General features: G+C 38.9%; 1 protein-coding gene across 1 annotated transcript; it reads left to right on the plus strand.

Annotated features, from left to right (window-relative positions):
- Window positions 1-16,046: 16,046 nt before the first annotated feature.
- MCTP2 (multiple C2 and transmembrane domain containing 2) lies at window positions 16,047-117,023 on the plus strand (the record flags this gene model as incomplete). The annotated part of the gene is made up of 22 exons (XM_084293133.1): window positions 16,047-16,535; window positions 21,051-21,113; window positions 22,146-22,254; window positions 32,319-32,461; window positions 33,230-33,306; window positions 34,502-34,616; window positions 36,596-36,631; window positions 45,154-45,318; window positions 47,001-47,131; window positions 53,841-54,027; window positions 54,792-54,885; window positions 59,012-59,114; window positions 61,437-61,539; window positions 70,741-70,842; window positions 71,862-71,936; window positions 72,727-72,846; window positions 96,191-96,313; window positions 99,210-99,251; window positions 109,799-109,908; window positions 112,223-112,332; window positions 114,575-114,672; window positions 116,955-117,023. Exons 1-22 carry the CDS (start codon window positions 16,062-16,064, stop codon window positions 117,021-117,023), a joined length of 2,649 nt encoding a protein of 882 aa, XP_084149259.1. The 5' UTR covers window positions 16,047-16,061.
- Between the last annotated feature and the right edge of the window lie 27,156 nt (window positions 117,024-144,179).

A 144,179-nucleotide genomic window follows, 5' to 3' on the forward strand; every position in this document is an offset into this window, starting at 1 on the left:
TATGATACAAGACATCTACAGGGGTACCCACGTACTGTCACAGCCAGTGGAGGTGGGCACTTGAATACAATGTGGGCATCTAAATAATGTGTTTTCCTGCAATTGTCCCCTTTGGCTAAAGCACAACATTGTCTCTGAGGGCTAGAAGTGATGCTTGTTGTGTTGTGTGAGTTAATTGCTTTCACGACTAGATCAACTTCGCTGCAAGCTTTTTTTTTTTTTTTTTTTTTTTTTTTTTTTTACAAGGGCTTTTGCATTTAGTAATGTAAGCAGCTGGTTTCCAGCTGTGCTGATAAAATGCCTTTTACTTGAACAGATAGTTGTTCAAAATACCTGCTCAGGCCAGAAATGCTCCTGAGGAGGCTGCATTTTGGATGCTGAAGCTCACCAGGGCTTGGGGACTCTGGTGAAGCTGCTTTGGGCCTGAGCATGTCTGGGGAATGAGCCTTGTCCTGGGATCTCTTGGTTCCCCCCTGAAGATTTCCAAGCAATAATGTACTTCTGCTTTGTCTGGTTTAGTCTAAATAAAAGCGATTTGCCCACCCTCTCATCTCTAAAGATAATTTCTTCTTGATAGCTGAGTGTTGTTTTGAGGCATTTGCTAGCTGTGGTGAAATGTAACACAGGATGTATGTAGCAACTCGAGCTGCTGTTGTGACTGGAGAACCTCAGGTTTTATCAGTGTTGGTTATTTGCCCCTATACTCTGAACCAATTTTAGTCAGAGGGAGGGCTTTGAATTTTGTTTTTTGGGATGTTTTTGGAAATATGGGGTCTCAGCTCTGTGCTGCTGGGGTAGGGCCTGCTGTCATGGGCAAGAAAGCGGCTTCACCTTGGGAGAGGAGGCTGAAGCACTCCAAATATGCCCTGCATTTCCTCTGCGCTGGTTCCATCCTTGAGAGGAAAATTGCTACTGATTTCCTCAGATTCAGAGGATTTATGTTGGCATCCTTCCCACATTCCCATTTTGCTTCCAGCTGTATTTATTAGACAGCATACTTGTGATAGAAGTCCGCTTTTGAGTGACAGGAATGCTTTTCCCAAATCTATTCCTACCTGAGTTAAGCAGTTAAATGTTCCCTGGGTCCCGGGGGACTGTTTTTCAAAATGAAATTGTTCTTTGCAGGATTATGAGGCTGTCAGAAGCACAAATGCCTTGAACACTGGTTTCAAATTGTGTACCAGTGTAACAGCTGCACCTGAGCATGCCTGTTGATGCTATAAAAATCAAATGTTAGAAGCTGAGAGGATATTTGTGGTTTTGGACAATTCATGTCGCAATCTAGATTTTGTTTTGATGTTCCATATAAATGATACTTCTGAACGAAGACTGCAGGATCACATGCAAAATGCTAAGAGAAACTGGGCTGAGTCTCTTGTGTTTGGTCAAATGGTTGATCGCCTTATTAAATGCTTGGCAACTTCTCACTTGAGGAAATTAGGTTGGGTGTAACTACAGGTTTACCAGCATTGCCACGGAGTGGAGTGATTGCTGCGTGGGCAGTTTTGGTCTAATTTAGGCAGCAATAATAAAGAAATCTTGTTAATGGATGCTTTGTTAGATGCGCTCCATCTTCCCTGGATCTTGTGTAGCATGCAAGTGGTAAGGCCCTATGAAGGCTCAAGTCTGTCTGTCCTGCCCCAAAAGTGCTGAGGACACCACTTCACAAAGCATACCCAACTGTCACGGTGTGCATTAAAGCTCAACTCTCAGTGCTGGGGAAAATACCTGCACGTGTGTACTTTTATTTGCTCTGACTCATCATGTAGCCACTCAGCATTGATGTTGTTCCTAGTTCCTAGTCTAATTTTTAAAAGTATTTGGGAATTACCAGTTTTGTTACTGTTTATCAAAACTGCAGTCCTTACAACACGATCTCACACAACCAATCAAGTTTAAAACACTTGAATTTTTTTTATTTTTTTTCCAACTTAAAAATTACTTGTTTGATTAGACCTAATGAAAGGTTGTGGAAAAGAAGGTGTTAAATAATTAACTTTTCTGGAAACATTCCTAGAATGTTTTGGGGCTTTGATTGTCTTAAACTACATTATAAATTCAGACAAATCAATTACCTCAAAAAAAAAAAAAAAAAAAAAAAAAAAAGAAAAGAATCATACTTTGTATGCCTACTGTGCATGCTAGTTAAGCTGTCCTGATGGCATATCATTAACTAGCCACCGTGATGATCTGTGCTTTTCAATTAAGAGGACTGTTTGGGGAGGATATGGTAGAAGTGGACAAAATCTGAGTGATATGGGATAAATAGAGAATGATTGCATATAATTTCACATAACCCAAGATCTTAAGTGAGACTGATGAGCAAAATTCAGTGATTTCTTTTGAGTTCCTTTTCAATAAAAGGAGATGCTGGTTTGTACAAGCATAATTTATATATGGAACCTATCGCTGTAGGGCATTCCTGTTGCTTAACTTCTAAATGAATTTTAAAAGTTTTAAAGCAAATTCATAGAGAGAAAAAAGTGTGCTAGAACTATTAATCACAAAGATGCAGGTATGATTTCTGGCTGAAGCAGCCCCTAAACCACAGATTCCTGGAAATCAGGAGATTATTTTGCAGGCAGAATCACTGTATAATTTGCTGACCTTATATTCTTTTCACTGAGCATCTGCTTTTGGTCAGAATTAGAGGCAGCTTATTGGTTTAAATCGATATTTGGAGCAATGCAGTCGACTTGCGTGCTATACGGGATAAAAATTTGGATAGGTTATTCTCAGGTCACCACTATGTCCAGAACATTTCCAGGCAAGTGAATGTCAGATATAACTTCAATTTTCAAGCTTAGGGAAAAAACTACAGTACTGTGCTTAATGCTGTTTCTTTACATTTTGATCAATTGGTCGTTCATAACATTCTGTTGAGAATGTGAATTGATTTGATGTTTTGAAAGGCTATATGGTAGCTGCAAATCTCCATTGTTTTATCACTCAAGAAACAATTGGATTATCTTGTGAAAATCAGAAGAATGTTGTGATTTTGTTTTTGATATGTTTCCCTTAAATGCATACTAATTTTCTTTTTCCTTGAAAGAGGCTATTTTTTTTTTTTTAATCTTCACATATTCAGTATGTTGACCTGTAGGCTTTTATATTTACTTATTTTTTTTGCCTTTCTTTCTGAATCTTATGCCACCTCCCCTAAGCCCAGCATCAGGGCTGATAGTGACAAGTTGTGCCTGTGCTTTCCCATTGACTTCAGCTGCTGTCTGCCTAAGGAAAACAGACCCTTGAGCTGGGAGTCTTCAAGGCTGCATGTGGAATTCGTGCTGGAACATTTCCAGCTTGGTCATGCACGTTTCCAGCCTCCCTGTCGCCAGAGAGAACCTCACATGGGTAGGTGGGATGCATGGTGTGAACACCTTTTGTATTACAGAGCTGCCCTTTGGTAATACTTTCTGATGGTCCTTAACTAAAACTAGTTAGCTTGAAGGCTTTCTTCTTGGTTAGAGAACGGTGAGAATTGGAGTTAATTGACACGGAGGGTGACTTTTCTGCCTCCTGTGGTGAGTGGTTGTTTCCTTTGTATTTACACAGATGCCCCTTTGTTAGTTTGTTTTCACTTTCCCACAAGAACAAGTTGCTAAAATACCAGTAAAATAGTAACCAGTAAATACCAGTAAAATACATTTAGAAATCTTTTATTGTTGCTTTGTTTGCCTTCTGGGCCAGGGAAAAAAAAAAAAAAAAAAAAAAAAGAAAAGAAAAGGAATATCTTATTTATATCCTTCCTTTCTGGGAAGTACTTGTACCCTTGACTATTCTTCCTGTTGCCCACTCCTACGAACTCCATTTGTCGTTTGCAAAGTAAATTATGCTTCAGTGGAAACTTTAGGTTAGTACAGAATTCATTATTTTTGGAAATACTTGGAATTGTATAGCTTTGCTGCATTAAAATCAGAGATAAAATCTAATTTGGAAATAAGAGCTCTATCTCCATATAACACCGTAAATTAAGACACAGAAGCATCTCTGTGTTCCCTCCAGTATTTACTAGTAAATGCTTTCCTCTTTGCTCTCTAACAGATTAGAGCTAAGCTAGAAGTAAATTTTGGCTGGGATATGATATATAATCTGGGTTGTTTGGTAATCTCTTAATAGAGACAAATGAAAATGTGATGGCCATACTAACTTGTTTAAGCAGGCATTTGTCTCTAATGTCATTGATGTGGAGGTGGTGATGATCAGGAGCTGTCAACAAGGACAGAAGCAGATGCTCTGAGCTCATATCATGGCTGTGAAATTTTTTTTATAAACCTGGATCATTTGTTTTTAAATGGGAAGGGTTTATCATGCTCTGGCCTTTGAAATTGTATTGCTTACACATTCCCTTCAATGTAAAATCCTATTGAACCTGGTGTTTTTGACAATTTCAAATTAAAATATTCAAATGAATGAAGCAACGTAACTCTGCTTTCCTGGGTTTCAAGTAGAATGTTTTCTGGCCTCTTCCCTCATGGGAAACATCTGCAGAAGCAAATGACAAATCATTAATGTTCATTCAATAGCAGGCTTTGTTCCAGGTTTATTGTACTTGGAAACAATTAACTGTAGGGTTTTGTTTTGTCTTTTTAAAAAATACAAATATTTGGTTTGTTATATATTCTAGTGGATTTCTTAGAAATCTTGCTGCTTTGCATTTATTGTACTTCTGTTAGAACAATCTCCACACTCAAATTTGATAATTCAATCAAGAAATTGTGATAGTATCTCCATGGTTGGAGTGTGATTATTTTTTGTGTATAAGTGGCAGCATTATGTTCAACTTTGTAAAGCCATCATTTAAGATGTAATGAGCTTTACATCTTAAATGATGTAGTAGGCGAACATATGAGTTTTGAATTGGAGCCTTTCTTCAACTTCAGGAAAGATTCGGGTTTCTAACGCCTACCAAATGATGCATTGTAGTAACATCTAGCAAAAAAATCTATCTAGCCTTTGATAATAATGTAATGAAAGTTGAGGAAGATTGAGCTTTCATCTACTTAGGTGCAAAATTTGAACCAGAAACCTCCTAATCTATTTAGCTAACTGTGGGCAGTTCCCATTTCAGGACGCTTGTCAAATGTCAGATTAGTGACTCTTGGCTGTATCTGCTACATGCATGTAAAGGGAATCTGAATAGCTCTTAAATCCATTAAAAGCATTACTACATTTTGGAAGTTTTTTTTTTTTTTTTTTTTTTTTTTTCTCACAGCTGTTGCAAAAGTTTTGTTTATGAGCTCTAATTTGTTTTACTCCATGAGCAAATACAGGAAATTGTATGATTATAATAGCCAAACTAAAATGCCTTTTAGTTAGTATTCACCAGAACTAAACGACGATTCATCAACTCTGCTTTTTGTTTGTTAATTATAGGCAAAGTTATCATAATTTATGCGTTTAAAATTTAGTTTGAGAATATCTGAAGGGGACATGGTGATGACAAGTGGACTGGTCAGTTTGATCTGCACAAAAACGTCCTGCCTGGAGCCATGTATACATGACAGGAGAGTTAAGAAAGCCCCACAGTGGTGACACAGTTTACAAATGAGCAGTTGGGCAGCATGAGAAAGGTGCTGCAGGTAGGCTGAAGGGAAGACATTTAAAGTTTAGCAAAATTTAAACATCACCTTCCTGTCCATGACAAACTTATCCCAGATGAATGGAGGCTGAGATGTTTTTAAGGGCTGTGTAATGTGTTTGTGTTTTTTCATGATAGAGTAGTTCGATTTGGAACGTCTTCATGGGCCCACCATGTGGATACAGCATGTGGCTGCCAGGTGCTCTCTGTTTGGATCTAGGATTTGTGTTCTTTAGTCAGTCTTGTTTAATCGAAATGGAATAAAATCCTGCAAACTCTGGCTCTGAATAGACCATCTCTTGAATAATAGCATTTTAAATATTTTTTTTTATGTTGATATTTAGGTGTCTTGTGCCAACAGAAGAGGTAATCACCCTTTCCCTTGACGGTGTACGGTGAGAATGAATAATGCTTTTAAAGATGCTCTTCAGTTTTGCCATGAATCACTGGTCCATATCAGCATTCCTCAAAGCATGGGGTGTTTCCTTTGTCCTTCTATCCCAAAAAGCATTTAAGGGAGGTATAAATGAGGACTGCATTGCACTGAGGATGCTGAAGTGAGGTAGGCATTGGGATATTGAATGCTTCTGTGTGATACCTACCTTAGCCTTAATTTTGGGATGGCCCTAGCAGCTGGTTCTCTGGCAGACACCAGCAAGGCATGCAGTGTAAAATCAGAGAAGCCCTTACTGGCTCCCCAGAGAGGACTGAATATTTTGCTAAATTCTGAGTTTAAACCAGAAAACACTGAAGAAAGTTGCCCGTGACATCAGATCGAATGACAAGAATGCTGGTACAATGTCAGTGAGCCTAATTCCTACAGAAAAGCTGCCTTTTTTGCAGTGATGGAAAAGATGTGCAAAATCAAAGCTCCAGAGAGGGTTTGTCATATGAGCCAAATACCTCAGAAGAGCTGAAAAATTAAAATTTTAAATGGCTGTACTGTAGTGTCAAGGCTTTCTGAACTTCTGCAGCTAAAGTCCTGAATGGGTTGCTTCATCCTTGCATGGGATAGCAGCAAACTCTTCTATTTTGATTTTGACCTTTTTATTCAAACTTCTAATAGTCACTGGAATTACAGTGTGGGTTTTTTTTGAATGATGTTAGCATTTACAGGCTTCAGCTTTAGGAAAGTGAAGTCCCACTGTGAAGACTTGGGAAGTGTCAGTGTGTAATTTGCGAACAAATATGAGTTAAATTTACCAACTTTATCTGATCTTCTTAATGGGAAAATCAGGCTGTAACAGAACCCAGAGACAAGTTACGTTTCTTGTGCCAGGAGGCTGTAAACTCAAATGGTGTATGGAAAGATAAACCTCAAAGCTGTTTCACTTCTGTGAGAAATGCATTTAGAGAGACCTGTGCTGGCATACGTTTAGTTGGTATAATTTAAAAAAAAATGTTTAAAGGGGTCATTGGGTTTATGCTGACATTTGTGTACTGTCATTTTACTGACTTTAGGGGGAACAATGTGACTTTGTACATGTATTTTTAGTTGCATGCTTTGGCTCCTTTGTGTTTAAAGTACTGAGTTATTGTCTGTCTGGGATGAAATCCACTCTCCAGAGTGACTTCTATGAATAAGTAGCATTGAGCTCCTTTAGCTCAGGCTAAAGGTATACTGATGCACGTGCTCGCTTTTCCATCATACAACAGCCTTGCTTCTTACCCAGAAGCCAGGTTGGTGTAAGCAAGAGAAATTTTCTTGGCATTAGTGATTAGTTTATTTGCATCTCTTTTCTATGTTGTTTGTAACCAGAGTAGATATTTTGCTGCTTATCTTCATAAAGTTAGCAATATAACATATGTTTTAGTCTCCTCTAAATTACTGTAATTTTTAAAAGCATATCTTATTGCTGATTGTTAAAAACTTCTCCTAAAATAGCCATTTTTCTACCTAGCATTACTGATCCTTACTGCCATGTACCCAATGAACGCAAAAACAAAGATTTCAAAGATTTTTATTTTCAGTAGTTGTTCCCTAGTAACTTTCTGCACTTGCCTTGGTATTTTCCTTAATTTCTTATCTCTTTTTAAATTAAATTTTAGGATATCTGAGACAAACTATGAAGCCTACTAAAATGTTCACGTATTGGTTATATGCTTAAATTACGATGACTGTAACATGGGCATAAGCATGGGCATAAGTGTGTTCTGCACAGTCATAGTTGATTTCTTGGGTATTTGGGAAACATTGTGTCTTCCGGTAATCCTGCCCTAGAAAAATATGTCCATGAGAGGTGTTTTTTTATTTTTGTTCTTTTCCTTCACATAAATACTTTTTTATGAAATTTATAATCTGTAGGTCAGAAGCTTACTTATTGTGGCTATGAATAAGCGCCCTCTGAGTGGAGGATCTGATGACTGCTTTGTTGAATGCTGAAGATTTGTTTTATTCTTCATTTGGACATCGTTGTGCTTCTCTCAGGCTCTCTGTTTCACTTGTGGTCATGGTGTCAGCCATCACACATCTGTGTGCTGTCAGCTAGTCACAAGATGCGCTTTGGGTTACATGACAGCATGAGAGATGGCACTGAAATGCTCAAACATTTGGTTTCACCAAAGGCTTCCTAGGATTTTTTTTTTCTGTGGGGCTTTTCCAATCTCTCAGCTTTCCCAATGGCAATGAACAGCTTCAGATACTTAAATGCAATGATTCGCTGTAAGGAGGCTGGAGGTTTTCACGGAAATTGAGGACTTTTAGTGATGAATTTCCTCATTCAGCGGCACTATGACACGTAAACCTCTATTTTCTTGAGTTGTCTTTGGCTTCCTGCCTTTGTGAATTAAGAAACTGTAAAAACACTCTGTAATTTTTATCTACAGATATACCCAAGCCATGCGGAGATGTTAAATGTGAAAGGACATTTAATCATACAGGTTAGTACAGATCCAGAGTAACGTGACCTCTCCTGTGTACCTGGCATTCACCGTGAGCTCTGGCCCTGGCACGTGCCGTGTTGCTGCTGGGAAGAGGGACACGTTGTGGTACAGAAGGTGGCATACTGTAACAGCTGCCTTACTGCTGCCTTTTGTCCTGCTCAGTTCCAGTTAGCATCAGGACGTTTTTTCTGATTGAAGTGTTCACTTTATGCCTCTCTGGCAAATAGTCCTTAAAGAATCATGCAGAGCTTTTTCCTCTATGGCCACTGAGTTTTGATGAGTAATTTGGCAATTACGGTATTTATTTAGGGAGCAATGCAGGAACATGCACAAGTAATTTGCATATAAACAAAACCTTTTTTTTTTTTTTTTTTTTTTTTTTAATGTGACTTCAGTGCTAGTAAAAGGCACTGGCTCACTTGGCCTCCAGTGGAAATGAGTCTCCAGTTTCCTTCCTAGGTTTGTTTTCCCTGAAAGTTATGAAGAGGCATGATCTATTTCTGTGCACCTCTTGTTATAAAAATATACCTTTTGTTATGAGAGAGGTGAATGAAGGCTCGAAGGAGAGAGTGAGCTGTGAGGAGGCCGCAGGGCTGGATTCCTGCAGGAACTCCTCCAGACAGGCACTGACTCCAGCTTGTGGCTCCCTGCCTCGTTCCTCATCTTGAGTTGCTCCTCACTTAAGCCCCGATAAGCCCATTATTTTTTCCTTTATTTTATAAGGCCACTTATCTCACTTTTAGTCAATAACGACTGACATCCCCCATCACTCTTTCACCTTTCTACTCATCAGCTTTCCCTCTTCCCCTGCTCTTTGAGGTGCTCTGCTCCAGGTACCACCTTTCCAGGGATCACCTGGTATGGTTGGGAGCAATGAGGCAAGTTAGAAAATATATCCAATGGCAAAGAAACAACCTGCCTGCTGGCTTGGTCTCTGCACGTGGCACAGTGCCTTCCGACGGCAGCATCTGTTGCTCCAGGATCTTGGAGTCTGGTTTGATGTGCGTATCCCCTACCGAGATACAGGGCTGCAGGAGACAGATCTTCATGTGAGTGGGAAGGTCTGGTACTTGTCAGGTGATGGCACTGTAAAGAATATATGCAATTATACCAGCTCGTTACAATCCTGTGAGTTAGATTGAGAGGGGCCTCTGGCTTGCATGGGTACAATTACAAGTGACAATATTTTGAAGGAAGCTGAAGGAGTTGGAGGGACCTTGCGAAATATTTTTAGAAAAATGCACCCAAACACTTCCTCCTTCATTTCCTCCATGAATACTCATTTTTTCTTCTGTTTTAGAATACACAGAAACAAACCGAAAGCAATACTTTTACAAGCTGGAGTCAGGTGCAGGTTTTTTTTTTTTTTTTTTTTTTTTTCAGTAACTTTCACTATCAGATGCTATTTTAATATGCTTGTAGCAGCTGGTAGTTCTGTTACTTCTTGTAGTTACTGTCTGCTGATAAATGTTGAGAAGAAAGCTCTTTAGATTGTGCAAAAGAGTCTCTGAGGAGTTGGAGCATCCTCATGTTCCTCTCTTGTGTGAAAAGTGGAGGAAGATGTGTGCCCATTTCTTGTTTTTGTGAAAGATGGAGGTCATCGTGTTTGAACCAATTAAAAAATGAAAAGGCAAGCATGGAATCCAAACGCCCACAGCTGGAAAACCCAGGGACCTGTGGAGGATTTAGGTACAACAATAAACATAGCTAAGAAGAGCATTATTCAAGATGTTTCTATTATCTGCATGGGATAAACAAGCTTTTTGTAAGATTCACATTTACCTTTAATATTATTGATGCCTTTCTACAGCAAAGACTGTAGATTTCTTCCAGCTTACATCAAGAAAATAAGTTAGGTTTCTTTTGGACTTCTTAGTTCTATTCAAGCATTGAAGCATGCAAAATTGTCTTTTATGAAACACTTGCACTAACTTGTTTGACAGCATCAAGTCACATTTTTATTTTTAAAATTTACCCTTGCAGTATGCTTTGCAAAGGAATCTGTAGAAATAGAAGAGCAGAATCTGCCTCAATGGACTCACATTATTTGAAGCCCAGCAAGGGAAGCTTAAGCCCAGCTGCAATGGTGAGATTTGGAAGCTGGCCAAGGCATGACCCTGCTTTTGCAGCAAGCCGCCTGTGCAATGAAGACGTTAGCTACACTTCAGCAGTGTGCTCCCTTTGATGCTTGTTAGTACTAAAAATAATTCTAACACTGATTTCCCCGGGGTAATTAGCCTGTGCAGAGTCAGACTGAGATTAGACTTTTTCTGGTGCTGTGGCAAATTTTAGCTCAGGTATTTACCCTGTGCTGTCGGACAGAGATGCAGGAAGAAAAGTCTGTCTCACTTGTTCTGTGTCATGATGTAGCTCTCTAATTCAGTGGCCCTCGGTAGCTTGTGTGATCACGGTCAGAGGAGCAGCCACAGGTCAGCCTTTTGTTTCGGACTTGTTTTACCTGCCAAGGAAGTGGTTGAAGGGGTTGATAACCTAAGGGACATCCTGCCCATGGTGAAGTATGCAGTTTTCTTTTTAATGTTTTAAGTATTGTATACGAGTTTAACTCGTGCTGCATTTAGAGTATTCCAGGAGAAACTAGTAGCTCTGAGCAAAGCTGGGCTTTGTGGAGATGTATAGATATTTTCTTATCTCTGTGGTTGATGATGCTTATGACTAAGTATTGCATTGCCAGATAAATGACTGAAATAAGCTACTGCAAAGAAGGAAGCATAGGTTTATTTTTCTGAAGTAATTCTGCTCTCAGTTGTAAAGCTTCACACTCGACTGAAGTTCCATATGCAGTGCTGAGGAAAAACCTGGGACACTTTATACAATGCTACAGAAGTAACCAGCCTGCACATACAGTTGTTTAACCAGCAGAGAGTTTTTTTTTTTCCTTATATTTTCCTTATTTCTCCCAGGGAGGAATGGTTTAATTTGTGGCTGCTAGTGCAGATGGCTGGGATTTGTAGGAAAAGTGTAATTAGCTTTGCTTGAAAGTTGTGTAATGTAGGTTTTATGCCAGTGCCTGCTGTGCAGGCAGAGATTAGGGGGAGTATTTTACACTAGAACAGCCAGAATCAATGGAGGTTTTATAGCAAGGGAGTTCTGTTAGTTTGTTGTCCAGCGGGAACCTATGTTAAGATGCATGCAACTGAAGAATATCTTCCTAACATCCTCTAACACGTTACCCTTTCCAGCTACACTGGGTTGAAATGTTGGCCAGCATTTGGTTGGAGCTGAGAGCATACTGACTGAATTACAGATTATGAACATTGTTGGCACGCTGACTGACCCAACATTCACACTTTAACTGGAGAAGTAAATTGAGCACAGTGATTACCGGATTTATGAAGGTTGTAATAGTGGCGGCGGTGTGCTCAATTGTGTTTTTATCTTTTTGCTGGCTGTGAGGACGCCTCTGAAAGGCTTTAGCGGGGAGCATTTCAGGGCTGCTTCAGTGAGCATTAAGCACTTTGGGTGTGCAGAGAATGATTACTTAAAGTGAAGAAAGACAAACATGTTCTGTAATTTCCAATATTTAAATCAATTTGGTTTTGTTTCCCCACTTATTTGGGATATTATTCACTTTTATAGTATTTTTTTGTCATGTAGTATTTCTCACTTGTGTTTCTTCTGGCTTCCTGACAAAATAGTATGTGAAGTGAAATTGCAGGATGATTTCTCTAGGCTTTCAATAACTTCTGAAATCTCTCACAGCCACCTGTTAGAACACCTAAAAAATCATATAACTCTGAATATTATAACCACTTAAGGGAGTAAGTAGAGTGTGTTACAGTGAGAGAGACCAAAACGTTATTTAAAAAAAAAAAAAAAAAAAAAAAAGTAATCCTGAAGACTGTAGTTAGAAGATACTTAAGGGAGAATAAAATACTAGAAATTAGTAACATCAGTCAGATGGTGAGCTGTGACCAGTTTTGCTGTCATGAATCTTTTCTTTCTTGCTCCTACTGCCCCCAAAAGAGGAGACACAGCAAAAGAACAGGCTGTAATAAAAATGACAGGTGCAATCCAAAAGTGTCTCTCTGAAGGAAGAGATTAAGCTATAGGGATTGCTCTGAGCTTTAGCAGCATATTACAGAGTAAGCTGAAGAAGATAGACTGATTATTATTTTTTTTAATTTATATCTTATTATGTAACAAGGAGCCATTCAATTAAAAACAACCAAGTTAAAATTGATAACAGGAAATGTTTCTCAGGATATTGTTTGCAGCTCTATAGGACAATGTGCCATTGATGCAAGGAAAGAATAAAGAGGCCACGCTCAGACCAGCAATTTGGCAAAGTACGCCTTTCAACATGTCTGCTCGGGGAATCTCAGGTGATAGGCTTGGCACTAAACTTCTGAGACAGTGGAAGGAAAAGGAAAAGGTGCTGGCCTGTGGCGGATAAGGAGTATGTGAGCAACATGTTGACACAAAGAACATGTTTTTTACAAGAAACAGGGAATTTCTCTCTCTTTAAAATGATGTGCCTCTGTTGATGCTGCTCAGTATGGAAAAGGAAAGTGGAGGAAAACTCATGGAGTAAGAAAGAACAGACTGGCTTAATTAGTGGTGTGGTTTAATGTTCACAAGAGCTCGTGTGCTCATTCAGGGAAACATCTGAACATGTGAATGTTTATTTTTGGGGTGGGTGTACCCCCAAAAGCCTGGCACACCTATCTCCAGCACTGCACCAGGGTGGTGGTCCCCATCCCTCGTCTTCCACTGATGTCTCCAGGGCATAAATTTCTGCTCACGGGGGTGGTTTTGTGTTGTTTTTCTTTGTAAACTGGGGAAGTGAAAAAAGTGCCAGGCTGGCTGGCAGATGTCAAAGTGCATTTGCCCTTCAGACTGTATTTACCCTTTTTGTATAAAATCACAACACTTGCAGTAATGTATGTATTTTTGTGTATTACAACAGTCGTTTGGATTAATTTGCTTGTCTTTACAATATTTATAAAATGAAAGTTACAGTTGCAGCAGGCGTGTGGGTGTATAGGTTCGGAGGTGGAGTATGGCCAAACCCTTCGGCAATCCAGGGCTGGGTTGAACAGCTTCTCCTCTGGCCTCAGTTCAAGCAGCCTTGTGCTCCTTCACACAGCAAATATTGCCACTGTTAACCCAGCATAGGAGCTGCTGAGCTGCTTGAGCTATCCCTGCTGTCCTGACCAACCAAAACCCAGAAACCTTTCCCCTGTTTTTTTTTTTTTTTTTTTTTTTTTTTTTTTTTTTTTTCCTCCACTGTGATTCTGTCTGGCTTGAGGAAACCTGCTCGTGATGAGTCAAGTGCCAGTGGGGCTCAGAAATACCCCATGGCCTTCAGACCATCCTTGCTGAATGGGCATTTCTATGAAAAAACAACTGGAGGAATGTAACTACAAAACCTACAGGAACTAGCCTGCTGCTAGGAAACAAAATCTCAAAGCAAACAAAGTAAGAACGACAGCAGTGGGCCATCAAAACGAGAGGGGTGGAGAATAACAGGAAAGGAATGGGAAGCAGTAAGAGCCTTGGGAGGCGAATGTTGTGAGCTGGTTCCTGCCTTTATCCATGATGGCTTTGCTTTGGAAGGCTTCTGGGCAGGCGGAGTGGAGGCCACTGGCAGGAGACAGTTGTTTCAACGAATGCCAACAGTGGTATTTCATAACGTTTTGTGCAACTGTGTTTACCCTAGTAATTTCTCTTGAGGTACAATGCTACCAAGAAGGCCTGCAACTTCCTTGTCAAATTTTTATTTAAAGAACGAAGAACCTAGGTCAAGGCTATCAGCCAAGGTGAGCACGGCTCGCACAGGGCATCAGGTGCTTCTTCACCATGGGCATCCCTGTATATCTGGTCAAATGTGTTCAGGTTTGCATTTATTTCTTCTCTCTCTGGTACATTTGGTTCAGAAATGTTTTTGCTTCTTCGTGATGTGAAGAAAAAATAATTCTAGTTGTCCATGTGCACTTTGATATTAGGTTTGTCTATAGGAGCTAGGGGTGAAAATCCTGTGTTTAGCTGATGTGTCTATACTAGCACACATTCCTATGTGGGCAAAATTTGGTATTGCTTTGTTGAATGCATGTAGTGCCAAAATAGCTTATTATTTTTCGAATTGACTGTAACTATTATGATAGCAAGCATTTATATTGCAATATAAATGAGGGTAGGAGGGATTGTGTAGCTTTAGTTATGCAGTAATACAGTTAAAGACTTTTGTAGATGCCTGAACACTGCAAATGTGGTGGGGATAGTCATAAATTTAAATAAGTTGTTAAGAAACTGCCTGGGCAACCTCATTCAAACTAATGAAATATAAGAGTAGATGTCTTGGAGAGCAGACAGTGATTTCTCTATCTGGGTTTATGCATCAGTTGTATTTCTATTGTCTACTCTGGTATTTTCCATCAATATAGGGTAATAATGGGATGAGTTATTTTTGGTCAGCTAAGCAATTTGGTCAACTGTGTGCATTTAAATGTGCTCTGATTTTTGGAAGCAGAAATATAGAATTTAACAGGTATCCATTGCTAATGATATAGGTATGTGCTATAAGCTCTGTGTCTTTGTTGACAGTAAGAGTAAATCTGCAAGTTTCATATTTTTTTTTTTTTCTTAACAACTGTGGATGATGGTTTGACTGTCTTTGCTTTACAGAATAAGGATGGTTGCTCAGATGCTAACTCCAAAAAACACAGTCTGTGAGGATATTCCTGTGCACAGATGCGTCCATTCAACCATTGTCTTACAATGCAGATTCAGTAGGTGATTTTGGAACTTTTCTTCGTGCCCTTCACTATTGTAGAAGTGTTCAACATGAATCAATTTAAAGACAAAACTCCACCAGCCAGGTTTTCAAAATCTGTGATTTCTTATGTCATTTTTGTCCTCATTTTCTCTGAACTGCCTTCTTTATGAGGTAAATTAATTCTTCAGAGGTGACTACTGCTGATAGTAGGTAACATGAGGGTGTATTTTGGGGTGTCTTAGTTGGGATTTCTAATGCTATAGGTGATCTCTTCTGCCTTCTTCATTTAGTTTGTGGAGCTGATTTTTGTGTGCTTGTCCTCTGGTAAGTTATGGAAAAATCCTCACAGTCTAAGAAAGAACAAAGAAAATGTATGTAGACTGAAAAATCATCATCAGAAATCACAGTGACAGCTTTGCCAGCATTTTTTTTGTGTGCTAGAATTATGATTTAAATTCCGTCAGTAAGTTTTGTTTAGAAGCAGTTTCAAACGAGATAAATTTTTTTTTTTTTTTTCAAACCGGGACTTGGCAGAAGTGATATAACATGTTCTCATAGCAATCATAAAGCAGTGGACAGACATTGCATTTTAGTATAGGATTAAATACTTGTTCTGGCTGTTTTCCTTGTAAACAATCAAACCTACCTACCAGATTGTATTGGGAAGCACTTACTAATGCTTTGCTTTTACTGTTGAGAAAAATGACTGAAAGTTTTAAGATGAGGCAATGTGAATCATAACCTTCAGCGGTTGTTAGTTTTCCTGACTGACTTGCTTTCTTCCTACGTTCCTTTTAGTCACCCCAGGAATCGCTGATGCTGTTTTGTACCAGAGGCATTGCTGAGGTCCCGTGTGCAGCAATGGACTTGGATAAGCCATCCGTCTGGGGATCCCTGAAGCAGAGAACAAGGCCGTTCCTGCAAAACTTAAGCACAAGGAAGACGAAGAAGAGATCCAGCAAGATGGTGGTGAGCAAGGTCCGCTCGCTGGACCGACGCCTCAGTGTGTCAGTGCCTGACATGCTGGAGGTGGAGACTATCACAGAAGAAGAAACGACGTATACGAGCACTCAGGTCCTGTCAGGAGACTCCCCCAGCAACCTCCCCAGGCCTGTGGTGTCTCTGAAAAGCAGAAACGCATCGGTGAGGCCAGCAGGAGGGGACTGGCCATGGCCAAGGCAGTCGACTGCACGCACGGAGGGGGATGTGGCCTGCTCGGATGCACTTGTGGCAGAAGGCCCCACACCTGAGGGGAAACGGCCGTCCAGTGATGACCTTCTTGAGCTGCTGCAGAGAGCCCGACTGAGCAATGACCTGGCAGATGAGATGATGGAGGTGAGGGGCTTGGGTGATGACCAAGCTGAGTGGCCCTCTTGAACCAGACTGGGTTATGAAGGGGTGGAGAAGAGGGACCACTTGCGAGGTATAAGGGTTAAAAAATAGCATAAACCCAATGTGTTATATATATTTTTGAGGCCAAATTCAGATATCCTTTCTGTCATTGTGGAGCTGCAAAATTAACCACACTTCGATTTTTTTTTTTTTTTTTGGCAAATCTATGATACTTCAGATTGTTCAGAGATGTTGGAATTGCTTACTTAGGTCAAAAGTAGCTGTAGCTTTCTGAGCTCTGAAACATACTGCTGTCTGATGCACTTGTAGAATTCTTTTTAATTAATATAACTTACTAGGACTGCTGTAGCAAAACCAACTTACTGCCCACTCAAGGTCCAGCTGAAGGCAAGAGGTGAAAGATGAAGGGTGAAGCGAACTCTGCCAACACCTGGAATTAGTCAAAATGAATGTGTGGTGGAATGCAGTGGGTGTGTGGAACTTGCTCAGGGCTGTCCTTTGGGTTTGGTTTGTGATTAATTAGAGGAGGTGTAAAATCAAAATACTTGGTCTGAATTCCCCATCTTGTTCCCCTTCTTTCCTTTCTTACCACTTTTGTGGTCAGTGCTTCTGTGGCTGGACATAATGTCCCAAGAACAGGAGGATCCAAGTCCAACATGCTTTGAATTTGACATGAAACAGTAAATCCTGCCTGGCCAGAGCAAAGTGGCAAATCTATGGAGTCACATGGTAGCTTTATAAGACAAACAGGTGAAGGTTGTGGCTGTCTGAAACATTGTAGGCAAAATTTTTTTTGTTTGTGGAAATCTGTTTCCTTCTGAGTTGAGTTTTCACTAGGAAAGTTAGGTTTTGAGCTAAGTTTTGAGGTTGTTTTCCCATAAATTAAGTGTTGCAGGTATGGCAGCTGATTTTCTGAGTCATCCAAGATGTAAAAATGGAAAACAGACGCTTAGGTTTAAAGCTCTCCTTTGGAAGTGGCTTTCACAGGTGAATTAACATCTTTAACAAAATTATGATCAGTGCTACTATAAGGAAAATGGTCTTTTATGATATAAAACTTGTTCTCTATCTCTGTGCATTCTTATCAAAGCAATGTTATCTCCCCTGTGAAGCAACAGATCACAGTGTTAGCTAGTGAACATCACTTCTGTTGCTAAATTTTAAACATGTTAGCTTAAAATTTATATCAACTCAGGTTAATCAGCATAAAGTAGGTTGGATAATCATTATTTTAGGAGCTTGCTTCCAGGTTTTTTTAATGTTATCAGCAGTTCTTTTCTGCTGTTGTAGACCAACAAATTCCAACCTAAAATTTAGCAACTGTATTTGCAGCAGCACCAAAATTAATCCCAAATTCTGCTTGACTTTTGGGCAAGCTAAGCACTTCAGCAGAAAGTGGTAACTGTATAATGATGGAATAGATTAATTTCAAGTTTCCTCCAGACGCATAGCAATCTGTCTGTCTTATTCTCTGTAGCATTTATATCATTCCCAAAATGTGTTTGTGCATCTAAATCATTTAATATTTACTTTCATGCCAAACCCTATCTCTGTGTGAAGATCTTACCTCCATTCCTGTAATCTGCCTCCAATAACTTTTAAATGCAGAAAGATTTTTCTAAATATCTTGTAGCAGAATGAAGCAAATGAAAGTAGAAATAGATAAGGAATATTAAACTCAATTATTTTCAAAGTTTGGTTCTTATTCTTCATTGAACAACCATGAAATCTTTAGTCTGAGCCCCTCTGATGGGGACAGCTTGTTGTGCATGTTATTGGTGTTCTAATACTAGGTGGGGTTGCTGCAGAGAGCACAGCACGACAATTACTTGCATCATTCTTTTGTGAACATCATTCACTGATTAGTGAGGTAAATCAGAAGGAAGGCAGGCAGATCCCTGGAACAAAATAAACTAAAAAAAGAAAAGATGTAGGTTGAGCTTTTTTCCCCCTGAATTGCCTGTCACATGCCACCTACTCATTTCCTGGTTTTCTTTGGTCACCCAGTACCATGAGATACTTTCTGAGCCTCATACCTAAGCTCAGTGTGGGGTTGTGGTTTTTACACCGTTCTGAATGCTCAACACAGAGCCGTTGGTGCTGGGAGCATTCCATCTTCAGTAGAAGTTCTCACTGCTCACATTGCATTTCCATTTGCCAAAAGATTAACTTTATTTGTCCTCTGTAGTCGCGGTATGCAGATTGAAAGAGCAGAGGAGTAACTGAAGTTGTGTTGAACCCCTGCCTGATTTGTTCAGATTGCAAAGGACACTGTTGATGTCACTTTTTGCTGTTGCTTTTTGTCCGTGGTCACGCGTCATTACTGAAGTGCACTAACACCATTTCTTCATCTAACACCTTGCTGTGAGTCAGTAGCAACCCAAAGGCCCGTCTGGTTGATGATACACTCAGTGCACTTGTATTTTGAATCATTCTTGGCCTTGAACAAATAAGAAGAGGAGGTAGAGGTTGTAAACCCTGCCAGGAGGAAAGTTTTACTCGTTTGTATATATTCATGCATATGCTAACGTTTTATTTTTTTGCACACAGATTTGCAGCTATGACCCTGTTGATGAATGTGGTGCTGTTTGCTTGTATTAAGTTCAGAAATATTACTGTAGTTAGATAAAATCAAGATTTCAGGACAGTATTTTTGGCTAGACTTTTATGTATATTCAATGATCTCATTGCAATCAGCTACATAGAGTAATAGTGCTTCACTTTATATGGAGATAACATGAAAAACAAGCTATTTTTATTCAATTTCTATCCATATAATACAAGTAAAGAAAGAATAAACAACAAATACGAATGCATAACTTTGAGGATGGATTTTTTATTGTAAAAGATATTAGAGTAGTTTAGTACTTCTTATTATTCTAATTGTGCTTTTCAATACAGTTCTTTGATTCCATGTTTTGCCATGCAGAACAAAAGAAACTATTATCAGTGCCAATAATGGTGCCTGAAAGACATTCCTGTGAAGCCAGAGACTACTGTAGAAATGCTAGGTTTAATGCACACAAGTGAGATTTTATGCATGCTAGTCAGGAAATTCAAAGTTAGGGTTCCCCTAGCAGCTATAACTCAGTTCTGTTGTGCAAGGAAACTCTTCTGCTGCTCTTTATGATAATAATATTTCTACTTTTAATGTGTTTTTGCAAGGTGGCCAAGTTACGATTACTGTGGGAACCATAATGTTAAATTTTGTCTGTCATGCAAGTAAAATTTTACTTGCAGTGCTGGATTACTGTATTTCCTGATATGTAATATATGTATATGGGAAGAGGAGGGGAAGAATAATTACACAGAAGCTTATTTATATTTATTTCAGCATATCAATATCTCTAAGATTTATGATCTGTGATGCAGGAATTGCTTCTTTTTATTTATTTATTTTTTTGTTGTTGTTTGTATGGTGCTCAACACAATGCAGCTCTCATCTAAGAGATTTGGATGTTACCACACTGCACGAAATAACATTTTCACATGGGGATCAAATTTCACCTTGTGTGCATTTCTGTAGAGTGAGGTTGTTATTAGAATAAATCTTGGTATTTGAATAGGCTGTGATTGTCCTGCATTAGACCAAAGAGTTGCATGTGCACATAGGTCCTCTTCAGTGTAAGTGATCATCATAGACCGTCCTGGCAGTCAAAATAGCGTCAGCAGCAGTGTCCTGGCCACTGAATGAATCCCTTCTGTGTGTCCAGACAGTCTAGACACTGCGTCACTATAGCCTCAAGTTTTTGAATGAGTTAGTCTTTAGGAAGAAATGTTTGACTTCCTCTGATGTGCTAGAGACTTGATAACAGTTTTTGGGCTTTCCAGTTACTATAGAATGTAGGGAAGTAAATGTCCACTATCCTTTTTTTCCCTCCTTTTTCCCTTTGACATTTGGTTCTAATTTTTTTTTTTTTTCCCTCTGAACTTTGCAAATGTGCCCCATGGAATTACACACATTGTGTGTACGTTTGTATGAGTTACTGGAGCATAACTTACACTAAAATATTAGCATGAAACCTTCTCTCCCCACTGAAAGTTTAAGAGATCTGAATTAAAACACAAAACAAGGTTTTGCAAAACAAAACAAAACAAAAAACAAAAAACAACAACCTTCTCTTGGGCCTTAACTTTCGGGCAACGAAGGAGAAATTGCAGTGATGTGAGAGTGCCACCCACTCTCCAAACTCAGGTTGTTGCTGCTGCTGCCACCACTTCTGGATTTTTATTTATTTATTTATTTATTTTAATTGTAGCGAGGAAACTTGGAGATTCAACAACTGTAATTCTGCCCAGGAGTAAGGGTCAGCATTGCAACTGATAAGTCACCAGATGGAATAACCATTGGGCATCAGGGGAGTTTTGGAAAGGACTTTCAGCAATGAAGGCACCGTGTATTACTATGTTACTGTTACCTATTACTATATTATTACTATTACCTATTACTATGTTACTTTTATTACTATTGTCTAACTCTTTCTATTTTTTTGATAGGACTCTTGTGGAGGAATAGATTTAGACTCTTCCATATCGTCTCAATTTTTCGATGATCAGATGGTACGTCCTATTACTTTAAAGTATTTTGAATCTTTGTCAGACTGTTTAGGGGAAGCACAATTAATTTTAGGTTTGGGTTCTTTGCTGATTTGCTCCTTACAGGTTAAAAAAAAAAAAAAAAAAAAAAAAAAAGCATGTGAAGCTTCCTATAGGTTTTTCCGGCATGGTATTTTTGGGGCATTTTTTTGGCGGTCATGCAAGGCAGGTTTGAATATTTTAAATAGATTGGCATGTCCTGCTTTTGTAAAGTATTCTATAATTTCTGTTGGCAGTGCTAACTGATGAAAACATCAGCACAAATACTCAGTATCTCAGGAATAAATTGAATTAAAATAGAGACTGCAACTACCTTACTATGAATGTAGGGTTTAACTAACATGACAACAATCCAGTTTTACAACAGTGCAAAAAGGCATTGGCAGTTATTGACATGCAATCCTCATGTAAAGTGTATTTGCTTATTCTAGGCAAACTTCATTACCTTTGCCCTCACCAAATATGCCATCTGGATGGTGGTGAAGTGGGAGGTAACCCTGGCAGAAACTCTGAACAAGAATGCTTTGTCTAATGCTGCTTTCGTGTCTTCTAAACCTGTATAAAGAAATATTCCACTCAGTAATTTTATGAAATTTGTATTTTTCATGATTTCAGCAGATAAATGTGAATGCACAAGGAATAAGCAGCTAGAAAAAAAAAAAAAAAAAAAAAAAAAAAAAAAAAAGAAATGCTAGGATTTAGAAAGCCTGTCTGTGCATTTATGACCTTTACTATTATAACTGATTATCAGTTGTAGCCCTCCTTTTTGTTACCCTTGGTTTTGTGAGTTTATCTGACAATGATGATTAGTTATTTATGTAAGGAAGCAGTCTCAGACATCTTCTTTTCTTTTTTCTGACAAGTGCACTGTAAAAGATTGCCCAAAGAAAAAAGGCCTGTGAACTTCACCTCTGCAGCACCAAGAAAACACCTGCTCTGTTCACGTGTCTGCTTGGGGAGGCATGTCGTGGTGACTGATTTCTTTGTTCTCCTTAGGCTGTAGAAGAAGGAAGTGATTGTTTGAATGACTTGCCTAGCCCCTTTGCTTACCTCCTGACCATCCACCTGAAAGAAGGCCGGAACCTGGTTATCAGAGATCGTTGTGGTGAGCCACACCTTTCAGCTGCTTCCCTTTGGGTTGCAGGACTCTGCTTTCACTGACGGGAGTTTGGCAGCACTTTGTGCCATCAGCATCTTTTCTTATCTCTGATGCAATAAGTCATTGACTTGTGTCCAGGTCAGAGCACTCAACACCTGGGTTTATCCACCTTAGATACACAGGGGAGGGAGCTGCCCTGTGTTTGCTGCTCCTTCCTGATTGCACAGCTGCAAAACCCCTCCCTTATTGTACTTAGCATCTGTATCTATTCAAGAACTGCAGTCATTAATCTTCAGAGATTCTAATCTATTTTATTTTTATTTTTTTTTAAAAAAAGGAATAATTTGAAATGTGATAAATAAAATAGCTGTTCTAGGAGAGCTTTAGGTTATCGGTAAAAAAATTTAATAAAAGGGAAACTGTGGGAAGAGTGGGTGTAAGTCAAGGCCCCTTTCATGAATTTCAAACACAACTTAATAAAACTTAAGAGGACAGAATTCAAAAGGAAAAAAAAGTGTATCAAAAAAAAGAAGAGAATAAGAGAATAAAGCCATACTAAAAAATAACTACAGTTTGAAGAAAATCAGCTTGAATTAGCCTTGCATTCAAGGTTTGCATCTGGAAGGACCTGTATGGATTTATAAGCCTTCACATGCGGTGCTTGTTTTGGGGATTTCCATCTTTTATTATCTCAGTTAACTTTTTCCATGTTGGTTTTTCATGTCTTCACCAAACAGTAACTCTTGGCAAAGCATATGCTGCTTTTTCTTCCTAGCTATTGGAAGTAGTGAATGAATACTTAGATTAAGATCATCACTCTTTAAACAGAAGCATGTACTTCCTGACAGCGTAGCAGTTCATCAGATATCCTAGCAAGCTGCACAAGCCAGGACATATCCAGCTGCTTCCATGGAAGAGATGTTATAAATGAGTGATTCCAGCAGAGCAGTATTTCTATAGAGGACAGAACACATAGTTTGCTCTAGGCTGTGTTTTCTTGCATAAGAAAGCAAATGCTTGTCTTAATGAAGCATTGTGCAACAAAGTGAAACAGCATAAGGGGAAAAAATCAGTTTGATGGGTCTGTCACTTTCTGTGGCAAATGACTGTTCATTTAGAAGACTGAGTATGTGAGGTGGTAAATCATTCAATAAAATTCCTGCTTTTTTTCAAAGACTTTGTGGTGAAGTGGGAAAATAATTTTTTAATGATAATTCTTCAGGCACAGTTGTGTTGTGGTGGTGGTACCTTCAGAAAAGCATAGTGGTGATGCCCTGATGGCATCCTTATAGGTCTTTGTCCTGCTGGTTACATAAGGTCTTTGTGAGACACGTAAGCTTGAACTGCAGCCACTGTGGTTTTTGCATCGTGCTTTTAGAAGTGGGAAGTTGGAGAGATGAGCAAAGTCAGTATGAGAACCTCACAGAAAGCTTGTGGGTCAGGCAAATGCAACTTCCCTCCTCTCACCCGCTGTGACACCAGATACAGCCGCTGCTCTGGAGTGTACTAGCCTACTCCAAATAATTTGAATACAGGAACATATTGGCTGCAGCCAGTGTATCCTAGGAGTCTGGCTGTGGCTAGGGCCAGAGACCAAGTCGTGCTCATTCATGTTCTGGGAACAGGAAACCCCCAGAGCTAACCAGGCAATGCTGTCTGACACAGCTGGGAGTGGGCTTCAAACCCTCTTCCCCATTTATTTATCTATCTATTTATCTATTTATTTATTTATTTTGTGTAATGAGCTGCTCTGGAACTCTGCAGGGGGTAAATGCCAAGTTCCTGGTCCTGTGTTTTATTGTGCATATTGGAGGGGTAAGCATCCACTGGTTAGCCTCGTGTGAGTAGCTGCAAAGATGCTTAGGTAGGTAGCAGTGGCAGTAGAGTCTCAACATTCATATGTAGGAGTACAGTAGCACTGTGCTGTTTTTATCCACATACAGTGGTCATACTGGTGGTAACTGCTTGTCTGGTCAGTGATGGACGCTAACTTCAAATCTTCTGTCTCTGTGGAGTATGTTACACCCTAAATAACAAAAAGATCACGTTTAAACCACAGAGCCTGAGTGAAGAGTGTATACCAGTATTGCTGGTTTAAATCAGATTTACCATAAGTTTTCTAAATTTCCTAAATTTTAATATTTATTAATGATTAACAGCATTTTCTCCAAAAAAAGATGTCTCAAAGAAGTCATCAGAACCATCAGTTTGCATTCTGGGGAAGCTCTGTATTTACTCAAAAAACAAAACAAAACAAACAAACAAACAAACAAAAAAACACTTACGTGGTGCCCTACCCATTTCTCATGCATGCACTTTTCCCCTTAATTTTAATTTACTGCCAGTTCCTTTCAATCTCCCTGGCTGAGGGCTGTTGGGGAATGCTGGAGAGCTCTAAGGGAAGAAAAGCCCAGCACAGCGGGTCCTTGCTGCCCTCTGGTGGCAATTTCCAGCTTCAGTTGCATTGTGCATTTGTGTTTATATACGTACGTGCGTGTATGTATCTATCAATCTGTGGTGTTTAACAGAGGGGAAATATTTCGGCCACCAGTATAGTTGCTGGAAAGTCGTCTTGGTTCTAATCAGCAAATCCACATGGCTAAATTTACTCGTTATACACTTAAGTTATTAAACAGGCTTTAATTACATTTCTCTGTAAAGATGAATAGTTCTGATAACCCCAGACTGACTGTAAGACTTAACAGGTGACTTAACTTTTCCCAAGCCTTCCAGGTATTCTTCTGAATTTTCACCCACTATGTACTGCTCTTTCTGGGACGTGTTCTTTTTGGTATAGTTCAAATTTCTCCTTTGCTTTACCAGATTATTCTTACTCTTTACCTTTATTATCTGTTAACCTAATTTTTACTACTTTTTTTTTCTTCACCTTTTGTCTTTTCTATTTTTTTTTTTTTTTTTTTTTTTTTTTTTGTCTGTCTGTACCCAAGCCAAGGAAGCGTAGTGCTGTAGAACAGCATCTCTGTTCTACTGACATGGGAGAGGCTCCAAAAAAAAATAAAAATCCCTCTCCAGGTCAACATTGCTGTGCCCCCTCTTGGGGATGCAGGGTGGCAGAGGTGTTACCCATGGGTCATTGGACTCAAGCTTGCTTGGAGTCTGGTTTATTTGCTTCTTTGAGGAGTTTCTGACCTCTGCAGTTTTAATACCGTGGATAGAAAGCAGAAATGTTTTTTAGTGAACCGTCCATCTGTGGAACACTGGTAGTTCTGCAGGAGAGAGAAAAATTGTGTATCTTATTTGGCCTCAAGGAAATGTGAAACATTCATAGTCACCAGTTTTAAGTGATGCCATTTTGTTATGCCCTTTGTGGTTTCCTGGCGTTTTTGAGTCTTTTTAATGAAGCTCACAACTTCCAGCTCTACGTGCTTTGAACTGGGAGTGGATGGAGCACAATTCTACTTGCTGGTTCACTTTCCTTGGACACAGTGATGTCAGTTTGTATGAGTCAGTCTAATGAAACCTGAAATGGCCTGGTCCCTTATGGCCACAAGATGCTCTAACTGTGCCTGCTGCTGCCTGTAAGAATCACCTTTCCAGAACAGTGACAGTGACACTAAGCAGGAGTGTGATGCCACAGTCGCACAGAGGTGTTACCTTCCTTCAGTTGGCAAACCCAGCTATACTGCTGGTATAAGAAAACAAACTGTTCTGAGGGCCTTTAAGGGTGAGAAGTTCCTCATGTTTCTAAATCCTGCTCCTCTGAAGTATTGAGTGCATGTTTTGCTCTGTTAGCCACTGTGGTTATGAGAAATAGATTTCTTGGATGTGATGTCAGCTTGTGAGTGTTTGTGGTTCTTATTTTTTTTTTCTTTGGCTGTATTGCTCCAACCTGCACTTGGGTTTTGCTGTTTTTTCTTTCTCTCATTATCCAGGCAGCAGAACATGGAAAACATGCATGTGAGGAGCAGGGTGAGTTGCAGGAGCTCAGAAGGAGCTGTCTCCTGGCTGGGTGTATCCCATCACCCCCAGTCAGAGCATGTCAGCAGCTGCTCTCACTTCTAACACCAACCACTTGATAGTCAGTGGGTTCTGTAAGACTCCCCGAGCCAGCAGAGGCTGTGCTGCTCTGCTACATGGGCAGCATTTACCACCATTGGGAACTATGCAAAAATGCAGTCTCCCTAGGGCAAATTAAATGGAAAGAAAGGGGACAGAACAGCAAGCACCAACATCCTGCTGTAGACCTGCACCCACTGTATCTCTGGACTGTCTCCTGCCCGGGTCCACAGTGGTAGCAAAGTGCCGGAGGCGAGGATGGGTTTGCGCTGGGCTGGGCGTTTGTCAGCTTACACAGAATAAATCCATTGTTTGGAAAGCAAATGCTCAGAGCAATTAGGCTGAATCGCTCCCTGCAAACATGCTGATTAATTTAGACTTTCTCTGTTTTCAGGGTATCTGCAATTAGATCATTAGCTCTTCAGATTTATTAATTATTCAGATGTATTAGGCAACTTTTCACACTTCTTTTTGAAAGGCATAATCATGACTAATTTACAAATGCGAAGAATTTGGATGGTTTTGGGTACTTATTTTGATGTTTTCTGGATTCTGTATAGCTCTGTGTACAACAGCTTGTGCTGCAGTTGTTGCTCTGCTCCAAATTCAGTTTCTTTGAATACAGCGGGTGGCTGAAACTTTGCCTCTGCATGGCAGTCCTTGCAAGCCTCCCTCCTCAACTGCCCTTGGGAAAGGAAAGCGCAAAGATGGGGGAACCTCAAGAAAATGGGTCAAGTTAGAACAAAAGCAATGATTCCAAAATGTGCCCCTCACCTTTGGTAACATAAACGTTAGATTAAGAAACATAAGGATGGTAGCACTGGTAAAGAATAGGTAAAGCCCAGAGACCAGGTCTTTTATTTGGTAGGTATCTAATTTAGATAACAGATTTCTTAAATGGTTCAATCTCTCTGTCATGACAATCTCTCTGTCATGAAAGCTGACTCTCAGGGACAGCTGCCTTCCCTGACAGCTCACGCTGGGTCTTGGGGCTCCTACAAGGAGCTTTTATAAAGCCATAGAATACAAATACAAGAAGATGCAACTACTTATGCCAAAGGCCCTTGGTGCTCACTAGTAATGTAAAAGTGGCTTCTGCTGTGTCCTTGCACCCTCCTGTGCTCCATGTTTGATCTACCCTTTGTCATAAGCTATCTATTCTTGCTGTCATTGTGTCCCAAATGTCGTTTTGTTAGGATCTTGTTTGTTTTGTTGGTTTAATTTCAGTCACCATTTCTGAAATGTCTGTCACTTTTTCTTATTTTTTTCTCCTCAGCTGAGGGTTTGCGTGTGTTCCTCATATGTCTTTGGTCAAGTTTTTTTGGTTTATTTTCCCTAGGAGCCTATTGGTGATGCTTGTTTCCAAGAAATGTTTCATTTCCATCTGGTTGCGTAATCTTGCTGTGCACAAAACTTTCCAAAATTACCTGGATTTCCTGCCATCAGATTACTTTTTTTCTGGTTTCCTCTTTAAGCCTTGATCTTTGCAAGGATAGTGGTTTTCCACTTAAGAAGAAAAGTGTGTGTTCCATTATAAAATGTCTTTTACTTCTTATTGTAAATAACTCCAGTAATTCTATTTCTAGGAAGATTTTAAGAAATACATTCTTTATGTGCATATAAAATAAATCTTTCATTTCCTTTTTCAGATTGAAATACAGGATTTTAACTGAAACTTAAGATGGTCTAGGTTATGTTTCATACTGCCCTTGCTTTGAGCTTTCAGGATTTTAAGGCGACTAGGTGGTAATTTTTTTATTTATGTAACAAGACTTGTTTCATATGCTGTATTTCCAGTAAGTTTACTCCTATAAAATGGAGTGTGGTTTGAAATCATATCGGGTCTGGTGTTTTTCTTGTAATTATGAAGCAAGTGTGCAGTATTATTAAACACGGCTGATGTGGTACATCTCTTGGTTGCTGCTAGAGGGCAGCAGTATCCATTTAAAAACACCATTAACAGTTTCTTTGGCTACTAAGCCCTGTCCTGATGCTGTGTCTCAGCAACTTTTGGTCACTGAAGCTTGCTCAGATTTTAGCTGAGGCTTGGTCTGCCTGCACTCATAGCTTGTAAGTGTTAGTGGAAGAAAAAAAGAGGCAAAATAGATATTATGGAAATTAATTCAGGGGAGTATCACTGTTGAGACGCATGTTTCTCCAATTCTCCAATGAGAAAACTGATTCAGCTGATGAAAGGATTTTTTTTTTACTCTTACTGGATTTTAGATTAAAAAGCAGATCATCTAACACATGCATATATATTTAACTGTTTAACAACCTTCTTGTCGTTGCATAATATTTGAGTTCACCTCAAAACATCTCACCTTGCTTTATGCACCAGAAGAATGTTTGTCTGGGTCTAAATTGTTAACTGCTTCCAAGCAGGATTGTTCTCATGTTACCCCCCTGATGTGTGACTGCAGCTGAGGTGGTTGAGATGGGCAGGTTCAGAACCTGCATTGCAGCGCACCCCTGGGTGCGAGTGCCTACAAGTTGTTGACTTGGTTGCTTTTGCTAGGAGGGTGCTGCTGAAGTTTTTTCCTAATGGTCTGGCTTCAGTAAATTCTCAAGCACCTGTTGTGTCTAAAAGAAAATGAAACACATCCTTTTTCAGACTAATTAATATCTAAAATCTCTAGTCACTTTGGAAAAGCTATTCTGTTTTGGTTACACTGTAGATTGTCCCTAATAAATAGCATTTAAACCATCTAATAGCTTCAAGCCCTGAACTCAAATACTGTTAATAATAATTTGCAATCTGTGCTGTTCATCCTGCCAGGTGGGGCTGGTCCACCTGCCTTATTTCTCATTTCCTGTCTCCTTTTAACCTACTCTGATCACCTGAAAGCAATCTGGGGCATCTTAGAGATGGGTGCAGCAACACCAGGAGGTACAGGAGCTTTGTCAATGCAGTGTGGGAGAAACCTTGAAAGCCTGAAAAGGGGCTTCAGTGTTGTGTCCCTTCTCTATCCAGCCCCATTACCCAGCTCGCTTTTTCTCTCCTTGCCACCCGGGTCCACCTGAGCAAACGCTGCTGAGCCCTGGTTTGCTCCCAGCTGCTGCCTCAGAGGTTAAAGTCCATCTGTCTGCCAGTGCGGAGGTGTCAGCCCATCATTTGTAGGATGTCGGAGCTGCACTCCCATGCCGCCGGCCCCGTTCCCCTGCCTGCCTAGTTGAGATGTTACCCCTCTGACAGCCCGACAGCCGAGCACCGCCGCAACCCGCGCCCGCTTGCAATTATTTTCCCTAACAATTAACGTGGTACTAACTTGACACTTCTTCCTTGTTTGGCTTTTGTAAACCATCATCCCTTTTTCTATTAATTCCCGGCATTAATATTTTCTTTCGCGCGAGTGCCGCTGTTCACCCGTGAAGGAGTTTGAACATTATGTAGCTGTCAAGATCGCGAGGGATTACCCGGCGTGCCTTGCCCGAGTAAGTGACACCACTGAGGCCTGGCTTTGAGATGTTTATTTTGAGAGTAAGCTGACAAGCATGAAGGCCTGATCCCACAGTGGCAATCTTATTTAATTAAAGGCCTCTTTTTATTACAGCTTTTTCCCCACTGTTATATAGATATATATATTCTTTTGCTTTATATATATATATATATATATATATATGTATGTATGTATGTATTTATAAAAAAAAAGAAAAAGGAAAATTGCTAAAGCCTGATTCACACAAACAGTGCTAGGGAGCCTTTCCCCCTCTTCTTATTTTTCCCTTTATTAACAACCTGGATAGCTTTCAGGGCAATAATGCGATTGGGATGCTTACTTAGATATGGTCCTCTTGCTTCCCATCCTCAGAGAAAGGGCTCAGAGTTTTGTACTTGCAAATAGTGAACTTGTTGGTTGTTTTCTTTCTCTCTCTATCTTTTCAGGTTTTGTCCTTGCTTATGGGTTTTCTGTGCCAAAACACAGTCTGTTATGGCCACAGACTGCCTGCCTCCAGCATCATCTTCATTTTTTAGTTCCTGCACCTGCTTTCCATATCTGGGCTGGTTACCATTTCATGCACAGAATAGATTCTGGACATTATTATTGCTGGTGTTATTTCTGAACATTCAGTTTGCTCCTGCTTGTCCTGTAAATAGTAGTCAGTCCTCTTTCCTTTTTAAAGGAGAAGGGAGCTGGGATCTTTGGAGCTGGGAGAACATCAAAGATCTCAATGCTGTCATTTCTCAGCTTCTGCATCCTCTGAGGGCTACTGCCCCTATCGTGGGGATATGTCTTACCTTTCTGTTCCCATTCATTGTATAAAATGTGCTGTTTTCAAGTGGTGTGTTTTATGCAAAAGCGTAATCATAGTTTAGATAAGTATTCTACTGAAAGGTCTAGTCCTAACCCATTAAAAAACCATTAAGAAACCAATCTCTGACTTCCTTGGATTTATTGTTTTCATCTTTAAGAGAAGACAGGAAAGAAATTTCTTTAAAGTTTGCAGCATTTTTCACATTAATAAAGAGGTTGATTTTGGCAATAACTATTCAAAAAAGGATCAGATGTAGTTAGTAATTGAAATCCAATCAATATTTTCCTTCTGTGAATGAAACACTTCTGAAAAGAAAGTAGAATAAAACTTTCTGCAATTCTTAAAAATAACTCCATATGTCCCAGGCACATAATTCTTCACAGTACTATTCAATTCCAAATAGATGCTAACACATAGCTATTTTTTCTCAAGTTTTTCTTTACATAGCACTGATCAGAGCCTTGAATATTTGAATGTGGAGTTTTTGTGTTTTCACTGTTTCACCAAATTACCGACAAGACTGAGTATTAGTCTTGCACTGGGTCATTCCGAACTGCTGCCCATTTGTCACCAGTAGCTCCATGGGTACCTGTGGGGGGACACAATCAGTTTATTTCTGAACTTGTGAAGTCTGGTGGAGGAGTTTTTCTTCTGCCATAAGCACCTTAAAATGTGCTACTTGCAGTGATGGCCATGTTGGAAGCATGCAGTGCCTGGTCTGGATATATCTGTTGGGTTAGATGTGATTCTTCTAATGAAATTGAACTGTTAACAGGGAAGTAGAATTTTGAATGTAAGTTACAGTACCGGCAATACTGGATGTGACAGATAAGAAGCACCTGGGATCAGTTAATTGTATGTGCTGCTAGACCTCAATTTTACTTTTTCAGTTAGTGGCAGTCTGAGACTTCTGTGAAGTCTAAACCAACTATCTAGTGAAATGCTTTGTGTACCTCATTCCTTTTTTTTTTTTTTTTTTTTTTTTGGAATCTTATGCAGTGATTGGTGTTAGTGCAGATGCCATTGGTATAATAATAATAATAATAAAAAGTTGATTCCCTCTTCTGTTTTCCTTTGACAGCTGCAAGTCTGTCTATTGCTGCAGAGTGGCTTGAGCCCCATGGTCTGTCTGTGGGCATCTGTTCCATAAAAATATTGAATGCTATTGCCATGGCAAAATGTGCTGTTTGGATTTTTAAATGTTACCTGAATGTTATTTGTTTTCTTTACGGAGTCTGTTCTGTGTATGGTTTTACCGAACAATGCCAGTATTTTTTCAGTGAAACTTCCAATTCAGATTTAAGTAAATTGGCAAATGACACCAGTGATGAAATCCTGATGAGCATTTTAGCTATTGTTGCTGATTTCCTTGGAGCTCCTATCCAAAGTTACAATGCTTTTTAGTGTTGGTCTATTCATATGTTTGTAGTCACAGGATCACATTTTCTCTTTCATTCTTCTGCTAGTTGCCCTGTAAATATTTCTTCATCCTTGTTTGCTTTGTACCCAAATTAAAATGTTAACTAAGTTACTAAAGAATAATTAACATTCTTTAAGAGTAACACGGCATAGATCGAGTAAACTGAAGATTTTGTTACCCCCTCTCAAACAGCCTTTTGGTTATGTTCAATTGTTTTCCATATGAACTAGAAATTTTTATATATGTAATTATGCATACACATGTATATTAAAAACTCACTGTAATTTATTGTTGTTTATGGTTTTATTAAATTATATTTTACGATTATGGGTTTACATGGGGGCAGTGCTAATCTATTTCTTATTAATTATCACAGGTACAAGTGACCCATATGTGAAATTTAAATTAAATGGGAAAACTCTATACAAAAGTAAGGTAATCTACAAGAACCTAAACCCAGTTTGGGATGAGACTGTAGTGCTGCCTGTACAGACCCTTGATCAAAAACTCTGGATCAAGGTAAGTTTGGGTTTTAAATTTTTGAAAGATAAGTAAGTACTCTTTTAAGCAATTGTTTTCTACTTTAAAACCATAATGATTTTTTATTCACTGTAGTAGGATAACATAAAACACGATCCAGTTGAAGAGTTTGAGCAATTTCAAATTAAAATGCACATATGTCTTTTCCAGATTTTACTTGCATGTTTTGCTTTCATTCTATGAAAACCCAAGTTGAAATAAAATTCCTTGCCTGGATATGTTTAAGACTATAGAGCTAAATTCTGCTCTAACTTACTGTGCTTGTGCGAGCTTAGTGAAATCAATAGTGGTTTCATAAGCACGTTTTAGGAGTGTAATTTGGCAGGGTTGAACAGAATTATTACCTGGGATGCAGCCGTGACAAGTAGCAAAGCCTTTTCTCATTATGAGTAACGTTACAGTTACCAGAACTGCAAGCTACCAGTTGTGAGCACTAATTGCTAAAACATCTGTAGCAAGAAGTACCTGATTTTGTGCAGCATTTCATCATTCTGTTGCAGAGAGCATAAAGGAACAGGCACAATCTGTAGCAGCACACGTCTCTGTTTACATAATATTAAGAAGACACTTTCAAAACACTGTTTAAATATTTAGTTAAAAATACAAATTAAAGCAGGGAGATGGAAAATTATCCCTGAATTATATTTAAGCTTTGATCATAAAGGCTTTAAAATATCTGTTCTTTTATCATCCAGGCTAAAACTGGCTTATGATGTGAAAATTATAAATATTTTATTTTGCCACCAGGTGTATGATCGAGACTTAACATCTTCTGACTTCATGGGTTCGGCATTCGTAGCACTCACTGAACTTGAACTCAATAGGTAATATGTTTATTTAGTTAAATGTTATTGCAGCTTAATTGAGAAGCATAACAAAGTAATGAAATGCTTTTGCTATATCTTGGAATTCATCTATTCATGAAAACTTATTCTGACTGAAGGGTGGGGAGCACATTTAAAACATGAGAAATAGCTTCAGATAAATCCCACATAGGCATGCTTTTATCCGGCATTATGTACGGAATCCAACCCAAACTGGATGGAGCCCAGCTCAGAAGAAGGCACACTTTTCTTTTCGTATCTAGTAATAAGGACAAGTGTTTGTATATACAGTATTGTTTATGGAAAGCTGCACTAGAATTATCTACAGAGGTGGATTTATGGCAGAAGAAGGGGAGAAGAAAGTTGAGACCCCCTATTAGCCCCAGGTAGGGTGGGGTGTGTTTTTTCTGCAGATAATTCAACAGGGGAATGCTTTGCCTTGCTGCCTGTGAGCTCCCCCATTTCCAACACCCCCCCCCCCTCCATCCATCCCTGCTGCAGCAGCATCTGGCCCTGATTTAGTGCAGAGGCAAACCCTTCGCCTTTTGTCTACTGCTGCTTGGTCTGAATGTGGAGCTGGAAGCCAGGAATTCAAGTTTTATTTCTCTCTTTTATACTCACTCACTGTGTGACTTTTTTTGGGGGGGAAAATGAGTTCTCCCTGTGCGGATATATTATAGCTCCCACGGCTGTTGTATCCGAGTTTCCAGAAACATTAATGAATTTGTCTGTGAGACAGTGCCACCAGGTAAATACCAGCCTCTTTTCAGTGAGGTAACTGAGTCACGGAGGGAGACGAAATGCATGTGGCAGTAAAGCAGAATACAGATCTTGTGAGTCAAATCCCAGCTAGAAAATTCACTTGCATGAGTTTCCCTGCCATTCTTTTTCCCCGTGAAGTAGAGGAAGCAGTAACTTAATTCAGCATGTATCCACATCTGGAGAAATGCAGATAATAACATAATAACATGATAGGCTGTGTTATTTAAAAGGTTGTGTATTTTATTAGAACTAAGGGGGAAACCCTCCAGACTTCTCCCTTTAATATTTAAACTCAGTGTTGGGAATTTCAGACAAGAGGCTGAAATTTGCACAGCTCAGTGTGACCTTTAGTAATGAACTCGAGTTAACTGAAGTCAACAAATGCTTTTTCTCTCTCTCTTTTTTTTTTTTTTTTTTTTTTTTTTTTTTTTAGAACTACTGAACAGGTTTTAAAATTGGAAGATCCCAACAGTTTAGAAGATGACATGGGAGTGATTGTATTAAACTTGAGTCTAGCAGTAAAGCAAGGAGACTTCAAGAGAAATAATGTAAGTGGCTTAGGAAATCAAATTTATAGCTGAAATGTGTTGAGGTGAAAAAAAAAAAAAGAGCTGGAATAATCTGATTTACTGGGAAATGCCACCTTTATTTTCATCTTCAGAGACTCTATACTGAAATCGAGACAGATCATAGCTTTTTTTTTTTTTTTTTTTTTTTTTTTTTTTCTTAAAAACACATATTTAACTGGGTAAAAGGTGCTTAGACATCTGTAGCTGAATGCTTTTGTCTTGTAGTTGCAAAGTGCTCTGTGGCAATGCTTTCCATGTATCGTGTACATGTTAACTTCGACTGCAATAGGCAAGTTGCTAAAGTGAATGTGTGAACTGTACCTGCTTTAATTGCCATTTCAGGGCATACTGTTTTCTGATTTTCACCCAGACACTTAGATTTTATAACCTACAAAGAACCCAATAATTTGAATGTGATTCTTACTTTTTTTCTTATCATGCTGATGAAACATACGTTTTTGTGAAATCTTAAAACACCGATTTAATGTTAAGATTTAAACTCTAACAGTCCTGCAGAGAAGCACACTGGCTGAGGAAGAGATTTCTTGTAAAAACCCGAATTTTGCTACTGAGTTCAGCTGAACTTCACTCCTGATGCAGAAATACGGTGCAACTTTTGGTGATGCTAGAAACACCAAAAAAAACACAAACAAACAACAGTTGGTTGGAGACTCTGAACAACACAAGGCTGATAGTTTTTAAATTAAGTTGTGCATGTGTTGTTTTTGTTAGTTTTGTTTTTATTTGGTTTTGTTATAATTTTCTAAGATTGCTACTAGTGTTCTAAACAGTGTGGAGCAAGCCTGGTCAGCCCATCCTGCTACTGTCCATGCAGCAGCTTTGCAAGGCATGGGGAAAACCAAGAGTAGGCATTTTCTTAGATCTGTTTTTCAAGCCAGACCAATTTTAAATATGTGACATAAATATGTAAAGAGAAAATCTTTCTGCAGTCTTCTGTATAGTCTACTGTGAAAGTTGCTGTTTACAACACATTATTGAATTATAGGTATGGAATTTGTCTGAATAGGTTTATTTCTAGAAATGTAAATGTTTAAAGGTGGTAAAGTTAACATGGGATGTCTGCTGTTCAGTATTTATTTTTCAAATTGTCTTTTCTGAAAACTGTAAAATTATCCACTGCATTAATTTAAAGATAATTGTAAAGTTACTTCTACCTTAGTCTGTGATTATTAAAAAACTTAAAGACATCAAAACACAGTTGTTATAGTTATATCACTATGTTATGAGATGGCTTCAATCTTGGATATGAATTCACCAGCTAACTTTTACAGGACAATGCTGTTGGCAAATGCTATCAGATTGCTGGAAGGGGTGAAACAAAGATGGTATCTTTATGTTAGCCAAAAGAACCTCAGGAATTCTTCTGGGATTTTTAGGAAGGCATGGGCTAAAGTGGACTTAACCAATGAGACAGAAAATAAATGGGTTTAAAGTAGTGGCTTTTGGTACTCTTGGGTGCTTGCTTAACATTCAGAATGCAGTTGATAGAAGAGTTGGTGCACACTGTAATTTTTTTAAAGATGATGTTTTAAGCCCTTGTATTTTAAATGCAAATTGCTCAGCCATTTCCAGTGGAATCAGAATAGTGAAATGTCTCTGTCCACATTAGCACTTAACAGCAAGATGATTTTTTTAAACTAGCTTACTGTAGAACCAGATGGCACCAGAACTATAATCCATGTTTCTTCCTAATGGTTCTGGGTCCCTCTGATTATTCTTTTTTTTTTTTTTTTTTTTTTTTTTTTTTTGTGTCATGTGCCATGAGGGAGGGAGTTAAATGAATGCAGTAGTAGATCCAACTCCCTTCTAAGCTTTTCTAACTCATTTTATAAGCTAATGTTTGAATTATTTTGCTAAATAACTTTCCCCATTTTATTCCTCCTCTGCTTTCCCCTTCGTGGGTTATCTATGTTACAATGGTGGGGACTCCTGAACAGAGATGGTCAAATCGGAAGAAACGATCTTCGTCCAAGGTAATTCATAATTTTTTCTCTTCAAAAAGTCCACTCCCAAGTCTTTGTGCCCTCCTCTGAAAAAAGCTGCAAAAGTATAAAAAATTTGAAGTGTAGATTCTACCTAAGTGCAGGAGTTGTGATTATCTTTAGATTTTTGATTTTTGAATGTGTTGAGAAATTGCCACTGCTTTCTTACCATGTCCTATGGTAGCATCTATCAGTGATCAAGAGTGAGACCTCATTCAGTAAAGAGTTGTAGAAAGACACAGTCTGTACTAAGAAAACGTCCGTATAAATTCAGCAATAACAAAAACAGTAAATTGATTTATGGATAGGTAGATATTGGTGTTGACAATGGGTCTTCTGATTCTTAGCTGAATTGTTTAGGCTGTCTCTTGCCACTGGAGAAATTTGTGAGACAGCATTTTTTCTAGTTGTTCCTGTGGGTTTTGAAATCCCTTTTGTTTTTGGGATGGAGAACGAGTAGGCAGTTTTCATTATGAGCAATGTAACATGATTTCAAGGATTTGTGTTGCTACATATCTACAGAATTTGCTTTCCTTGGTCTTCCGTAGTAGCCCTGCACACTGCCATTACTTTTATATCATTGCATTGGCCCATTTTTGCATTAGTTTTTAATCTTGTTCGGGAAACAGACTGTGGCTTTTTATTTGTTCTGTAAAGCTTTAATTTGCTATTGAGTAAATAACAATGATATAGAAACTGCAAGGCCTAGTACCCAGCTTGAAAGCCATACAGTCTAACTTTCTGAAAAGCAAAATTTGGCTCTTACGAGAACACATATGCATCTTGATATTTTCCCTATATAACTATTGGTTTGTGCCTAAATAAATTGAATAATTAACCTCCTCTTGTTTTATTCCTCATAACTCTGGTGTGGTAAGTAGAGGAGCCAACCCTCGCAGGTATTGTGCCAGCAAGTATATTTTTGTAAATAGAAGAAGTGCAAAGAACAGCTCTTGGAGCTGGCTGGCTGCTTGGCGAGCCCTGGTTCCAGGGAGATAACACAGACCCTTACCGCTGCGCTTGCAAAGAGCCGCCAGACATCCCTGAATGCAGTATGACAGAAAGTGATGGAATAATTGAAGAGCTCAGTGCTTTAGTTTTTAACTAAAGCTCTGGAAATTACTATGCCCTCACTCAATCAGTGTAGCTTGATCCCCCTCTTTCTCACGCAAGCACACACAGCTGTCTCTTGATGCTGGTTGGCTTTGGGTTCCAGAAAAGGGAGCCAGGTTTTTAAACTCTGGTCCTTTTTGTCCAGAATAGCCAAACTTCTGTCTTAGTTGCTGTCATTTGATTTTTTTTTTTTTTTCAGCTGTACACTATATCTCATTGCATTTTAAATAAATTTTTATATATGCAGTTTTTAGACCTTTAGCTATAAGCCATATTGGCAGGTCTCTCAGTTCTCAAGACTCTGGTTTGTGCCTTCGCATCTTTAAATAAAATTGAGATGCTAAGGCACGGTACTGAATTAGGAGAAATTAAAGTATTGTTTAAAAGAGGAGGGGAAAAAAAAAAAAAGACAAACAGAGCTGCAACCCTGTGCTCTATTCTGTTACAGTCACTAGAGGGTAGGAGAGCTTCAGTTCTTCCCAGGGAAGACACAGTTCATGCTCCAGTGTGATCTCTAAAGAAAAGCACTGTGACCATCCAAAGGCAGTAAAAGTATTTCCCAGCATGCGCCGGAAAAATCTGACAAAGCAGTATTTCCTAGTTTATTGATTCTGCTACTGCACTAAAACACTAGTACTGTACATCAATAACCATCTTTAGTTAGGAAACTCTGGTCTGTGGAAGCAGTACTAGCAGTTTGTGGCAGAACATAAAGGCTAGAAAGAAAAATTGTGTGCATGGGGAATATAGGTGTCTAGGGAAGGCACAAGAGGTTATGGAAGAATGGCCAGAGAGTATGATGGGGTAGAAAACAATGTTGCTGGACGAGATAAAGATATAGGAATAAGGGAGGCAGGGGAAATGGGAAGAGCTTTGTAATAGATGCACAAACTCATATCCTCTTTGGCTCCTGAGCTGACAGTGGTTGGTTGTTGCAGGAAAAAAAGGCCATATACTTTCCATTTGAGCAGCTAAACTGAGACAGATCTAAATTTCCTCTCTTTGGGTTTAAATAAATAAAAATATTCTATTAGGAATAGTTTTCCTGATATTTTTCTTTTTCCACTGAACTCTAGCTGACCTATATTATAATATTTAGCTTTTTTTTTTTTTTTCTAAAAAAAAAATAAAAATATAGGGGAAATGACTTACTCTAAGGATGGACAAAATAAACTTGTTTTTTACATTTTTTTTTTTCTTTCTTACCTATGTAAAAGAAATCTGTTACACTCTAATTTGACCATGTTATCTGAGGTTGACAGATTTGGAATATCAGTATCCTAAATGAGTCCTGTCACGTTAGTCACAGGATTCTTTCTGGATTCTGAAATTCTCCCCAAATGGTTAGTACCTCTGCTGCTATTAATGCCCGATGCAACCATATGTCAGATTGCTGAAGGGATTCACATGGGCTGTGGTGGATACCATGTACTTTTCACGTGTTTTCTCCAAGCTCCTTTGCTTTTTGAAGGAAAAGCTTTGTTTAAGACAACAATGAGAATAGCAGCAGTACGAGACATCCAGTCTAACTATGGCTGTCTCAGTCGTTACAAATATTATGCAGGAAGAATTTCAGCCGCCAAATATTGTTTTTTAAATCATTTTGGTTTGAGCTGTTAAACGGGATGATTTAGCTATCTGTTGATTACACAGTATATATCTTTCACTGCTGCTAGAAGGGAATCATCTCACATTTGGGCTGTATCCCAAGACATGGGCAGCACATCCAGAGCCCTCATTTTTCATGGGAGCTGAGAGCAGCATTGTCCTCTGCAGGAGCTGTCTCCAAGAGCACAGCTTTCTTCTTTGTAATGCCGCTCTCCATGAGAAAAGGGAGAGGGATACTGTTAAGTAGTATTAATATGTGAGCTGATATCTGTGTATTTGCAAGCTCTCCCCCCTTTTCTATTTTTTTTTTTTTAATATTTTTTTCTGGAGCTATCTGGGGCACAGAAGGAGTTGGTAACTATATCTGCTGGAACCCAGTGTCCTGATGCTCAGTAGCCTTGTTTGTCCCGGGTGGCTTGAATCTCGCCGTGAGTGCCCGTCATGCTATTTCCAGCATTTGTACAGCTGAGTAACCTTTAAGTGTTGAACATCTATGAAGCAAATAAGCAGGTTTGCTTGGGGTGGATTGACCTGTAGCAGTTCAGTCCTGAAACAAAAGCGACACAATTGCCACCTTGATAGCCTAAGCTGATTGAATAAATTGGCTGAAAGGCTGACCAGACCCAAGTGCTCCTTGGCATCTCCTCACAGGGGAAAATCCCTCGCTCTCCTTTTTCTGCGTGGGCTGTTCTGTTTCGTTTTTGCCTGCCTCATTGTATTTGGCTTTCTCCCACAATACCCTGTGGGCAGCAGTGTGCTCGGAGTGTTTCGCGGAGCGTAGGGACTCGGTTGCCACGGGGTCACGCATCGTGGCGGCAATCTCGTGTTGGTTCACTTGCCTTTCTCGCTGCCCTCTCCTCTTTCCCAGGGGGAGACTGCCTCTGCAAAATGGTTTCCCTGCCTAATGAGGAGAGGTCCAAAGAGTCTTCATATTTGCGTGTTGTTGTTTTCTCAAATGGCAAATTACGTGGCCCAGTTTCTGTGTTTGACCTCTTCACAGGGATTGCAGCAGGCTTTCTGATGTCCTGTCTCATCCTTTTAAATGAAAGATGTGAGAGATGGGCTCACTTCACACTTGGCCACCTCACTGTGTCATTTAAATGTACAATTTTTCTGCATCTCTTTATTGCTTCAAAAACAAGTTTGAACTTGGGGCATGTATGTGTGCATCAGGAAAAGAGACAGATTTGAAAGCAGTACTGATGCACCAGAGGGCATTCACAGGGTGCCTACAGAGGGAGATTATATCCAAATGGTGCTATCAGGGAGACTTGAGCTCCTAAAGGATTTTGTGAAGCTGGGTCAATGAGATGGTTCTTTCTCCTCCAAAGCTCAAACGTTCTTGCTCATCTCTTGTATTTGTCTCTGTGAAGGTGGAATATGGCCCACCTGCTCATTTTTGTCCAGCTTTCTTCTTTAAACCAAAACCAGAAAGTAGTGGAAAATGGAAAATTCATGTGAGAAGCTTTTATATTCATTTCTGAAACCAGAAACTAGATTCTGAAAATTATATTGTCAGCACTGATTTTTTTTTTTTTCTTTTCACTTCAGAGATGTGTGCTATTTTCCAGGGAAATGTCATTTCTAGGTATTATGGAGAGGAAACAAAACAAAAAAAAACTTCTATTCCTCTTGTGACAGGGTCCTGCTTCATGAAAGCACTATTCTTTTGCTTCAGAAAAGATATTTCACTACTTACCTGATGTTTTGCTATCCCTAAATCTGCAGTAAACATGATCTCTTAAACTTTCAAAGCATTTAGTTGTTTTTCAGAATAAAGCTTTCTGTATATTCTTGTGCTCACTATTTTCTTTCTGTCTGGCTTGTGCGAGGGATGCTTTTTGTTCAAGTTGTTATCCATTTTACAGCATTGAACTGCTCATAAGGATGACCTTTATGGTATTGCTGGTTATTTGCAGAGTAACACCCACACCAGATGCATGTGTGAAAATTCTTCAGTGCACGCAGAGCCCTGAAGTCAGAGCTCTGTCTGGAAACAACCCCTCAAATTCTGGTCTCAGGGCCAGAAGCTTAATTTCAGAAGTGATGGATGGTGGTGGGGAATAAGTAAACTTGTCCAATGTCTTGTGCTCAGGACATATGCCAACTTCCATCATGAAGCATGTGTTTCCTAATTTCCAGCCCTATAGCCTGATCCGAGCTTCAGCCAACTTTTCTGTACCTCTGCAAGGCACCTTTATCTGGGATGCAGCCAGAGTGTGAGCTGGCTGGCTGCAGAGGGTTTGCAGAAAAATACAGCAAGAAAGGCCTGAGGGACCTGGCATCTAGTTTGGGAGCACAGCTGGAAAGAGCTAGGGTTCGGAGACGGGAGGAGCTGAAGTACCCAAGCACAGAGCAGTCTGTAGCTTGGGTGGTAACAGGGGAAGGGAAGAGCTGAATAGATAAAAATCGTTTAAAATTATTGCTAATTAAGTGGTAACATCTTCCTTTTCTCTCTGGCATAGAGAGGGGTTTTGACTTTTCTGGTGTAAAGGCAGGTTAGTATAGTGATGGCTGGAGGAATTTTTTAGTGCTTGTTTTACCACGGACTGACTTTGTCAGACTAATGACTGCACTACTGTGTGCTCTGCTCTCTAATAGTTTTGCAAACTCAGAGGGAGGCAGTGAAGTTTAATCAATTAACTCTGTGTAAATCTGTTTGAAATAAGTAGGTGCAGGATATCAGAGAGGAGTTGAGACTTCTGAAATAAATAATGTGCTATTAATTTCTTTTCACCTGGGAGGCATTTTCTGTAGTAAAACCTTCCCCAGGCAACACTAAAGTTGACTCATTGAGGGCCCAGGTCCATGGGCCTACCACATATCTGGGTTTCCCCAGACATATTTCCTTCCAGAAACTGAGTGGAAACTGAGACAGTGCCTGTTTGGCTGGGGTTTCCATCAGGGTGGTCAAAGGAATAGCCTGCAAAATATGTGGGAATGCTGGGGAGGTGGCTGCAGAGCACACACAGATCAGGTCTTTGGTGTGCACGTAGACAATACGAGGCACAGGAGATGTGTCAGACCTGCTGAGCATGAATGACCCGGGCACATTAAGGAGATCCAAAGCATTCTTAATCTGATCGGCTGTCTTGCGGGGACTCAAGTGAAACAGCTTTCCTGGGGCTTCATGCTGCTCCATTTAGAGAGAGGGTTGAGGAGGTGGGAGAGCTGGGCTGGGGAAGGTTGGGAGCAGGCTGCATCATCGAGCCTGTGTGGAGGTGGTATAGATCAGCACCATGCCCTAAACCAGTTGAAAACATTTTGGCTCCTTTACCCGTTGTGATGCTCTAAAGCGATGCTAGATATTATCCATGGAGAAGCCAGGTCCTGTTAACATAGCTGGAGGCCAACACGCTCCTCTTCTGAGATGGACTCAGCACCCCAGCACAGAGTGCTTTTGCAGATGTGCAGCCATCCAGAAGAGGTGTGTGTGTGTGTGCACAAAGCTGTTTGCTTCAGGCCACCTGTTTTGGGAGGTCAGAGTTGATGCATTGCAATGTGCTCTAGTAATACCGAGCTGCAGGTGCTGATGTTTCCCGGGAATGGTTTGGGTACCTCTCAACACTCCTTTGAACTGTCAAGTTTTTGGCTAATAGGGTAGGGTTATGTATCGGACAAAATTTGTATAGGAAGACCCCACCACCACTGCGTGACTCCTTACAATACTGGACTGGGTATGAAATGAAAGGAATCCAAACTTGATTTGAAAACCGAGTGATAAGAACTCTCTTTTGTGTTCAGCCTGGAAGCTTTGAAGAGAACTGGATGTTTTGTTTTTAAAAGAAATTGTAACACAGATTATAAACTTTGTCTGTTTTTTTTTTTTTTTTGTGAACTAACATCAAATACCTCTTCCTCCTCTGAGGAAGGGTGGGGGGAGGGAAAATCCTTGGTCCTAAAGCAGCAAGTACATCACATCAAACATGACTATGTTAAATACTAAAATGTTCAAAGTACAACTGAGATAGATAAAGGCTTTGATGGGAAGTGGATATTTCCCAGGGACATTACAAGCAATAATCCAGATGTTACGGTGTAATGCAACGAGTGTCCATGGATAGATCGGGAGCTCAAGCCAAGCAGCGCCTGCTGTAGGCCTTAGCCCTCCACTCCCATGCTGTTATGCCATATGGAAGCAATCTCCAGGCCCCTTTAATAGCCAGCTTTGGATTCCATTTTCACAGGGCTCATAGAGCTAAGTGGAGCTGTTTTATGGACAAGTTAGATAGAAGCCTTTCCAAGATAAACATCCAATTCGAAATTAGGACATACCAAGCTGCAAAATTATTTTAGGGCATATTTCATGGAAGCACTGCCATTTTTCTAAGGCGATTGCCAGACTGCAGAATGCCCTTTGATCCCATGTGGACATTACTCCCTTTTTTATAAAAAGGATTTTGAAATAGTTGCAGTGTTTAGGGAGGAATATATCTGCCGGGACTTTGAAGTATGTCCATGGGAACAGTCATGGTTTAGCTTTTTGGCCTAAAAGACGAACTTTAAAAAAAAAAAATAAAAATTACATTGCAGCTGGATTTATGAATCAAAATCTCATTTTCTTTTTAAAGGTAGGAATTTTTCTCCAGTGTGCCAGGAAAGCCAAACGGGGTGTTTAAATAGAAGTATATTAATATGCTTGTGGGATTCAAAGAGTTGGGTATTTTAACCAGTAAAAAGCGAGTAAAAAATTTGTGAGTTTACCACCCATGATTTAAGAATTTTGTTGCTGGGTAATTGATCCATAAAAAGTAATCTTCAGACATCAGGTGCTTTTGCAATCATTTTATTTAGCAACAACATTTCTTACTTGCTTTTAAAGCTAACACGTCCTGTTTTAAAGTGACTTGTGAAATCTTCTCCTCCGTCTTTCTCCCACCTGTATATGACATGATTGAAGCTCTGAAGTGTGGCGAGTTAAAAGTTGCTTCACAAGAGTAAAATATGGCAGGGCTTTTACTGCAAGAAGAAAAGTATAGCCTTGAGTTTTAATGTTTCCAGCTCTTACTCCCCCCCAAATAAAGGCCTATTTAATCATCCTCTGTCCAATAAAATATTGCCAGTTAGCAAACTGTTAGCACAGCCATCCTATGTTGGAGGAAATCATGAAGGTAACAAATGTGGCTACCAGTTAACCATAACTCCTGATAAAGATCCCAATCGTGTCAGTTTTTTCAGCAAGCATCAGGACTTTTGATTCGTGAGCTCAGTTTCTGGAAGTGGCAGCTCCAGAGGTCTGCAGGGAAAGAGCTAATGCAGAGGACAGACAGTTGAGTGGCGGAAGACGTGACTTCAGTTTTTCACCTGGCTGTAGACTTTTGTACATCTGGGCTGTCTCACAGGAAAGGACAGGCCCAAGTTTTGTGGATGTAGCTGGAGACGTTTAAGTTTACTTTTGTTTCTCCCCTCTTCCCCCTTTTGTTTCTTCCCTCTCCTCCCTAGCACTCTCCTGTGTCTTGCCCTGAGCCAAGGTAAGAGTTTGCTCAAAATGCTCAAGCTCTGCTCTCATCGAAGTTCAGACAGCTCAGGTGAGGTTGACTTCTCTGCTGGTTTAAGCCAATGTGCTGATATGGCTCTGATGCTGAATGCAGCCTGTTCACAGGGCCAAGTATAGCGTGGAACGGGCAGAAAATTCTTAGCATTTTTGTGCCCTCAGTTCCTTACTACTAGGGAATGGTTATACCTCTCTCAGTTCTGATGATTTCATATCACTTTTTCACATCACACTATTTATGTGTGCATAAAAATTGGGTTTGTATGTAAATGTTTTGTGTTCCTGATTTGCTTTTCAGTCGAGTTTCATGAGGAGTATGCGACTCTCCGACTCTTTGCGGAAGAACCAGTTGTGGAATGGGCTGGTCACCATCACACTCTTGGAAGGGAAGAACATCCCCGGTGGGGGCTTGGCAGAGGTTTTTATTCTCCTGAAACTGGGAGATCAAAGATATAAGAGTAAGGTAAGTACTAAGGATTTCCTTAAGTTTGGAACTATTCTTGAATCTTTTTTGTGAGATCAAAACCAGGAGACCATGCCAGGGACACTAACATTTTACTAATGTTATACATGGCAATATAGAAATAGGAAGTTGGGAATTGTGTGTGTATCTGTTTTTGTGCATTTAACATACTCGTATTAATGGATGTTTGATGTTAATATGAAATGAAACAAGGCAACATACATCACACGTGTTTTTTGTTCTCTGCCAATACAGAAGTCAGGTTTGCAATGTTAGGTATGCTGGGAAAGCAGACCTGTGTTTTTCTTGAAAAATGTTACCTTTTTTAAAAAAAAAGGGGGGGGGGGGAGGAGGGGGGAGGGAGAAGGGAGAAGGAAGCTCATTGCGTGGTGTTTCCAAAGCTCTGCATTTCATCTCTGAAGTCTAATAAGGAGAGAAGGAGAGAAGCTGTAGTTTAAAAAAATAATAATAAAAAATATTCTGTTGAGAAAGCAAAAGCTCTGCGTGTCATGAACTAGAAGTGTGGAGGGAGGAGGAGGAAACAAACAAAACCCCTCCCGTACAAAACGTCCAGAGCAAGTTCACAGAACATAACATTCAGATGTAGACTCATCTGAAACCTGTACTCTGTCCCCCACAAAAGACCTCAAACCAAGGTCATGATATAATGTTTTTTATTCAGAAAAGCAACTTTCAAAAATAACAAATAGGTTAGTTATTTTAGAATAAATATATGTTACTCCAGTAAAGATTCCTTTTTATGTTTCTCCTTATGGTCCATAGACCGTGTCATGAATTTGCAAGACTCTGCAATGTTTGCAGTCACAAAAAATTAAATAGTTTAAGAGGGGGAGTCCAGGACAATGTTGCCTGCAGTGATCTAGTTGCTTAGCATTTTTGTCTGGAGTCCAAAAAAAGTTGGGGACTGCAGCTTTAACACTGTAGTAAGATTTCTAATTGGCAGTACTTCATGTTCTTTCCTGGAGTTTAACTTATGAAGTACAATCTCATGGTCAAGAAAAGCAGACAAGGTGGGGTGAATCTGTCATGGTCCAGTTAATCCTGTTGCCCATTCCCTTAGTGGCCTTGCTGATCATGGTGAGTGTGATACAAGTGATTGCAAGTGATTTAAGTCCTAGTCTGGTAAATACTTGTGTTCTCAGAGTAACCTGAACACGTGAAAGGTCTCACTGAACTCAGAAGGACAATTTACAGATACTGAATTCACTGGATGTTAAAATTTTTCATGGCTGTTGCTACTTTGCCTATATCTTAACACCAAACAGGAAAAATACTTGTTTGATTTCTTGAATTCATTTAAACCAGTTTTAAGATGATCGTCTTCAAAAGGTTTATTCTTGATTTCTTCCAATATGAGTGATATCGAATGATGACTGTGGTCCACTGAAAGTGGAACTGGTGGATCCATCTTGCATTTCAGCATTTCTCCAGCCATTCACTGAGATCACATTTGAATATTTATCATTATTGGAGGAGGGGAAAGAACTTGTAGGAAATACGAGGCTTTGTGTGGTGGGCTATGGAGCTTTGGTTTGAATGGCCTTTTTAGTATTTGATGCCCTAATATCTGGCCTTGTTGTTGTAGAAGAATTGATATGTGCTTTACTGTGGAAAAAAGTACCATTTAAGAAAAGTAAATATTATAACTGCATGTTTTCTAGACACTGTGTAAGAGTGCAAATCCTCAGTGGAGGGAACAGTTTGATTTTCACTACTTCTCTGACAGGAAGGATATGTTGGACATTGAGGTCTGGAGAAAGGATAACAAAAAGCATGAGGAGCTTTTGGGAACGTAAGTTGTTTTTCTTTCTTTTTTTTTTTTTTTTTTATTCTCTGAGGAAGGGTTAAATGTAAAAGGCAATGTGATTTTTATTATTTTAAATTGAACAGTTTATTTTCATTACCAGCATAATATTTTATTTTTCTCTCTTTATTCTGGTCATGTGTGTATTCGTCTGTAAAGGTATGTTTATTAAAACCTGCTACTGGCTAACTGATTAGCCATGACCTGAATGCATACACACCCAAGCTGACTTTGCACATGCAGACTGTAAACTCCAAAATACTGTGGGAGCACAGTGGCAGCTGTTTCTGGGAGAGCTGGTGGCATCGAGGAGGCAGTGTTCATCTGTACATGTCTGATATTGTTCCAGCCACTGTTGCTCTCTGCAGGGCTGCTTTGCTGCTTCAGGTTGGTTCCAGCTTAGGGACCTTTATGCTCCTGTTGAGTCGAGCTGGTGTGCCTTTTCTCTGTTTGCACCTTGGTGGTGTAGCCTTGTTTGCATATGGGTCCTATTACTTAGGTCTGCTTTGTTTGGGTAATCTCTTGCCCGAACCACAAAATGTGACCTCTGTGTGGGGCTGGTGCCTTGCACTGTTGCACAAGCTCCTGCTGTTTTAAAGCATCGTTCTCAGGGGTGACCTCACAGATGATCTCTCTCTCATAATTTATACCTGATTTTGTCCCACTGAATTATTACCTTGTAATTTCAAATTCTATATATTATGTCACATCAGCAGCTTATAGTTAAACCTTTAATTTTAATTTTTTAATGGGAATAGAATATGGTTCCTACTGTTAAATCCTGATTATTCTTGTCCACTCTGACTACATCCTATTTGTACAGTAGAAATACAGTCTTGGTTTTCTAGAGTAACTCTATCTTTCCTCCTATTGTTGTCCTCCCTTCTTTTGGCTTGCAATGCAGGCATCTAGACCAATCTCCCCAAACTATGCTGCTGGCTACATACTACAGCACTGAGAGCCATTTAATTTACCAGAGCCCTGCTTGGGTCTGTTTGTGCTTTATGCACTTGCAGGATCACTGCCCCAACCTCTAAATTCTTAGTAGCACGGATGTTGTCTGCAGTTGTTTGCATTCTCACCTGGCGAGTATTTCACAACTTGCTGACCAAATAGAAGCAACTAATAAGAACACTCTCTTGCTTTAAGTATTCAAATAGTTTGAAACTATTCACTGAAAAGAACAATGCCCTTTGGCTCTACAAATGTTTGTGGTTTTGCAGAGCAGGAAATGCTTTCTGGCTGAATGCTGTTGTTCATCACATGGAGAAGTGACTGGAGATGAATCTGTTCCTTCCATTCTCACAGTTACTTGTATTACTTCTGATATTTTCTGTTTGGAGTTAAGAAACATAGCAACATTTGTGGCTTGCCTCAGTTTTGTCTCCCTGACAGTGGAGGAATTTCCATATTTTTTTTCCTCTTTTTTTCCTACTAGTTTCAGGCAGGTGATGTTCAGGGTGGCAAAAAATGATCAGCAAACTGCTTATTCTATGAACAGTGGTGTTATTAAAGGTTTCAGCAATGGGAAACCCTCCGTGTATTAGATCTATCTTTAAGTTATTTTTACTGTCAGCAAAGAGAAAATATTGCTGTTGCTGCCTTAAGCACAGTAGACTTCACTGTAGCATCACATCAGGAAAAAAGTTTACTAGATTTTAAAGAGCAATTGCAAATACAAGTAAGAAATGCATCATAACCAGCCATGTTTGCACAATGCAGAAACTTTTGATACCCAATAAATGATGTTTTTATGAGTGGTTCAGATGCAGTAGTCTGGAAAATGATTCTGTAGGAAAAACAGAATTGAGGTGCCGTGTTTGTCTCCATGACTTCAAGTTGAGTCTTGAAATTTCTGGATTGCACAACTTCCCTATGAGAAAGATTTAGTAAAATGGCTGTGTGCTATATTCAGTCATTACATACAACAGTATGTCCCAAAATAATATTCACATATTTTTAAGGAAAAGGCAAAATTTGCTGTGTGTTAACTAATAATTCTGTGGTTAACTTATGGATAGAGTAAAATTCATTATGCTCTCCCAGGGTTGTGTAGGCAGGACATTGTTGGTTAAACCTTCTTTAAATAAAAATAAAATAATAAAAAAGCATATATATTTTAATATTAAAATGAAGAGATTCACAAGGTGGAGTCATTTCTGATGATCCGTGTTGCGGAACTTCTGTGGAATAAAGACTCCTGTTAGTTCCATTAGACCTGGAATTTCGTGTAGGATGGATGCTTTAAACCCTTTGGAACATGTCTTTTTTTTCCCAGGCATAATTTGTTTTTAAGGTAAAATATTGTTCTTGAAATAAGACCTGAAGCCTATGGAATATATAGAATAAGAAATGTATTGGACCTTTGATACTAAAGACTAACACCTGGGGCATTTGTCTACTTCTGAATTAGTGAGAAAGCATTCAGTGCGATTTCATGTCACCCTTCTCCGATCATGAAATGAACCCTCATTGTCAGTGCGCAATGCAATCTAAATTATTACATTCAGCCTACCTACTTTGTCCCTATATTTCCAACGGGATCCAATTTTTCTTCCTTACTTAATATACTGCAGCACTGAGTGGTTCAGCTGCCAGTCTGACACTGAGGGGTGGCTGTATTTTGGTGCTGGATGAAATAATCCCTCTATTTAGTCTGCACAGAACTGCTAGTAACAGTTGCGGAATGTTTTTTGTGTCCTTTGGGATAAGAGGCAAGCTATAAACAGGAGATGATGTTAATGTATATTAATAAACAAAGGTGTTAACGTGTGCAGAATTTGTCGAGGCTGAGTTAAATTGTTTATGCCAAGTTGTTAGGGAGTGTTTCTGCATTAAGAAATATGTTTTGAAAAAAATTATACTACAGAATGTGGTTCTTTTCTCCACAAATTTACATCAAGAAAGAGCTTTTACAAAAATCACAAGCCTTAAGACGATGAGATATGAGGTGGGAGCGTGTCTGATATCTTTGAGGTATGCCTCTGGTAAAGGGTGTTTTTGTGACCTGGAAAAAATCTGTTCTAAAGGCCATGCAGTTGGCATTAAGCAGTAAAATCTTTGGTGGCTGGGCGCAAACCTTTCATTTAAATTTCACCAAATTTATGTCTAGAATCAGTCAGAATGGGACCATATTAATTGCCTTTCTGACACCTGTGGCATTTGAAATCCCCCTTCCAAATATTAATCTTGGACACAAGTTACTGTCTATTGTGGTAGTAATGCTGACCTCTTTCGTGAAGGGCTCCAAGAATTCGGGAGGGAAAAAAAAGGTAATGTTTTGTGTAGGTGTTATGATATATACTTGTATACGATATCATATATATATTTAAAGACATGTGCTCATGATAATTTGATGAACTATGGATTGGGTAATAAAATGTAACTCCATGACTACTGATAAGTGGCTAAGCCCAACACCTTTTAGTGAAATTTTAACATTTCCTTCCTTGATAAAGTTAAACAGCTCACTCTGAACTTAGTACATACTGTTCTGAAGTAAAATTTGCATCTCTTCAAAATTGATTACAAAAAGTGGGAAAGGGGTGGGTGGGGGGAGAATGGGTTTCTCAGTAAAGATGAAGGCTGTAAGTCAGAAAGTCTAAAGAACAATCATAAATGAAAACTAAAGTGGTGGTGTAATCCTCTACAGGACTAGAGGTCAATATAGAGGCTTAGACCTCTATATTGATCAAGAAAAGGGAGGAAAGCATTTAATTAATCGTGGTAAGAAAGGTGGTACATTTGTTTTCACAATGTGCTCTTAGCTTACAGACCTGTACCCCCTGTAGATCATGCATATGGCTGTGTCTGAAAGATTATTGAATCTAATATGTAATTCAGGGAAAGTTGTCAGCAAGCAGAGCTGTCCTATTCTGCGATGGGATTGCTATATTCAGAATTTAACTCAGGAGATCATTTGCATCACCTCAGGTGCAAATAATCTGATAGTTTGGCCCCTTGGATTTAGATCAGGCTGCTTCTGAGCAAAAAATAAGGATAGTCTCCATTAGTTTTATTCTGTGCCCGTCATCATAATTTCTTGCCGTTTTCCTGTGGAAAAAGTTATCTGAAACATAGTCTTTCAGATATAAAGCTGAGAAAAAGGGAAAGGAAGAGTTTCTCTTTCAGGAGGATGAGGGAAATAGTTTTGAAATCATTAGACTCTGTTTAGTAGTGTAGAAGTGCTTGTGTGTAAAGTGATGAATTTATATAGCAAATTGAATATCTAATTGTTTAACCAAGATGCATCCTTTACAGTGTGATCAATTACCTTGTTTAACCTACATGAAACAGATTCTTTTTTCTTAAGCCATTTGCAAGTGCAAATGTGGATTTTCTTTTCAGTTCCTCAAAAGAAAATACGGAGACATACCTTGAGTGAACACAGATGTTTTAAGGAAGTTAGTTTGCACGGAAATCAGACATGATTTGAGGAAGAAATGCTTATACTCCATCTCCTGCTGCTTTCCCCTCCACATGTGCATCCCTCCTACCTCCACACCCTTATACTCGATCTTTTCTTTGACCTTTGGCTAATGAAATTCTTTGAATAAGTGAAACAATTCCAATTTGCCAAAACAAACTAGAATCATATTTAACTTTGCCTTTGAGATACGGGAAATTTCTGAGGTTATCTTATGGTGAGAAATGCACAGTTGTTTAAAAGAGCTGTCTTTTCCTCTCTCTTTCCCCCGTGGAAAGTTCTTAACATAAAAAGCAAATGCAGCTTTTCCCAGTTCTACGCTTTGTTGAGTGGGTGGCGTATGAAATGCCGATGTGGGAGATGTGGCCAGTGTTGCCAGCTGAACCACAGACCAGCTGGGTGACCCTGAGTTTTCCCCTCTCCTTGATTCTGTGTCTTCATCTGTAAAAATAAAAATAAAAAAAATGAGATAATGATGCATTCCCCCTTTTACACTGATACTTCAAGTATCAGTAAAACTGCTGCAGTCAGAGGAGCAACTGTGTTAATGCAGCCAAGGTGATGCTGACCTGCGTTGTGAAAGTGATAAGGTCTTTCTTAAATGCTTGCCTTTTTTTGTTTGTTGTTTTCCTTTCTGATGGTTCTTTTCTTGTCATATCTTTCTGAAGTGTCTAGGCATAGCAATGAGCTTTAAATGCAACCTCTCATTCTTGGAAACCGTGTTGAGAGGCAGCCTACGTGCTGAGCAGTGTTGGTACTCTCCCTGGTTTGTTTCTCTTTCAAAGCACTTGAAAGCAGTTAATAAGGGTAAACTTCCAACCTGTTGTGCGCTCAGCACAGTGAAGAGAGAAGAGCATATTTTAGGCAAAGCCATCCCTGTTGATTCTGGTCAGAAGCAGCTTACACAAAGAACTGGGTTTTAATACACAGAGCTCCTGGATGACTTACAAACTCATCAGAGCAATGACTTTTGCTTCATAACATAGCTTGTTGGGTTTTAAGGCTGAAATGTTTGGGGATTTTTTTTTTTTTTCACCCCCCTTAGCATTCACAGAAAATAGGCTGTTAAGAAGCGGAAAGCATGCAATTTATAGCAGATGGGTATAAACTGCTCCAGCTCTACTACTGGAATGGGATCAATCAGGAACACTACATGCACCATTTACCCAGAAGAAACCCACCTGGGGGAACCCTGTGGAATTTTAGCCTATTAAGACAACACCTTAACAAGTTTAGTTTAAATAAAAACTTGTCGGCAGGCATTAAGCGGAGCGAAAACTCTCTCTCTCCATCATCTGCTTGCTGTCCCTTTGAGAAATGTGACTCCGTTTGCACTGTGGCAACAAAGCTTCTCCTTCCTTCTTTTTTTTTTCTTTTCATCTGTAACTTTTGTTCAGCTCGTTCTTAAAAGCCAAGCCCCACAGAGGTTCAAAAAAGTTCCACTCCATTTACTGGACTTCTAAATAGAAGGCATTTAGCCGAGCAAAGTGATTAGACTTTGTGGCATTTAACTGCTCTCTTCACATATAACTGGTTGTCTGCTGATGTCTCCTTTAGTCCATCTTTAGCCCATCCTTATCTTTTATTATTGTCTCTTCATAAATGTTTTTTTTTTTTGTTTTTAGTATCAGGCTAATGATGCATGCTGTGTGCTAGGGGTGGGGGAAGACTTTTAAGACCATCCTTCCCTTTGGGAAATATAACAGTACACTGAATACGTAGCTCTAGTAAGGCTTGTAAAAGAGATTGGGGCATACAGTATAATGTAGCATAAAATGGAGTATGTGACTTTAAAGAAACTAATCTATTTTAGGCTAATGTTTTAAATTTTGTGTTTGCCCCTTTTCTTTTCCCCCAGGTGAAATAAAATTGCATTTTGAATTCATCACAAAGCACTAGGGTATTTTAGAGGGGAAGTGAGGCAGGCCAGAGTTAAGTTTTCCTACTGTACAGCTTGCAGCCCAAACCTTTTACCTCAGGTTTACCACCAGATGAACCAGAAAGCACAACTGACAGTAAATGCAATGGAAACTGGCTGATTTGTTTCCCATGTCTAATTTCGAGTTTTATTTTTCTTGCGTTCTCTTGATCTTGAACAAGCAATTCAAATTTTATATACACACATCAATATTTAAAATGCTGCTTAGCACCACAAAGATTTTAATGCCTGCTTGCTACTGAAATCAATATCAAATGTTTTTTATATCTTTAATTTAAATTTATTTTTTCCTATCTTTTCTTACTCATTAACCTTTGGGAATGTTGTTCTAGGTGCAAAGTTGATATTACTGCCCTGCCAATAAAGCAGACCAATTGCTTAGAGCTGCCTCTGGAAAAACATCCGGGGTCCCTGCTAATGCTGATTGCTGTTGCCCCATGCACGGGAGTGTCCATCTCTGATCTCTGTGTCTGCCCTTTGGAAGACCCCAGTGAAAGAAAACAGATTTCACAGCGTTACGTGAGTTTCCATTTTTTTGTCTTTTTTTTTTTTTTTTTTTTTTTCCCTTTATACTTGAAAGTAGTTAAAACTGCAGCCAAAAAAAGAGAGGGGGGAAAAAATTGTCCAGTCATAATAATGTCTCCTACCAGAGAAAACTGTTACATGGAGTAGTTATGTTTAGAATGACAAGGAGATTGGCAGGGCAGATAGACGAGCAATTTGGCTGCTTGTATTTGTTGAGTTTTAAACTAAAGCTTTCCTTTGAAAACTTGAATTGTAAAAACTTTAATTGTATTAAGAGATTATCATGGGGAATGAGAGACTGAATATCATGAAGAGAGAAGAGCATGATGAATTTAAACAAGTTGATAATACTTTTGAGGACTCCTGATTGAGCGTGCTACCTTCTCAACCTCTACTAGTTCTTCAGATCTATGTCTATTTTTTTTTTTAATGGACAGATAATAGAATCGTGTAATCATAGAATTTCCTGAGTTAGAAGGGACCCATAAGGATCATCAAATCCAATTCCATAAAACTTCCATAAATAAGCAGGGCTCATTCCCATCTCCATTATAAAATTAATGTGTAATTTAAGTGAACTATGAATCTCCTTAGGAGATGCTATCTTAGGTTGTCATGATACACATGGTTGCTCTGCAGTGAGAAATGATGTAGAAATATCAATAAATACAAAAATATAAGTTTTTCAGTAGTTCTTCAATTTGTTTCTTACTGAGTTAAAAATACACATCCTAAACTAAATTCTTTCCTCTTAACAGTGTATAAAGAACTCCTTTCGGGACATAAAGGACGTTGGCTTCTTACAAGTTAAAGTGTTAAAGGCAGTTGACCTGTTGGCAGCAGATTTTGCAGGTATTCCATTTCTGTTTTTCAGCATATGATGCAATAATGTGTCCTAAGTATTATTTACACTTCGTGCAGTACTGTAAGTTGAACGTAGAAAAGTAAATTTTCTGATCACTTCTCTGCAGTGTGAAACCCCAAAAAACTGGGATACCAAGTGGTTTTGACTTTAACTCCCCAAATATGTGGGAAATGTCCACTGGTTGGCATTCTGGTTCCCCTTTGGATCTGATTGACATGGCCAGTAACTTAGGATGTCTTGATCAAATTTGTATTACACAGTGGCTCATCTGTGTGCCTACTTTCTGAAATACAAAATGAGATAGTTGGAACAGAAGTAAATGTTCCTCTGTAGATGCTGTGAGGTTTGATTTACTTCCTGTAAGCCTCATTGCAGAAGCTCAGCAAGTTTCAGGCTGCCTGTATTTACACCTAAGGAGGTGTATATCGAATACTGCCATCTGTTTTCTACTGTTTGTTCAAGGAGACTCGGTGGCTGGTGGGCACAGCATGTCACCAGCTTGTGTATGCTGCAGTAGGAATAATATGGTGTCAAATGAAACAAAAACACATTTAGTCTTTGCAGCAGGAAAAGGAAAGCTTGATACAGGTTGTCAAGTCCAGCTCTAGAAAAAGTGCTTGCGTAAGCATGAACTTTTCTGTGGTTTTATCCGTGATAACTGTGCTATGGGAAATGCCAATGTTGCATTGGTCACTTCTGTATTTTCAAATGTCAATATGTAAACTAAGTGACTATGTAAAGTGATGATGCCTGCACGGGACCATCTTCACGTTTTGTTGGGTGTCTTGTGAGTTTGTGAATAAGAGGAAGGATTTTGGGGGCATCTGACGCAATGCTGACTGTGTGGGTTTGGGTGGCACTGCAGGCTGTCACCTGGGGGGCTGGGGGAAATAGAGAGAGATCCCTATTAATGGGGAAGAGCGTGATGGTTTCTCCTAGAGCTTGTTTGAAGCTTCAGTTTGGAATGATCTTCACAGCTTTTACTCCGTGAAAAGGGTAGAACTTCCACTGTGCTTTACCTCACATTGTGCCTAGTTCTGACAGCAATGGACACTAACACCATTTAAAAATACAATTTTATATTGTTTCTCTGGGGAAGAGATAGAGAATTGTTATTTCTCTGCAGTAACTGCCTGATATTATTATTTTTATCATCTTCTCCAGGATTCTGGAGACCTTTTAATTCCCCTCTGTATTTTGCAGCAGCGTGTAATTCACAGACACAACATTGTGTGTTGTGTATTTGCTGACATAGTCTTTTTTTTTTTTTTTTTTTTTTTTTTTTTAAGATAACTTGTTGAAAAAGGCAGGGAAGATGCTAGAGAGAAAATGCTCTGGTATTCATGCAGACCGTGTAACATAGGAGAGCATTGCTCCTAGAATAAGGACCAAAGATACTATTAACCATGATACTATTTCAGTTTCAATTCACTGCTTAGCCCTGTATATGAAGAAAAGGCTACTGCAGATACTAGTATTTTTAAAAACTGAAGAACTTGATTTGAAAACAAAAAAATCCTGCCAATAAGTAAAGGTGGCTTGTGCAGATGTTGTATCACAGCAAAGCAGAACTTTTGTCAAATGACAAGGCTAGGGACATCTAGAAGTAGGTGCATTTTCAATCCAGACAGCGTTGAGGGAAAGAACAGAGCCTGGGAGTTTGGAAAACTTGACTGATGCTAATGCAGTTGCAGTCAATGCAGTTGGTGGATTTGGCCCCCTTTCCCTCAGTACTTCAACAGGAGCATGTGGGTGGATAATGAACATTGGAAGACATACACAGGTTCCTGATTCTGCAATTCAAAGACTTTTCATATGGAGTATGTGACATACATTCCTTGTGCATAGCAGAGAATGAAATTCTGCTTAAGTAAAAGGTTACTCAGTCTGTCATTATATTCAAAATAACCCAGGCTTTGAGCCTGATTCATGAAGCAAATGACAAATTGTTTTTCAATGGCAGTGCTGAAAATATCCTAGTATTATGCTGTAATAGACCCACCAAATTGCAAAAGGATGCAGCCATTTTAGGTAAAAATAGCATAATTTCTGATCGTGAAATGAGAGACATAAAGATTAATTATCTGTTCTGAGCCATTCATAAATGATTAGTGCAGCAATTATGGGTTTCCATAATAGAGCCCTCCTAGAGCAGTGCCATATTTCCTGCATTGCCAGGGAGACTGCTCAGATTTATTGTTATTGATAAAAGTAAATTCAAAGTCCAGCTAAAAATCTGATAAAGGAGTAATTGTGGAGATGACAAGGGGTGTGAAGATTTCCAAGGGTTAATACAGGAGCCATTTGAGCAGGTGGAGTTCCCTCCTTGTCCTGTCCCACAGTGGTCACAGGTCTAGGGTACGTAAACTGCAGACCAGTCATCTCACGAGAAGTGTTATTCTACCTTATAGCTTGTTATTTACTCCCATAATAAATATCAGACTTTGGTGCGATTAGGGTTTCTGTCGTCAGTTAATACATATTGGCACTACAGATTTTAATTGCAAGTTCTTATCCTACTGTTATAATAGTTATCAGAAAAAAATCATAGTTTCTGCTTTGATTCTGAACAGTGATTCTGAAAATCCATACTTTAACATTTGATGTAAATTTTAGGTGATATTCCGTGCAGAGATATAGCAGATATGTAGAAGCTCTTCAGCAACAGCTAGCCCAGGCTGAGCCTTCCATACTCTTATATTCCTAGATAATAGTTTTGTTGACATGAAAATGACTTTTTCTGCTTTGTTGGATGTTTGCTGTGTACGCATGAGAGTTCTTCTCAAACACTGCATTTGCTCACTGACCAAAAAATAGCATTCAGAATACCAAATTATACAGTGGGATTGTTTTTGGCATATACCAGTTTGCATTTCAAGCAGTTTCTCTGAAGGGCTGCTTATTGGGGAATGGGCACGTAAGCTGAAAGGGAGAAGACAAATAGATTCTACTAATATACATGGTTTTTAAAGTTTACCAATATTGACTAGTTAATATCCACTGTTTACATACTGAAAAGATTCCATTTTATTCTATAAACTTCTTATTATTGTAAGAACCTTAAAATGTCTGCATTAATAATACCAAAAATAAAGATGAAGAAAACGAAAGCTTTTGCTTAAATATTGTTTTTTGTCTGCTGTCGAAATCCCTGCATTGCTGACATACTTAGTTGCACACATGATAGTTAGGCTGGAGTGTCTGTGTCTGAGTTATGCATGAACACTGAAGTTGAGATTAAGTCAGATATTGAGCCAGACACACTGATAAAAGGAACTCTGTTCATGCTGGAAACTACTGAGCTGTGTTAAGTTGTGAAAGCTACAAATTCATGTAACGAGTTATCAAAAAAAAAAAAAAACAAAACACATTAGCAAACATGTCTTCATCACAACAGGTTCCATCCGTGCTAGCATTCTCCTTTTGAGAGCTAGTTTGTTTTGATTTTTTTTTTTTTTTTTTTTTTTTGTTTTAAGTTGTTTAACCTGGTTCACACCTGAATTCTCCAGTTGGTTCTTCAGTAGATGGGTTTTATTTAAGCTGTGATGCTGTGTAGGGTATGCATAGCTTCAAGAATTTGCTCATGTTGAACTGATTTGAGAAATGCTGCTGATACAGACACAATGCCGTGCTTCTTTTTTCATGGTGTGGGTACTTAATCCTCTGTTCAATGGGAGAAGGCCGCAAACTCTAAGCAGAGGATTAAACAACTGTAACTGAAGCCCTGGCACTTACCTGGGTGAGGATGACAGTGCTGCTTTCATAATGTTGTCTGAGTAGTTGTCAACTAGAGCAGATTTTTCTTGCTATAAAGATTTAGAGATTATTCACTGTAAGCTTCATATTTCAAGTATTCGAGTGAAGTCACCTGAATGAATTATAAGGTAAGTGTTACTGTTTCCAGGACTGAAGATGCATTGGTGATATTGTTTAGCAAGTCATTCCAACAGTGGGAGACAGTTTCCAATTGTAGTAATGGGTCTTACTCTTATTTGGTCAGTCACTTCCACAGCTGTACTGCAAAGAAAGAGTATGCATGCTAACTATAGTAACTGGTCCACTTTTTATTTATTTATTTATTTATTTTTTAATTTCACTGTGATCTTTCCTTAGGTAAAAGTGATCCTTTCTGTGTATTGGAGCTGGGAAATGACAGTCTTCAAACGCACACTGTTTACAAGAACCTCAACCCAGAGTGGAACAAAGTTTTCACATTGTAAGTAGATTGCTTTTGAAAACATGCTGAAATGCCAAACAGTTAGCAGTTTATCTACAAAAGCTATTGACTTTGGAAAAATACAAAGGTCAAGTTTAAGATATGTCATTTTTTCATAGTCAGAAGAGGATGTTGGAGAAATATCAAATATAACTCAATTAAAGCATTTGCCTTTTACTAGTTCTTGCATGGAGTTTATTAATAGAAGTCATTAAAAGAAGAATTACTGTGATATTTATAGGAAGAATCATGACTAGACATAATGGAGTCATATCTGGATCTAAGAGATAATATAACAGAAAGTGGAGACCAGATACTCACGCCTACACTTTCCATAATTTAAAATAAAATGTTTCATTGAACCATGGTAAAATACCTCATTTAATTTGTAAGCAAGCAGAAAATTAGAGCTCACGTTGTTCCTGTTATATCTTATGAATTTAAACTAGTCAAAGATTGCTTAACCCAAATAAGAAGCTTAGATTTTAAAGATAATTAAAGGGTGCATTTTTAGGGTGACTTCATTAGTAACAAAAAGTGACAGTTATTGGCAGTGAAATTTGTCTTCTCTTATGCTGACAAAGATTTTTGTGAATAACTGAGTGGGATAAATGTCTCCAAGATTATAGTAGTCTGTGGAAAAGAAGGCAAATGTGAGGGCTAGCAGTTGAGCATTTATGACATTTACACCTGTCTGTTGGAAGAACAGTTTGAGAATCACCACATAGCTGAATGTGAACGCAATAAAAAATATCTGATCCCTTTGATAGAAGTACTTTGCTGGATTTCTGTTTAATTCATGCATGCAGCTGAATGCATGTCTCTTGGAGTCCTTTTCTTTCTCTGTCTGTTCTCAAGAAGCTTCCACTCATCATTGTTTATTCTGAGGTTGTGCCAACAGATGAGTCTTTTTGGATGTTCAGCCAACAAAATAAACCTATTAAGAATCCAAAATAATTTTTTTAAGAAACAATTTGTTTCTGTATTTCCTGAGGGTCCCAGAAATGTCAGCTGTGGACTTTCACTAACTTTCTTACTGCTGTTGCACAGCTACTCTAAGCACTAAATCCACAGAGCCAGTCAGGCGCTCACAACTCCCTTCAGATTTTTGGCTTTTCTTTAATTGAGATCAAACACCTTAAAAGCTGTTGATGATCTAGATTTCTTTTGGAGCAGAGTGGATTGTTCTGAATCCATTTCAGCTTGAGCATTCAGTACTACCAGAGAGCCCTTCCCACTGTATTCAGATTTTCTGCAACACACTTACCTGTATGGCACATCTTAAGAAATATTTTATATCACTGGTAGCTATATTGTGTGGAAAATTGTAATGGCTTGTAGAAGAATATGGACAGTTGCTGAAGCAAGGGGTTTTTGATGTAATTTAATGACAGTGTCTCATAAATAGCACATATCATGGTAGTTTGGCTGCCACCAGCAGGTCACATTGAAGACCATGCTGTGGCTGCTAGCTGGAGGGACAACCAGGTGGCTTTTAGGTCCTAACTGTGCTTCACGATAACCCACAACATGGTGTCACAAGCGGAGGGCCCAGGAGCAAAACTGCTCTGAAATAGCCTTCTGGATAGAGTGGTTGCACTCTGTTAAGTAACAGATGCACTATATACCAAGTGCCTTTTTCTTTAATTCTAGCACATGGGAAAAGGAAAAGAGATAATGAATGCATCTCATAAGTCATCTCTGGTTACCCAGGATTTTTCAGGCATGCATATAACTTTTCTCAAATGAGGCTCTGATTTATTAACAATCTGATAAATGGTCAGGATTGAGTGCCTGCCGCCACATTGGTCAAGCGTTTGCACTGAATGGAACACAAATATTGTACGTTTGGCCTTTAATTAGGGTTGTTAGATTTTTTTTTTTTAAGTAATTGGTTTTGCTAGTATGTTAAGAGGAAAATAATAGCTCAAGTCAAATGAAATTATATAAGGTTTGTTTCATGAATTATTTTTCTTGTATACTTACTGTCCTGAAGCCTAGTTTTGAATTCAGCCCTGGATATCTTTGTGACCAGTTTTTTCTGTTTGAGAGTGGAATTCTACACTCTTAAAATCTACATCAGTGCACAGAAAATGTCATTGGTAGTTGTTATTTTCTTCACCTAGTTATGTGACTACAACACAAGGGGAAAGCTTGGGGAATACCCATCATTTGATTCAATTTTTTGGAATTTAATTAAATGCTAGTTTTATACTCCAAGGTAATACAAACTTAATTAGTAAAACAGTGTTCTCAGATCTTTGTGGAGAAGACTGTGCATGTATATCGAATATCATTTTTCATCTGTGCTTTTCATTACAGCCCTATTAAAGATATTCATGATGTTCTGGAAGTGACAGTATTTGATGAAGATGGAGATAAACCCCCTGATTTTCTTGGAAAAGTTGCCATCCCTTTGCTGTCTGTAAGTTACTTTTGCCATGTATATCTCTCAAACGTTGGGAGCAACTTGCATTTCTTTTCCCCTCTGTACAAAGCAACACAGATTTGGGGATAAACAGGTTTTGTGATCTATATGTGCCTTAGTTGGCAGTGTTTATAGTCCTTCCTAACGTAACAATCATTGCCAACCCATTTTAGTAGAAATTTGGTTGATTGGAAAGAAAATTGCTGAAGTGTCTGTACTTCATCAGTGCTATATGCTGTATAGGTCTGAAAACATAATTGAGTTGTTCTGTATGTTTCCACATCATCTTCCGAAGGTAACGTTTTATGCATGCCTTTGTTCTGTCTTGCTTCTTTTTGCTCCAAGAAAGTAATTGCACATCACAGTAGGATTGACTAGAGATAGCTGTTGTTATTGGCACAGCTGAATAAAATTACCTAAAAGGGGTGTTTTCTACTCCACAGTGCTTTTAAAGACTGGTGGCTTTTGTTCTGTAAACAAATATGTGAAGAGTGAACGCTACCATGGGAGTATAAAATCAAAACGGGAAACAAAGCAAGCTCAGGGGAAAGTGGTTGCTCTGGAGATTAAGGAGAGTTAAAGCTTTTTCAGAAATGGCCAAAAAAGGCCAAGCTAAAGAGAAGGGAACATGAAAGGGTCATTAAAAGACATTAATAGAAAAATGGGGAAAAGCAGCTTTGTGTTCGGTAAGACTGATTTAATTTGGAACAAGGCTGGTAATAATAGAGTAAGTAAACCAGATCAAGAGGATGTAAACAAGTCTGTGTGTGTATTTGCAGTATCACAGAAGATTCTGGTAAATTTTGCAGTAAAGTTTGGGAATAACTTTCTAGACTCTGGCTTTTGTTAAATCAATTAGGTGGGGTGAAAGGCCTCACGGGACCCTTGTATTCATATCATTCCAGTTGTTGTGTAAGCACATGTTTAACTTCAAGCATGGGGTTTCCCTTGAGTTTTGAGGAATCAGCGTTTTGTAGACGGTTCGCAATGGGGAGGAGGCGGTGTGACAGGTATTTATGCAGCGAGTACTGTGTCGAGCCCTGTACGAACATTCACGCTTGCAATGTATAACATGATGTGAGTGATGCATGTAGTAGTGTGAACCTTTTGGTAATGCACAGTGTGATGCTGTGGGTAATAGCTCTCTTGAATAGGCTGCCGGTGAATCCTGATTGAAATTATAGAGCACAAAATTGCAGTATTGTTTAGAAGCATCCCTGTGAAAGCATATTCACTTCTGCAGAAAGGCTGGTATACATCTCATATTTAAGACAAGAGTTTTTGAGTCTTAAAGGTGGGCGGCTGCAGCAAAGGCTGTATTGTGGTAACAGGTTAGTGGGGGTCCATCCTTGCAGTGTCTGGAGAAATGGGAGATTTCTAGAGAGAAAGCAAAGTCCCATTAAATCAAAGTGGACCATATAAGCCCCTCAGGGTCAGCTGAGAAATAAATGGGCACAGCTTAGGTAAGGCCAATCAAGATCAGAGAGGGGAAGTTGAACTACAAATATTTGATGTTTCCAAACAAATAATGAACTGCCCAGAAAGCTCTTAAACCATTTTAGAGAATATGATACCACATTAAAGAATGCTTTATAGTGGTAAAGAAATAAGGTAATGTGCTCCAGTTTTGTTATTATTTTGTTTAAATATGTATATATCTTGTGCATGCAAGTTAAAAGCAGTGTGGCTTCTGAATCTCCTCAGGAAAGTGTGTTTATTTTCATCCACCATGTGCTCTTTCCGAGCAATTCTGGAGTCCAGAATGTGGGCACCCTGGGATTTGGGGATAAGATACGTGTAAACTGCAGGAGAGGCTGTGGGATAAATACTGAGATTTTGTTGCCTCAGTGCCACACTTGAAAAGCAGTCCCAGGCAGAGCTTCTAACCCCACCAGTACACCTGCATGGTGGCCTGACTGGAGTCACTGTAAATTAAAAAAAAAAAAAAAAATAATTAAAAATAAAATAAAACCTCTGTTTAGGACTTTATAAAACAGCCTGAGTCTCCAGTGGGGGAGAAGGCAGTTCAGTGTGGTACACGTGTGCATTTGATATGAACATACCTGCGTTTAAGCTGGCATGTGCTCTGCAGTACTCCTCTCCGTGCCTTGTACTGCAAGTTTTTTTTTTTTTTTTTTTTTTTTTGAGGCTGGGGATATTTTAGACTGTTTATCTATTTTAGTGGCTTCAGTTGTCAATATCTCCAGTTTTAGAACAATATTAAAGTCAGTTTGGCATGAAGGATGATTTGATGTTTACAGGGAGGAAAACTCTTAACATCTTTTATTCCATTTTTGATCACTTTGTTAATTTTTCCCAAAGTCCTCATATCTCTGATGTTACTGGAAGAGAGTGGCTGGAGCAGCTGCTCTCCTGCAGATCCAGTGCTTGCCAAATGGTCTGCATGATCGGCAGCAGGCTGTGTGGGCTCACAGTGAGAAGATGTTAGATTTGGATTTTCTGTTGATTTTATAGGCATTTGTCAAGTATCCCTTAGGAAGCATGTAACAAGGCAGAGGAGGGGAGTGCATGTGTGTGGTAACGTCCAAACTCTATTCAGCATAGGTTTTTTGTCCAAAGTTTGAGACAAAAAAAAAAAATAAAAATTGTTTATGCTTTCCCTTGCCAACTGATTTTCTTCCTTCCCATCCAAACTTCTCTGCCTTCTATTTCAGTCAAATCTAGTGTAAATATCTCTGCTTCTGATTAAAAACATTTTGCACCTATTAACTTACTCTGCTCAGACAGAGAATTGCAATTTTCTCAGCTCTTTTTCTTGAAATGGGTATTTCAATGTATGTTGTGATTTTCACTATAAATTTGAATGTATCCTTTTGAACCATTTAGATAAATATACTGAAAGAGAACAATAGTTAAAGACTCAAAGAAGCCTCACAAATCATACCGGTTTAATTCCTCTTTGGTAGTCAGGTGAAATATTTGGCTAAATTCTCTTTTGAAAATAGAAGTTCATTTTCCCCCACCCTCCTGATATAGCTAAAAAATGCATCAGTTTGAGTTGTAAGCTGTCGGCACATGAAGTAAGTTTACTTCAGGAATTGTTCATGGATGACTACATTTTCTTAATAAAAAATAGCCTCGAGTAGATTATATGTTGAAGGGATATGAAGAGTTTAATTTGATGGAGAACTTTGCTTTAAATGTGTCCAGAAGTCTTGCACTGGCATTTTGCAAACATGCACACACCTTCATCATTACATTAACATTAAGACATAGATAATATTAATGCACAAAAATTCTTGGATGGTGACATTAGGTTCATCTTTCTATTCACCCTTGACTGTGATCTAGGTTTATGGCATGCAACAAGTAATAAATGTAAAAAGACTAGGCAACACAAGAAAAACTTTAAAGTGTCAGGTGATGAATAAAACTTAATATTCTTTTAACTGGCATGATGAAACAATATTGGATGACTGCATGATTTGCTTTGCTTCTCATACAGCTCTATTAATATATGCTGCAGACACATTGATTTTGATAGCATTACCCAGAATTTGGAATTTTCTCTATTTGCAGGTAGGTGGGGGACAGAGAGAGTGAAGTAGTGATTTGCCTTTTGCTATTTCAGGAAGATGAATTACAAATCCAGGGACTGCATCTTACTTTTCCATGTTAATCAACCTGTTGCATTTTTTTCTTCTGCCTTTCTTTGTCAAACTACTATACTCCTCTAAAGCATGTATAAGAGACCTCATTTCAACAAAGTGCAGCACTGTCTTGCCAAAGGACACCTGTAGAGTCAGGCTTGCCTAAGTTTTGGGCAAGAGAGGTTGCTTGCTCAGAAAATGGGTGACGAGAGGGAAGACTACATACACCACTGAACTGATCAGCCCTCTGTGTTAGAAACTGAGGATGATACTGGGAAATGGGGAAGAAAGACAAAAACTTCATTGCTTCAGGAAAGGGGTTTGGTAGGTTTAGAGATCTTGTAGGTTTTAGGGGACTTGAACTAATTATCAAATAAGTCCTTTCCATCTCTGTGTTCATTTGTGCTCTAGATTTTATTGAAAGCAACCATGTTTTCCCTTTTTAAGGCTCCATCTTTTTTGTTTTACTTCAGGAGACACCTATCTCCTAGAAGGCTGCAAGTTAGTGGAGGCATGGAAGCTTATGTGCTTCAATAATTTTGAAAGCAGGGTGTATCAAATATCTTTATGTAGACCTTTGAGTGAAGAGTTGTATTGCAGACTGGAATGTTTTTATCTGCTGAATTATCAGCTCAGATTAGACTTCAGCCATAACCCTTTTTTTCAGCAAACAGGAAGAGGTCTCTGAAATGTTTTCAAGTGCCAAGCAAGGTTGGCAACCAATGATACAGTGAAAACAACTAGCATGACTTTTGCAAGCTAAATTATCTAAAACATAGCCTGGACTCAGAGAACAGGCACCTGCCAGTTGTGATTACTTAGCACTTGACCATAAGTGTACAGCCTTTTGCAGGAGAAAGCTTTAGAGTTTGAGAGAACAGTGAAAATGCTGCACTTCTATCACACAGGTAGTTATGGAGGGGGTTGTCTGTTCTGATTTTTACCCCTCTCATGAACCAGAAATTTTAGAATGCTGGTAAAACAAACAAACAAACAAACAACAAAAAAAAACACCTCTTCCAGAGAAAAGGACACCATGTTTCTGGAATGAAATATTCTGCTTTGACCATGCACTTCTCATTGAAAATTGTATTGACAGGGGAATGTCTTTTTTTGAGTACCACTTGAGATCCTGGCCTCAGTGGCTTGTGCTCCTGGGGCTTTCAACATCTCTTCACGCTGCCTGAAAGCCCGTGACTGTCTGCTTTCAAATAATCAGCTCTGTACACATTTAGTCTTTGGACATCAACCCTATGCCAAGATTCCACATTTCCATTTTACTTTGGATCCTACAGAAGGTTATTAAAAGTGAAGTGTTTAGGGCAAAGAGTTTGGGATGAATGAATAGATTTTTCATATAAAAATCTAATCAACATACATTACAAGCCTGAAGAGAAACAAAAAACTCTTTCTTCTTGTCCAGGTGGATCAAATATGTGCTTTGCTTTCATCTTTTCTTGGGGAAATATGTCCTTTGATAAGAGTAGGTGTGTGTCTATTACAAGACAGCTTTATGTTATTCAGGGTGAATGGTATGACATTGTGCATCAGCAATGAGCTCAAGCAGGAATATCAGGGGTCCCAAATGCTTCAGATGAATTACCCTTGGAGAGTAGCCATTACCCTTTCCGCACGTCACGGGTGTTGATGTACAGAGGTTTAACCCAGCATTGTTCTGTCAGGTCATCAATATATGACACTGAATCTGCATCAAAGCTGGATACAGAGTGAAGTTTTCTTAAAATCAATGTGAAAAAAAAAAAGCCACTAAACCATATTTCTTTGAGACAAGAGCAATGAAAAAACACCCTTTGCTGTGTAAGGGTCCTGTCTTCTCAGTGTTTTGTGTCATATCAATCTCAGCTTTCGCTATTTCATTAAAATTCCCAAGCGGTCAGAAGGTTGTTGCTTAATAGATTTAGCATTGGCTGGCTACATCAATACTGTGTTTAGTCACATTTGTTTTACTGGGGACATCTGTGGGAAGAGTTTAGCAAATATATTCATTCACTTGAAAGGAACCCGGTGCACTTTGGGCCTTGACTGTGCTGCAGTCTCATGCACCTGAACATTTCCTTCCAGCTGGAAGGAAGGCAAGACAAGTTGAAGCACTGCCAGAGGTTGCCTCTGTCTGAAGTGCACAAAGAATTTAGCTTTTCTTCCAGCTGATGATTTCCTTCACATGGTCCTGTATAGACTGTGGTACCAAAGGAAGTGTGAATTGCTTTGTTAAAAGATTGATATTTTGTCTTTCTGAGTTGCTTCTTAATATGAAAATGCCCCAAATATCAAAAATTCCCATGGGATAAAAATTGTGACTTTTTCTGATAGCAACCTTGCACAATGAAGCATGTGGGGTGGGTGCTGGTGTCCTCATGTTAGTCAAGTGGTTATGGACAGTCTTGGTTGTTGATTGAGTCCCTGTATGTTGTGTGCTATTAATAAGCTTTCATAGAATGCAGTCATCAGTATTCCTTGAATTTGTATATATAATCATTAATAAAGGAATTATATTGATAATGTTTCTTCAAGGATCTAAACTGTAGATATTTTCACTTTTAATTTTAATATTCTTTTGCATTCCATAGTTTATCTTTTTAGATAAGTATAGGTAAATATTAACAGTAAAAAGGTAACTTATTTTAGACACAACTATCAGGACTATTCATTGGGTGAAGTTTGAGTGAGATCAGTTACATAGTGAAAGATGTTTGGGTGATAGAAGAAACTTGATCTTTCTGAATTTAGGTTCGTTCTAGGACCCTAGCCCAAGCTGCAACATTTGCTCACCTTTTCTACAGTTGGAGAGAACATTTAAGCAGTCTTTGCAAATAGCAGAGACAGGGGAAAAGTACCCAGAGAGGAGAAAGAAATGGATCCAAAATGAAATCAGTATGACTGTCTCTCTTTTGAGATAGAGGAAAATGTTGAACAGAATCTGAACTCTGGACTAAGAACAGAATACAATGAAAATGTAGTATATGAAAAGCTATTTTGGATATTTTCTTCTGGGAACAGTTGAGACATGCCACCGATCTAATTTCCATGCAGTCGTGGATGTTAGTATTGCCCTACACCTTGCTGAACCACACTGGTTTAGCATGTTGCCAAAACTCTGAGAGAGACTTTTGTTTCATTTTTTCAAGGTCTTTTCTTTTTGTCCAAATGAAAATGCAGTGGAGAAATGCCATGAGAAAGAAACAAAGAGATGTTTTCTCGTGCCTTTTTTTTTTTTTTTTTTAATCCTGAAGGTCAAAAGCTAGATCTGTATGAATGTTTAGTCTCAGACTGAGTTATAATTGCACATCTTTTACTAGACAAGTCAAACATTTTGAAATAAGGATGCCAAATGGAGCTGACTGCAAAAGTGGATCTGCACTGCTATATTTTCTGCCCTGTCCAATTTAAAAATAGCAGCAACAATAACGACACCATTTAAAAAAAAAATTCCAAGCAAACGTCTATTTTCAAATGGAAATTTGGAAATGGAAATTTTGTTGCTGATTTGAAAGTTACTGTATGTACACATCTATAGACACACCCAAAATGTTTGATTCAGGTCCATTTGGGCAAATTAAAAATATCCAAATTGAGAAACATTTTTTTGAATGCCGAATGCCATGTTGCTAGACCTTCTCAGTAGTGACAGCATTTCTGAGATGTCTTTCCTGGTTGGCTGTGCTCTTGAAAGATGTAGGTAAAAAATATATTCAAATTAAAACATGTTCTTACCACCAAAGTATGAAAGGAGTTCATCAAAAGGATGAAAGCTTGTGAGAAATGTTTGTAACCAAAAGACACAGAAATTCAGTCACCAAATTCGTAAGTGTGGAGAATCCAGAATTATGATGTTATGGTATGTGCCTGGACCCTTGCATCTCTGCAGAAACACGGCTGGGTACAACTCACAGCAATTTTCAGTTTGGAAAATTAAATGAAGTCTTCAATTTAGAAACAATTTTTTTTTTCTTTTAAAACTATTTTTGCACTTGCTTGGGGTAGGGATGGATTTGGTAGGGGAATGGATGATGGATGGTAGGGGGAATTGTTGAAGAAGTAGAAAACTAGAATCCTTTCTGGCAGGCGGACTATTTTATGTGGTAGTCTGAGAACCTTCTGATGTCAGTCTATCCTAAAAATGGGGCTAGGCACTTCAGCAGATTTGCTGCTTTGAGACTGCAGGTCATCTGAATAATTTTTTGCCTGCTACTTTCTTGGCAGCATCCTTTGCCTCCAACCCTTTGTGTTCTCTTGCAGTGAAAGCAGAGGAGATTCACGATCAGTTTAATACAATACCTGTTATTATTGCTATTATTAAATAGACCTCGCAAATGGCTGGGTAACTCCCAGCATCCAGTTAAGCAAAGATTTGGATGAGAACACAGTAAAAGCTGGAGTTCCTGTTTGGACACCTCTGAGGATGCAAACTTGGTCTTTATGAGAGCCCTCTTCCCTTTCAACTGTTAGCCAGGAAAGCCATCTATGCTTTGACTAGCTAATTGGTACAGAAAGGGTGGAGCAACATAGGGAAGGAAAGTGACCTTTCCCTTGTCATGTGAAATCACTTGGTTCCCATTATAGCTTTTTTTTTTTTTTTTTTTTTTTCCCCTTACTCATTTCTGCCATGGTTTATATGAGTACCTCTTCTAAATGCCAGAGCAGCAATAGCCGTTTTAAATATGGTTGCAATTTCATGCCCCCAAATTTCCTCCGTTATCTTTAATCTTTGATCATTACAGTCCCTGAATGTAGCTTTTTGGTAAGCTGCAGTTTTTTATGTTACTGCTGTTTAGAATTAACTGGTCTGCTTCCTAAAAAGCCAAATGTTTAATCAATACATATCCTACTGTGTATAATAAATACATTTCTGCCATCACTTTTTGAAGAGAGAATGCTTTTGATTTGAGCCAAATAGTTTACAAAATGGTTAGGGAGTTTTTTTGGTGGTGTTGTTGTTTTTATAGACATTTAATGTGATAGGGCCAACCGGCAGATTAGAGCATAGAAATTGTATTGAAATTCAGGAGTGGGGTGGGGGGAGAAGTCTTTTACATGAATTTGTTAATTTTGAACATTTGTTACATAAACATTCACTCCACTTAAGCTGATTAATTTCTTTGGATTATATTCGTTTCCTGGGTAATCATTTGACAACCTTGCAATAAACTAAGCATTAAGAAGTGGGTTCATGTACTGGAGCGTGCAGTAGGTAGGCAAGTTGTTGTGTCTCTTTCTGAACTTTGGAAGAAAAATTCCATTTTCAACCTGTAATAACAGAGGCTGATTACTTCCCATCAACTCACTGGCTTCCAGGGCAGAATTTTCAAACTGGTTATTGCGTGCGCTGCTCTACTATAAAGTATAAGGTCTGTAAATTAAAGTTGGACCATAAGAGATTTAATCTGCAATTTTATAGGTCTCTAATCTAATGGTCATTTTGTATTTCAGACTCTGAGTATATTATCAGGGTTTGGGGAGGATTTTTGCGCCTGAGTGTTTTTCTTTTTTTTTTTTTTTAGTAGTGTCTTTTAAAATTGTGAATTACAGCTGGGAAAATATTGATGCTTTTTCTCCCCCCAAACTATAGATCAGAAACGGTAAACAAAGTTGTTACACGCTGAAGAATAAAGACTTGGAACGTGCTTCAAAAGGAGTAATTTACTTGGAGCTGGATGTCCTATTTAATCCTGTAAGTTAAAATATTTTCTCTTTGCTTATCATTTGTGTAAGGAATGGGGGGGAAATGTATGGGAGGGGGGTAATTGATCCTTTAAAACCAGTAGCCAAGCAAGAAAATTTCCGTCCTAACTGCATTGGGGTCACGGAGGCCTGTTTCATACCATGGGTGAGGAGGTATTGGCACATCATACTGTGACAGCCCATCTAGGTGGATGGGACAATTCAGAGGCACATTAGGACTTAGAGTGACCACAGGCGTCTTAGGAAGGAGGTGTCAATTACTGTGCACCAGGGCTTCATTTGCAGCAGCCAAAAAAGGGCTTAATGTTTAGATTATTATACGTTACTTTTAACACCTACTTCCTCCCCAAAAAGCTGACCCACAATGTTCTCTTCCCAGGGTGTTGACAGGAAAATTAATGAGGCATATACATGCTGCACTTAGTTTTTTAGGTGGCTGAGTCAGTCTCAATTGCTTTTGCCCTCCAGCCTTTACTGAATAGAATCCTATTTATTAAGGCCATTGTGGGCTGTACTGCAGCTCTGCTTTTGCTGGCCCTGTGGTGCGGTGAGGTTGGTCAACCAAAATCTGGGGAGCAGGGCTGCTGCCAAGTGTCAGGCAGAGAAGTTCAAGGTTCTTACACCTACAGTGAATGTGTAGGATTTAAAATATTTCAATATTTCAATTCTTCTGTAAGATGTCCCCTTGGTTTCTTTCACTGCGCTTCTGAATGTCCCTTAAGTGAGTTCAGCTTTGCCCAGTTTAACTCTTGCAGACTCCCGTGGGTTAAGGATTGCATGTGCATGATGGAGTAGGCCCCTGGATCAAGCGGAATCACAGGTTTGGGGGTACTGTTTGTGTTGTCACTGCTCTTCAGGTCAACAGATATGTGCCAGAGTTGCAGAGGGTATCACTGTGTATACCTGGCAGCTCCTCATAAATCATGCACAGGATGAAAAGAGAAAGATCCTGAAATAATGAATTAAAAAGCATGATTTATTTTATTTTATTTTTTATTTTTTTTTAAGGTAAAAGCAAGTATTAGAACATTCAAGCCCCGAGAAAAGCGTTTCACTGAAGAGAACTGCAAATTTTCTAAGAAGGTAAAGATTGTCTCTGGGCTAAGCTCTTGTTTGTTTTGGAAAGTTTTGAGTTGCTGTAGTATGGTTGCAAGAACAAAACCTATTTAAGCATAAAACACAACACATGTAAATTCTGTGTATTTCTGCGTATGTTTAAAGGCTTGTTTGTGTTAACACAGAGTTGCTTTCTGATCTAGTTTGCATCAGTAGTTTTGCTTTGTGCTTCAGAATAGGGAAAATGATTGTTGTAGATGTTGCACAGTTCACAGCACCTAAAGTAAAACATAAGCTGTATTCCTTTCTTTGGGAACGAGAATTTAGGTCTAAATTAGCTAGTTAAAATATCCATAGGATTCTAGAATGATAGCTATTATCCTTTTTAAAATAAAGGTGATCGATAATAAGGCTAAAATTCTCATTTATTTCTATGGACTAATCCAAAACACATAGCGAAGAGGTTCTGTGTTTGGATTAAATTATTTTGAGCCCTTCTCCTCAGACACTGTTATACTATGAAAATTGAAAGGGAGCAAAGATAGGTTTCTGTTACTGTTCTATTTAGTTTTGGCATCAAGAGTGTTTTTTTTTTTTTTTTTTTCCTGAGGGATAAGGAAAATCTGGAAGGTATGGGTGTAATCAGAAAGCAGACAGGAGCTGGAGAGTGTCTCTGAAATAGAAGCTTTATTTGTAATATGTGCCCTGGCATGCATTTGTAGCTTAAATTATCCCTGTTTCTGAAGCAATTGTAGGATATTAGAGTGTTTGATTAAACACCTCTTCTCCTCCCCTCCTCCCACTCAATATTTATCAGATCTTATCAAGAAATGTTGATCGTGTGAAAAAAATCACTATGGCAATATGGAATACAATACAATTCCTTCAGAGCTGCTTTCTCTGGGAGTCCACAGTAAAGAGCATGATAGCATTTGTGGTAAGTGGATTTCTTCTTTTATTGCATGAGGCTAAGTGATATAAGATATCGAGTGTTACCGTGCCTTCCTTTCCACCAGCGTAAAGCCATTTATCGTTTACTGTTATTGGTATTTTGTAGCTACACGGCTGCAGGGTGTACAGATTTCAACGGCAGCCAGGCCAGTGTTTGGCCTGCTGGACATGGAAATTAGACCTTCAGAAATAGTCTTTTTTTTTTTTTTTTTTTTGGCTTGGTTCAGAGGCTTTTGCTGACCTGTGCTCAGGACACCTGAGTCAGTGTGCTTGGTGACACCACCCTGTGAAGGTTTGACCATGTGACTATTCTGGACCTTTTTAGAGCTTGGAAATTGGATGTTAGGAAAGGAGGGAGGTTGTAGCAAAGAGGGTGGATACCAACTGCAGGGAGATATCTTTGATTTGCATGATGCACCGAGCTGATGGTTGCTTTCCCATCCATCTTCCCTTGCAATGGGGAGGTATTTAGCTACAGGTTATCAGTGTCTGCTTTGCATGCTGCCACCCCAGAGTAAGCTACATGCTCTTGTGGCACAGAAGAAGCACTCCTGACGTCACCAGTTACAAATTTAATACATTGCTTTTAAAGAAAAAAAAAGAAAAAAGAAAAAAAAAAAAGGAAAGCCTGGTCAGCGTGATCTCCCCTCTGCAAACAAAAACCCAAGTTCTTCACCTGCCTGTCCCACTTTTCAGTCTTCTCCTTTTTCCTCTTGGTAGTAAATACCCCATTTGCAGTTTTCTCATAATCCACTCAAGCACAAAAAGGTTTTGCCTGGTTTTTATTCCGCGGTGTGACATTTTCTTCATGCTTGAAATGTTTGGCATGCCATTAAAGGTTGCAAAATCATTTTGTGGTGGTCCAGCATGCAAAAAGAAAGGTGTTTTTTTTTTTTTTTTTTTTTTTTTTTTTTTTTTTTTTTTTTTTTTTTTTTTTTTTTTTTTTTTTAGTGTTGATTAAGCAAAATAGCAGCCACATCTTCAAGATTTCTCCTCCTTTTACTGTCTGTGAATTATAAGTCACTTAAAGGCTCTTTTGAGGAAAACACTTCACAGTGTATTTGCTACAGATAAGTAAAGTGATTGAAAGAAAATCAGAGCAAAGATGGAGAAGCTGTCTTTCACCCTGCAGATTAGAGGGATGATGTGCACGTAAGAGTAGGTAGGACGAGAGGGTCTTTTCTGTGTATTTTTTTTCCTGCTTTTGTTCAAAGCTTATTTAGATCATATCTAGCATTAATGGTTCAAGAGCTGCTGACTAGTACCTTGAAGTGTTTTCTCTACTGAAGAACAGAGATGCTAACTGATACGCTGTAGGATGCACACTAAAGATGCTAACTGATACACTGTAGGATGCATACTGAAAGTGCTAAGAGGAAGAAAACCTAAATCAACTTCACCTTGCCCTTTAGGCCTTTAAGATGATGTTTTTCTTGAAACAGATGGAGTTGCTATGCATGCATATTTGTTTGCAATATTGGCAGCTCTCAAATCCTCTTTGTATGGCATGTAGGAGAGTGGAGTCCCTGGTACCTCACTAAAGCAGGTATGGGGCTGTTCAAGGGAGCTGTATGGTTGTGCACAAGGGAATTGTACGGTTGTGCACACTGTGCTGGAAAGAGGCAGGGAAGTAAAATCCCAGCGCCAACATCCTGCCATCACCATTAAGCAGGAATCTAAGCACGTGCTTAAGAGATTTGCTCAATTAGGAAACAAAATACTTGTGAAGTTATAGCTCTGAAGTTCAGTTTTCTAAACTTGGGAAAAGTTTGTAAGTGGTAGAGAGGCATTAAAAAAAAAAAAAAAAAAAGGTGGGCAAGTGAGTCCATAGAAAAAGGAATTGTTTCCAGGTGAAAACTAAGATGAACAAAAAGACGGAAGGTTACAAATTACAGATGTTAACATCTTTACTGGGTAACATAATGCTCCCGGTTTGCTACAGAAAGTCAGTAGTGGGACAGGAATAAAAATACATGACTAAGATTAATAAGAGCAGATTTCTTCTACGAACCAAAAGTGAAGTGTATTTGATTTTTTCCACATGGAAATAATTCCACTCAGGCATTTATAATGAAGTGCTAATTCTCTATCTCTCACTATTTCCAGTATGTGTGTTCATAATTGTGAAAATATGTACACAGCGTGATAGGTGCAGCATCTGTACTGCCCTGCCCTGCACTTGTACTCCACTCTTAACAGTTTAAATAAAAGGTGTATTAAAATAGTATTGTTTTAAAATCATCTTTCCCCAGAAAATAACATCTATATGCCTTCAGTACCTGGCTTTGAAAAAGCTTAACCTGTCCAATGTTTGTCCTTGCTAACATCCCACTTGTATCTGACATTCAAAACTAGAGGCAGGGAAAATGCACAAAGCTCCTCATGCATGTGAACCTTATTTTCTTAAGCTATCAAACTAAAAACACCACCAGATGGAAGAAAATATTTTTAAGAGATCATCAGAGCATTGCAATAGGCAAGGACGCAGACTCTTACACCTTCCTGTTTTAGTCTTTATTACAGTGTACCTCCCTCCCCATTAGTGCTGACAGCTTGCAAGTGTGACAAGGACATTTGCTGCTACTTCTGGGTGCGCAAGAGAAAAAGGACAGAGGAAACAGGACAGTGCAGGCAGGACACAAGTGAATGAGAAAAATGCTGTCACCATGTTTTTCTTACAAGATGCATCATCCCAAGCTTTTTTTAGTTCGTGAGAGCAGGCAGTCAAAGAACTTGAGTATGTGTTGTTTTTTTCCTCTGGTATAGAAATGAAATCATACTTTCCATCGGCATTTTCAGGTTTAGAGGTTTTAGGTGTTGGAAATAGGGTTGAGTGATGTGAGGAGAAAAGCTAAAATTCACTTTCAGTGAGGCTTGCCCTGTGCACAAAGGGATTAGTGTGAGTTGTGTTACACAAGTGCTAGGATAAACGTGGTGGGTCAGGAAAGTCACATGTAGGCTTCCTGGATTATTTTTCTTGTAGACTTTATTGTTGCCCCGGTACAAAAAAAAAAAAAAAAAAATAGAAAAAAAACAACCACAATACACTGATAGACATTGTGTGTACCTGAGAATATTAGCGTGTGTGGGAATTGTTGCTTATAGTGTTATACTGGGAGAGATCTTAAGTCTTTGTCCATGTACTCTTCTCCTTCTAATCTATGAACATACCCCTTGAAAAGGGCTTTATTTTGAACATCCTCAAAAGCATCCTGTAATATATCTCTTTATAGATGTTCTTGTGTGCCTGACAATTTCCATATCCTACCCTGGACAATTTGCTCCCAGTTTCCAGAGCAAATATTGTGGTTTTAACCTCATCCTCATCACTCCTTCCTTTTGTCACACCTTTCTTCATTGAGACATTGCTTCCATGTTATGTTAATGGTGTCCAGAAAGCTGCGTGGTGAAATGTGCCTAAGGGAACGTCTGCTTACAAGTTGTCTTGTGTATCTGATAATAAGCTGTTTGTTTTTCCCCCTCGTGGATATGAAAACTTGTATTACCTTTCTAGTGTGCTTTTAAGCTGAATTTCTACTTCTCCCTTCCACATGCATGCTCTCCCTGCCTCCCCTGCTCCCTCTCTCACCAAATCAGTTGTGGAAGTTAAATCCATAATAAGAACTGAATCGTTCCTACTGCACAATATGTATTTTAAAAATATTTTAAAAGTTAATTTTAGTCACAGAATGATTTTCATGAGGAATTATGCATCATTGCACATTGTGCTTGTGATTTTATACAACATAATTACACCTTCTATTGACAGTTTTCCTCTGCATTAATGGTAATTATGTCATTTAATGAAATTACAGTAATTGCATTAAAAAAATCTATAATCTGGTGCAAATTAAAAGGATATATCGACTGGAATTCTTACTATCGTATTTTTTTTTGTAAAGTTTGCATGATAGCCACAAGACATTGACAGGATCAGGCAAATGATGGGAAACCAGCCACCATCGCACCTCCAGCGTGACTGGCAGCTCTCTCTGCTGGTGTGCTTCAGGGTCCCTGCACACAAACCCATGCCAGCATCCCTCATTTTTACTGGCAGCGTGTCCCCCTGCATCAGGTTCAGGTCTCTGCAAAGCAAGGCTGCTGCCAGGGTGGGTACAGGTGGGAGCAGTTTTTCAGGCTCTGCCCTAGCTGGCAGCCAGACAACGAACGCAGCACGGGCAGTATTTATTTTATTTTGCAGTGACATTGCAGGGGGGCTGATAATTCTTTTAAGATGGATTAGTACCAGGAGGAAGACATGATGATGCAACTTAATGTAGTCAAAATGTGGAGTTTTTGATCAAAATGCCTGTAGTTATTGAATACTGGGCAGCAGGGAAAATGATAAGTGTGGGATTATTTTGGAGCTGTTTGGGCTTCTCAAAAAGCCAGCTGATGGAAAAGCAGGAAAGCCCTGGGGTTTCTGGATACTCAGCAGAGCTGCTGGGAGTTGTGGATACAGCAGCAAACCCAAACTTAAGCTTTTGAGCTCCTTGCTGCAGAGGTGGGATTTTGGCACCCTTCTCTGGTTCAGAGCTCCAAAGCTTTTTGTAAATCCTGAAAGAGCTGGAGAATGCCCACTTTTTTTGTTGCTGGGCTCTTGGAACATGGGAACTGGAAGTTGTGAGGAGTCATGGGGTGAACTGGGTGAAGCTGCCCTTTGCCGGTTTGCTTCAGTCCTAATCTAGGATAGCAGGGAGAGAGAGTTGAGCCCGTGAACTGTGCAGCCCATGAACTTCTGGGCATCTCTCCTTATTACAGGATTTAATATGCAGCCACTTAAGCTTGTGATATGAGAGCTGGATCTGAGCCCAGCTGAACTCATCTCATAGGGGAGACACCAACTATTTCACTAGACGTGAATAATTTTTAATCCCTGTTGAGCTGGGCTATATTTATACTGACAATTTAAAGACAAAAGGCCATTACCTTGTTGACAATGTCCTCTAAAATCACTAATTACACATCAGTAAGAGGGAAATGTCGTCGTGTCGTCCCCCCGCCCCGGAAAGATGTTTAACTCAAAATCTAAGCCTTCTGGCGTTAACATGGAAAAAGTCTTTCATTCTGCATGTGGACAAGCATCTTCTTCATGTTTTGCCTAGACTTTTCTAAGCAAAGCAAAATGTTCCAGCCCTGTTTGTACTGAATGTAATTCAACACTGGCCATGACAAAAAAAATGCTGGTAAAACATCCAGTTTAACTCGTGTTGTTTTGAAACACAGTGGTATTTTATTTATTTAATCTTTTATTTATTTATTTATTTATTTATTTATTTATTTTTTGGTGGGAAGGGAGTTTTAGATCAATAAAAGGAAGTGTTTGGGGCAAAAGTTTTACAGGGAACATGTGAAATCTATGGAGAAATGAAAACAATGAAATCTGAACAATTTAGGATAGATACCAAGTCGCCAATCATCTCTTGGACCTCTGGCCAACCAAACAGAAGGATAGAAGATAAGTTTCAGTGAAACTTTACTTCTGAATTACCAGTAGATGGTAACATTTCTCCTACAGGGAGAGGGAGGAAGATGCTCTCTCACATGAGCTCCTGTATTTCTTATTTGCCCTGTGAATTTTGAACAAGCAGTTCTCTGATACAAAGCACAATCCACCCCACCATTACTACATGTGTAACTGATGAGAAGGGTATAGTCTTTATTTCTCCTTTTTTTATCCTCATAGCTGAAGATGAAATATAAATCATTGTTCCCAAACTAGTTGGGAACAGCATTAAAGTAATGGTAGATTAAAATGCCTCCACATTAAAAAGCTAAATAAAATGAATAGATGTAATCCTAAAGAGAGAAGAATGAGTATTCTTCAAACACTGAATAGGGAACTTGGAAAAAGAAAAAGCTTAAAAAAAAAAAAAAAAAAGAAAAGTATTAATGCAAAAGAGATGGTCCTCACTTCCGCTTTACTGTAGAGCTTTTGCTGAGGGCTTTTCTCAGCCCATTTGTAGCTTATGCTTTGCTGCAGTTTTAAAGAAGCAATTGGAAAAGAGATGAATGCCGTCCCTTTTTAAATAGGAAATCTGAGAAATAGCACTCTGATGAAAAAATAATAATAAAAAAATCATATTTAAGACTAGAGCTAGCACTGGAAGAGCAGTCAGAGGCAGTGTTTTGAGAATTTGGTCTAGTAACTATTTCTTCAGTGTCCCTAACATTTCCTCTGCTCTTTGCCTCTGTAAATCCCTGGCAAAGTCACATCTTTAAAAATTATTGTCTTGAACTCCCGTGAAAAGGCTGGATCAGAGGTATGTTTTTATTTCAAGCTATTATATCCCTGTAAAAGCATTTTTCTAATGACAGAGGAAACGTTTACATCCTGCTTCCTCCACGTTGCTCATGCCACTGCCTGTGAAAATTCAACATTGTGCATGCAAAGCCGTTCTGAGCACGTTACCTGACACATGCAAGTAACTGCTTGGATGAGAAACAGGCTTCTCTGGGCAACTAAAGGAGATGGTTTTGCCCTTCTCCCAGCAATTTTACATTTCCAGTATTATTCTTTTGTGGTTGAGGGGAATATGATTTAAGCTTGAGATTCTGGGCTTTGCTTTGCTGCAGCAGTTAAAATTCCTGGAATAGCAACAGTAATATTGATGATGCTGAGAGACACACAGCAAAGTAAACACATGTTATTTCCAGCTCTTTAAAAAATGCAAGAACAAACAAGGACAAAGTTAATAGGGAAATAACCACTTAGAAGCTTGACAACACTATAAACAAGGCTGAAAAAAACAAAGTTTGAAGCATTGGAGCCAGAGTGAGATAGAGCATAGCAGCGACTGATACCCCGATCCTTTTTTTCACTCTAAAAAGGCTAGGTGGTCTTATGTTTCTAGCTCAGAGTTCAAGGATTTGCTTTTTACCAGTGAAACATTCCAGAACAAAACAAAAACAACAACAGTTTTGCATCTGAGGAATAATAGTTTTTTTCCTCTGGGCCTGCTTAACAAGGCATGCTGTTAAGTGAGTCCCTTGCTTTTGGGGTTGAGGAGCTTCGATAGCAATGCCTTCTGTGCTGAGCATGCATCACATAGGAGCAATTCACTCAGCCCGGGTAATGAGACCCCCAAGCCCCTGTCTCTCACTCTTTTTGTAATTGCATTGCATTGTTTTTACTTGATGAATAAAGCCTTTGCATATGTCAGTTGCATGTGCTAGACGTTACAGAGTGTTCAGGTAAAAGCCCAATTCTGCCAGAAGAAGAGCATTTGTATGGTTGGTCAGCAGGAATGCAGACAGTTTGAAGGCATCCAATAAAGAATTAAGGTAATGAGTAAGAAATTCAGCTTTGTTATGGGGTGTACAGATATATCCTTAAGAGGCACATAGAAGGTGCCTTTATTAACATATAAATATCTAGCTATCTGTCCAGACCTGGATTAGAAGTGTATATATATATACAAACATATATATAGTGTATGTATATAAAAGTGTGTATATACATATATAGTTTTAATCTGTTTGGCTAATGGCAGCTCACAAAGCCAACCCCAAATGAGCAAACATTTTTGTTTAAGAAAAAAAAAAAAAAAAAAAAAGAAAGGCAAAATGGCCCTTTATAGCTAAAACCTGAACTAAATGCATCTGAAAACAATTCTGACTGGCTTTCTGCTCGAGTTGTGACCTGTTGGAGAACTCTGCTCAGTGCTTGCGTTTCCAGCTAATTTGATATTGCCTTTTTTGTGGCTGAAGCTTTGTCATTTGTTTCTAAGCTGTCATTTTTATTAGTCTCCCTGGCTGATCTTTTTGGGCTCTCGTCAGGTGGTGTATGTTCTCCATTGTCTGCCTGGTCTTGGCAAGCTGTAGGTCCTTTTATTGCCATATGACGTGGGCGTGCTTGCAGCAGTAGCCTGTAATTATACCCACCACAGGTGACAGTTACAAGAGAGCTTTGGTAATAATTTTAGCAGCCTGATCTGATGTTTATGAAGAGAGAACCCTCTTTGTGGTCTGGCTGGAGTTTGCTATATTGTATTGTACTTTAGCTGTTTGATTTATGAAGCCCTTTCTTTTTTAATATATAACGTCTTGTGTCTTTTAAAGTTTTTTTTTGTGTCTTTTGAAGTTTTGTTAGATTTTTGTTGCTCTTATATTGTTTTGTACATTTAGTATGTATTTTTGTATGTCTTGTATTTATTTTGCTTTGTCTGGCAGGGTAAAATTGTACTCTTGCTTGTTATTAGTTTTATTTGTATATTCAGCATTGCTGAACTCCTGTTTTGAACTTCACATCAGCAGATACATTGTGTTCTCCTGCTTAGGAGTCTAGTCTTTACTCTTTTTTTTTTTTTTTTTTTTTTTTTTTTTGTCTTTAAAAACAAAAACAAAAACACTATTTTATAAAGATCACATTTGCTATCCACAAAGGTGTCATGGGCTCTGTTATTCCCAATAGATTTGCAAAACTTTCATGTCCAAAGTTTTTTTTTTTTTTTTTTTTTTTTTTTGTCCTGATTCTTATTGCTGTCTTACAAATCTCCCACCCAATGTTAAGAATTTGCTGCAAAAGAGCTGCCAAAGTCTAAAATACACAATGCCTAAAAATTGGCTTTTTTTTTTTTTTTTTCCTGTTTTAGATTCTTTAGAGGAACTTCCAAATTTGTGAGAAAGCAGTAAATTTTAATTCCTATCAAGTAATTAATAGGTTAACAAACAACAGGAATTTGTTATCATTTGCCAATTTATTTGGTCCTAAAGAGATGATATTGCATATCAGGATCCCATCACTTATTTTCCCAATTTATCTGTTGCCTTTCCTGAAAGCTCACTTTATTTTAATGAAAGTGAAATTAGTATTTCAAGTTTACTGAGGACTATATCTGTGCAAGAGTCACATTAAACAGGACTGAGAGAGACAGAGAAACTACTTGCTCACTGCTACTGGAGATAACAGAATTTCAGATGGTTTTGTGTAAAATTCCCAGAGTTTGGTAGGGATGTGCACTATGAAAACTGCACAAGGAAAAAGTATCCAGTTCAGTCCAAGCATGTATTGTTCTTGTTTCTTGTCAGAAAATTGTAGGAGAAAAAAAAAAAAAAAGTAGGAAGTCCTATTAGGAAGTGAAATCTTCATTAGATGTAAAAATTCTTTTTCTTTCTTAATGTGCCGCCCCCTCCAAGAACCTAGGTGTACTGATTTTCCTTCGGTCTAGATCTGCTTGGTTTTGTTTCATTCACATTACTTTGAGCTGGCATCTCTTAGAAAGTATTTTAAAACACTTAGTTTTACAGAAAGATTTTAGGCATTGACAATTATCTCCTCTGTTATCAGTGGAGCAACCCTATCAATATTTTGTGTTTTTTCTTCATCTTTTTCTTCAAAAAAAAGACAAATCCTTTATTTATAAGATGTTAACTTAAAACAGTGCATTCTCTGGAAATAGGCAATTCTTATTCTTTTGATGTGATGGAATAAGTAGAGACATATCTGTAGGTGGTTTAAGTCACTGCAAGTCCATTTACTTCAGGAAACCTATATTATTTAACATTGGTTAAAAATTTCTATCTTTTGTGGAGTAAATCCTGCTTGAATACGACTAGCAGGTTTTCAGAAGAGGAGGAAAAATCCTGTAGGTGGCGATGGCCTCTCATGAATGAGCCAGCTCTGACTTTCATGCTTTTGTCAGATTTTTCTGGCAGGTTTTCTTTTTCTTGCTTGAACTATTTTATTTTTAATTTAATTCACCAGTTCTCTCAGCGCTAATCTAACACTAGTTGCAGAAATGTTGACAACTGGAAGAAATTTCATATTTGAAGGTAACACAACATTTTGGCTTTTATGATGGAGACAGATGCACCTTGAGGGGTTTCTCTTAAAGCATTCTACTACTCTTTTTTTTTTTTGTTCTTTTAAATGAGAAAGAGTTGGATCCTTTGCAAGATCTGAAATAAAAGAGGATTAGTATAGAAACTACAGAGCAAAGACTTATTTTTATTTTTTATTTATTTATTTTTTTTTTTAAAGAAGCCTGTTCTTTGTTTTACTTTCCTGCACTAGCAACTAATAATTGATTTGACTCAGAGGTTAGTCTTAAGCATCTGGGAAGTTCTCGGGTGTTGGACATAAGGTTGTTTAAGGATAGCAGTAGTAATAAAAGTACCCCACAACAGAATAATTCTTCTATTTTTTAGCGTTCACTGGGGAATAAAGCTGGAGCACTAGTCTAACTGAAAAATCCCAGAAATCTGATTTTAAAAGTCTGTTCTATTGATTGTTAATAAATTTGACTGCTGCCACAGTAAAGGATTACACTGGCACCAGTAGCATCCCTGAGATTTGATCTCTTTCTCCACTGCTTCATTAAAATTAAATATATTAGTCTTAATTGTCAACCTACATTTTATTCAAGTTTAGCTTGGTTTCAGGTGCTTTTTTGTTTAAAAGCCAGCACTGTGATATTGAGAAGTGTTAATATATATGTAAGACATGTAGTGTTTTGTACTTGTCTAATTTGTTGATTTATTTGAGCCTTAACTTTACCCATGGAAAGCTAGCACGTTTAATGAGAGATGAGTGTGATATGTGAGCAGAAGTGTCCACAAAAAATACATATATAAAAATAACAAAGCAGCCTTCATGTGCTCTGCTAGTTGAGATTCAGAACTTTCTACTTGCTTTTTGAGAGAAGTTGCTGTCTTCTGTACTTTCCTTCAGCTTTCATCTTTTAATGGAATAGAGGAGCTGCACAGCTTTGTATCAGAGCCAATTGTCAACTTTCATTAGATGCAGTCTATTGTTTGTTCAGATTAGAAATAACTGCATTACACTTTGACTTTGAAGGCTCGTTTGTTTTTAAATATACTAGGTATATGTGACCTTTTTGTCATTTTTGATGCACTTGGTTTGACAAATTTGAGATACACATTTAAAGAGCAGCAACAAATATTTGCAAAGCAAGTACTTCACAAAAGCCACTTTTTGTATTTCTAGAAAAGTAAAACAAAATCCTGCAGCAAAATATTAGTAGACTCATATAAAGTGTTGTTAGCTAGCATTGTACCCCAAATACATCACGTGGGGGTGGGGGAAATGCTTAGTGAGACTGCAGTGCTCATTATTTAGCAGTGGGTGGGAATCCAGCTAGCTGGTCTTAAAATCCCATTATGAATTGTCCATGTGAGTGTTTAGACATGGCCTCTGTCAGAACATAATGGCAAGGAAGTCTAATTCCATTAAAAAAATACACTGAGCAACTTTTCTTACAATGTTTAGAATATTAAATGAGAAATATATAATTGATACAGTAATATTAGCATTTTTTTTTCAGAGAACATGTCCATCAGGAATTAGATGGTGACTTATTCTAGCAGTTAAGAAAACTCCCCCAGATACTTTCTTGTGCACATTTGGGAAAATTATTTGCAATGATGTATTTCAATTTCCTTAATAAACTAGACCTGTCTTCCTAATTCCCTTTCCCTCACGTCCCTCCATAGGGGTTAAGAAATAAAGTATTTTGAAATTATTATCAGATAATGTTTCTATGAATAACAAACTAATCTATGCCTTTTAAAAATAGATTTATATTCCAAAACTGGGAAGTAAACAGTGTTGACAGAAAGGAAATATGAGATTATTAAAAATGAAGACATTTTGCAGAGCTACTCTGTTTTTTTTTTTTTTTTTTTTTTTTTTTTTTTTCCATTTTTTTTTCTTTTCCTGGGAAGTCATAGCTCTGTAACAGCATGCACTGCAATGGCTTTCCTGCTATTTTAAAATTTGTGTGAATACTGGTACGGTTAGTGGTCTGTTAGTGCCTAACGCACACTGTCTTATACACCGATACCTATAGTAGCACATACAGAGTGACTATGAGATCAAATGCTCTGGTTAAAAAGCCTTAGGGAAGCATTATGTGTCTGAGGTCTGATCTATTGTCTGGGAGGTCGGAGAGTGTTAATGCACTCTGCAAAGATTAGACTCCCTCTCTAATTGCTCCAACACTTCCTTAAAGGATTTAAACAGTCGGGAAAGGTGATGCTCCATGTCAATTTTTGTCTTCTGACAGCCGTTGAAGTTTATCTGTCTTTCCACGGAGACCACTAGATCACATAAACCAAGCAGTATCAAAAGCTTAAACCCTGAATTAGGACTGAGACCTACGAATGCAATTATTTACAACTTTGTTATTTCAGCTTTTGAATACTTTTAACATTAGGGTCGGGATTGATTTTACAGGCATACTTTTTCATTTGGTGGTGGGAACTTCCTAAGTCCCATGAAAAGTTTAACTTGCTGAGTTTGTTGAAAATCCACTCTTTTAATTCCAAAGCAGATCAGGCTAGCTGTGTTTCTTACAGCATGGTCGATGCTTCCTCACTCTATCTCTATGGCACCAAGCCGGCGCATGGAACTGCCACTGTAATGCTGCTTGTTTATATGATGTACAGCGCTATAATCTGAGCTACTGTGAGACACTCATTGCTATTTATCCAAAACTTTTCCTTTCCCAAACAAAATCTAAGAAGGGTTCTGATTTCCCTTGGTCTGTAGAGCCCAAGTCACATATAAAATAAATAAATAACAAGTAAAGCAGTAAAGCTCCTGCAGAAAAGCTTTTCTGCCCCTTAACCAGCATGTCCACAGTGACAAGACCCCAATACTGGTTTTACAAAGCAGAATAGAAATTTGTCCGATGGATCAAAGCTACTTAAAAGAGGCAGTTTATAGTTCTTATTATTCTGCAATCTAGTTATTTGAAAATTAGCTGGAAGCACCAGGTAGTTTTGTTGCTGGTTAAAGGACTGATCTATTGCAGTGGTTTATGTTCTCTTGCTTAGAGAACCACTTTATGAGTTAGGGATGGAAAAGGGTGAATGTTACTAGGGAAGGAGAAACATGGTTCAACACTGAGAGAACTTGGAGCATTTAATATTTCTGCAGCAGGGCCATGGTATCCTGATGTTCACAGTAGGGTAACACTGTTGTAACAAGAGGGGAATTTGACCCATCTTTTAAAAAATGTCCATTCCTGTTTCACAGACAGATGTGAGTGCGTCCCATTTTACCGCAGCTCACATAACACCACAGGACCTGCCAAACAGAAAACCACCCAGTAGGGTGTTTTTTTTTTTTTTTTTTTTTTTCTCTTTCTTTTTGGTGGATTGGAGGCTTTAGAATTTGACAGTGTCAGTGGTTTTCTAGTTTTGTAGCATCTAAATATGTTGATATATATAATCCATTTCACACACAAAAATGTATAAATATGACCTATATAAATATATATTTTTAATGCATCTTTTCTAGACTCTGAGCAGATGACTAATACAGCTGTTCAAAGGAGAAAATGATTTTATTTTTTTTTTTAAAAAAGTCCTCTTGGCTCTGAATCGGAAATTGAGGAGCAGAATTCATCAAGTGTATTCTGATCGTTCTCACATGGGTAGTTCCTCCTTCCTTTTCTGCATAGCATGTTCCTTTGCACTGTTGCTATATTACATGAAATGTTTCATCTGTATATAAAAATTAAAAATTCAAACAAAAATCTGGCCCACAAGAAGAACAGGCCCTTTGGGCATATGGTTCATTATGCATATTCGTTTAATTACTAAAACACTTGGGATGTCTCTACTGCCCTTGCTTGCAACTTGTAAAGTTGGATCTGTTCTGCAGCACAGAATATGTTGAACAGGCATGTGTCATAAAGGACTTGAGTTTTCTCTTATTTAAAACTCTATATAATGTTCTTGGCTGGATTGTTAGAATTTACTGAATATTAGTTCAATCCACTGCATCAAAACAACAGTTCAGAATCTCTTTTCCCTTAACACCTTCTCTAACCCCAAAAAGGCAGGTTTTACAGTGGTTAGTTCATAGCTGTGTTTACTATCAAAGTAACACAAGACTAAGGCTTTAGATTTCAGGCACATTCCCACAAAGCACCTAAAGTCACACGTTGAAGCTGTATAACTTTTATTAGCTAAGAAGGGATTGCTGTGATAGTGTGACTTTAATTGATTTTCAGGGCAAACAGGTGGTGATGGTTTAGGCATCCCCTGGTCTCCTGCCATTCCTAATTTGAAGCTGCACATATAATAGCTTTATTAAAATAAACAATCTTCTGGCTTTAGTTTTACCTGAACAGCTGCCTGAAATTGCAAGAGTCTTGCAACTTTTTTTTTTTTCTTTTATTGTTCTGTGTTTTGGAAAGCAAGATGCTATAGGTCTGTTAGTGGAAAATCTCTATTACATGGTGATGTTGTCAATACTTAGGATTTTTTTTTTGGATCTTTGCAGTTGTTGCTAACTTACAATAGCAACATATTTAGGATATAGTACAGTGAGTATGGCAGTCATCTTCATGCATTTGTTCTGTAATGCAGCAATTTTGTCTCAGCGGATTATGAACCTGCTAAAATTATTTAAGTGCATTGACTCACTCTGACTGTTCTGAGCATTCATTGTATGCTTGTGAGATATGGGGAAGACTGGGATTCGATTATGATTTTTGCTCTACTTTTGATTGTGGAGAATTGGTTTTGGGTAGATGAAGGGTACTTCTGGGCTCTGGCACAGGGTGGCTGATGGAAGCTGTGGTGGGGAACCCTGTATGCACACGAGAATTGTCTGAAATCCTTTGCCTGAAAGGATGCCATCTTGCTGCATTGCTTCATAGATGTTTTTAGATTTCTGTTTTTCTACTATGGGCTTAGTGGGATTTTTAATTTTTTTTGAATATTTTTGGTAACTACTTAACACCCCCCAAAACCAAACAAAAACAAACAAGTAAATACACAACAAAGAAACCCAAACCAATGCTTTGCTCCTTCTGCTCTGTTTTAGTCTGGAAGCATTGCTAAGACTGGAGGCTTTGGAGAAACACATGCCAGACAGTTATGAAACATTTCTGAGTACAAGTACCTCTATATGTGGGTATACTGCAACCTAATTTTTTTTTTTTTTTTTTTTCCGTGCCATATCTGGAGATTGCCAGGGAACAAATGTGTGATTCTCCTGCCACTGTATTCTGAATTAAGTCTAATTAAATATGCTTGCTTTATTAAGAGTCTTTTTTGCTTTACTCGTTCATATCTATGAACATGAAGGAGGAAAGTCATTAAAGTAATTTAAGCATATTGCTTAAATGTCCCATTTGCTACCAATTGTAACCCAATGTTGATTGTCCAAAGTTAAAGAACACTTCCACCAAATACTCTTTCCATTTACTGTATAGTTACGTCATCATCTGACCCTTACTGCTAGTGTTTCTCACAATGTTAACAAATATGTCTCCAAACTAAGTGGACATTTATCAGCTTAGCTAATGATAATTTTTTTCATGACCCTTTTAAGGTGTTCACCTTATCCAGAATAAATAAAATTAACCTACATTTTTTCCTCCTTTTAAATAGCACAGATATTTTTTCTGACACTTACTGGAAGAATTATTTACTATAGGATCAGGCTTTTAACTTGCATAGTGCCTGTCTTCCCTGAAAATAGATCATAACTTCTTCTGTATGAGAGCAATTCTGAAACTATGACCCTACTGATAAACATAACCAAAACATTAGTGATAAAAATGACCATTTAATTTAGCTACAATATAAAGCAATATATTTTTGTTTGGAATGCCTTCCTCCCCTTTGTTGTAAGATCTTCCTCCATTGCCTTTGTCTGTCATAGTTACCCCTTTAGAAATAACATGCAGATTTATTCCCCTGATCCACTCCCAGTGGATTACCCCGAAAGATAGAAAACTGTTGCAATTTTTCTTCCCTTAATTTTTAAGCTTTATTGCTTGAGGGTCTTTAACTGTATTTTACTTGGCTCAGGAAATGTAAAATACATTAGATAAAAACATAAGGGAAAAATTAGACCAGTCAGCATGCTAGCAAACAGCTATTTCTTCAGTGTCTGCAGTCTGAAAAGATGTGAAGTCTTTTATTGTAAAACCGTTGTGCATATATAAATATAGAACCCCAAAACTACTGGTGTTGTAGTTGCTTTTGTTTTGATTAACTTATTTTGAGGTTAGGGATAAAAGAGGAAGTGCAGCCACAAGAAAACTGTATGGAGGCATCCTAATAGACTTGTGGTGGGCTGCTCTGCTTTGGGGTTTAAATGTGTATGTCCTAAAGGAAAAAGTTGATACCCTATTCCAGATAAAACTTTTTGTGTTGAATATTGTTTGTGGTAACATTTGACAGGTAGTCTTCAAATATCTGCAATGCAATATATAAATTTTAATTTACATATAAACTTAAGAGGTGTGATGCATTCATTGAAATAAACTTGAACCAGGCAGCTCTTCCCCGACCCCTCATTAAAGAAAAATCTCTAAGGATCTTGTTTTTAATTTCCTGGGCTGGCTAATCTCATTAATGTAATGAAAATAATCAAAATAAAGGAAACCCCTTTTTTTTTTTTTTTTTTTTTTTTTTGGTGGGGGGGGGATAGGGTTTTTGTTTCTTGTTTAGTTCTTGTTCTGTAATGTTATCCAGTATCCAAGTGTGGACGTTCTGTAAGTGTTTGCAGTCAGGTACCCTTAAATGTAGCACCACAGCCTTCCTTGATTGAGTTGCCAAAAGCAGCGTCCCAAGAGGATGGTGGAGAACAGATCGTAATATTGTCAACTCTTCTGATTTCACTGCGACTTTTTGCAGAATAACATGCTTTTCTTACAGCTCCATTTCTTAGAGTCCTGTGATTGCACATGAATCACAGCTTTCATTTAAAACACAAATGAGTTTCTACTTCCTTGCAGCAGCAAAAAAAAATCAGGTCCCCCTGAAGAGTCTAAACCAGACAGTGATAAAAATGGCCCTAACACATACTGACTTAAACAGTATGAGATTTCTTGTGTGTTCTTAAGGGATTTTTTTTGCTTAAGGGATTTTTTTTTTTTTTGTTGATTTTCATGTCTTATTTTGTTATGAATAAGGAGTATTATTTTTTTTAATGTTCAAACTGCTATTAAAATTGTGACCCTGGTGAGTGTAGTTCCAATCCTGCCTCCTTACTTCGAAGTCATTGCTCATTTTCTTTCTTGCACCACCACATGCAACATAAATTGTCAAGCACAGATCAGACACCTCCTGTTTCTCTCCCCTGATAACCTCATCCACTGCCACTTTCTCAGAATGCTGCAGCTGGGACAAGTAGAGCTGGGATGTGTGGCTGTGGCAGCAGGACAAGCCTTTGTAGCTGTCTTGCTTGGCTTGATTTACACAGACTACTGAGATGGGCAAACGTGACCATGCAGTTTTTGTTACCTAAGGTGATATATGCAAAATAGAGTGAGATCCACATGGTAGCAAATTGTGCTATGTAAGCAACCCCCTTACTCCTAATCCTCAGTTCTATTCCGTGACGTACATCTAATGCCCAGACTGAGCTATACTGAGGCACAGCTTGGTGTTCTGTTTTGGATTTGGAGTGTTTAGGTGGATTTTTTTTTTTTCCTCTTTCTTTTTAAATTCCAGTAGTGTTTGCCCTTGCAACAGAACACTTATGTAGAAGAGCTAAACTTTTTCCTGTCTTATATCCATGAAATTAGCAGGTTGTACACAGATGGTATGTATGGAAAAATGCAGGGATAATTCATAGCATGGCATAAATATTTAAGACCTTCCATTCCCTCAGGTCATTTTTAATTTTGGTCATCCCCACTCAATACAACATACACACCGTACCGTTCTTGAGATGTTCTGTGTTCTCTTCCTGGATGCACAAAGCAGACTGAATCCAGAGGTTTCTTCTGACAGTGCTGGTCTGTTTAAGTATAATTTCTCTTCCTGCCACATTCTTTGTTACTGCATTGCAATGAGGGAGTGACTTTGCTCATCGCTGACCCCTCCTAGAGCTCCAGCTTGGTGCCTGGAGTTTAGGTAGCTCTCAGCTGAGCATGGCACAGTGATGAAGCATCCCATGGATATGGGAAGGAGGAATGCTGGAGTGCATCTCTTTGGAAGAAGGTCTACTATAAGAAGAAATTATTTGGAAGGGGGACATTACTGGAAAATGCATTCTTTATAACTGTCTCAACTTTTATTTGCTCTGCCTTGTAGTGGAGCTATTTTAAACTAATTGTTTGCAGCCTCTGTTGCAGGCTTTATTTATTTATTTATTTATTTATTTATTTTAAATATATCTTCCTCATCAAATGCACAAGCCATCCCAGAACTGCAAAGACTGCTACTGTGTTCACATGGGCCCACATGATATACCCTGGTTTCTGTTAGCCTGATCGCAGCACCATGTTAGTGCATCTATATTGCCTGTTATCTGAAGGCGATGCTTCTGTGTAAGCAGGTACATACACATGCATGAGTTTCCTGTTTTAAGTAGGTGTGTCCACTATTCCTCTGACTCTTTTACTCTCCCTTTCTAAGGACAGGAATAAATATCTGTCAAAAATAATTTGTTGTCAACAAGCTTATTGCCTCCAAGGGATTTAAATGCCCTTTTGGAGAGCCAGTGTCTTACACTATTGGCTAATGTCCTGTATTTTGTTTGGGGCAGAAGGACAGAAGGCTTCAAAAAGAATAAAAAAAAATGCTAGAGAGTTTGTTCCTGAATACTGAGCTGCAGAAACTTCTCTTCTTTTTAAACAGTCAATTTTTGCATACATGGTAACTTGAGACTACATAACCTCAAAATAAGTTAGAAACATGCAGTTCCTCTCCCCTGCAAATGGAGGGGAGCATCAAATCAAAATCAGTGTTTTGGGTTAGTTCAAAACAGATAACTTTGAGTAGTATTAGCTTGTTTTTTTCTCCTGACTTCATGAGTTGTGTAGACCGTGTCTATAAATTGCAAGGAAACTTTTGACAAAGCTGTTAGTCATTTAGACTTCGGTCAAATTGTGTGTGGTTTTGAAACCTGAAGTTTCAAATAATATTTTTCACAGCTCCACTGATGAGGCATTTCATTAGCATTGGAGCCTATGTTGGCTGAGAAAATAACCTTTTACCATAGGTTCCATCATGCATGCATTTAATCTCCTTTCACTTTTATTTTTTCCATCTGATGGAATGTATCCCTCTCTTCCCCATCACTGTTGTTTTCCAAGAGTTATTCTGTTATACAACATAGCACATAGCATCTTTTACTTCTCTAGAAAGACTTACCAGGCCAATGAAAGCTTTTTTTTTTTTTTTTTTTTTTTTTTTTTTTTTTTAAATCCTAAGTCATTTGGGAAAATTACTGTGCAGAAAAATTGCCCAGAAAGTCCCATCTAATGCTAGGCTTCTAAACATCTTAAAACTGTTCTATCCCATGACTGTGGGTTTGCTGGTGACAAATGTTTTATGGGCATACTTTAGTGGACACCCGTCTAAAATCTGTTCTTAATAGTCAGATCCTAAATTAGAACCAGAGGGGCAGAAAAAACAGATTTGAAACGTGTTTCTAAGGGTTTGTTTTTACTTTCAGTTGAGACTGCCTTCTCTCATCTTTTGTACTGCTGTCAAAAGGGCCACTCTCATGGTTGTTCAAACTCCATGCTTCTTGACAGGAACAGTTGGACCCCTCTTCAATGATTTTCAGATGAAACGGCTTCCAAACCTCCAGAGCTTTAACTTGTAGTTATTAGGCCCTTTGAAATAGCAACACATTAATCAGCTGAAATCAAGTGGTCCTTTCTCCAAGGCTGTTCTGTTGCTGTTCTCTTCTAGGTAGAACTATAGTCTAAATATTAGTTTCAATAGTTCTTTTTCTTCCTCCAGATATGTCTATCCCATTTCTGCTTCTATTTTGATCATTGTTTTGTAATGCTGTGAATTAAATTGCTCAGTTCTATAATGGGCTTTTATACTCTCAAATTGCATTAAGAGATGTAATGCAGAAAGCTAGTTTTCGCTTGCTTGACTTTTATTTTAGAAACTGGTTACTGTCCTTTTAACTTTTCTCATGCACAGTATGAAGCCCAGCAGAAAAGGTGTCAATGATGTAATGGATTATGTCTGACAGAATTTGGTCTAATGATGAAGTGAAACATGAAAAAATAAAGTATGGTTTGTTAAAAAACAGATCATTTGAAATTGGGGTGCTCTTGGATTCTGTCCCTGGCTACTGTGATCATGAGCAAGTGATATGAACCTGTTAGTGATTTCCTTTACCAGCCTCTGTATTAGGCAAAAGACAGACTAGTGACTACAAGAAACTGGGAATATACTGAAGCTTGTAGTAGCTATTATATGTTAGCAGTGGAGCCATTCTCAAGTTTTGATAAAAGATGTCATTAGAAAATAATTTGAGGAGGATAATGCGGGAGCTTCTCCCAAACATAAGGTATCACTGGGGAGAAAATAAAAACATGCATAACAGAAAGCCCATTTGGGGAGTAGTTGTCTATACCACAGGCCTTTTGGTTTTGTTGTTGGTGCCCGGGTGCTGCATGAGAGCTGAAAAAAATAGGTCATGGGCTTATATGGGAACTGCTTTGATGGCTGATGCTGCAGAACTAGTGAAAAGACTGTTAGAATGCAGAAATATTTCTATTCAGTTTATAAACACCCTCTGAACTTTTATGATGTACTGTATGTTCACAGCAATCGTTTCCCATACCTCGGAGGCTAAATAATTTCTGAATAGCTAAATCAATTTGTCTTGTATCTGTGTTGTGTCACAGTAATGAAAGCTCCTCTGCTGCGATGGTAGCAGTAAAGCAACTCTTCTTAAGTAGATGTGGGAGCTCTATCAAAGTGTCGCTGTCTGAGCTATAACTCAGCAGCTGATTAACCAGTCAGCATTAGAAAGGAAGCGACAGGATGCCTCAGCTATCAGTTGAGACTACACTGGGATTTTGTAATTAGATTTTAAGTTTTATTTAAGGTCTGAAACTTAATAATACACAAAATATACTGTTGGATCTAAAATCACCAAGGTCTTGATTTTGTATCTTGCCTAAATGACCTGTGATTACAAGGTTGTATTATACTTGCAACTGAGTGGAGCGATGTTCATATAGGATGATGACAGATGCACTAAAATTGGTTCAAGTCCTGCAACTGAATGAATGAAGAGAGGTTCTTCAAGAGCTTCATTGACTTCTGTAGGACTTTGCATAGCTGACTGCCAGTGGAGTCTTTTTGCTGTGTTAAGATGAGACTGAGTTCACATATAACCCAGGGACATTATGTACATGCAACCTTCTCCAACAGGCTGAAATCGATTTTTTGAATTCATACCTAGCAATGTGAATTTATATAAAGGAGTTTGCATAAGAATCAGGTGTGTATCTGTGTATGCATCTATTTTTATCTATTAATATATATACCCTAGATTGTTGTATGTATAGATATTTGCAATAACATATCCTCATTCTTTAGAATAATGCTTGAGGTGGGATGGCAGCTGGTATCACCTTCACTTTGTCTTACAAAGCAAACAAAGATTCATTCATTCAGGAGAGTTGGAATAGCTTCAGAAGAATTTGTTTGGGTTAAAACTTTTTATTTATGGAACTTTTTCTTTTTAGCTTGAGATACCACAATTTTTCAAGCCTCCTGTAAGAGAGATCAAGTATCATGCCTTCTTGCCAGCGTTCTTGTGTTTTGGTTGCCTTGCTTATGTATGAAATTTGACTGTTGGAATCATTATCACTTCTAATATTTTAGTATGTTGAAAAGCATGATCAAAAAGAAATCAAAACCTAATCCTCTTCTAAGTTCCTAAGCTGCAAATCAATAGTATGGGGATATGTTTTTTGGATGTCAGCCCATTTTATGAACGCATATATCTCAAAGATTGTTTTACTGGCCTACAAATGCCTTGAACAGGATGACAGTCTAATTCCTTGCATAGCAACAGCTAACATAAAATCAGGTTTGCTCTAGAAAATGCTTCTGCTATTTGGGCAGGGCTACATATACAGTCATTGTTTCTTGGTTTATGTTTGGCCCTGGTAGATATTAACTGGCCAATTGTCTGATGTCAGGCAAGCCTTTTTGTTTAAAAGTTACAACAGCTGTTGTTTTTTTAGGTGTGTGAATTCTAACCCCACTGAATGCAGTGGGAAGTAGTGTTTTGGTACACTGTGGCTAGACTTTTTGGTCCATAACACAATATATGTTGCCATAAATATCCCATTCTAAAAAAGCCAGACTTGCCTTCATATATAGTGTCTGACAGACCAAGGATTAATGGAAATAGAGACTTAACTTTCTAATCACACAGAGTTTTCCTCTCATTGCAGTTTGAGATGCATTAACTGAAGGATCTGACTCATTTTCACTTACCTGTATTATTCTATTTTTTTTTTTTTTCTGATAATTTTAGGTATTCCTTTGGGGAAAGAAAAATATGATAAGTGTATTTGTGTCTAGTTTTTAAAGGAGATTGTTTAAAATAGCTTAAAGTTACTACAGGCATTAGGTCGCTCTTCTGAAAACACTATGTGAGAGTAGAAAAGGAAACGGGATCACAACATGCATTTTATGGCTGTTCTGGATATAGTTTATTAACTTTGTTTTTCCAACCACTCCAAGTTTGGAGTCTATTCAGGTATCAATGGTACTTGTAAGATGGGATTGCAGTTTGGCTTGATATCATATTTTTGAAAAATACTAAGTGCTTTTTCAATTCCCCATCATATTGGTTACATGTTTTGCTGATCCAAATTGCGGAACAGAACTTCAAAATTTTGTTTCTGCTATTGCAATCAGTGGATTTTGTCAGATACCACTCTGAAGATACAAACTCGTACCCTTTCTAGGTAATGAGACCCCACGAAACCACTGAAATCAGAATATGCTTTGCTGGAAAATGGCAAATGTATGGGAATGGAAAATAGGATTGCTGGATCCCTTCCCAAAATAATGCATCACATGCAACCTAGAGCCTTGCCTCCTGGAATGTGATGGTCTTTCCTCTGTGTTGCTATGCCAAGAACACAGGTGGATTAATTGTGAAAATGAATTTGCTAAGCATCCCTCATTGAGCAACTAGAGAGGTGGATGGCTCCTGTTACACAAGAAGAAGAAACTCCTCTAGCCTGTGAAAGACGGGCTGGCAATTAGGGTTTGATGAAGTGCAGCAGGTCTATTATGCTCCAGCATTAATGACAAAGACCGTTCAGGCTTGAGGAAGTCCCAGGAAGGAGTGAATAATGCCTTTGGACCAAACTTACGTTATGGCCTTCACCAAAACCAGGGAGGGAGAAGCTAACAAATAGCAGCCTAATGGATTCAAACAGAATAGAAAGAGAGTACACTTTGCAAGCAGATTTTCTTTGCCAAAATGAGAATATGAATGAGGTTAAGAGAGATTCAAGGATGAATGCACATCAGGATAATGACTGAAAGGCCTTCTTGTACGTCTTTCTACTTACATACTTGTATGCTCCCTTCTATTGCTTTATTTCTCCCAGGTATTTGTGGTCACCGTGTGGAGCGTGGAACTGTACATGGTGCCCCTGGCTCTGCTTGTGCTCTTTGCATACAACTTCTCCCTCGTCAAAACAGGGAAGGTCAACAACACCCAAGATGCCCAGGCAAGTAAAATTGCAGTAACGTTTCTGGCAGACCCCACTTGAATTTGCCCTTGAGCAAGTTGTCATACATTTTAATGGTATCAAGCTAGTTGTGTAGCTAAACATTTTTATTTCAAAGTTACTGAAAAGAAACCTCCACCCTCTCATTTTTTCTGATTCAATTCAGGCAATAAACCATTCAGTGTAGTAGGGGGAAGAAGACAAGAGTGTGTAGGAGGAGGGGGATTTCACTTAAAAATGTTTGCAGTGATTTTGTAACTAAGTTGAATTAAGAAAGACTTACAAAATGACAAGACCCCCAGATCCATGCCCCCACTGCTCTTACACTTTGCATCACACTGATGATTCATGATTCATAGAAGAGGAAAGTCAATACAGGCTGAAAGTGAAGTTAGTTGTTTTTTAAACCTTGTTGGATTATCTGAGACTTCAAGAAGAAAAACTTACTCCTCCTACCTGTCCCCCAATTTTAAATGATGTTTTCTTTTTCTTTTTTTTTTTTTTTTTTTTTTAAGTTAATCTTCAGTTCTTTAACTTGATCTAGGAGAAAAAAAAAAACAAAAAACAAAAAACAAAAAAGATTATAACACACATATATTTACATGCTGCAAATTACAGCTGTTGAGATATGAGACTGTTGTTGCCCACTGTCTTTACATAACAATAGTAATTATAGTTAAAGGAGAGGATAAATTAAATTCAGGGATTTCCATAATGTTCCATTTTAGAATGTGTAACAAGTACAAGAACAAAATATAAGCTGAACTAAATATTCTAATTTCTGATAAAAATATGATTGACATTTGTACCCCTGAAGCCTACCTTTACACAAATCGATTGCACGGATTTTAAATAGACAAATACTATCCTAGGATTAAAAAAGGTCAATTGCTATTGTATTAGCAACAAAAGTTGCTTCTAGTTCAGTTTTGATCAGTCCCTATATGGAAAGATTGTTGGAACACAGGGCAAGTGTGTTCCATATAGGGACCAGGATGTAGACTTGATTTGAAGATAAATGGTAAAAGAAGTGCTTTTCTTCAATTTCATCTAAGTCCAGAATAACACAGAAAGATATTGTGTGTCTCCAGTGACTACTTTATTTCATCAAGAAAATGAGAACTTCCCATGTGGGAGAATCCCAGCCAAACTTTTATTTTATTTTATTTTATTTTATTTTATTTTATTTTATTTTATTTTATTTTATTTTATTTTATTTTATTTTATTTTATTTATTTTTTTTTTATACAAAAGGCAATATAAAATAATGCTAAGTAACCCAGGAAAAAATACAAGAACACTACCTCTCAGCACCTACTATTCTTCCTATGGTGAATTTGTTGCATATTCAAATGAGTTGTCTCACATAAGTCAGCAAGATTGAGGAGCATATCATTGGGATAGATGCTACAAAAAGCTTGTGTCTGAAAATGCAAGTTAATTGTAGCAGTACTGAAGAAAGGTCCAGCAAAAGGATTGCCCTTTTTCTGTCACACACATCCTGCAAGGAATGAGATACTGTGGAATTCAGGGGTGTATTTTGCATAAGCAAAATTACACATCTGTCTAAGTGCTTTGTAGGATTGGGATCATATGGAACAAGTAGTCAAAGTGCCTTTAATATTACCTGATTTCTTTTTTATGTGTGCCTGTGATTCTAACCATCTGTAGGTCAAAAATAGACAATCAGGTGCTACTTCTAGTCACATCTGTCCTGCAGATGACAAAAGGTTTTCTTCAAAATACCAATGTTTTTTTGCACGTTCATTTATTTATTTTTTGCTTCTTCAGATCTTGGCACTACTTTTGTTTTCTGTGTGCCAGCATGCACATTTTATGTATATAGAAGAAAGAAAATAAGAGTTTTTGGAAAAGAGGACATCATATTCTCTCCCTGATTTCTGTGCTATAAAATGGGGATAACAGTATTAACCTTGTAGGCATGATCCAATTGCCAGGAGGCTAAAGTCATGAATATTGGTAAAAATGCTTTATGATTTACAGATGGGAGCTTCTATAGAAATGTAAACCATGATCACTGTTAATTCAACTACTCTGGGTATTGGAGAGAGCCAAGGAGTAAGTCTGGATATCTGAGTTCTTGGTATCTCGTGTGTACTAGATGAAACTCTTTTTCTGGAAAAGAATAAAAACCAAATCCCAAACATCTTTTATTCTGATTCTTCACATTCTTTTATAGTTATCTGTATTTAAACTTGTAATACGCTGATTCAAATACACCTATTAAATAACTAAGAAAAACCTGGAGGCTCAGCTTATAAAATACCTGAATTGAAAGCCAAGTGCTCCTAATTTCAAGCCATAGCCAAGTCTTTTGTTTTCTCCTCTACCTGTCAGCACAGAAGTTAAAGGGAGAAAATAATGTGGCATAGAAATCTGAATGTGATTCATGAGATTGATTATGTTTATACTAATGTATTTTCTACCATCTAATGCTTCAGTAATGGCCCTAAAGAGAGGGAGCAGTCATTGTAGCAGCGAGGATGGAACAAGTTGAGTATAGAGTCCTCAGCCTTGACATGCCGACTGGTTCATTTGTCAGACTAAGAACAAAGCTGTTTACAGATAGTTAAAGTTGGCAATGAATTTGAAAGCCTGTTGCCTTCAAACTACTGGACACAACCACTAATGCTTTATGTAGACTTAAAATTTGTATAGGGCATTGCATGCTTTGTTCAAGCCATCACAAAAAAAGTCCTTGAATACAAAACATTATTTCTGAAAGGTGAAAGTGGTGGGTTTGTTAATGACTTGTAATAGAAGTGAGAGAAAACTGAGTAATGAAACGTTGTGGGAGTATCATAAGCTTTTTGAATGTTGCCTGCCACTGAGAATTAAGTGTAATGTTTTCTAATGTGGGCATCTGCTTTTGCAGGATCTTATGGGCTTGGATGAAGATGACGATGAGGATGATAAGGTAAGCATATTTCATGATGGTATGTTAGCTAGAATCAGAAGGAAAGTGGGAGAGCACAAACCCATCGCCCTATCTCCGTGAGATCTCCATTCATTGTCTGTATTAACTGGGAAAATAATTGTTTCCAGTTTGCTGCTGAGCAAACTTTAAAGATTGAGAAGGTTGGTTGGTTTGTATAACATTCAATAATGGCATTAGCTGTATGAGACCTGTGAACTTCATTTTAGTATGAGCATTTGAATCTGCTGTGTGCTTGAAATCATAAAACACATGTTCACGTATGTGTCTGTATGCTTATGGGTGGACAAGGTAAGTACATAAAATCCCTCATCGCTTCCATTGTGAGTGTTTGATATGCAGTCTGCACTGATGGCTTACTGCAAATTATTTAGTATTTCCATTCTTGTAGGCCAGAATTGCTGTGATTTCTGGAGGACAGCTTAGAGTTTTCTCAATATTTCTGTTAAAGCCTGGGAAAAAATGGTTTTAGTTTGTTGGCTGAAATGTAGAAAGAATAGGAATTGGCAAGGCCTGTTCCTCGTTTTATTAGAGCATACTTACTCATTCTTCTCACTATGAAAAATTCATTGGATTTTTTTCAACCTTATCAAACCACAGTGACAAATGATAAAAGGATTAGAGGGCATGACATATGAAGAAAGATTAAGAGAATTTAATGTATACAGCTTGAAAAAACATAAGTAAGTGAAGGAGGATCTGATAATCTATAAATACTTCAGAGCTAAAAGGTGAGGAATTATTTAACGAGCAACAGCATGCAAAGAAACATTAGCTGTTAGGAAGAAAATGTTCACAAGGCAATGTGAAACTTTCAAATTGCATACTAAGTTAATAAAATCTTCTTGAATATTCTGTTTTAAGAGTGTTAAAGTGAAATTGTTGATTGTTGAGAAGGAAATCAATACCACAGTTAGCAAGTGCACCTTAACTCTCAGTCAAAGACGCTTGAATTGAAGCTCAGCAGACTAATTGATGGAAATAGTTATTTGAATTTAACCTGCTCTTCTGTGGTTGTTATATTTTGATGAACAACCAGAAACCCATCAAAGTTATAAACTGAAGTTTAGACAAGCCAGTTAAATTACAGGTTTCTTGCAATGCACAATAATGATTTAAATGCTCTTATTTATATTTAATTCTTTGCATTGTAAAATTGGTCAACTAAATGGATCAATATCTGAAATTAAGCAGAAGTTGATAAATGAAAGTTGAATTATTTTCAAAGGAATGTTATCCCTCTAAAACTTGATAATTTCTATTTTGTGGGTACTCAGTGTTAGATGCCAGTATATATTGAGCCTGTATTTTCTGTGTGATGCTTAAATGTGTATCTTTATCCTCTGGAACCAATCCTATTTACATTTTTCTTTTTTAGTTTTCCAGTATTTTTACTTTCAAGTGCTGAGGTGGAAAAACATGTAAAAATGTACTAAAAACATACACAGTCCTCTGCCTGTGATGTGCAACAGACTAATTGATGTAAATCAAAATATTCTAGGTCAGATTTACCCTGGCTATTACTTTTGTGACTTTGGTTCTCTCTATAAATTCATTTGGGACACTTAAGTATGGATCTAATCACTTTGCATTTTTGCCCCCTGCTAAACAACTCCACTATCGTTTTCTTTTTTTAGTTTATTTTGACCAAGTATTGTAGTCTGGGAAAAATCCTGAGAGTCAATGTTGAACTGTCGATGGTTTGGCTCAGCCGTTTTTGCTGTAATCAACATTGCCCCTTTCATGCAGTAAAGGCCCTTAGAAATAGAGAGCTGAAAGAATTAATTAAAGCAACTCACAGTGGACACCTCCATCAGGCTTTCTGATCAAGATAATGCTTTATATCCCAATATGACAGCAATGATAATTCATAACTTGTATTTGTTGTGTACTAGTGTTATGTGTCTATGAGATTCAGACATAGAATTATTAGAGAATTGCCAGCCATTATGTGTATCCCATGTCATACGCTTTGTAGCACTGCCTTAATGTCTTCATGCTGTCTTGGGTACGTTCCCTTTGCACCACTGCTAGACCCTGTGTGCACTCTGACTTGCATCTTTAAGTACATTAGGTTACTCTAAGTGACTTTTCCAAGTCTGAGGGTGGCCAATGCTCTCTAGGGAGTGTAAGAAAAATGTAATTTTATGACATTATCTCATTGCAATGTCAACGTTTAAACAGACAACTATACTTTAAAAAGAAGTCTGTGTATTTTTTTCCTCCCTAATACAAGAACTCCTAAAGTTGAAATCTGTTAGTTGGGTTGTAGTATACAAGGTCACTGTTTCTGTTTCCTATCATCATGTTGTACGAAAATAGTCGCACACATAGCCTTTCTGGGTTCTGCTGCAAGTTAGACATAACAGACCATGCTTCTGGGAATTGTAACACACCCTCTAAGAGACGAACTGTTTACAAATTATAAATACACAGATGCTTAGTTCAAAAAACCCAAGAGCAGATTAACTCCCTCCACCTAAACTATCTGTCTTAAATGACAAGGCTTAATTGCCTACTCCTCCATTCGTTCCCTCTCTGTCCTTTCTGAATACCATCATGGAGGACTGTAAAAGATAAGAGAGATGTGTCCCTTTGGCATAAGCTGCTGGATAGATGAATGCCTTCTCGGATTTGTGCCATCTTGGATGTAGAGTTCAGGCTGTGTCCTGTCAGCTCTGGGGTCTGTCAGACTGTCTGAATAAGGATTGTTTTAAAATTACATCACTGAAATATCTTTTGCCCGCCAGTAGAAAGGTATAGTTGCTTGCAGCTTAAATCGTGAGTCATCTGATTGTAGAGCATTTCTATTTATTTTACTTTATTTACTTTATTTTACTTTTTTTGGTTGTTGTTGTTTCTTTTTTTGACAACAACTGTAAAGTTTCAAGAGCAGGTGGTCACCTTGTTGAATGAGTGTAGCATAGCACCGGACTGGAAAGAGTTTTGGAGTCTTCTTGTGATCTTAAGTTGTCTGGATAAAAGTTTGCATTTCCTCTGAAATAGGAGGTGATAGTGTGGTGGAACAGTTACTACTATTTCCAGATTTGGTAACTGACTTAAAAGAAAATCAGAGACAAAAATAAATCAACAGCACTTCCTGTTTTGTTTTGGAGGGTCTCCATCCAGTGATGAGCCAAAAGAGCCATGCTTGTATAATGGGGTGTAATAGGGAAGGATTAGATGACACTGTGACTTCAAACCAAGTCAGCTGGCAACTTACAAGAAATTTTTAGTACCTCATGGCTATTTTTTTGGCGTGTGGGATCCCCAAAGAAGAAAAACTCAGTATTTTTAATACACGAAATTCTCTGTCAAAAATAGGTACAAAAATTTACAAACTTTTATCAGCACAGTTCAAAAAGACTCCAGCTGAACAAATTAAAGTCAAATTCATCCAGTAGCAAACAGCTGACATTTTCCATTTGTGTTAGATTCAGCATGTGGAAACCTTCCGTATGGATCTTATTTGTACGGGTGGATTACGATGAAAATTGCATTAATTTTCTCCACAGTAAAGGTCAGTAATTGAAACATGAACCAAGAGTCTATTGTGTAAGATGCTATATCCCCATACTTAGGAAAGGTCATACAAGACAATATCATCTCATTGTTTTCTTCCCTGAAAGTATAAATAATTTCATTAGTTTTTTTTTCTTTTCTCTTCAATACCACAATTGCAATATAATATTTCAACATCTCCCATTGAGATTACTGAAGAAAAATGATGGTAAAGGCTTGAAAATACTCCATAATACAAAGGTTACATTCAGACTAACAAGGCTGACCCACCTTCTTCACAAAATTGTGGCCAAGATGGCATCATTAAAAAACAAAACAAGGTGTGTTTTTGTGTAGGTGTGGACTCTCTTAAGTTGCTGATTTCTGTTCAGTGGACTCTTTGTGGTTCTTCTCTTACTGTTTCCTAACAAGTCATCGTACAGACCATGAATAAGTTAGGCTTCTCCATCAGCTATAATAAATACTATGGGACAGATTCTGCTGCTTGCATGAGGTACGCTGGAGGATGCACTTCTAAGCACACACAATTGTCCTGTCTTGCAGTTATCTCAGCTAAAGTTCCCAGATATCACTTAAGACACAATTATGGCTTCTGTGAGCTTTCTCCAAGCTTCTTATTAACCTAATCAACTTCTGGTTATGCCAGAGTGCAGGGATTGCTCTGGTTATGCTTTCATCTTTGCAAAGTCTCCTTTGTACCAGAAACTGGGAGAAATAGGGTCTGTTATTTCTCTTTTACATTGTGGCGTTGTTTGTGATCTGTAGGCACCCTATACCTTGGCACATCCTTGTCTCATCATCATGGCCCACCAGCAGTCAAACCATCCATAGGTATAGGAGTGATAAGATAGAGAAATTCAAGGCAGGGAGGGGGCCAGGGAGATTTCCATATATCCTAGGCACTGTTGCATAGCTCTCCTCAAATATAAACTTTAGGAGCCCTAGGCAGTCTAAAATTCTTCTGCTTTCCCTGCAGGTAGATAAACTAACACTCTAACTTCTCTAAATCTCTGGAGGAATATTAAATAGCACCAATCAGGCTTCCGGGCTGAGCTCATAAGCTTTAGGGAGTTCTTGTCCCTTAAAAATTCTGACTATTTAAAATGTTTTTAAAATTTCTTTTGAATTGGCAGATGTATGAATAGGTCTATCTTCCTCTTGTACCCCAAATTGCTAAAGATCATTACCTAGATTATAGATGATGATCCAGTAGTTTAAGTCTAACCACTGTGCGATTGTTCTTATGTCTCATGTATTTCCAGGAGAAAGCACTTTTTAAAAATTTTTCCTTAAAGTTGTTTTCTTTTCCTCTCTTTTCCTCTTCCTTTTTTTTTTTTTTTTTTAGATAAACGGTGAATGATGACTTTTTTCTTTAGTCATTGTGCACATAAATGGTGTTTTATTCTGTTGTGACTGTTGATATTGCTTTAAGACTTGTATCGCCAGACTCTGGGTTTATATCTCTATGCAAATGTGTACGAGTACAGAAAATGCATCTTAAACCCTCTGTATTTCACGTCTGTCTTGTGGGAAAGCAACAGAGCCATGATTTAAGCCTCTCCACAGAATCTTAAACTCTGTTTGGCTTAGGAGACTCTCTGGTCCTTTGCACATATATGAAATTTGTTTAACGTGAGCAAAGGAAGTGTGGCGCTATGTTTTCCATGAGCATTTGTTAATAAGGCATGAGATGGTTGTCTTTGGCTGTTTTGCCAGTGGCCCCCCAGACTTAGCTGTAGGATGATGTGCCCTGCATTTGGAATATGTTCTTTCAAGGCTGATGGTGCTCTCCTTCATATCAGTCTGAAGTAATTCTATTAGCTCTGGTGGAATTATTCCAGATTTCACACCTTTTTAACTGAGAGCATAAATTGACCTGTATGTGTTGCATTTCCTCTATTTGGTAATTATTTCAAGTACACTCAGATTCGCTAAATTTCCACAGCCAGGCAGGCACATTTGCAGTATGGTGTTAATAAACAAAACGATCCTGTGATGCACAGTTTTGGGACTGCACGAGGCAATCGCTCAGAGTTTGGCAGCCATCCTCTCTGTGTGCCCGTCCCCCCTGTAGGAGCCGAGAAGCCCTCCTTGACACGCAGCAGACATCACAACACAGGGCAAGACAGTGACTCAGCAAGGCAGATTGCTGGGATTGTTTCATCCACCCTTGGCTCCCACCGAAGGCAGGATCCAGTTCAAGGTTGCTGTGGTGTCTATTTTCAAAGCTCTGCCTGGAATTCATTTTAGCTACCAAGAGACTGTCTGTCACTCCATGGCTGCCACCTCCCACAAGAGCTTCATTCTGCTGCTAGACTGAAGCTGTTAGTGAACGGTTCCCTGCAGACAATAGAGGACAGTGGTCTGCTGTTTATAGCCAATAAAATCTTTCTGGTTTCAGAAGTTCTTCATCTACAAGTATTTTGGCCTTAAGATGTTTGGCATGGGTTTTGCCAGACAGTGACAAGTTTGGAGTTCTGCAGTCGAGCACAGAGCAAGTTGCAAGTGAAATCCAATTTCAGTTAGGTCTCCTTTTCTCTAAATAACTACAGCATGGTTTTCAAAACCCAGAGGAATAGTGGAGCAAAAAAGCATGCACGCCTGAGTTTTTTTCTTTTCCCCTTTCTGTCAGTCTTGTTCCTTGGTAACACACTGAGGAGTTCATATCCAGTACAAGGGATAAATCCTGGCAAAACATTGCCCTAATGTGCTTTTAGCAGTGGTAACATAGTGGAATAGCTACTGTAAAAAAGCTAATCCTGAAAGCTAGGCCAGCCCAAGCTAGGCGGAGTAATTCTTCCTATTCCTGAAAATATTCTAAATTTTCAATCCTGATTTGTTTGCCTGTGTCCTTCTTCCTCCTTTTACAATAATCCCTGTATCCTTGTTTGTTCTTTCTCCTCCCCTTATTCCTTGTCCTTGCCCCCAGTGTTTTTCAACTTTATATATTGAGTTTCCCTTGGCATGCCAAAAATTTGCTGATGAATACCACTTGTTTGAAAATTGCATGCTAGATTTCTTTTTGTGAGAGTGTTTTATATGAAATCCAAGTGAAGTATTTAGAAGTTTTAAGTAACTTCGTAACTTCAAACCTGAAATGTTAGTTATGTGCATATGATATTTGCAGTATACATCAAAAATGCACTTAGGACAATTTTATTTTTTTTTCTCTTGCATTTGTTGCTTACTGTTCTGGATATATCCAGAATAAAAAAATGAAAATCTGGAAGATGAATTAAAAAAAAAAAAAAAGGGAACAGCTTTTAGCTTTTGTATAGATGACAGCTATTAATCCTGGAAACAAATGTTCACAAGAAGTAGTAGAGCTCCACCATCCATGTTTTTAATTCAGTACTGAATACTTCACCCCAGAGTAGATTCAATAACTAGCATTATTTGGTCTCTGTTGCAGGGCAGAGCAAATAATTGGTAATTTACTAAAATACAGTCTCTTCCTCTGTAGGTCTTGTAGTCTGTAGCTCACCAGTCATGAATTGCTGGAGGTGTCCTCTCCTGGCCACGTATCACACACTTTCAAAGTCTCCATCACTGAATGTGCATCAATTTTGCACTCATGTGAGAGTTTTCTTTGCAACTGTCCCTGAACATCTGGGAGCAGGACAGCATTGTTGGAAAGGGAAAAAATATCACAGAACTGTAGTAACTCTTTGTGTGCATTTACATGTTCTGTTTGTTAACTGTTACGTATTTCAGAAAGAAAAATCTAGAAGCAGTTTTTACAGAGCAATTTTGTGTCTTCATGTAAAAGTTCAAGCTGATGTGCATTAAGTGGACACAAAAGACTTAATTTCTGAATTTGCTGCTTTTTGGCTTTTTTTTTTTTTTTTTTCCTTCTTCTCCTGACAAGCTTAATCTTTTGTAAGACCCCTTTTGTGTTTTTGTTCAGGCAATTAATGTAGAAATGAAGGTTTCTTAAATCAGGATATGCAAGGAAGATTTGAAGTAGCACACTGATTATATAATTAATTCTCAGTTGTAAGTTCATTTTGATGGAGTTAATTCTTTCCCAGAGGCTCCAGGCTAGTTTTGGTCCACCCACAGTGCTGTAATCAGCTAAGAAATAAAGAAGAAAAAGGCCTTGAAGGAAAGGAAGTTTCATGACTGGCTGTAGAAAAAATGCCAGAAACAGGCAGGATATTTTATTTTTAATTCAAGGAAAATATACTGAGCTGTGGTTTTGAACCATGGGTATCCAAAACCTGTTTTTAAGCAGCATAATATTTTGAGTCCAAATGAAATCAGGAAAGACTTATTTCTCAGGAGGATGGAGAAAAATTGTCTGGGTTGAGGGGGACCTTGCACAGATAGGAAAAGTGTTTTTAGTCGAAGATGAATTTACGATTTTTTTTTACATCTTCCACAAGTATGGTAATGCTCAAAAATAGACTTCTGCGTGGCATTGCCCATTTGGTAATAAATGGAGCAATGACTTTTTTGTGGACTACGAACACTCTTACTGCTTCTGACAGTGTTGTGTGAGGTACTGACTTCAGAAAGCATCTGCGGCACTCAAAAACCCAAAAACCTAAATAATTTGGAAAATCCCATTAATCGTACTTCATTTCTCTGCTTCTCTACTGCTTGACTGGTGACCTAATCATCATGTGGATGTGTTTAGACTTCAGGCTTCCAGAACAAAACAAAAATAACAAAGAAAAGACATTGACTAATTTTGAAATCATTTTGCACAGACAGTGCTATGCTTAGTGCATGGGCAGTGGTAGCCCATTTTATTGCCCAATTACTGATTTCAGTTATAAGACTGTCTAGTCCTAGACTGCCTTTTCCTTGGTTAGGCATATTTTCTATTATAATTTGAAGAAAAAAAAAAAAGTGATTTTATTGTGCATGCTAGGTAAAGATATGCATACAATTGTCGTTGTATCCTGTGAAATGGTGGTTTCTGTTTTTTTTTTGTTTTTTTTTTTTTAGTCAGCTTGGTGGCTGCAGCAGAAGTTATGTTGTATTGATTAAAGTGCGTTATCACTATGTTTCCAAGCTCAGTCAAAGACGTGTAAATGAAGTCAGCGTGATGCAGATAGAGTTGTTAGATGATCTTCCTTGTAGCTCCGGGTAGCAAGAGTAGGCTTGCCCTGGAATATCACTGTCTGAAACGGTTCCTTTACCCCTCTGTCTGAATTTGGATAGAATGAAATTCCCACTGGCTGCTTCTCCATGAACTGTTCTAAACTTCTACTTGCAAGTTTGCTGCATAAAAGCCAACTATGACTAAGCGACTGTTGCACCATTCTAGTGAAGGAATAGTTAAAAATAATCCTAATGTGTCATTTACATTTAAGCCTAACAAGGTTATAACTGGAGTTGTGTGAAAATGACTTTTTGGTGCTATTTTCACGTAAACTAACTATTTATTTATTTATTTTGTTCTGGGGTTATTTCACACCCAAAGGGTTTCATTTTTGTTGGTTGTTTTATTAATGTAAAAATACTCATTTTCACACCCGAATGTGTGATTATTTAAAAATCTTGCTTCTATTCATTGTGCACGCACTCACAACCTAAAGGCAAATATTCAAATGTCTGGAGCTTGATAACTCCATGGTGGTTTTGGCTGGCTTTTTAAGCTCAAAAATTACTGTGAAGATAAATGTGCAGTAAGTAATTCAAACCTTTGCTTTTAAGGGTTACAGGGGCCATGCTGTCATGTCTGGCTCTTAGCATCCAAGGATGGTTCATATGTTATTTTAGCACACATAGATATAGTGCCGTGCCCTGTCTCAGATGCATGTAGACCCTCTCACAGCATGGTAATGCAAAAAAGTCTGTAGCTATGAGGCTTCACCTCTGTGGCCTGTTGCAACTGTAACTAGCCTCTGATCCTCTCTCCTGCACAGCAAAATATCATGGGCTCACAATGCAAAGGCAAAATTTCAGCCAGTGTTGATCTGAACATCTCTGGTCCTTTTTACTCTCACCCACCCCTTCCTCTGCCCTGCCCAATGGGGACCATGGAGAACATGGGTGTGACTTGCATTGTACCAGCATCTCCCCTCCCTGGACACTGAGGGGTTAAAACACAACTTAAATTTTCTTTCTCTCTCTTTTTTTCTTTTCTTCTAAATTGAGCTGGTTTTGTAGAGTCTAAAAGTGATGTAAAATCAGTGTCCAGGGCTCTGCATTTTGTAATAAGTGAATGTTTTGCTGATTTCTTGCTAGAATATCTGCAACCACACCAATTTGCATGCCTGTATGTGTGTTAGATTGCTGGCAAAGAAATGCTGAATGCTGATAATTGTATACTGATTTCCAAGGCTGATTTAAGTCATTTTGATTTTTAATTCATTCTGTGCTTCCTTTTTATTTCTGCACATGTGTAGTAATGTCCTGTAATGTTGTTGCCTAAAATAAGCAGTAAGAAATGAAGTTGTGAGATGGTTGCTGTAAAAGGAAAATGTCATTTTTTTCCTTTGATTCTTTTCTTTTTCCAGTAAAAGAATGTCTGTGTATACAGAATGTTAAAAAAAAAAAAAAAAAAAAAAAAAAAAAAAAAAAAAGTCGTATCAGTATCTTTCTGTTAATTTATATACAGAAAACAGCATGGCTGTTGGGAGTCTACAAAGCTCAGAAAAGTGATATTCAAAAGTTCTGCATAAGAATATCCTTTTTCTCAAGGAGCACTAAGCACCCAGTCAGCACCCAGCACTCCCCCTTGAGGTTGGCTGGACTCAGGGGTGCTCAGCACCTCTTCTGGTTTGATGTGCAACTGGGTTCTTCTTTGAAAGCCTGGTTTGAAATCTTGCTCTTGATTTGTATTAGAAGATGAAGAAACCTCAGCACATGTACTGAGGAACTGTATGCCTCTATGTTCATTGTATGTAACAAATCCAGGGTAGGTTTTCTCTCCTTCACAATCGGGTTCATGGATACATCGATGATACTGGGAATCTTTTACTTTCCCCACATGTCTGTGATCATGTTAGCAAATTAGCATATACTGAATAATTTTTTTTTTCCTTTTTAAAAAGGAATCTGAAAAAAAAGGATTAATTGAAAGAATCCAAATGGTCCAAAAGGTCATCATAGCTGTTCAAAGCATCCTAGAAGAAATTGCATCATTTGGAGAGAGGATTAAAAAGTAAGTGATGGATTTTTCTTGCTTAACTATGATTTGCAATGAAGAAGAGTGAGGACAGTTAAGGTGGGGTGAATTTCTTGATCCAAAAATGACCAAGGTAGAGCAGGAGAACCTGGCCAGTACTATCATTTCTTCTTCTTAGGGTGTCTTTTACTCCAAAAACATTTCCAAAACATAAAGAGAAGAAACCATGTGCTGTGCTGGTGTAGCTCTCACCTTCACCCATTTGCCCAGATGTTTGATCTTGTCTATCTGTGATAAGGTTCAGAGTCATGCTAGGAGAATACTTCTTGAAGGTGTGGTCTCAAAAGTATCAGGCTTTTCTTTGCATTTCCCCCAAAGAAAGTAGGTAGGCATTGATGTTTGGCGTTGCCTTTCCCACGCCATCCCAGCCCTGGTTACAGAGGTTACTAGTCACTGATTTCCTTTTCTAGTACATCGATATTCTTTTCTACCACTTTGTCTGCTCCCTACTTCCTGCTGATGCCATGAGGAAGCCCAAAGGCAGTTTTCTGGGTCTTGTCACCATGGAAGGCACATAGGGTATTCCTGACCCTGCAAGGGAAAGAGGGTGAAGAGCCAAAAAAGAAAAAAGAAAGAAAGAAAGAAAAAAACCTCTGCATGCAAACACACACAAACTTTTATAACCCAATCTTTATTGGCACTTAATTGACCCACATTGTTTTCTGTTTTGAACACAAAGTGATGGTTTGTGATTGAACGACACTTTAATGAGGAGCTGGGTTCAGACTAAAAATACAGCAAACCCATGTGGTGTGATTCCACTCCGTGCACCCCAGCTGGGGTGGAAGTGGCCCAGAGATGTATTCCAGTCTATGAACAGGGCACTGTTCTATCCAGCTGCATGGCAGGAAGACTCAGAGTGTTTAAGCACTATTAATTCTTGTATTCATTTTGGTAACAATGGTCTTAGAGAACACATTGGGTATTAATGTGGAGGCCCGATGTAATTTCAGAAGAATTCCATTGTAACTCAACAGTAATGTACCATTAAAAAATTGCCACCAAAGTTTTCTGTAAGTGACAGACTGAATTGTGCTACAGTTTCCGTCTGTCACTCTAGTTATGCAATCATAGGGAGTTTTAATAGTTTAACTGAATTGAGCTGTTTTGCTTTTTCTTTTTTTTTTTTTTAACTTAAGCTACATTGATTGATAATGATGGGTCCTCTCCCACCTATCTTTACTTAATATTTAATACATCTATTGAAGCTTAAAAGTAATTCTTTTTCCCGTCCTATTAATTTTATCTGTCAAGGGAAGTTCATATTATTTTATAGCCTGATGAGTGGTCCACATTCATTCTCTCTTCTTCCTACTCCCCGTCATCATGATGTGAAGTTAGCAGGCAGATTGCGTGAAACAGATGCCCAGATCTGTAAATCCACCTACAAACTAATTGGCATTCATGTAGTCCAGGTATCTCAATGTTTGGTGGTACCATGGAGATGCATATTGCAAGGGAACAAGTTGACAAAGTAACTTCTGGGCTTATATATGAATGGTCTGGGTGAAAAGAAATCTTGTTTTGTGCTTCAGAAGTCTGAATGATCATGGTGGCTGAGCCTTTGGAAAGTGCTCCCGTTGGGAGAAATGGTGGTGTGTAAAGGCTGAGACTGATGCTAACACACTACCACCAATCTAAGACAGCCTCCTTCGGACAGTGTAGTAAGGAATTGATGAAGATGTGAGGAAATGGAAGCAAATGTATAACTATTAAGATATATTTATATAGAACATTATTTCCTAATGCTATGCAAAGAAATGTCTCCGCTCTTTTAAGGTTTACTGTCAGTTGTAATTAAACCATTCAAATTATTAGTGAGGTTGATTCTGACTACCTGCCACACTCAAGTTGTGCATCAACATACATCTCATGTCATCACCACTGTGCTCAGCAGAGCCAGCTCAGATGGCTTGCACCTGTGGCATGGCTTTGTCTCCAAATCAGATAATCTGCTCATGAATAATGGAGAGCTGACCGGTGAGCAGAGATGTGTAACCAAGTGCAACATGTATAAGAAGAAATGAAAAACAACTTGCTACATGGCTAACAACTTCACTGAGCCCTCCAGAGACTATCCTCTCTCCTTATCATGATACCTGCCTCTCAGATACCACCTTTAATCTATTACAGCACCCAGATGCAGGACTCAGCTTATCTGCCTTCCGAAGGGTCTGCAATGTACAGTGTATTTGAATACGCCGAGCACTGAAATGCAATCATTAAATTATTGTTGGGTAGCAGAGTACAGAGCAGAAACATTGAGTAAGATTATTGTTGTTCTTTACAGCACGTTCAACTGGACGGTGCCTTTCCTCTCTGTTCTGGCCTGCTTGGTCCTTGCAGCAGCAACGGTTATTTTGTACTTTATACCACTGAGGTACATTATTTTAATCTGGGGTAAGTACTCCACTGTGTCTCATGCATGCAATAAATGCAGTATATATCTACAGAATGACATCAAGCAAGCTTTAAGCTTTTCTTAGGGTTCTTTATAATTTTCCAGCAGCACCACAAGAGACATGTTAGTGTAGATAAGCTATTTGCAATATAGCTATTATTATTATGCAGGGAAGTAATTAGCTTCCTGGTGCTGGAGCACACAGACAGGAAATGGTAGGGAGTGGGCAAGGAGTATTTAAAGAGCTTCACCATGGAGGCTTGATCATGCAGCCTTTTGGTTCTTAATTCCCCTTCAGTCAGGAGGAGCAGTGTGCCAGTGGTCCAGCAGGAGGCACTGAACTGGAGCAGGGGACAGAAAGGAATTGTACGAAAATTCATCACCTTCTGGGGATGATGTAAAAGAGGAGCTTTTAAATATGAAAAAATGCCTAGCAGCATTCTGAAGAAGGGTAAGGTGGTCTTTCACAAAAGAAGATGGTATTTCAGCTGCTGAAATCCTTCCTTATCTCCAAATGGCCTTCTGTCTCATTTATGGTGATATGTTTTATCTCAGACTTGAGGTCAAACAGCAGAAACAGTGCAGGTAATCCTCACTGAACCATGGAGCTCTGCCCTGGCACAGTGCTGGGCTGTAGGGAGCTCCCATCACCTTCCTGGACTCAGCCATGTGCTGCTGTCTTGGTTCTCCTGGATGCAGAAAAAGGGAATGAGAAGGTGCCAGTGTGAAAAGCTACTGGAGCGGGGGAGAGCAGGGGATTAAGTGAAGGATTAAATCAAACAAAAAGAGCAAAAGGAAAGGAGAAAAATTGCTTGGAGTAAAAAAGTTCAGTAGCAAAATATATTTGTTCTGGTATGGAGGACATGGTGAGTACATGAGAACTCTACATCCGTTCAACATCATCTAGACTGACAGGGCCTTCAAATATGATACGTGTTAAACAACTACCCTGTGGCAAGGCCTCAAAAGACCTTATGGTATTTTCTGTTTTTTAAAAATCAGGTACACAGAAAATTGTGTTGGCATTTTGCTACAAGCATATGGCTTAAAAGCTGAATCTCAGATGTGAAGCAGGTACATGTCAGAGAGAGGAGAAGGCTGGAGCAGCCATCACGTTTTAAACTACTTTCAAGGAAACTAGTATGGGATTTTGGATAGGAGTGTGATAGGATTGAGTGCTCTATTGTGATTTTCAGAGGCAACAGATGTATGTTTTTTTTGTGTGTGTGTGTGTTCTTTCTTTAAAGTGGGCTAGTTGTTTTATTCTGCTTCATGATACTTTGTTCTTCTACTGCACCTTTAGGTAGCCACGTTACTAGCTGCAGTCTCTCAGTGGGGAAGTGGTGGCAGCAGGGTGTTAAAAGTGTGCACTGGTGCAGGGGGAGTGCTGGGAAGGGTGATCAGGTTTATCATTTTTTCATCCTGGTCCATGCAATGGAGGTGATGCTGGCTGGAGGCAGCTCATCCCTCCCTTTCCTCATAGAGAGGAGAGGGAAAACCTTATGAGCTCCACAATAAAATGAACATTACACTCCTGTGGATCTTCTTTACAGACTGGTGATCTTCTGTGACAGCTGAAGTATATCCAACCCCATGGAGAACACTGGGAGTGCTGTTGCTGCAGTTAAAAAGCCAAATTATTCACCTTAAGATTAAAATGAAATAAATCTCGTGATAAGTTTTCACAGTTTGACACAGCATCAGAATATGGTCAGCTTGTCAAATTTGGTTCTGAAAAGAGAGGATAAGCTCTGAGACATGGTGACAAAGGAAACTTTTATTTTTAGAAGTAGAAGAAAAGAAAACTTATCCTGTCCAATTCTTTTCAGAGCCTTCTAGCTCCCTGGGTATCAGCAGAAGGGAATGTCTTTGCTCATGTAGGACAACAGATTTAACAGTAGTCTCAGTTGCAAATTGGTGTACTCTCCCCATGTTATCCTCTGGAATAAATGCATGCTACAATCTTTTTTATTTTTATTTTTTTTTCTCCAGTATTGACAATGGATCACCTCCAAAATAGAGAAATGTATTTTTAAATAATGCCCCTTATTTTCTCCAGAAAGCATTTGTGAATGATTCCACATGACAGGCAACGTGTGCATGACTTGAAGTCTGAGGCACTGTTTTCACACTAATTTTTACTTGTGAATTTTTCTTTCCTTTTTCACCTTGCCTGAACAGTTTAGAAGGGAAGGAATAGAATGGAGTTGCATTATTTTGTTTGCTTTTTTCTTTTTCTAGGCATAAATAAATTTACTAAGAAGCTTAGAAATCCCTATGCCATCGATAATAATGAGCTACTAGATTTCCTCTCCAGGGTACCATCTGATGTTCAAAAGGTACGTAATGAATGGCCAGCACCAACAGAGGCAGCAAGCAGTACTGAGAGCGGCTGGGTGCTCTGCTTGGGGAATACAATGCCACTGCACTTTTGAATAAGTGAGATAAGGAATTGGGAAAATCCACAAAGGGTGGGGGGTGAGAGGGATATTAAAAGAGAGGGGAGCCAAAATCCTTTGTCAGAAGCATGATTGCAGAAAAATTATCCTGAAAAGACCTACTTAAAAATGATCTGAAAAATCACCCAGCGTGGTTACTGAACTATGGTTTCCGTCACCTTTTTGCTCCGATATTTGTACGGAGGGAAGAGAAAAATAGTCTCTTTGATAGAGATAACCATCCAAAAGGCTTTGCTGAATTCTTCCTTTCCTCAAAATGGAGTGTGGGGAGCATTATTTCCATGACTTTGTGCTTGCTACGCTTTTTCACATCAGCCGTCCCTCAGAATTCTTCCTCCCCACCCACCTTGAACTCCAGGCTGTCCTTGGACAATGCTCAGCTCATCTTTTTCATTAGAGAAAGCCTTGAGATGTGTTTAAAATACTCTGTGGTTGATGAGATCAATCTTCTACCATTATGGAATTATAACTTTTAATCTAGCCAGAATCTGTCCTCCCTCATTTTCAGTCGTCTCTTTTCATATTTCTTTGAAACAACAACACTGTCTTCAGTAATCTTGCCTATCTTCCTGGAAATTATTTGAACAATAAGTCCTTTAGAATGTCAAGATCTGTTTATTTCTCTTGGAGGAAGGAAAATAGTCTTGCTGGGTAATGAAGCACATGACATAAAGAATTCTTTCTTTTGTTTTAATCAACTGGAATCTGTGTCCTCAGGCCATGATCCTGATGCCCTGGATCCCACTGACATTGTACCTTTCTCTGTGAATCGTGGTACTTTCACAGTGAGGTGCTGCTTACTGTGAATAAGGGGATCACAATCTCGCCTGTAGTGATTTTACTCTGCTGGAGACTGAAAAATAATTGCCTCCATGCAGTGTTGAGGCATCTGGTAGAAACAGGGTTGGAAAGGCTTGTGGTGACATTTATCTCAAGAGGCCACCAGATTGGTTGATGGCAGCACTAATAACTTGAGAGAAATCTCTCTGTAGACTGGTGGGAGGAAAAAAGCTAAACAGGAATAATCACAGAGACATTAAGCTTGAGTGTATTTTTTTTTTTTTGGTCATTGCTCTTGTAGAGTGCACTGGATTTACAGTGATGGTTTGCATATGCCCTTTTAATGTTTATGTTTAAAGATAAGCTGCTTTTCTATTTATGCTTTATTTAACATTTACATTTATAACATTTCCTTGAGTGGTTTCTATCATTTTGGAAACCTTTGAGCTCTCTGAAGAAAATGATAACCACTTGCTATGAGGGAGGACTGATAAAAGTTCCTACAATGGGACAGACCTTCTCTGAGGAGTTTTCCACTAGTGCTAAAAATAGCGAGCCTGTGTGACAGCCACGCACTCCTCCAGCGAAAAGTCATCCATGGCAGCTCCAAATCCCTTCTGTCTGTTTCCTCCTGTGTGCTGTTGATGCATCATCATTTCACTGTGGTACTGCAATGAGTTGGAAAATACCTCTGTATGTTAGCCATTTACAACCCACATGTGCTGGACAAAAGACAGAGGAGGAGTGGAAAAGATGGCATGTTCAGCAAAACGTTCCTGTGGTTCCAGTGGGAATACTTTTCTGTAACACAACAGACAATTTGCTGTTGGGATTACCTGATCCTCATCAGTTTATCACACATGTTTTAAGTATTACATTGTAAATGAAATTGTTTTGAAAGTTGGAGGCAGCTTTGTCCAGGTTACTTTGAGAAAATATTTTCCTTTTTGAAATGATTAAATATTCCAGCATCCCAAGGCCTGTGTACATTTTGACGATTGTCATTTTACTGCATATTGGGATCCACTTGAGTTGTAACTCCTGAGAGAAGTTTATTAAACTTATAGGTTAATTTCAGAAGAAGAAAAACAACTCCCAAACCAAAACAAACCCAAAGATCGATCCTATGTTGCTGAAATCAGGTAGAACCCCATGTATCTCATTAGAAAAATCTGCTTTTAATATTTTCGTTTCAAGAAATGATGCATGACTTCTCAAATCCTTCCTGCAATTAATCCCCCATGTTCCTGTGTTTAGAAAATGATTCATTACTTTTGAACCTTCCTTAGTTTCCCTTGGTTTGTCCTTGGGGAGCCATTAACACACACTGTAGTGAGCTAAAGTTACCTAACTGCAAACGTCATGTCTATTTGTTTTTACAGGTGCAGCATGCTGAATTGAAACCATACAGCAGCTCCAGTCCCATTAGGAAGAAACGAAGTGCGCTATAGGATTCAGTGAGATTTTGGAATGCAGCATCTCCCTCCGTACCCCCCACATGTGCTCACGCGCTTCCCCCCTTCTCCTCCTCTTGGTTCGGAACAACACTATAATCACTGCACAGACTTTTTTTTCATGGAAGACATGGTTTTTGATAAACACCTATCTTGAGTTGTCTTTATGGGCTGCCTTTTAGGCACTGAGATGTAGCCCCAAAAGTGCAGGATGGAACATATGAATTAGTTCATAGGATGGGGAAGAGTATGGGAGGGAATATTGCCACTGCGTTCCCTTTTTTTTTTGTGTGTGTGTCTTTGATTGCAGAGGCAAAGCTGGATGTGGTAGCACTCCCTGTTTTATGTAGAAAGAAATAATTCTGCTTAGTGTTGCAGATCAGCTGAGCTGATGTGAGGAGATGCTCTGAACCAGTTTTTAACATATCCAACAGATTTACATTAAGATATGAAAGCTATTCTTTTCTGAGTTAAATCACTCTGCCTAGAAAGGTTTAAGCTCTGAATTAACGAGTCTTTGATACCCATCTTCTGTTCAAGCAGCGTACATTTTTTAAAATTTTTTTATCATAATTAGCAGAAAGAGTGAAGAGCTCTAGTAGTATCTCAATATTTAATTCGGCACTTGTGGGATTTTCCTTTTTTTTTTTTTTTCCTTTTCTATTTTTTTTTTCCTCCAAGAAGAGAAGTCAACCCTAAGCTTAACTGTTTGGACACTGGATTCATCGGAGATCCATTGCTGGCAATGGATGCATGATAACCTTCTGCTGTGAAAGGATTAAAAGACCTCAGAAAATCCTAATTCACTGACCTGAAAAGACTCTGTTGACTTGCCTTTTATAATTCCATCTCATCAGGTATTTTCAGCGTAGCTCTTGTTTTTCTGTCTAAATCCAGAGGGGTCAACACTACAGATACAAAAGAAAAACACTTTTATAGCCTTAAAGAAACAAGTGCTTGTGCAGAAAAAGTGCATGGTGCCCGAAGACGTGGTTGTGCAATAGTGGGCAGGCTTTGTTCCACCACTGATTCTCGTTGGAGTCCTTCCTGGTAATTCACAAGGAATGGATCAGAAAGTGAAACTCTATGGGAAATGAACAATGAAGAGACAGGAAAAAGGACAGAGTTTTCTCTTCCGGGGAGAATGATTTATTGCTTACTGATCTTTTAGCTCTTGTGTTTTTGCTTTATAGAAATGACACAATCAGCATTATTCATATTGTTTGACTGAGGACACTGATGCAGAATGATGTGTAAACCTGCTCAGTTTTATTGAGAATGTAGCCCTTGGTCTTTCAGATGCTGTAGGACATGGTGGGATTGACTTGCCTCCACGAGTCATTGGTAGCACGAGAGCTGGAGCTTGGTTCCCTGGCAGGTGTTTACACCAGCATCCACTGGCGTGGTTCATAGTACAAAGAAATAGGGAATCCTGGGAGACAGGTTACATTTTAACAAAGACTTTGGAAGTCTTATTAATTAAAGGTAAAACGTGTAAAGCCTTGTTTATGGATTGGTGATCCAAATGGAGTCATGCTGTTCAATAATGCAATCTTGTGGGCCTGTTGCATGAATCTGGGGGAGAACTAACACCAGATTATCTTCCACTGGATTATTAACCAGATTCAGTGAGTTTTTAAAAAGTTTATTTTACAAAGTAACAAGTCCCCCTGTGTCTTTGAATTAGGAGGGGCATATTTTCATAGACTTGATTTAGAATAGAATAGTTCAGTTGGAAGGGGCCTTCGAAGGTCATCAAGTCTAACTGTGTGACCACTTCAGGGCCAACCAAAAGTTAAAACATGTTACTGAGGGCATTATCCAAATGCTTCCTGAGCACTGACAGGCATGGGACATCAAACGCTTCTCTAGGAAGCCTGTTCCAGTGTTTGACTAACCTCATGGTAAAGAAAATTTTTCTAATATCCAATCTGAACTACCCCTGGTGCAGATTTTTGCCGTTCCTGCTTGTCCTATCATTGGCTCTCAAGGAGAAGAGATCGGTGCCTCCCTTTGATAAAGAACATGTTTTGATCATGTAAAGCTGTGTGCAGCTGCATGTGAAAAGATAGGGAAAAGAGTATCCCAATTTAAAATGCTACAAAAACGCCTCTTTGTGTGAGCGTGTGCTTGTGTACCCATGCATGTACATAGTTGTATATAAAGAAGCGTACATGTATAATGTATTTATAGGTGAATGTGTGGGGAAAACTGGGTGAATATACAGATTTTAAAACCTTGAAAATGTTTATGAAAAATGCCAAAGATTCAAAAGCTTATCTTGCATCTGTTCTTCTTCATTTTATTTCTTTCCCGGCATGTCTCTCTGGCTGAGCCAGATCTCTGCATGATTTGATTTACTTCAAGTTAATGAAGTCAGTTGGAAAGAGCCTTGTAGAAATTATAAAATCTCCAGTAAATCTCCTTCTTGTACATACAATAGATGTCCACGGATCCCTTTGGTTAAACCAGTTTCTCAGTCTTCTGTATAAACAATGCCTCATTGTCTCGCTTTAGACTATCATCCAGTTTATCATCCTGTAGTCTTTGTTATTTTGTAAGTACCAAAGTCAGACATATTTAAGCAGGCATGTGAGATCTGATCATTGATTTGAGTGAAAACATTCAACTGCAGAAATGTTGTTTATTTATTCAGAAGTTAAGACTGATATTTTAAGTGTTATTTTTTTCTATAGATTTTTCCACATTGAACTGATTTCTGTTCAGAAGACAGGGTGAAGTCCTTTTTTTTGTTGTTGTTGTTTTTTAATGTAGATATGTGCGTTTCAGAATAATTTGTATGAATTCTTATGCTGGAGACACACCAAATGAAGGGTTTTGGATGGTCCAGTAGTTACGTATGTTGTAATGAGCTCTTTGTTTTGATAAATGCTGTTTGAAATGCAATAAACATTTGAGGTTAAGCTGATGCTTTTAATTTATCTGGATTAGGATATATGTTTCCCATTCCTTACAAAATGCTTACTGCGCTATAATAAGTATTTGACTAGGTAAGCAAGTACATCACTTGACAGTGCAGTGTTAGAGCTAACACTGAAGGTCACTTGAAATGGAGGCTGTGTGGCTGTAGGAGAATGAGGTAAAGGGGTAGTAGTCCACCTGCTTTAAACTCTTTGGCAGGATTTCCTAGCCCCTGCGTAAGGGAAAGGAGGGTTATGTGGATTTGCTGTACACCCCAGTAATCAAGCTCTTTATTCAGAATTTTCATTTGATTCTCGAAGCAAGAATATCAACTGATACATGTCTGTGTGTCCGTTTACGCATGGAAATTGCTATTTTTTACATTGTTAATCTGTTCAGTGTATAGCATGGAAGTTATGAACATTATTTTTTATTTGAGGTAGTCATTTCTGTGCAACAATATGTACATTTGCATTCTAATGTCTCTAAGACCAGAAGGCATTTAGAAAATTTGTGGGTCTCTTGGCTGACTGTAGATTATGGAATCACAGAAATTCGTTGATAGAATATGACTAAATGTGTCTACTACCCATATAGTGTGTAAATAACCGGATTTAACATATATGTGAAGATGCGATATGTACTCATGTTTCCTCAAACATAAGCTGTTGCTGAAGGTTGGTTCCTTGACTAATCATGAACAGGAATGAGGACCCAGCTCCCTTATGGATCAGTCAGGAAAACCCAGTCACTGAAACACACATCATGGAAAGCAAGCAACAACTGAATAAAGCAAAGTCGATGGAAATGTCACAAGCACCTTTTCTGCTTCCCAGAACTAGGTTGTCCCACCAGAAAACAGAGAGTTGCCATTTAATTTCCTGTACTCTACATAGGGCTACATTTTTATTTATTTATTTATTTATTGGAGGGGCTGATCCTGCAGGCGTTGCCGCAAGTAGAACAGGAGTTATTTTCCCGTCAGACCAGTAGGTTCACACCAGGAAGGAATTTGGTAGTTCTGACATGTTAAGAAAAAAGTGACAAAATACACACTAATCAAACCTTAACCTTTAGATTCTCCGTCCTTTAAACTGAACTGATAGGCTACTTGGGAAATGTTAGCTTTGACTTTAGAGACCATGGCATGTGTTAGAAGTGAATCCTCTTCTGACTTAATACTGTACTTGTGTTTTATCTGTAAAGCTACATGTGTCAGTGCCCTGGTGCATCTACCCCTTCAAATCACACAGGGACATGATAAGAATATCTGCTGTTTAGCATCCTTAAAGTTACCAACTCAGAAGGAAGCTGAGATACTGCAAATGATTGTTAATCTGCTGTACTGCAGACTGAGTGTTTTAATCATTCTCAAACCTGGGGTAAGTTAAGCCAGGTGAAATTCCAGCATTTCTGGACAAAATGTCTCCCAGGCAATTATCAGTGGGGAAGACCATCAGCAGCAACATCAATTACATACTTTGAAAGTATATGCAAAGATAAGATGTTTAGCTTAGTGTGAATATTCACAAGCATGTAGAAACAATGATGGAGTGAAAATACCTTGCCTCTCAAGTTTATACAGTTTTTAATCTACTTTTCTCTGTATTTCTTTGACTTAAAACAGAGCAGCATTTCAGAAGACTATAGAAGGTTATTTTGTTTGAATAAATAATGTGCTCTTCTGACATGAATCATGAAATTGAGCACAGGGAAGCAGGAGGTGGTGTTCAGGTCTCAGTGTCTGCAACAGCAGCAGCACCTGGGCGGGCACAAGTTCAAGTTCTCAGCGTGGCTCTAACCTGAGGGCTGGTGATTCTTGTTAAATTTTACGTGGAGGAACGTTGCCAATCAGTTCCTGTGTGTTGGATTGAACACCTGCAATTTCCCTCTTGGCTGAACAAGATGATATGCCTCTTATAGATGAAAAAAAGTAAAAGCTGGAAGATACGCTAGTTTAAACTTCATTTAAGCTGATTTCCTAGCACAACAAGCCTTCTAAGGTCTCGAGGACGTCTTTATACAAAGAGGTAGGAAACTCCTAGATTACGTGTACATGCATCTGATTCTGGGTCTTCCAGGGTGGAACATGTTCAGATTAGATGGTGAACAAGTTGTCCTTCACATCACTGATCACTGACTGCTGGAATGACTATCTGAAGCCCTCTGCTCAGCTGGCATGTTTACAAAGTGGCCTTCAGCCCATGGAAAAGATAGGTCTTCAGTGAAGTAGTGGGCTTCAGTGAAATAATGGGTAGATGGATGGGAATGAGTGGGTTACCTGTGCGCTGGTGACACCTTAATTAGGGATTTCTCATCTACACCAGATTGTTGTGATCAGATTTCTAGCAGACAAAAAAAGAAATATTCTGCTCTTGATCTCTGCATTTGTGGTAAGTTGCTTCTATCACCGAGAAGAATTTTAAATAATGTTTAACAGTCATGTATGAAGTGGAGATTATAAAACCTAAAGATTTGGGACTTATACTTTAAAATGCACTGTTGGCCTAGATTTCCCTTCAGTCCAAAAGGGTTATGAAGATAAAATAATGCTGGGTCAAAACATGTTCAGTCCAAAGTCTGCTCCCCAGTATTGCTATGGTGACTTCAACGTTAACTGGTAAGTACTACAGTTGCATTCTCAGCAGCAGCAAGTGAATAAAAAGGGTTTTGTCTTAGTGATGCTACCCCTTTATTTCTGCCGTGGATACTTCTTTAAGGAGATCACCTGAAAAGAAGCAAAGCAAAATGCATTAGTTTTATTTTTTGAGCAAACCCTTCCTGCTGCCTCTATTCTAGCATTTGTATGTGGAAGATGGGATCTGACCTTTGTTCCCTGTCTTGTAGGGCAACTGCTTCTGAGGCCTAAGTCTGTGCACAGCAAAACCATTTAATGCTGACTTGCTCAGTACGGCCACCTCCCAAAGTAGAGTAAAATATCTTGTCTTCATTTCCAGGTGGAGTTGAGCAGTGGAAGGAACATATGTTCCTACAGAGGAGGAAAAAAGAAAAAAAAAAAAAAAAAAAGTACTTAGTTTCATGGACTTGTGTGCTAAATTTTAGTTTAATCATGGCTGGCTGATTTCTCCCTCCACCTTCTGTCTGCCTGTGGTGGGCTCTGCAGAGCACAGCAGCCACTACCTTAGAAGAAGAGGAGGGGGAAAAAAGTCTCCCTCTGTCTCTGGCATTAGACGACTTTACTGAAAGTCAATGCCATTCCCTTGCATTTATCACTGCCACTCTTGCTCTGCATATTTTTGGTATTCGCCATGCATTGTTAGCGGTGATTGTCATGTAATTAAATCACTGCTCATCACAAGAGCCTATTTTTATGCTGAGATAAGCATCAGAAGTCTGCTGCAGCGTCCCCCAGATCAATAAAGATGTTCCCTGTAGGATTACAAATAGTCTGGGGTTGTACAGGGCACTGGAATTAATTAGGAATGATTTCTCTTTTTCTTTCTTCTTTCAATACATTTTTAATTGTTTATCCATTTTCGATGGGCTTGTTTTTAACTCCACCATGATGCCCAGATGCTTCTGTTCAGACCTTTTGAATATGTGATATGATATCAATTGGGGCAATACCATTTGCTGTAAGCACTCACTATTATCATCATCTTTCCATAGTCATATGTGACTATTGCTTCAAAATACATTTCTGAATGTGATATTTGCATCTCAGGCTTTGCACCTGAGATTACAATTAAATGGGTTCATTAAGTGGTGGGCTTTAACCAAATGCAATCTGCAACCTTCAGGCCCTCTCCTGAAGATTTGGCATTTTGATCAGACAAGACAAGGGGACAAGCAGAGTGACTTGGGCAGTTTACTGAGGAAGTATTTGCACAAGGTCACAGAGCACGGCTGGCAGAAAAAGGACTAGCGCAGAGATCTCCCATTTTCAGATGGTTCTGGAGCTTGTTTTCTGGGGTAGAACTAGCTCTTTTAATGTCTTTTAGGAGTTTGTACAGAAATATATTTGGTGTAGATAGATAAATAACTGTGCTGAGACATTTGGGAGCTGATTTTGGAAGAAAAATGAATTCTGATTTTTTTTTTCTTCTGTGTATGTGTCAAGGGGTAGCCCAGTGAAAATTGTGGAGAAAGATCAGATTTGAGTCTGTGGATTTCCAGGGTGCTGGAAATGTACTGACTTAAGGATGGCAATGCTGTAATTTTCTTCAAAATTGTATTAGAATTGGGAAGTTCTGTAAATTTGTGTTATTCTTATATCCTTAGTGTCTGGGAAATGGAGAGAGCCCCAAATTTGAAACCAGCTTTACCTTGGAAGATTGATGTCTTTTGGAATGTAATGTGTTCTGTCTACCCTTTACAACTTAAAATACCTGCTCCTTGTGCATGGTTTGCCTGCAAAGCAAATATTAAAAAATCTAGTTTTGTTGCCTAAACCGTGTACATCATCTAAAATAGTAACAGCCAAGTACACTGGATTACTTTGGTTCCTGCTTTCCTATCCTCATCTATCTGCTTTCCTTAGCCTTGTCTTTAAATTTTCTCCTGCTTATGTGCCAAACTGGTTTCATCATCTTCCATGGGGTATTGATGCAGCTCGAGGACCTTCTGCTGCTTGTCTATGCCTGCTGACCTCTCCTATCCACAGGGAAGTCCAGGATTAGCAGCAAGCTCCATGCTGGATTTCTGCTGAAAGTGGTGTGTACCAACCCCAAGGAAACCCCTTGAGTCCCATCATTTTCTGTAGAGGTAAGAGCAGGTAAAAGTCCTGATGGGTTGTAATGGATTATTTTATAGGGTTCTTAAAAAGAAGATAAACGATGTAGAATGAATTATAGTGTTTGTCTGGTAGCAAGCTAAACTAGAAGTACAGGTTTGAAATTATGTAGTATTGACTGGGTGTGTGAATGGAGACTGTGGACCATCTGTGTAGGATGTTGTATAGTGAGACAGAAGTTTCTAAAAGCAGAGTGGTGTTGCCCATGAATGAGGTATAGGGAATGTGGAGATTGTCATCCTTGCCAATGCCATCTTCTTCTCATCCAGCATCATTAAAAATGGAAACATTCTTCAGCTCTGCTGAGGAGAGAGTTTTTCCTCTCTATAAGGCTCAGGGAAAAGTTAAATTCCTTCTAGGAATTTAATTCCTTCTAGGAATTAGGTGTAGAGGTTTAGTTTCCATGCAATGCGTAAGGCAATATCTGAAGGAAAGGCTTAGCCTCCCCTTCATGTATGTCTACAGGCCTCCAACCAGCCCAGGATCTACCAGAAGACTGTAGCGGGCAAGGTATCAGGGAGGTTTCTGTAAAAAGAACCCCACCCATCCCCCAAAATTTATCTCGTTCATCCACGGGTGTTGCAAAATCTTATTTCATGGCTACAGGACGTGGCTGGACCTTATCTGTCCTGTGTTCTGCCTGGGTTTATTTTGGGGTGGTCAGAAAGGAAATCCCAGTGTGGAGGTAGGTGGAACTTTTTTTTTTTGGTGGTGGTTGTTGTTGAAGTGATGTAAAAAAGAAAAATACCTGGCTGTTTGGAAGGGTTTGAACTCTTAGCATAAGGCTTTGGAAGATGGATGAGCGGTCAGGGAAGAGGTTACGGGGGTTCAGAGGTCCCGTGGCATAAGTCACGGCTGCAAGGAGTCATGGTCTCGCAGTGAAAGTATCAGAGCTGGCTGGCAGCAGTGTGATCCTTTGCTGTCACCTCACCAGAAGGATTTCCTGTCTGAATATGCAGATGTGCACACAATTATTTTACCTATCTGCCCAAACACTGTCCGTGTCCCTGCACGCTTAAATAAATCTTGGCGCTGTCCCTTTCAAAAGGCATTTTGGGTTCAGCCTGGTTGTCTGCATCCTGCGTGGTTTTGTTCAGCAGAGTCCTTGCAAACAGCCTGTCTCCTCTTCCCTTTCCGCTTCCCCTTCCTCCTCCTCCCATCCCACCACAATCACTGCTGCCCAGACCCATCCTTCACTCGCACAAAACTGATTTCTGTTTATGGAGCAGCTGGCAGCAGCGCCGCTCGAGCGCTGAGCGATGACTAAGAAACAAGCCCACTTTTCCCTTAGCTGTCAGGAGCTTTTAGAAATAACACCCTCCTCTGAGGAAGTCAGAATAGCAACAGGAAAATAAGTAAAACCTATTATAAAACAGTTGTCCAAGAACTTAGGCACGGCGCGGGGTAGAGATCAATATGCTGTGAAGGTTAAATCTATTTTCACACTGTGTTCTATTTCACAGTTTAATGGTGTTTTAATGTGTCTGTCACTGAGCCCCTTTCATGTTATGCAGGTAGAACCTTTACAAAGGAGAAATAACGTTGGCTTTACAAGCTTCACAGTAACATCTTATTTACTAGCTGAGATCTGACACTTTCCTCTCTGGAGATACGCCAGGGTTTGACTATTTTATTTTATTTTTATTTTTTAGGAGGCATAATGCAGTGTTGCATTTACAATAATCTTTAGATAGCTTTTGGGGAATGCCTGTAGGATTGGGAGCAGCAGGAGCATGTGTGCGCTTGGGTAGAAGGGACAGAAATATCTACCGCTGTTTGTACAAACTGAATGCATGGAGGATGTGCAAAATTCCCCAGCTCAGGTTTGCATCCAAAATGGTGTGCTTGAATGCTTTAGCTCAGATTCGTCTGAAGCTGGGATATCGCATTGGGCTTGGGGAGAGCACGGGGGACAAAGGCAGTGAAGAAAGTGGAGTGATCACAAAAGCAAAGAAGGGGGCGTGGTATAAAATGCAGGGTATGCTACACTAAAGCACATGTACAAACCTGTCCTCGGTGTTTGAGAAGGGGTTTCTGTCTGCCCACCCCAGTTCATGCTTTTTGCCTAGAAGACTAAAAAGGAAAAAAATAAAATACAAAACAAAACAACAAAACACCTGTTCTGCTTTGATCCTCTAGGAATACGCTGTAGGAATAGAGCACACCGGAGAATGAGATAATATTCAGGGTTATTTGGAGCAACTTGTTAAAATCCTCAAGATTTCCCTGACCTGGTTGCTTTGCCAGGGAAGCAAGTATTTGCTCTGTTGGGGGCTGTTGAAGGCTGCTGCTTGCCCAAGTGTGAGTTTTTGGACTTGCAGACTGTTGACTTGGCTTACTCTGCATTTCCCTCTGTAGCAGAAATGCCTGCAATGTGTGTTTTGGCTTCGGTGCTCTGAGTCCGTCTCTTCCCCCCTTCTGTTTTCCATTGTTGGAACAACGATCTTCTGGTGGGTGCTGATCGCCACTGGCCCTGTATTGTGGGTCCAAAACAAACTCTCCACTAGCAAGTTTTCCACCCTCCATAAGGTAAAACACTGGTGCAAAGAGCAGCTGAGCCCCTAGTGGGAGTCTACATCTGGAAATCCTGCGACTGAGCTCATGGGACAAAACTTTGTCTCAAGTGATACTGCTGAGAAAAGAGCTTCTGTCCTTTGGAGCTGGGGCATCAAAGGGTTCGGACTTGAGAAAGGAGGTGACTTGGTTTGGGAGGGCTGCAGTGGTTTCCCCCCCACACGCACTGCCACCAAACTGCAGCTGATTGCATTGAAATGGTCACCAGTTTGCTGGACCCCACGGCATCGAGGTCTTTGCTTTACCTCTCCTTTCCAAGCAGGTGAAAACCTCTGTGAAGGTGCAGAGCTGGCGACAGAAAACTTTGGGAAGGCAGAGTCCTGAGGTGCTGCCAAAATAGATCCAAACCATTTTTCTGCCCTAGTTTTGCAAGTGGGAAATATTCAAGCTTCCTACCTAGGCAGGTCGTCACCCAGTGCTTCTTGTGCCAAGTCCATGATACATTCATACCTGGCCTTGTGTGATAGGGTTAGAATGATATTTTCTGATCCACACCAGAGCCTGATATTATTAATATTTTAAATAATTAATTAATTAATTATCCTTTTTTTGGGGGGAGGGGGTGGTGGTGACGGTGGGGAACATAAAGGAACACGAAACTTTCAAGTTCATTTGCCTCTACAGTTTACAGCAAAGCGCTAGTCCATGGATATTTGAATTATGAACTTGGAATTATGCTTCAACACACACTCACCCAAGTGAGGCCACCTTTCTAGAAAGAGAACTGGACACCTGTTGGGGTCCTAATGTTTAGGGACCAAATCTATGTAAGTTTGGCTTCTTAATTCTAGAGTCAAAAGATTAAACTGAAAAATAGAGAAAGCTTGCCTGTTTGAGTGGCTTTGAAATTTAATGGCATCTTTCAGAAGTAAAATTTTAATACCTTTGGCAGTCCATAGCCATGTGCCTTGTATTAGGGGTTGGAGTTTTGGAAAAGTGACAAAAACACCACTAAAATAGAAATGTTTCATTATTATAAACTCACTCTTTCCTGCTTTGCAGATGAGACCTGGGGAAAAATGTTTGTTTGTCTAGCTCAAAAGAAATATTTACTTAGATCATTAAGTTAATAATAAAACTTCAGATTTACTGCAAGTTTTCTCCTGAACTATTGAACCACCAAAATCGCAGAATAGAAGAAAATATGTGTTAGAGACAGTTAGATGTCTAAAATGATGTGACATTTAAAGAACTAGTAAACATCCAGGAGTTAGGTATTAGTAGTAACACACATGGTAGTTAGGTGCTCATCTGCAAGGTCACATTGTGAGCAGAGGATGGCAGCGGAGATAGACCCCAGAGATATGAACAGGTCCATGAAAGGAGAGGGGACTGGATGCTCACAGATGGAAGGACAATAGAATTGCTGAGCATCAGCTTGGGGAGAGGTTGTGTTACTGTCAAGAGAGACAGAATGCTGAAGATTTGCTCGCATGGTCCATAGAAATGGTTAGTTCTAATGATATATAGTTTAGTTTCTCTTTTACGTTTTCTGTTCATAAAGCTTGGAAAAATTGTTGAACATTTGAAAATGCTTCATGATGCCACACAGCGACCTCTAGCAGCCTGCACGAAGGTTGTGGCACTGGGCTCCAAGATGATGACCTTCTGCAGAAGGTCATAGCTGGTTCCACCTGCACATCACATCATCTCCAGTGGACTCACCTAAGGAAATTTTCAGCTTCTTGAGCTTGGTAAGGATGTTTTTGAAGTCATGCTTCTGATGCTGAGGTTCACTTATGTCTGCACTTATGCTCACTTATTGTCTGTTCCAATAAATTTCCTTACTTCACATAAACTTCATATAAAATTAATTCTCTGTAACATTAGACCTACCAAAAATAAATAAATAAATAAATAAATAAAATAAGCATCCAGTGAAGCAACATAATTGTATTTAAATATCTGTAAAACATTATTTAAAACTCCTACCTGGGTCTAACAATTTGTGAAATTTAATGGAGAACAAACATCATGAAGAAATCTCCTATCTTACTACTCAGTAAGAAGTTTCTTTTAAAGAGCTCCTAGTAACACAGCAGTGACATACCAGTACATGCCACCAGAATATTTTTTCTGTTTTTACAATTATAGGACCCAACTTTATATCAGGTATATAGCTTAATGTTTTGTCAGCAATGCTTCTGTTTTTTTTTTTTTTTTTTTTCTTTTTTTTCTTTTACTGTTAGCTTTGCAGATGTCCAGTCAATTATGTCTGAGAAGTAAATCAGTTCATAACCTGATAGTAAGTACTGTGCCACAAATAGAAATGTAAATGTTGCTCTGAAACTCCAAGACTTTTTCCATTTCCAAAATAGAAAGTGGCAAACAGTTTAAACTTCTAATCACATTTTGTACATTTTATTTAAATTTCCAGCTATGTTTCATTACAAGCCTTGGGAAAATATTTTGTAACAAGGCAATAGTTCTGATAATAAGGGAACCAAAGTTATCACAGAAAAAAAAAAAAATCTTAACAATTATCCTTCCCACCCAAACCTTTTCTTAGAAGCCCGATTAGAAATGTTTAATGGCATTTTACTCCCACTGCTGCCAAAGAGAGTTTTATCATTGACCTAAAGGGAAGCATAGTTTAACCCTTTAATTTTTGCATTAGCAGAGAGGAACAGTTCAATAGTTAGTGGATTTTGGACTTAACCATAGCTGTTGCAAATAAGCCCGGTTACACTTAACCCAAACTGAGGTGATCCCAGTTCACCCAGTTTAAGTTCTCATTCTCTGCCTGCAATTCCCTGAAAAGTCACTGTCAAGGTGTCATCATGATGCAATGTAAAAAAAAATAAAAATAAAAAATCCAATGATTATAAAGAAATTGCTACAGTCTGCTGCAGGCAATGCACAGCCTGAAACGTGATAGTCATGGTCCTGACACAATGCTGACGGGAAGCCAGGAGCTGTCAGAAAGGTCAGAATTTCAATAACATGTCTGTGCATCTACAGTGCTCATTGCATTCTCTTCTCCTGCTCCGTTTCCTTTTCATGCCCATTTCTAGCATATGCATCCTCTCAACAGACTTTCCTGGACAAAAATGTAGTAAGTAAATAAATGAGGAAAGTGTCAAAGCCAGAAATCTCCTTCCAAACCTTGTAAAAGAGATATATTTTGGAGCATGAAGAATGTTATGACCCACTGAGCTCTCTTGAGCAGCTCTCCTTTCTACTTTGAAAAGTTAGTACTTTGGCTTTTTCTAAAATAATTCACTAAAGCCCTTCTTATCTTCTCTGCACTTGCCAGGTCTGCTTACAGATGTTGTATAAGTTGAAGTGCTTGCAAACTGGGGTTGACTAGGTTTAGGTCTGAAATTTAGTCCTCTATATCTAACAATTTAAGAGTTCTCTGATTTATGATTGCAAAATTATATAGACCCAAGCGCAAATTAGATGAAACCTGGTATCGTGAGTTTATCCAAGTAGCCAGTGTCTGGGGATTGAGCTGTAGACATTCAGTCCAGTGCTGTAATCATCATTCTGAGCAGATTGCTGATCTTTCCTTTCCATTTATGGACCCCTAAAATACCACCAGCAAAGAGGAGGATTCCAGTATAAACATCAGCCTCTGAAAATGGGCTTGATTTTCACAACCACCTTTGCAGTCTTTTTGGATGCACATATACAATTCTATTCAGTTTGAAATGCTTAATGGCTTATTTGAAACTGGGTGTTTGCTATTTGTTTTTGCCTTTAAGGATATGTTTCTTTGAATACAACAATTAATAAATATCAAATAGAGAAATACCCCCAAATCAGCATCTACAGCCAGTCATTCCAAGCAACCTTTGGTTTTAGATACGCCATTTCTACAGCCTCTTTGTTAAGGCATTCATGTTTTCAAGCCTGTTGTCCACTCTGAGATGGCACATTGGTGTTCTGGTTGCAATTTATCACCAATTGTATCTGAGCTTTTCTTATTTCAGCAGATAAAACAACTACCAGAAGCTGCATGTCTCTCTTAGCAGGCCTTTCTGCTGGAAATGCAGCAGTTCTTTTCTTCCATGGAGTTTTTTAAGAATGAGGAATTATTCACAGCTGCTGGATTTATGAACTGGACACAGCAACTGCATGCTCTGTATAGCCTAAAAATGAAGCTAACTTTGACTTTCATTTTGTTTCTTAGCAAATCAGCTGTGTGTATTCCCAGCAGGACTGATGGAGAGAAACAGTGTCCAGTGTGTTCTAGCCCTGTGTAATCTGCATTTCTAATTAAGGCTATTCGCAAGTCTACTTATCTGACATGTGCAAAGAGCAAATAATAAAGCAGTGAGAAACCAGAAATCTGCAATGAAACCTTTGTTTTAAATTCCTTCTTTTATCTCTCCCTCATATAAATGCCATGTGCCTGTAGCACAAAGGATGCCTTGACAATGGTATCCGCGGCTGCAGAGGCTCGTGGCACTTTTGGTTGTTCTGATCTGCTTTCCATCTCCAGACCCTTCTCTAGGGAGTTACACACTTGGACACCAAGCATTTGATCAGAAATGGCTCTGAGTGCTTCCAGATCCTGTTGATTTACATGGGATTTGGAGTAGGTCAGCACCTAGCTGGGACCCTGATGCAACTGGGAGTTAATTCAGTTTAATTGTACTTTCACTTTGGAGCCCAGCATGGCTGGTTCAGGGTCTGTGCTGAAGCACAACCATGTTCAAAACCACAGATTCCTAAGTTACTTATTTGTGGTGTCTTGAGTCAGGAGAAGGGCTGGATTTTAAAACCTTTAAAACAGTTTATACCTTCAGCATTTTCTCTGGTATTTATCCTGTTTTGCAAATAACCTGTGCTTTCACCCAGCTGGAGCCTCACCGAGGAGCAGTTTCTTCTACCTACTGTGCCACCCTTTTTGCTTGATACCTTGGCAGCTAACTTGGACTCCGGTGTTTGCTGACAAAGTACCATGTTTTCAGTGAAGCCTCTTTCTGGGAGAGAAAGTCATCCAGCCTGCCCCACTGATGATCAAGCTAGGTATCTTCGATTGAGAACTGCTCAGAAGGAAGGGGAGAAATGGTGTGGAAACCAAATCTCCAAAGGTATAAAATATTAAGAGAAAGGTTAAAGGAAATAGTACCACCTCCCTGGGATATGAGGTGCTAATATTTCCTCTAGGAGTTTATCAGAATCTGTGGCTTCAGGCAAGAATTTAATGGTATTGGAAAACATTAGGAAATGACATTTTGCTGATCTTTCAATTTTTGATATGCAGCCATAAAGGAAAACTTTTTCAGGTGTTTTAACCCAACCTCATTCTGCTGCCTAGGGGGAAACTGAGGCTGACTTTTCATCTTTTCTATAACAATGTAAATCTGCAGGTAAATTTTATTGTTTAATTTCTAATTTACTTTTCCATTGTTGATAGAGTACAAACCTTGAAGGTGTGCTAGTAGGGGACTACTCTGCAATACCACAACTTCCCTGTGCATCCATCTATTGGATTTGGACAAGACTTCATTTCAGAGAAGCTTGGTTTAGATCTTGAGACTTCTGCTGCTTCTGTCAATAAAGGTACAACCTGCAATGTTAGATCACAGTTCTAGTACACAGAGCTTTGTTACTATGACATTTTTTTCTAAAATCCCACTATTTTGTCCTTCTTCAAGTACCTCATCTAAAATGTTGTGTCTCATGTACTCAGAAGTCACAATAGGCTTGTTTAAATCATGGATTGCTTTAAGAAAGCAAAAAAAATTAAAGCTCTTTGAGGCTTTTTTTTAGGCTCCTTCTCACTGCTGAACTTGCAGCAGTCCCTTCTTTCTATTTTTCATGATTTCTCCACTGTTCTCTTGCTGAGATGCTTGTACTGTTTCTTGCTTTTAGAAACCAGTGCTAAAAAAAAATATTAAAAAAATAAAAAAATCTTGAAATATATAACCACAAGAACTTGGCAATATATTATTTTTCCTTTAAAATTAGCATCATCTTTTCATATACAGGTTTTCTCGGATTTCTTTTGCTTGAGGAAGGACTCTGGAGCTTTGTTTTTGCTGGGCATAATAGAAGATAAAAGAAGAGAGAAACAGTGGGCCACTGCTGTGATTGGGGAACCTAGTCCTTCCCTTAGTCTATCAAGTGAGTCAGTGATGGATGGATGAAGGAGCTTACTCTCGTGACCAGATGGAGCCAGGTTGGTGCTGAGGTGTGTTATCTTGAATGGTCTCCTCTGTGAAGAGCCAGGGAACGTAACTGGAGGGGAGCACTCAGAAAAGAGGTAAAGAATCTCTGAAGTGGGTAATCTTTATCCCATTTGGGCTGTTTTGTCTCCTCATCTTTGCGTTGCTCCACCCATCTTTCTTTTCTGTTGTGATCAAGATGTGCCATGGACCTTTCAGGGTTTCTGCATCCTTTGGCACTACGTTTTGCAGAACTACTTAGTGAACAGAATCAGAGATCCATTTCAATCATTTCACACCTCCCACCTCTTTCCCTGGGTTAAAATTCAGCAAGGTCTCATTCCCGGTTTGATTCATAGCCTGGAAGAGAAGAACACAGTTGGGGGCTGCAATATGCAACAGGTATGAGAAGGAAGGGAAATGCTTTATGCTGCTCTTGTCACTAAAAATAGATCTGTAGAAATCCTCAAGAGTAAATACAAATAAGAAAGAGTAGAACCAAATTTTTTTTTTTTTTTTTTTTTTTGCTAGCCACAGAGGTATAAATGTGTTATGGGCACACATGCACTTCACAGATAATCCCAGACTGCAATATGCAGATTTTATTTTAAATATGATCTTAGAATAACAACTTGTAAAATGAGAATTTCCTGCTTCTCTCAGTCCTCGCAGAGGCCTAAACCAAGGTCAAAGACATCCCGTCTGTGACCCTTGGGTTAGGAAGATCAGACCTGAGCAAGTCTCACCTACTGTGTGAGAACAGTGACGACCCACCTACCTCACCCATCGGAGGCTGTGGGAATGAACATGCGGGGGTAAAGTGCTTTGAGATCGTCAGACTGGGAAAGGTCAGGAGAGCATCGCCGTCTCTTTCAGGAGCTCCAACACCAAGGGGAAAAATAAATCACACAAAACCTTAAATAGGAAACCGCAGCAGCTGTCAGATTAAATCTGTTACAAGTGCATTCCACTGCCTCGCTGAACAGTGTTTTATTTCACACCTCAAAATGTGAGCCCCTGTGCCATGGACTTGCTCCTTTTTCCCTATTCCCCCTAGATGACTTAACAAGCTGAAAGTGCAGCTGGAAATTAATGCTTCCTGTCTTTTTAAATAATGTGACATTGAAATCCCGGTATTTAATGCGTTGGCATTTAACATGCCACAATATTTCAGTTACTTTGCGCTGGTTGGGGTGCAGAAGTGTTATTACAGCTGTTCTGAAATTCTGACAAAGAGGTGCATTTCTCTCTTTTTTTTTTTTTTTTCCTCCACTATGTCCCACCATAATTGCTTTTTGCTGCATCTCTGAACCGTAACCATGGCGATCCGCCACATTCATCAGAGGACCCTCTTGTTGTTTTGCTTGTGCGAATGTAAGAAGGGGGGGGGAAAGCAAGGAAAAAAAAGAAAAGGGGCATAAAATATTTGTGGAACTTTCCAAAAAGGCAGAGTTTTTTTTAAATTACTTTTTAAATTATTTTTTCCCCCTTTTCTTTTTTCCCTCCTAATGACAGAAGCTGCATTGGAGAAGTGGCCTGGCCAAAACACCAAGGACTTGTTCATAGCCTATAAAAGGGAGAGGAGGAGTCTGGTTTTGGAGGTGTCACTCTTTGTGGAAAACAGACTTAGATAACTGGAACTTTCAAGCTGTTCCCCCCCTGAAAGGAGGAATTGTTGTAAGTAGAAGGGGCAGAAAAGGTTGACCCTTTTCCATTTCTGTCTGACAACAAACTGGTCCTTGTTTGGAGAACAAGTTAATGTGGAACATCATTACCATATTAAAGTTGTGCCATTTCTGACTGGGAAGAAGAAACTGCCTGGCTTTGGACAAAGATTTGGAGCTGCCCTTTTTCCGAGCTTTCTGTTTAGGTTGTCTGCTACTCATGCCATGGACAGGGAGGAAGAAGAGATGCTGAAATCAATAACTGTGGTGGGGCTATGAAGGGGAAAGGCAATGCTATAACCAATTTCAATCCACCAGCCACTATTGGTGGATTTTCCAGGACACACATAAAGAAAACTCATCAGTGGTTCTTAGAGCTTCTATTTGGGATCCTGTAGTGTAGACCTTGAGCATGGCAAAATTTCCACTGTCCAGTATGTCAGATGAGGTGGCCTGAAGTGAGGGTTTAGAGGCCTGTAAAACCTGGCTGTTCTTTCCTGAGGAGATATAGGAGCTCCTCAACATGTGTTCATGTTGATTTAGTTGCAGAAGAGATTTGTCCCACTGTACAGCTAACACAGCTTATCTTCATGGAGTGTGAACAAATACATGAGATTTCCCTATACTTCCATGTGAGAGCAAGGCAGGGCATGATGATGCAGCTGTGCTCTGGACCCTATGCCAGCATGCACCAGGTGATCTTGAGAGATTCCCCAAATGTCCTTGCTGTGGCAATCACCTATGGCAGTACCTGGCTGTCTTTGCAGCAGAGAACATGGAGCCGTGTCAATTAGAAGGAGGGGTTTCTATCCCTCAGCTAGCTAGGCCTCTGCCATCACCACCTTCCTCACTAGCAGTGCTGGTGGAGCACAGCCTATGTGCACATCTCCAGCACCCTAATTTGAAGTTAGGGACATCATCAACACATCCAGTCCCTGTCAGTGACTTCGGTCAGCTTGCTGGACCATGCATGGTACCGGCTGAGGCAGGGGCATGCATTTCCTCCTGCCAGCAGCATGAAAACCCTGGAGGAGGAAGGTTCCTCAGGCAAAGCTATTTATTGAAATGCCTTAGATTGGGCATTTGCAGGAGAGGCAGAGCCACCAGACCATTGCTCAGTGACCTGAGATGTATTTGGTTGGAAAATGTCTGGTTCTGTTCTCGTCTAGGAGCCATTTGATCCGTCCCCAAAGATGCGGTGTAGCAGAGGGCCTGGGGCCCTCCCGTGGGTGACAATGGATACACTGGGGTCTGCAGAGCAAAATGGGTTGTCAACAAGTCAAAAAGTCTGAGACCCATTTCTAGGTGGGATTGTCAATATAAAATAACAAAGCAAAAAGCACTCCAGGCTAAATGTTAGCAATGATTATTTCTAACGTTATTTTTACTGTTTCTGATGTGTTCTTCAATCTGTCTTCTTGATGTTTATTTTTCCGTTTGTGATAAGGGTCATATGTCATGCCTCCATTGCATCAGGTACTATACAACAATGTACTGTCCTTCCCCCAAATAGTTTACAAAGTATTTCTGTGTGGATAGCTTTTCGCTGGCACTGAATTGTGCATGCCCTTTAACAGCAGTTTGCTAGAGGATCTAGGACTACTTCTCTTCTCAAAAGCAATGAAGAGTTATGAATGTCCTTGTTGGAAATAAAATGGGATTTAAAAATAATAATAATAAATATATATATATATAAACAAACAACTGACATTTTGAAGTATTTTCAATAATTAAAATTTGCATCTATTCATAGTAATTATCAACATCTGAATATTGAATGGTCTGGATATTAGTATAGTGAATTCTGTTTGTTCCTGGCTTCTTTTCTTCATGTCTACTCCCTTCTCTCACATAAGGAAAATGTTCTTCCCACTTACTCCCTAAAAATGTGGGCCCTAAATGATAATCTCAACATATTTTTTCAGATATTTATCAACGTAAATACACAACTTCCATAATACTCACATTCTCTGCCATATTCAAAAGAAGTGTCTGTAAAAAAGCTCTGTATGCTGCTTGCAGTCTGCAATCAGAAGACAAAGGCAGAACCTTGTTTATGAACAGGACCTGCACTAAACACATTTCCAGCCATGCTTAATTAGGGATTCACTAAGTAGATGTCTGCAGATGTAGAAACCTATCAGTGAAAAATTATTATATAAAGCTACTCATGATATAAATACTGAAAAATGGTAATTTAAATGATGGTGAGTAAAAAGTGAAATGGCAAGATTTCATTAGAGAGCTGTATTCTCTTTTTAGGTAGGAAAACAAGACACTGAAAGAGCTGTGTAAGGTCCCACTGGACCACGTGAAATCCCAGCCCGTGAGGCTGGAGGAGCTCTGGGAGTACAACTTCTCATCCCAACCAAATGGAGTGCAGTATCAGCTGGGCTTGGGAGCTAGCTTTCAAACAGTGCATGCTTACAGCCCTGAGGTGCCAATTTAAACTTGGCTTTTTTTTTTTTTTCTTTTCTTCCCCAGATTTGAGCAACACCTAGAGTCGTCAGTCTCCTGTGGGTGAAAAACGATAAACAGACTCTCAAGGGATGCATCTTGGTGGAGCCAGAAAGGTGCACTTTCCATATTTCCAATCTCCGAGTGAATTGCTCTGATATCAGGTAGGTTCTGAGCCACAGATGATTTATTTTTAACTCTGTTTCAGTTGTTGTGGCTGAATGCAGAACGGGGCTCTGTGGGGCCATTTGGTGGAGCTGCCACAGGCGGAGGAAGCTGTTTGAGGTTTCCTCAGAGTAGCATTGCGGCGGTTTGCATGATGAGCACCAGCGACCATACTGCCAGGTAGAGCAAATGGAACTTGGAGCTGAAAATTAAATATTTTTAATTAAAATCCACATCTGCAAGCCACTTGCTAGGAGCCAGGATTTGGCTGCTAAATTATGCTTACACGCTGGGATCACCAGTGTCAGAGACAGTAATCCCAGAGTGGCAGCCAGCAGATCTTGCTGGTTAATATTTAAAAAGCTGCTGGCGCCTGATGGAAACCTTTTCATGAAATACTCCATCAAAGCTGATTGTTTCTGCTTGTGAGTAGTGTTGTACGTGGGCAGCCTTGCTGCCCTTTCTGTCTGTGGGGTAAGCCTGGTCTTGATGCTGCCCGGAGGGTAGGCTCCAAGATGGCTTTAAGATGTTTTGATGCAATGGCCATCAAATTTGGTGTTATGCCAGCAGTGTGCCATGAGCTAATGTGCAATGGCCTAATTAGACCACCCCCAGAGTTCTTCTAAATTGCTCCACTGCTATTTCAGTGGCTGTGGGTAATCTTTCTTGACTGCTCTGTCTTTTCTCCCAATTATTTTTAGGCAGGAGGAAGCTGGGGAGAGATGGTTAATGTGCTGCTAGGGCCAACGAGCCAGGGGCTTGTACCCTGTGTGTCCCACTCCACTGCTGGCTCATGCCCCACTGCTTCCCAGCTCATCATCTTGCAGCATTGGCCATGGCCCTCAGCTGATCTCCAAGAGCAAGGCCGTTGTCTTGGTGTCATCTGAAGACACTCTGGAGCTGGAAACACACCAGGAGAGGTTTCTGTTAATAGTGCAACTCTAAATCCATCTTGGGAAATCCTTTTTAATGCAGCTGTAGAGGCAGGGAAGAGTTAATTGTGTTCCTCTGCTCTGCTCTGGGTACATTATAGGCCGTAAGAGAAAGGGTTTGAAGCCTTTTAGCTGGGATTTCAAAGCCAGAGAGTAGAGCAGCACATTTATAGCTGGTTAATATATCTCAGCTCTTATCAGCATTTAGCAACCCCCTACCCTGTCTTTACTGCTTTGTTGTTGTTGTTTATTTATTTATTTTTTCAATGCAAGCTTATCTAACAGTATGTTTTTCATTAAAAACAAACAAACACAACAGAGCTTGCATCCTAACACCTTTTAGCAGGAAAGGAATGATGTCAAGCAACAGAAAGAGGAAGGAGCCAGAAAGAATTTTTGGAAGAGGAACACTGGAACCTCCTCTTCAGCTTCTAAGTCATAGATTTGGTGTTGGTGTCACTTACAGGGAGAAACAGGGGTGGGTAAGAGAGAACTGAAAATTTACTGACTTCAAACATGAAGATCTCTGTAAGACAAACGCTTGTCACCCTCATACATCTTCCCAATCAGTTGGGAAACAAGACTTAATCAGTTGAGACGGTCTGAGCAAATAGGGTTATCTTGCAGCTCTCTCTAAGAGTGGCCAGATTAATACTTAATTCTGTCGAACAAGAAGTGAAGCCTGGAGAAAGCAGCCCGCCTCGGAGAAGGGCTGCCGTCAGCGCCACAAAGGGAACGATGAAATGTGAGCGGTCAGGTTCACTTTTGTTTAAAATCAATTTCATTTGCTCTATCACAACCTGGTTGTGTTTGTATTTTCAGTAATGGCTGGGAATAATTAATTCTCCTTCATTTAACAGATCCCTTGCTCTCTCATCACTTGAAAGAAACACCCAAATTATGTTAAAAAATGACTTTCACAACAAATTAACTAGAGATTTAAAACCAGTTGTCAGTGTCCCTTTAAGCCAAATCCTCTTTCCACTTATAGCACAGATGCATGAAAGAGGAGGATGCTGTTCCTGTGTGAGCGTGGAGGAAGATTGAGTTGTGCGTGGGAGGACAGAATAGGAGAACACTCCAGTTACTTGGGCCACTCCTCCAGCAAATTTAATAAGTATTGTTAGAAAGTACTTTGCAGGGAAAAATAAAGTTAATCTCCTATGCGTAGTTGAATGATGGGGCTGAGCTGGCAATAATAGTAATTAAGAAAAAAACTTTATTGAAAAAAGTTGACTAATTTTCTACACCATTCAGCTTTATTCTGGGGGAAGAGGAGGTAGTGGTTTTTATCACTGTTTCCGAACTGGATAAATCACCCAATCTATAAGCCATAACAAATCCTTCTTCTGTTCCAGCTCTTTCTGAAGTTATTTTTCCTCCAGAGAGGGAGAATAGAAGCCCCAAACTTGATTCAGAAAGGTCCAGGATATTCAAGCCTTCAAAGGTCATTCAGACACAAACTAAGACAGACCATCTTGCAAGCATATGGGGATTGAGTTCAAAATCAAATCTAGGTAGTACAAATACCCAGAAGAATTTTCTTTCCATTTTCTATTTTGCACCATCACTCATATATTGTACTATTGAGTTATCTAAAGAAATAAAGCATGTTTATGTTATCTAGGTATATTCAACAAACTTTATTCTGCTCCCAAGAGTTCATCCATCAGTTCCAGCCTCCATCTAAACTTGGGATGTGGATCTATAAATATGTCAGTGCATCTTTCTGCATCTTGTTCCTAGCAATGGCTGATGGCAATACCTCAACGAAAGGCCAAAACTGAACCCAGAATGTCCTTTAACATAAATAATCTCTTTCTTCACCGTTCCCCTGGCCCCACCCTCCTGAATACATTTAAGAAGAGTCATCATAACCTCTTTTAATCTTCAGCTGGTGAAACAGGACAAACTCACTTAATCTCTTCATAAGTGAGCCATTGCATTCCTGTAATGTATTGGTACCCTTCTTTATACTTGTAACAGTAACTTTGTCATTAAATACAGGTACCAGATCTAAATGAAATACTCGCACAGGTTTTTACCTTTCAACACAGATACCATTATTTATGTTTTTAGTAAAATCTCCTCTACTAATGTATTCCCACCACTCCTCAGGTAAAAAAAAATAAAATAATAATTGCTAGTTTCTTTTTTTTTTTTTTTTTTTTTTTTTTCCCCCTCTGTGGCACTTAATGGATTAAATTGTTCAGGACTGTAACTTTCCCTTTTCCAGGGTTTGGTGGATCTTGGGAAGAGTACAGCTGTGGCAACTTCAGTTCAATGAAGCCAGAGGACCCTACACTGTTGATGAAATATTACTTCTTTTCTTCTTGGCATCTCTCCGGTCATTTTCATCATGACTTGTACTCAAAGCAGGGATGTCTCTGTGCCTGGATGAGACTGGTAAGATAAAGAGAAGTCACAATTCTGTCATACTAATTCTGTAACAATATGCCAGGTGATCCCCTCTTAGCCTGTGTTCCTAATGTGTTCTCAAATATAGAGATGAAAAAAATATTTTCAAACACTGAATGGGAGTATTGGTTGTTCTCTAAAGAACCTTTTGCAACTGAGTTGTGCAAAATTAAAAATCAATTCATGTTGCCTATCAGGTTTCTGAAGAGCCACAAAATCAGTCAAAGCAAATGCTGGGAACTGTGGATTGCACAGATGGTGCTTCAGCAGCTCCATTGTAGTTTCCTCTGCATCATCAGCTTAGTCCAGTAGGGACTGTCCCAAGTTATCATTCACTTCTAGATCAAAGATCATATTTTTAATATAAAGAACACAATTATAAATAGTTTATAAAGCATTAGTAAATTATTAATAGAGAAGAATACTCAAGTCATAAATAACATGTTATAGATTATTAAAAGCACATCAATTCTAGTGGTGTAGATGAATAAACCTGACTAATAATACACTATTGAACAGCCCATAACAATTGATTTACTCATTATTAATATATCTATTACTACCTTATTAACTTGTTGTTCACTATGAGATTACCCTGACAGTAAATGATTGTAAAATTATTTCTTTTGGAAAAAAAAAAAATAATTTGGCAAAGCCATTTTTCTAGATGCTGAATTTTGATTTTATTAAAGATAAAACATAAGTATTTTTTGTCCTTTTAATAAATTAAAAAATACATGACTCATTGGTTTTAATGGTTTCCCATAAGCTGTAAGTTTACTAGTAAGCTCCGTAAACTAATCGAGTTAATGTGCAGGCAGGGAAGTTAAATTAAAATAATTATATTCATCTAGGGTTTTGAAAGAAGAAAAGTTGACCACTTGTCAGTTGGAAGTTAACAGGACTGGTGAAAGCATTGTCTCTGTGCAAAGTCATCGGTGGGAAGCCTGGGATATACATCTCTCTTGGTAGAAGACATTATCTGAGTGTAGCTTTGGGATGACAGTGGGCAAGGACACTGTAGGGGGAACATCAGGAAATGTTTCCTGGCAGCAAGGTCTGTCAGGCTATGGGATGATCTCCCCGGAGAAATGTCGGAAGTCCTGTTGTTCAAGTCAATTAGAGGGTAGTCTAGACAAAAACCCACAAGGATATTCTCCTAAGGACCTGCCTTGTAGCTGGGTAGGGAAATGACATGGGGCATGGGAAAATGACTTCATCAATCTCTGTCACCTTTAAAATGCAGAGGTTTTGTTGGTATTGGCAACCCTTCCACAGAGGATGCTAGTGAAGATGTTAATCATAGGGATGGTTTTGTGATATGGGTAGGAAGGAATCAGTAAATACCAACGTGACTCATAAGAACTGGCAAAAAGTCATTAGGAGGTGTCCTCTAGTTACTATTTTTTCGTGAGGTCTGTATTAGCTTACCACATGTGAAAACCCGTTTGGCCTGTTAATAGTGCCCAACCAGTTAGTGTTTGGATTCTGAATGGTTAGATTTCATCATTATAAACAAAATGTAGCAAAAGAAAAAATAAAATAAAATGCAGAGTACCTAAAAACGTTGGAGTGCCCTATGCTGGAGACAGTCATCCTGGCTCCATCCATGGCTGCATTACCCCAGAATTAATGCTGTAGCATAATCAATAAAAGAAGCTCAACTGTACAAGGGTAATTGCACCTGGCTTTACTTTTGCCTTATGGCAGACCTTGGCCCTGTGTTTTGCAACAATGATTGCATCTCAGTAGCCCTTTTTGATGTAGAGCAGCTATGCAGGTGAGGAGGATGATCACCTGGGGGCTTCACCCACCAGCAGAGAGTTGCTTGTAGCGAATGAGCCCCATAGTGGCATTTATGCTCTCTCTTCCTTGGTTTCTGGCAGATGGGAGGTAATCAGGGCCCCCATCTACCTGCCTCACCATGGGGTGTTGCAGAAGCCCCCGTTGGTTTTGCAGACAACGTCAATGCAGTCGGATTTAGAGATGCTCCAGTTTGGTCGGCATTGGCACCTCCAAGACAGCTGGAAACCAGAAGTGGCTTTAAAGCATCTCAGGGATGCACCAAATAAGCACTTAGCTCAAAAGCCAGCCCTATGTCTCATGCAAGCTGGTAAGGGTCTGTCAAACACCATCTGTGCTGAGCAATAGGGAAGGAGTTAATGATGGCTTTTACCTGAAGGTAGGAATTATTTTAGTCCTGTACAATAAAAATGTAATATGGTATATCCGAAGCATGACTGTACAAGCCAGCCCATTGTCAGAATGTTATACTGAATACTGCATTGTAGTTAAAGCACACAGCAATCCTCTCCTTGTCCAGCAGCTAGCTGCGAGTCCCCAGAAATCAGGCAGGGAAGGCTAAAAGTGTTTTCCTTTCTCTCACACTATGTAAATTGCTGTTGACTGCTTTTGTTTTTGTTGCTGTTATTTTATTTTATTTTTTTAAAGTGAGTTCCCAATGTCATTAAAAATGAATGCGGGCCTTTACATTTCTAAATACCGGAGGAGCTCCCATTAGCTCTCGCCCTCCTGTCAGTGTCTTTTCGGGAATATCGGAGTCGCAGATGCAGAGGAAATGCGCCCAGCCGGTAGATAACGCCTGACTGCCCTCTGACCCTCGGGTTAAACTGCTGTCTGGGCTGCGCAGACCAGGAGCCCCCTTCCAAGGGATGGAAAGCTGCCAGCCTGCTGTCAGCCTGCCAGGGCAATGCATCCAGCACAGGGATGCGTACACACCATCTCGTTTGGATGCCCTTTCTTCTCTTTGTGTCCCCCTCCCTGCATGAGCAGGGCTGGGGGATTGTGCGAGCCGGCACTTAGCCTCCTATTGGCCGTGTTTTTGTAGCTGCCAACTAAATCTGATTAGTTTGTCTGCGTTCCCGGGAAAGCAAATCTGCTGTTTATCGCCGGGTCCATCAGATCCTGGCTATTTCGACTGATGCTTGTTAAGGCGTATTATTATTTATTTTTGTTATTATGCAATAGCCGCAAGGGTTTTTACAGTCTGTTGAATTATAGGTAAATGGGTGGTTTATCAAGCTAATATAATGAGACTGGTGAGCCAGAGCCAGCATCTCTGAGCCCCTGGTGCAATAAAGGAAGGGAGAAGGAGAAAGATGCAGGCAGCTTTGATGTGGTCCTGATGG

Source organism: Netta rufina, assembly GCF_964035555.1.
Source record: "Netta rufina genome assembly, chromosome: 11".
NCBI lineage: Eukaryota > Metazoa > Chordata > Aves > Anseriformes > Anatidae > Netta > Netta rufina.